The following is a 144,179-nucleotide window of genomic DNA, read 5'->3' as shown; positions in this document are numbered from 1 at the left end:
ATAACGCACAAGACTGAGAAGCAGCTGAGATAACCCCAAAGTAAGCAACTTCCTCTAACAACTCAAAGAAGAAAAGGAAGTATCGGAGGCTACATACAGATGAGCAAGTAGGTCTCAAAACACAAAGCTTTTCCGAGGTATCTTGAAAAAAGTTAGCTACAGAGTCACAATCAACAATGAAAATAAAGCCAAAGGTTTCATAGACAAAAGCAGACATCTAGCGTACACAAATAAACAAAGCTAAAGCTAGAACTAGCTACAGCTAGACACAGGTGGGATGATAGGAGATCAGAAGAGATATACATGAACCACAGCAAGCACTGATTCTGCAAAATAACACTGAATGTGAGTGTCAACTGTAGCAGGGTAATCCAAGTCTGTATCTAACATCAACAATGCAAAGCAGAGAGGGCATACTGGTTGAAAAGAACAGCATAGATAAAGGACTGTGCAGCAGGATAACATTCCCTACATACCCAGCAACCTCTACCCTCCCAAAAGTAACCCATTGTTTGCAAAGAAACCTTACTGAAAATAATAGTTGTAGGCATGAAATGGAGAAATAATCATAATGTTCAAAGAGAGAATTTGGGGTAGCAGAAAGAATGCATCTAAAAGACAAAGCAAGTAGCCAATTCTACATCAGAATAATTGCAATCAGGATAGTTCATGGCACAAGGAATTTTCCTAAAGAAGAAATAGTTTGGATTTTTTCAGCATGGACTTGCCTCATGCTTTTACCCAGAATGCAGTTCATGGTCAACAGTGTAATAAGAAATCCTGCAGATCAAGCACCCATGAACATTTCCAGTATACAAAACACAGCCTGCAAAAAACAGGAATCTGAACTTGGGTTTCCTGGGTGATCTGTTATACCACTGAACTTTTGATTTGAAGAGGCCTGGAAGTTGTCATCACTTCCACCATTCAGGACAAAGGAATGAGAACAGGACACAATACTGGCTAAGAGTGTTAAAAACAATCAAAGAATCAATAATTATGCTTGCTTTCTGGCAGCAGTGCATTTCCTCAGGGCAGACTGCGTTTTTAAGCCTGTGGCCAGTAATTACAGTCTATTCTCATTGTCTCTCACTGAACAAGCTTACAAGTGTAGTGCAATTCCCTGTTAATGTCACTGCAGTCCCTCTTAGGGAAGTCATGGCATTGATCAAGATAATTAACATTATCTTCTCCCTTCAAGTTACAGCTCTTGGAAAAACATTTTGCTGTAACTGTCTTTTGCTTTTTAGAGTTTAGCAAAGAAACAGCAAAAATTATATAGGGGAAGAAAGGGGCTGGGGGTGTCTATGCTACACTAACAGGCTGTTCATAGGCTCAGAATGGTCATAACTTTAGATGAGAGCTTTTTTTTGCACACAATAGGGTTTCCCACCCCCAATCACTGGATCAAATAAAAAATAATGGATTGGTAAAGCCACACTAACCCTCCTTACTCCACAAATGACTCCACAATTGATGATAGCACAAGATAAACATATAGCAGAGACAGAGGTTCAAGCTCCAAATCTCTCCACACCGGGGCCATAGGACTACTGATGCCTAAAATCTCTTACTTCAGTCTTTATATGTATGAAGTTCAACAAGGCCAAGTGCCAGCTCCTTCTCCTGTGTCACAACAACCCAATGGTAAGTTACAGACTTAGGAATGTGTGGTTGGAAAGCTGCAACTTGGAGAGGAACCTGGGAGTACTGGTTGATAGTTGAATATGAGTCAGCAGTGTGCCCAGGTGGCCAAGAAAGCATCCTGGCTTCTGTTAGAATCACTGGGGCCAGCAGGAACAGGGAGGTCATTGTTCTCCTGTACTCAGCACTGGTGAGGCCACACCTCGAGTATTGTGTTCAGTTCTGGGCCCCTCACTATAAGAAGGATATTAAGATGATGGAACATGTCCAAAAAAGAGCAATGAGGCTCGTGAAGGGCCTGAAGCACATGACCTACAAGGAGTGTCTGAGGGAGCTGGGGTTGCTCAGTCTGGAGAATAGGAGGCTGTGGGGAGACCTTATCACTCTCTATAACTGCCTGAAGGGAGGCTAGAGTGAGGAAGGGACCAGCCCCTTCTCCTTGATGACAAGAAACAGGACTAGAGGAAATGATTTCAAGCTGCACCAGGGCAGGTTTAGGCTGGATGTTAGGAAATACTTCTTCACAGAGAGGTTTCTCAAACATTGGAATGATCTGCCCAGGACAGTGGTGGGGTCACCATCCATGAGGGAGTTCAAGCAGCATATGAACCTGGTACTTAGAGACATGGTTCAGGAGATGGAGTCCCAGACAATGAGACAGGAAAGATAAGTTTCTTGACTAGCAGGCAAAATGTAAAAAACTCCAACTCCTTGGTCCTTTGTACCTTCTGTATGAAGGTTTCCTTGGTTGCTCTCCCATGCTCTGTAGGTGTTGCTTTCAGCCAGAAAAAGTTATGTCCTTTCAGCATATGAATGAATGAATTGTTTTGTGGTTTGGGTTTAAGAACGGTGATATCTTAACCATAGAGTACAGTTTTCCAGAGGGACTAGATAGTCCAGGAAGTGGACACAAAAGTGTAATCTTTTGTTATTTCATTCCCATCAGCCTGAATCTCCCTTCCCTATATGAACTGGCTGCGTGGCCAGTTTCTTCCCCTTTTCCTTTCTCTCTTCTCCCAGCATGTACAGGCTTTTATCTCTCTGGTTTGTGGGGCCTAGTGCAGGCAAGATGATTTTCTGGTTGCACAATGTGGCCGGAAGGGGAAAGCAGGAGGCTTTGGGGCGTTGGGCCCTGGATTGGGAGGGAAGTTTTGGAAGGTGATAGCCTAGTGAGGTTTTGGAGAAGCCCAGGCTGGAGAGCTGGGCCGAGGCTGAATATGAAATTTGTGTGTTTTGTGTGTATTGTACTGTTTTATATAGTTGTGAATAGTACTTCCATTTAACTTTCCAATTCTTTCCAATCCTGCGTGGAACATTTTCTTTCACTCCTCTGGGGAGGCATAAAAGAGTTTCTGTCTGCTCTCTGAAACTATGACATTTTGTCACTTACCAGGAGTTTTAGATTATTATCCAGGCAGAAAAATTGCATGTCTCTGATGCTACTCTCAGCAGGAGGCCTTGTGTCTCAGTAATATTTGGCTTTCATATCTGATAATAATACATGGCGACAAAAATAGATGCAATAAATTCATGATAAAACTGTTCAAACAACAATAATGTCAGGGGGGAACTACTTAAGATGAATTCATTTGACCTTATCTTTGCAACTGCTAGAAAGTTGTGGATGGAACTTAGACACTTTGTATTATGGCCTGGGGCTTCCAGAGCAAGAGTAACACAAACCTGTTCTCTTCCAGCTTCTGAGATAATTTACCGCATGGATTAGTCTACTACCCTGATAAAGCTGTTCTCAAAACATTTATCTTCTAGTTCCATTGACAACAGTGATGTGGTCTATAAGCTGGAGAAATGCTTCAAGAATGGCAAGAAGTTTTGGAGTTAATGCCTGTAACACCTGCAATGTTTCTCACTTGAATGACCCAGACATACAGAAACTCTGGTGAATCACAGCTCTCCCAGCAGCAGGGTCAGTTTGCAGTTACGCAGCTGTACACTGTGTCAGAAGGTCTTCTGTTCTCCTCTGCTGAAAAGTGAAATACTCCATAGGAAAAAAGTGGCAAAATTCTTATTGTAATTTTATTGGACACAGTGACCTGAAAAACACTGGACGTGATGCATAATTCTGAATCTGTGAAGCTCATATTTATTAAAAAGAAAGAGATAAACACAACTTATGCATTGTGATAAATGATCTGCTGCTTAGTGGAGACAAACAATTAGCCACCAATTCCATGAAACACTGTGACATTTGTGTGTTTTCTGATTAAATACATAATCAAGATGAAAAATCTGTCCCTGGTTGAAGTTTTCTCCTTCCCATCTTTCGAGCATCCTTCCAAAAGTAAATGAAGCATTCCAGCTACAGCCCCCTCAGGTGTTGTATCATGATTTGTGGGTTACATGTAGAAAGTTTTTTAATAGATTTAATTAATAAAAGAGTTATGCAGACTTGAAAATACATTTTCCTTTCTTTTTAATGCATCTTTTTCAGAAACAGCATTTAGATAAAATTTTCCTACCCAACTCTGGATTGGCATGAAAGCCACGATACATTCCAAATATTTTTTGAGCAGCCAGACTAGTGCAATTATTAGAAATTTCTTCCCAGAAGAAACTGAAAGCACAAATGTACACCATGAGAGATTTCAGAAAATGTAAATGCCAAAACATTTGAAGTAGATTTGCAAGCCTTAAGACATTTCCTTTGTTCATGTTTTTTTGCAGTGATGTGCACAGGAATAGGCAGCCTTTGAAGGTCAGGGTTAGAAAGTGGAATCTTTCTTTTCATAGCTGAACATTTTCTTTTCATCACTGTGAACAAGTAATTTACAATTTGATTTAAACTCAACGAGCCAGCTATCTTCCATTAAGTAAAAACTTTCTGAGATAAACCATTTCAGGAACCTTCACATTATCAGCACAGACTGAAGTACACCAGTTATCTGGTAATATATCTGTAGTTTACCAAAAAGGTGGTTCTGCAATTTCTGAAGGTTATTCATTTGATCAGTATTTACAGGACACTGATCAAAACCACTCTTCAGTAAACAGATGGTAAGATGTACATAGCATGTAAGTGCTATTTTGCATGTAAGTGTTATTATTAATCAAGGTTAACAAAAAAAGAAATACCGTGTGCATCATTTGGCACCATTCAAATAACCATTTGAAAATTTTATCCAAATATTATAGCATTTTTACCCAATTACTTCATTAAAGCAATTAAACATCTTCAAGTGGTCCGCACTACTTCTTTTTATTTATCCTTTTACTCAACTTTACATTAATTTGTACCTTTCTTTCCTTCTTACTTCAACAAGCCTGTTCATTTTCTTTCTTCCCCTCTAACTTAAGTTCTTTAACTGTTTATAGTTTTCTGTAATTTCTTTTTAATTGTTTTTTAATGGCAAGTATAATCTCCTTGGGAAACTGAGGCAGCCACTCCGTGGGAAAAATTATTTCCATTGTTGCTATCTTGCAGTTCCCGTACTTTTGCCCAGAGAGCAGAGGTGGATTGACCATGCCATCTATCCATGTTCTCCCCTTGATTCAACACAGTGACCCTTGTGTTTGCCCCTGCTTAGCTTGAGCTGGTCTCCTAGGAGGGGAAGCATGTTTGTTTCTTATAGCTGAGACTTGGATCCATTCAGAAGGGGAAGGGGAAAGGGAAGGGAAAGTATCATTCCCCTTCTCCAACTTGGACACAGATATCTTAAGATCCTGTATGTCTTGAGTTAGAGTTTCTAAGGCTGAGACCATAGCCTTGTGAGAGACACTCTGAATTGCCTTAGGTTGTTGGCAAATTTGCTGACACTTACCCCATCTACAGCAAAAATCCTCCCTCCCAGTGTATGTGCATAGGTAGAAGGAGCACTTCGCTGCTTTGCTCTCTAATTTGAGGGTTTCTGCCCCTCAATCCCAGAACCTCAAGAGCCAGGCCATTAATGACTCCCCATCCTCCTATGTGTAGTCCACTCTGCAATGTCTCAGTTCCTTCCTGGGTGTGGAAGTAATGGTTATTACCTCATTGTCTGAATCATTACCATCTGCTGGCTGTTTTCAAGAAGTGCTTGGTCCTACATCGGTACCTTCTCCTGCCTCATTGTCTGAGTCTGGGACTGGTCTGTCTGTCTTTTGTATTTCTTTCCCATGGGTGGTAACGGGAGCTAGAGAAATTGTAGCAGAAGCAGCTGAGGGTGGAGCCAGGAAGACAGCAGGGGTGGTCAACACCAGGGCCAGGCCCACAGCCAGGGCCTAGGTGGGGCAAGCTGCCAGGCCCAGAGACGGAGCTTTGCCCAGGCCAGGGCAATCTTCATGGGCCAGGACCAGAGGTGGAGCCTTCCCACTGCCTGTGGAAAAGCAGATGGTGCCACCGGAATCATGCCAGGAATGGCCATGGCCAGGACCAGCTGGGCCGCACTGCTGCCACCAGAGCCTGCAGCAAGGCAAACCGTGGGAGAAACAGCTGGAACTGTGCTGCTGCCCCCAGTCCCCCCACCAGCAAGGCAAGCTGCGGCCAGAGCAGATCTTAAAAGGTCACCATCAACGTCCCACTCACTGCTGCTGGCAGCGTCAGCAGGAGGAGCTCTTAAAAGGGCAATGTGCCTCCTACACCAGTGTAGTGGGTTGAAAATACCTCCCAACATGAAAACTGTCAGACCAGCTCAGTTGGAAGCAAATGAAGCTGTATTTACAAGCAAAACTACAATCTAAAATGAAATGCAATGAATATGTACAAAACATACAACATTTACAGGCATTTATAATATACAAACAGCACAAGAACCCCCCTGGACAAAACCAGGGGAGCTAGTAACAGCTTCCCCCTCCCTGCTTCCTACCTTCTTGTACACGATAGAGGAGAGAAAGAGCAGAGAGTTGTTTTGTTAGTACTTAGCCAAAACAAAGCAAAGCAGCCAAGCTCAGCAAAGAGCCAGCAGAAGCACCAGCCAGAACGAGGAAGCCAAAAAGAGAAAAAGTTAGTTTACCTAACTCTTATGGTAGATATCTGTCCAATGGGATTGTTTAGAATTTATAATTCTTTTGGGTTTTACACCCAATAGATATTTATTTACATTCTACTACTTTTTGTTCTAGATCTGTGGAAAATTTTCTAGGCACAGCCTGAAACTACCGCAACCAGGCAGCTCTAATCTACATGGCTATAGTCATTCAAGCATAGGGAAAAAATAGCTATAAAATACCATTTCTCCCCAAAATCTTTTGCCCCCAGGTGGCCAAATTGAAGATAAATGTTATCAGCAAAGTTCCCAATACCAGTAAAATTCCCCATGCTAGTATAATTCCCAGTGCTGGTAAGATCAATGAAAAACATGCAGAAGCTCACAGGCAAAGCTTTGAGCCAGCCAATCACCATGCTCACCATCATCCAGAACACATGGTAAGTCTTGTAATGAAACAACCATTTCCAGAACAAACATCTAAGAGTGTGAGACCCTAGAGTCTCCATTTTATCTTCCAATCCTTTTCAAACAAGAAAACTACTAAATTATAATTGAATGTTCCATGCTGGGAATGCCAAATTTCTGTTGCTGTTTAGGGCTTCAGGGCAAAACCTCCCAGGTCATATTTTAGATTACCACCTTCTTCCCCCTTCCTTCTCCCCCATAGGGAAAAAAATAAGCAGGGAAGAGAAAAAGGGGCAAGCAAAACAGCTTACATGACTGAAAATGTAATTTTAAACAAGAAATAACAGGTATTATGAAGAAGAAATATACAGAGAAAATAAGGGAGGATATATATAGAGAGAGATGTATAGAATCATAGAATCAACCAGGTGGGAAGAGACCTCCAAGATCATCCAGTCCAACCGATCACCCAGCTCTATCCAATCAACTGGACCATGGCACTAAGTGCCTCATCCAGTCTTCTCTTGAATGTCTCTAGCAATGGCGACTCCACCACCTCCCTGGGCAGCCCATTCCAATGGGCAATCGCTCTCTCTGTGAAGAACTTCCTCCTAATATCCAGCCTATACCTCCCCTGGCACAACTTGAGACTCTGTCCTCTCATTCTGCTGCTGGTTGCCTGGGAGAGGAGACCAACCCCTACCTGCCTACAACCTCCCCTCAGGTAGCTGTAGACAGCAATGAGGTCACCCCTGAGCCTCCTCTTCTCCAGGCTAAACAACCCCAGCTCCCTCAGCCTCTCCTCATAGGGTTTGTGTTCCAGACCCCTCACCAGCTTCGTTGCCCTTCTCTGGACATGTTCCAGTACCTCAACATCATGTATATGCAAGGCAGACGCAGATGGCCACAGATTCCTCCAGATAAGGATGGATTTCTCTGGAGGTGGGCCCCAACACGTGGAGGCAGTCCGCCCCACATGGTAGCAGGCCCAACCATGTGGTCAGCAGGCAAGGCATCTCCCAAGGCAGAGGCAGGAAGAGAGAGAGGCAGGCTAGAACTGACCCCTCCTTAATTAGAGGCAGGAAGAGGAGGGGATAAAGCCGATCTGGTACCTCCCTCCCATCTGGGGTCCGGTTACACTGGTTACTCCCAGTACCCCCGGTTATTCCGGGGTCAGGTGACTCCCATCTGCCCACTGGCTAGGCCTCAACTCACAACACTTGCTTAATACATTTTTATTCTTGTCTTCACACAATAATAATATGCATCTTTCCAGGATTAAATCAAGTCTGTCCTCTCAACTTTTTGCAAAATTCAGGCACTCAGGCTCCAGTGCTTGTTTGACTCCTCCTGTTTGTGGCAGACTAAGAGTCTGCAAACACAATGGTTTTATTCTTTGTTTTCCATAGTGCTAATAAATTGTATTCATGACTAGTCTGACTTTAAACATACTTATTTGAGTCTAATTTTTAAAAGCTACATGCATCACTTCCTTGTGAATCTCCAGCTTTAAAAACCCAATTTCCTCTTCTCATGGTATTTAGGTGTGTATTAGTTTGGGTTAAATGAACGAGGCGGGAATTATAAAATATAGTTATTTTTATTTTCCCAAAAACTCCACTCCAAAACTATGTACAAAACTGATAGAATTATTTACAGGTTCTATTTGGTTGTGAATTCTTCCAGGATGCTTATGGCAATTTTGATACAATTTAGAGAGTTCAGAGACTGCAAAAAGCTATGACACAAGTAGCTTCACCCACTTATAAACCAAAGGCCAACCAATAACACTTAGGAAGATATGAGCAGGCCAGGGTTTACTCACGAGAATCAGAGTAGGAATTTGGAGATGGTCCCTAGCTCGCTCTGTCCGTTGACAGGCTCCAGAAACTGTCGGTTTGTAATCCAATTTGCAATCCAATTTGAGGCTTAGGCTTTATCCCAGAGCTCGGGACCAGACACTCGAAGCAAGGCAGGACACTTGAGATGACAAGGCTTGGAGTGAGGTGAGGCTTCAGCAGGTGTGAGCAAGGCTTGAGCAAGGCAGATCTGAGCAAGGCCCCTAGGCTACCTAGCCACTTGTATATATACAAAATGCCAGAGGTCACTTGGTCCAATGGGGCACTAAAGCTAACATGTAGCCGCCCAATGGAAAGTGTTCTGCCAGGCTATGACCATAAAGGGCAGAAGCAAGGACCTCATATCTGGGGGAGCTTACATGCTCTGACCCCACATAGGCATCTTGTTTACCAGAGAGGCAAGGTCCTATCCCCTTTGTTCCTTTTCCCGCTTTGCCCTGTTTTTGTGGCAGGAAGGTGGGAAGAGAAAAGGACCTGTCTAGAGATCTTAAGGCCTGTCTGGGTTTTTACTGGGCCATGTGTCATGGCCTTACCACCACAAGGTGTTAATTAAGAACATGCTTTTTTGACTGATTTTCAGATACTGAAGACTCAAAAGTCCTACCAAAGCCACTAGAAGCTGCTTGGATTCAGAATATCTGTCAGTCCTTGAAATTAGTTTTTGGCAATACTCCAGTGGGAGACCCCAAGTGTTTCATTGGCTCAAACAGAACCACTGAGGGGCTGTGTGTGCACACGGTCTGGGGGCAGTGCCCTCAGCCTGGGCCTGCTGTGCAGGGGTGAGGGGAAAACAGGGGACTCCCAGGGAAACTGGAAGAAGTTGCTCGGCTCAGCTTCACTTCCTGTGCTCCATGCCACCACTTGGTACTGCCCACTCTGCACTGCACTGCACCTCTCAGTTCCTGCCACTGCCCACGGTCTAGAGGGGTCCATGGCAGGCAGTCACAGGGCATGGCTCTGCTTCCTGCTTCCTGCCTCCTGCTTCTGCTCCACACTGCCCTCCTCTGCATGGCCCCAATGCCTTTCTGCTGCCTGTGTCCCACAGACAAGTCAAGTGGCACGATCCTGGCTTGGTGCTGCCTGTGACCTAGAGAGGACCACATGGCATGACCCTGTTCCTCGCCACCACCAAGAAACTTGGAACTGGTCCTGCGAGGAGTGCCAAGATTTTTAAGCCAGGGAAACGGTGGTATCCCTTTTCTTTGATATGTATTTTTCCCACTGCTTTTCCCTCCCATTTTTCATGTACTCTGGTTCAGTCTAATAAACCCAGTTCATTAGCTATTTGGCTTTGTTTTGCTTTCATTTATTCCAAGGGAACTATTCGAACCTTGGCACAGCTATGCCCTACCCCCGCTGACCAGAGTTGGTAAGGGGAGGACCGGGCCATGACATTCAGTTAATCACTTATCAGGTCTGGTACTTTGTCACAAATAATGGCTGCTTAAAAGTCATTTTAGGCCACTGATCCATCAATTTGCACGTAGCAATTTCCTACTTCTTTTCTATTTCCTACTTTCCTCTTGTTTAGTCACCCAGTTTATCGTCATCACTTGTTCCTGTCATGGGTCTGGCCTCTGGACACCACAGGAGAGGCACCTTTGCCAAGACTGAGAAGAACCCATTATTAAATCTTTAATCCCAATGTGATAAACAGAGATAAGGAAATAATTTTGCTTTAGCTAAAAAGTTAAGGATATGAAATTAGAGTATAGACAAGGGGGAAGAATGTAAGGTTCCACCCCTAGAGTCGCAACCAAGGACCCTTTTTTATCAGCCAGGTAATGTATGGTTGCTTAGCAACAGGTGCAGTGTGAATGTGTGGGAAACTTGAGTTCAAAAGTTTAACCCTGTGGAAGACAACTGACTTCACCAACAACCAAAGGACCATCACCAGACATGTAGTAGTGGGAACTGAGGCTACAGTGGCAGGAATTCTTGTTGCAGGGCAGGGGTTCTTTGTTCTTGCATACAATCAGATTGTTGTGCAGGAAGGGGTTATATAACAAGGGCAGGTTATAAAAGCCCCCAGTAGGGAGAGGGAAGGTGTGCATACAGGCTGCTAAGGTTTGCACCCAGCTCTCTAAATAAAGTTCTTTACTACACAGACGTTGTCACCCAGCAAAATTCTTAGAAGAGTGAGTGCCACTTCTCACCCCTATTCCTTTCTTCTCTTCCCCTTCCTGTCTGTCATGGTTTACACTTACTCTTTCTACAAGACCAACTGCTTTACTTTATTAGTTGAAAAATATTCTGAGGTGATACTAGTCTGTGAGCTCCTCTTGCAGCTCTTACCATGGACATCACAAGGACTGTTTGTGGGGGCGTGCTCCAAAATCCCCTTTCCCTCTTCCCCTTGCAGTAGTTTGAATGGGAAAAGAGACAAGGTGTAAGAAGGAGCCAGAGAAGGTGCCTTTTCCTGCCTAGGGCTGGGGTCTGCTTACAAATGCCTTATCCCACACCACATGGAAAATCCCATGCTGTGGTCAGCCTGGGATGTAATTGGCCAGGTTTTTCCAGCTCAGTTTATGTCTCACTGGACACAATTTTTCTAGGAGATATTAAATGGAAGTGATCCGAAAACACAGGTGACTTCTGCATTTCTCTCACCTGGCTTCTCTCCTCCACGCCGGAAAGTTGTCATTCCCACTGCCTGCTCCTGCCATAAAGCTGCTTCTTCCTGCTGTATGCTGGCAGGCACTCCAGCTGTGAAGCACTTTTGCTGCCAAAGCAGCACCCTCATGAGCCTGGCTCGGGAGATTTTGCGGGCTCCATTTTGGCTTTATAACACACATTTGCATATTTGGATTATAAAATTGCATTTTATTGGAAGGATGCCCCAAAACCAGGAGACAAAAGGACCCTCACAAATTGCTACACCTTTGTGAGTAAATTCAACTTCATTTTCCTAGAAAGTCGCTTGAGATTTTACCTGCTGTTTGTCTGGGGGAAAGTCTTCTTGTGGCTTGTTTTTTTCCAATTTGTGACCCTAAAAACTGCTTGATATTACTAATAACTGCATATATTGTGAAAATATCTCCCAAATGAATACCTGAATCTGTAAATAAATTCTCCTAAATTTTGTATATAGTTTGGGGCAACATCTTCAGATTAATAAATAATTATATTTTTATAATCCACATCTCATATAATTTATAAATAACCATAACACTGTTCTGAGCTAGGGAAAAGAATACATGCTTGCAATATAACTGAGGTTTTGATATCCTAGGTTGCACCACACTTCATTGTGTTAACCTCTGCAGCTTCACAAACTACTCCTTAGCATTCACTAATTGCTGAACAATGTGACATTTACAAGACCTTTATGTGTTTTTTCAATTTACTATATGTTTTTAATTAAATAATTTTGCTTTGTTTTGTTTTTTAAAGCTTCAGCTGGATCCATCTTCCTGTTTTAAAATCCTCCATGTAAATCCAAAGTGTTTCATATTGTAAGGACAAGTAACCTTTCAGACTAATTTCTATTTTGTTTAGTTTTCTTTTTATGTGGAAATTATTTTAATATAATCTCCATAAGAGGCGTAGGAATAGAAAGACTCTCAAAGCCAGTTTTGCACCACTTATTTCTTTCATATTTGTTACTTCTTTCTCCAAACCTTCCTGCATAAACACTCATGACTACACAGCAGGGCTCTAACTCAGAAGAAGCTTGTAAAGCCCTAATACACAACGTCCTACCTCTCGTGTTCCTCTACCAGCTCTGTTTAAGTCGATGGAAAAGGACTCAGACATTCCCATTTCTATAATACACAGGCCGTGTAAAAGAGCAGAGGAAGGTATACAAGACAAAGCACTGTCTGGTCCCAGCAGAGGGTGCTGCTCCTCCTGCAGAGCCTCCGAATTTACAAACCTCCTGCTACCCGGCTAGCTCTCAGCCCTAGAAGCCATACCCACCTTCACAGCAGGAAACAGGTTTTCAGTTGGACAGAACGGATTGCTCTAGGCAGAGTAACATCCCGCAACAAAAAACTTAGATCTGAGACAAAACCCAGCCAGGTTACAGAAAAGAGTATCTTTATGGTTCACTTTTCTACAGATGTGATCCCAGCAATTCAGAATGGGCACTAAAACAAAGTGTTTGTGAATGTATGTGCTTAAAGCTCAAAATAAAACTGAGTTTTCTGGACAAACAGGAAATTTACCAAAATGAGACAGGTTTATTAGCCTATTGTAAATAGTTTGTACTAATATATAACACAAATGAGGGGGGGTTGCAGAGTTCTTTTTAACATTGCAGGTCAGTGTTCTCTTCCCTCATGTGAAGGCACAAAGAAACGGAGATACAAAGATGGAAAACATCTTTTGCCAACTGTTTAGTAAGCTGTTTAGTTAGAGGCTGGAAGACACTGAATTCTTCTAAATCACACAATGAGAATCTTAATAAAGTACTTCAGCACATACCTCAGAGACTTTTAAGTACAATAGGCTTATTGTTTTGGAGCTCAAAAATTATCTGTTACACAGTCAGACCAGAAGTATATCTAGCCCAGTTTAATTTTTCCACCAATTAATAGCAGCAGATGCCAAAACGTTACAAGTTTTAAAACACAGGAAGTATGGAGGACTCTTTCTGTCACTTTGTATACCATTTCCCAGAAACCAGCTGTTGAGGGAATTTCTAGGCCAGGGTCTGCGTCTGAACGATTTTATTAAGCAGCCATTGACTGATCTATTTTCGGCAAAATTTTCTAACTCCTCCTAAGCCACCTCAGCTTTTGGACTCCAAAACATCCTGTGGCAGTGAGTTCCATCAGTTAATCATCTGTCAAAAGAAAAATTACTTCCTTTGTTTGTGTCAAATGTGCTGCCTGAGATGTTCATGTCACATTACAGCACTAATTTCTTCTCTAGGTGTCAGAACAGCAAGTATCTCTCCTGTAATCAATTGAGTAAGATGTCACAAGTATTTTATTTGCTTACACAACTTCTGACTCAAATAGTTTTGCGACATTTGTTGACACTGGATATCAAACCTGGAAGTTTTAAAGGCCAGGCTGAATGTGGCTCTGTGAAACCTGATCTAGTGGGAAGTGTCCCTGCCTATGGCAAGGGAGTTGGAACCACCTGATGCTTGAGGTCCCTTTCAACCCTGACAATTCTGTGAGATTCAAGCTCATTTTCTATTTATTCATACCAGATTATATGCTGACCTGAACAGTCAGATTCTAAGTACCTCCTTATAGCACAAAAATACTGAGATGATCAATCTCTTTATGAGTTGGGAGTGGTAGCTTTTTTTTTTCTTGCTGTAAAATATCTGATATTAACTGCTGAAAGATCATAGCAGATGAGACGTCTTTTGTTCTGTTTCTCTGAGCCCATTCCTATATTCCTGTATTATTATTACTTTTTTTAATTTGAAACTCAATGCATTAAAAGTATGACTTGGCATGTGCAAAACATGTAATTGCCAGTATGAAGGATACTATAGATTTAATTAGCCATTGCCTGCATCCTCTTTCACTTACATGCTAGTATGTAAAGAAAAGAACTGACTATGTCTAAAAAAGCAGCTGCATGAAAAGATCAGTGACTTTCAGGCACTGAGATTCTTTAGTATTTCCCTACCATTACACAATTTTTATATTACACCCTGTAGTTCAGACAGCTTTCCTAGCCCTGATTCTTCGTGGTGTTCCTTTCAGTACACATCACCACCACCTACCTAAAACTCCTCTCTCACTTTTCCTATCTCTGCAATTGCAGACAAAGCATTATTGTACTTCATTATCAAAATAAAGAAGTTGGCAATACTTTAGGATTGCATCAAACTCTTGGCTGAACAAACAATAAAACTGTACATTAACATCACTGATATTTCTCTGTAACAATTGTGCAGCCCGAGTGAATCAAGGGCTCATACGTTACAGATGACTTTGATAATTAACTCCTTTGAGAAACTTGTTTTCATTTGGGGATATTAACAATGGTTCTCCAAAAGGAAGAAAAAAGTAAAATATTCCTTTACAAATTCCCTGATGATGCAGGACAAGCTTGCAATTAGTCTTGAAAGAAATAAACATGATTTTAAGGAACAGGTTCTATTTCTTTATGTTACATTGATCAAAAAGGCCAGTAAAAATTCCCAGGCTCTTTGACATTATTAAGAAAACTAGTATATTGATTTGTTTAGCCTGTAGCAAAGTTTGATGGGACAAAAATGTTGCAGTTTTTAATAAGAAAATATTTTAGTTCCTGTTTAGGCAGTATGGGTTATGGGGTAATCTATGCAAATGTGAAGTCCTTGTTGTGAAACTCCAGTCAATTCAGCTGGTTGGAGTTCTCTTATCAAAACAGGAGATTATGTTCAGAGTTGTGAAACTTGGGTAGGGCTATAAATTAAATATTCAACTGCATGATACACTTGGTTGTCAGTGGCTTAAATTATTCCAAGGAAGTGAGTCCATGCCAAGTGAAAGAGGAAAATAAGCACTCGGTCTTGGCTCCCTACAAATGGCATATGCTGGCTGGTAAGTACCATAGCCCACAGAATGAAAAAGACCTAATGAGCTCAAAGCATTCATCTTTGCTTTCCCTTATCTTTACAGACTGTTGTTCAGTGTTCTCCAGATCAATAGGCTCCACCACAGCTACCTGGGCACAGGGTTCTTGCTAATGTACTCAACAGCCAGTGCAATGACGTTTCCCAAATCCTGTGTGATGAGTTCCTCAAAATGAGAAACCACTCTAGCAAAAACCCCTTCACAGCCAGCAGCTGAACATTCCCCAGAAAAATACATTTTGATGATTTTCTCAGACCTTAGCTCTTTTCCTGGATTTTCTCCTTCCTCTTTCTGTTCAAGAGGCCAAGGCCTTTTAAATCACTCAACCCTCACACATCAAAACGGATACACTTTCAGCACATGCTGTCAGCACAATTTTGGAGCTAGCTCAGCCATAGGTGCAGGAGTCCAACATGCAAATCCTCATGCACATCTCTGCCAAGCAGAAAAGAAGTTTTTAAATTCTTATAAATAGAGTCTTGGTCCTGTAGGATTAAGAAGGGGAACACATCTCTTGCCTTCTGCCTAGTAAACACCTTCTGCAGAGTAAGGTCATTTTGCTGGTTTACAACAATCTTCTTCCCATCTGCCTGCTGCTGTTACTATCCAAACCACTGTTCTGTTCATCTGCTATTGCTCTTTCTCTCTGTACAGTACTGTTTGACTGTGGTGCAGAACTGATGATTTTCCTGCATGAGTAGATGAACTCTAGTGAGCTGAGAGAAGAAAACAGGTGGGCAGCTCCAAGTCAGAGTTGTGACCTTCTAGCGAACACAAAGAGCAGGACAATTCTCAGGTTATGTGGGCTTCCTTGACGTACACAATTCTCCCAACGTCAGCCTGATGACAGATTCCCAGAAAGACTCTAGAGTCACCAGTACATGTAAAAGTTGTTTGCAACTCTATAATTTTGTTAATAATATTACATTTAGAGTAGTTTTTTAAAAAAAAGAAAGAAAGAAAGAAAAAGGGGAAAAAAAGAAAAGGCTTAAACTAACTAAAATTATTATTTACAGATTTGGGACTACATCAGCAGATGTGGAGGGGAATTCTGAGAAGCTAAAGTATTTCACTTGTCATTTATGGGTTTTATTTTTGTTATTTTGGCAATTTTTAAAGGACTATTTTAAAAGAATTCGGGGCAAAATAAAATTTGGGCTAACTGAAAACATTTTTTTGTTTGGTTTGGTCTTTGAACCAAACTCTTTCATTAGTTTTGTGCTGTTAATTTGACTTATTGCTGTAAAAGGTGATAAGCTTTTCAAGAACATTTTCCTTAGCACCATGTCAGCACTCAAACATCAGTATTCTCATTAACTTCTTGTTAGAACTATATGAAAAAATATTAATCAAATCATCTTTTTTAAAAAATCAAACACTATGAAGTTTTTTTCCTGCAGTTTCACTCAGCCAGAAATAAAAATGAGGAATGTGAGTATATCTGTGACATATTTCTATGGGTTTCAATTAAATATTTTAATTTGCAGTTTTGTTTTTCTGAGACTATAAATCCTTTTTTTTTTAAATACTTTTAAAGTTATTTGAGTTTTGCCTGAATTTGTCAGAGCCCTTCCAAATGTGTTTTTATTTTGCTTTGTTAACCTTGCTTGACATTATATTTCTACAAAGCATTTTTTGCATCGATGCCTTTGGAGAATGTCACTTTAATTCGCTATAAAAAATCACTTTCAAAACAATCCTTTTGGCAATCAAGAGGAAAATGCTATCATTGTTAAAGAAGCACTGTATCATATTACAAACGTTCACTCTTATTAAGCTTTTTACTCTTGAGAACTAGAAACACTCACAAATCATCAGGAAAGATACAGCAATACATATGATACACCAAGCAGAACTAACAAGCTAAGGCTATTTCATAACCAGCCATAAAAGTGTGTGGGAAGCCAATTCAATCTGTTTGCTCTGGGTGAGCTTGTGAGAGAGTTTCATTCAAATTAATGCCAAGTATTTCCTTTCCTACATGTTCCCCTACCAAGTTTCTAGCAATTTGGGGGTGAAAAGACAAACCTGTAATGTCTAATGAAAACTCTGAGTTGGAAATGGCTATTAGATAACATAAAATATCTTCAAAATCAAAAGAAAAGGGAAAAGAAACAGGGGAAGGGGAAACAGGAAAAGCGGAAAAGGGAAGACATTACGTGAAAAAAGACAAACAAAAGACACGATATCTGTTTCTCCATCTTTTTTTTCAGAATCAGTCCCATAGAGGCATACCAGCATTCATCAGTCTGTGTCTACATTTTTAATGGTTTACCAAGGTAAGGGGTAATGGTTTGCTTCCAAAAACAGAGAAGCAAATATGGTGGCTTGCAATCAACAAGACTACAGAAAAGGTAAAAGAGAGCTGTGGTGGCTATTACCCTGTAAACAAAAAAGAGCTGAAGAAACTTGGGGATTGCAAAGACTGGAGAGAAGACACTAGTTATAGAGGAAGTGGGGACTCTTCCCAGAACCAGGGACTTTGCTTAAGTAGGGATCAGCAGCCTCAAGAAATTTGCTACACATGGGCAGAAGGATATGGCATAATTAAGGGGTCTCTGGGTAGAATGGTAAAGAGGATGAGTTCTGGGGTTGGAGGACTTGATGTGGGACAGAAACACCTTTAAGGGGAAGCCCCATTTGGGGTTTGGATATGCACACAAGGACACTCTTCCTCTCATCACGCAGGCATCACTACCTTTTATCACACACATCCTAAGAGCAGTCCTTACAAATATGTTTCATAAAAGGAAAGTAGTGGGAGAGTTGAAGACCATGGGGTATAACACATAAGATATAAAGGAAATCAATACCAAATAGAAAAATAAAGGAAGCTGGGTGTGCTGTGGGGTTTTTTTAATGTATTTTAGTTAGTTAGTTAGTATTTTTTTTAAAGACTAAGAAATTTGAATGCTTAAAGGAAATTTGGATGAGAGAGAGGGGAAAAGCAGCAGCAGAAATCTTCAGGAGATTAAAGGAAGGGTAGATGCTTGAGAGGATATTTGGGATCTCAGGAATCTCCTCCTCTGTTGCATACTTGCCTCTTCTCTGCAGTGTAAAGTCAGAGAACACAGTGATGGAAGAAAGAACAGGTGAAGCATAAGGAAAACAGTGCTATCAGGCACAGGATTTAGGAGATGAATAATTTTATAGTGTGAAAAAAATGGTGAATTGTCTACTTGATTGAATAAAGAGAACTAATTCCTCCTATTCATTATTCTTCTCACGTAATGTGATGATTAAATTAAAAAAAAAAAAAAACAGAAAAAAGCTATGTTTATACGTCTGTACTTTTACTTGGGTAAGAAAATCATCATGTGATGCAACTTTCCAGCTTCTTATAGTATAAGGAAAAATGCAAACACACAGCTAAAACAGTATACAGAAATGGTAAGGGTGTTCATGTAGGACACGTAAGCTTAAAGTTGTTATTTGCCATGCAACTCTCTTAGGTTAGAATCTCCTCTCAGGCACTCTGACTAACATTTCCACATGCTTCCTCTGAGACACATAATATTCCTTCAGCTCTGGGGTCCAAAATTTAAAGGCAACTGAATGTGTGAATAAGCAAGGTCCTTTTCCAGGTCTATGTTAGCTTACTATATGTCTGGCTGTAGCCTAATCTACCTGGGGAGGAAATGAGGAAGATATTTTACTCAGCTGGTCTTCTAAGATCTAATAGTTGAAAGTTGAAATCCTCCCACCTCAGCCAGTAAACACATACCTCCTTTAGTAGTGCAGTAATGTGAATTTACCTGCACTATGTAACACCTAACAGATTTATTTTCTTTGTAAAAAGAATCATAAGCAAAATACATAGCAAAAGAAAAATGTTAGCATAGAACATTCAGAAGAGGTAACACTTCATGATGCAAATTATTTTATTATTTTGTCACTGTTGTTGGTTTTCCCCTGGCTTTTCCCTTGCTATTAATAGAAGTTCAAATATTAAAAACAGAACTTAGATATGAGAAGTTGGGAAACAAAACTGAAATGACTTTTGATTAAACTCTGTTGCTTTAAGCAAAGAGCAGAGAAACAAACAAAAAAAAAAACCCTATGCGTCTTGTCTGTAACTCAAGGCAGACTCAGGCTAGAAATAATTTGGCAGAAGCAGAGTGATTAACTGACAGATGCAAAACAGCCATGTCTCCTTGTCTGGCTTTGCTTGTGACTGGGATATTGGAAAGTGATGTTGGCTGCTGTGTTGCTATGAGGACCCTAGGTTTTGACTCCTGCTGGGAGCCCTGTCCCGGGAGAAGCACTCTTTGCTGACACTGTTTTACTGTTGCCATGGCCAGAGTCCACCAGTCTGGCTCCCTAGAGCTTTCCATGTAGTTTCCATTCAGCTTGGCTCTTGCCTGTTGCCCATTGTCCTCACTCAACTCACATCATAATTCTCACAGAAGAGAATTCCTCCTCAGCTTTAGCATTTCCGTTTGCTGGAGAGTGGGAGAAGAGAAACAGGGTGAGGACAAGAGAGGCTCTGACCTGTTTGCTATACAGAAATGCTTGCTAGATGTAGAGGTAAAGCAATAGTGGCTTTACAATAACTTTTTGCCCTTCTCAACAAAATTACCAAATCTTTCCCATTTCTGTTTTGTTTTTATCCGTACATGTTGTACCTGTCACACAGAGTTTTGAAATACAGGATTTGCCCCTTTGGCAAGAGTGTAATGAGGCTGATCTAGGCTCTGATAGAGAGAATGAATAAAATGGTACAGCCTGAATCTAGTCCAGCCACTCACAGAACCATAACTGATGTTCATGGCATGACATGGTTGCTACCTATAATTACGAATAATTACCTATAATATGTGGCAGCATTGGTTGTCTTAAATTGTCTTTTCTAAATAGTCTTTATAGCTGTGAATTTCTGTAACAGGAATATGAAAAATGTAATGGAAAGAATAGAATTCACTATAGACAGAAATCAAAGGAAGAGATGAAATGAAGCTCTTACCTTTTAGATAGCCGTCTTAGGTGTTTCTCACAATTATTGAGAGATAAGTTGGGCTAAGTGTAGTTGAATAATGGTCACAGAAAAAATAGCAGGCAGAACTGACGTGAAATTGGTAAGGCTTTTAAATATATTGAACATTTCTTCTCTCTCTCCCAGCTTGTTATAAGGCAAAGATGATGTTTTTTTTTTATATTGTTGCTATTTGTCATCATTTTTCTTTGCCCTGATTTCTGTCTATTATCAAGTCATGTAGCAGTTGCAGAAGTATGTTTTCTTCAGAAAAACAGCAATAAAGTTTGGCCAGTTTCTTTACAATAGCGTGTCTACTGCTTTAATTCTTATACTTTGCATTTCTAAATTGAGAACTGCAATTTGTTCTGTGGAACTATACTTGGCCTGTTGTACTGCCATTTATCTTCAACTGATACCTAAAAGTGGTGCAAAATTTAACAGCTTGCCTTGTCATGTTTTATTATGAGCATCTTATGCTATTATTTCTGACATGGCCTTTGGCTCTGCATCTGTCTTTCTGAAAAACAAGTAGACTTTCAGGGATTTGTTTTGTCTTCTACAATCCTGAACTTCCTAACACTGACACTCACTTAAAATAGTTACATTCACAAAGATTTTTCAATTAGGCACCCTAATCTTTTGTAAGACTTTTCAGCTTTTGCAGAGATTTTCTTTCATCAGCCATCTCATCTGCAGAACTGACTAAAGACTTAGCTAAGAAACTCCAAGGGCTACTCTAAAACCAGCTACATTTCCTTTACTGGGGATCAATTATGATAAAGATCTTGAACATTTGTGGTCATCGGTGGTTTCTGTGGAATGAGGTTTGTATTTCATGGCTGTTTATTTAAGGAGTGCCAAAGAAGAATCTGGAGTAGAGTTACGACATTTCTTCTTGGAACCTTTGTGAGTATATACAAAAGAAAGATATGTTCAGAGACGTATGGTTAACTCTAGCACTCAAAAGCTAAAGAATGGCAAAGTAATATATCCTGTGCAAATCTTGGACTACACTGCAGTTTCTACTTCCTTAGCCATATGCAGTTTTTCTCCCTCCAGTAAATGTCTCTTTTTTTCAGTGTACAGACTGAGCTGTTTTACTTCTTGTGCATCTGCTCCTTCCTTTCCTCTGCCTTCCAAGTGCATGTGCCAAGATCCACTCACTTGCCAAAATCAGGTGCAGTCAACATGTGACATCTGATGCTATTGCTGATCTGTTCTCTTTCTACATCTTGTTTATTATTCATTGTCCAAAATGTGGCCAACACCCTGCATAATTCACATGTTTCAAGGCCTTCCCTAGATGCAAAATTATTATTTTCCTCCTGGGCTTTCCTGTAGCCTGCTCTAGTCACCAGGTGATACACAAACACCAATTAAGTTATTTTCAAAACACACTAGTGAGACAGCAAGGTATTATTATACCAAATTTAGATGTGTCAAATGAAGGTATGAGAAACTGTGGTTCCACATGTAAGCTATCAGCATCTTTAACTACACAGGCTCGAGCCATTCTTAGAACAGGGCTGACCTATTAAGTTAGAGTTACTGTGGAAAAATAGTATGCAAACATGCAATTAAAGATTAAGTCATACCACAAGTGCCCAATAGACCAAAAGAACATTACTCAGTCAGCTGTAATTCTGACATTTCCTAATCTTTCAAGATTAATTTCTTGTCCTTATTTATGTTATTTTAATACAACTAATGTTTGCATATTGTAGGACTAACCCCTCACAAAATCAGAAAAAAGGAAACTTCCTTTGATCTCATTATCGTGCTTTTTGCATGAGTCATAAGAAGGGTGTAGGCCTGCAGTTTAACAGTAGTCCTGCAGCACCTATACTGCCACAGACTAGCTAATAGGCAACCTGAGAGAAAAACAACTGCACAGTTTTTCTTCTGGATTATCAGTAAAGGATCAATGAGCAGCAACAGCAGATAGGTGTTATGAAACCACTGCCTGAAGTAGTAGCAATATTGGGTTTGGTTTGTTGGTTTTTTTGTCATGTGGTTGTTGGTGGGGTTTTGGGGCTAGTTTGTTTTGTTTGTTTGGAGGCTTTTGTTGTGGATAAGCATTAGTTCTAGAGATACTAGTTTTCTAGAAGGTTTCATGGGACTTTTATAACATCAATGACAATGATATGGTCAGTTTTATTTCCAGCTTTCAAAAGAAAGGTACTGGTTTCTCAGTCTCCCAGCTATGACCTTTGATGTTGCACTTGTGCTTTGGACTCATTTGATCATACAGATTTTGAGTTGCATATACTAGCTTCTTAATAAAATACTGCAGAGTACATTATTTGTAATTCATTAAACTGAAATGCAGAATTCTCAGGAAGGAGGAGTTAAGATGGTTAGATCTGGATTTAATCTTCTGGCAGTTTCACTGAGAAACAGTCCATAAAACTTGAAGAGTTGGCTCGGTTCTTCTGCTGGAGTAGCTCACTAGGTTTTCGAAGGATTATGTGTCCTATTTCAAAAGCTGCAGGATGTCCCAGAGAAATCGCATTTTGTGGAGAGGTATAAACTTGGAAATACTGAAACCTCAAATGCACACTTGGGATTAAAAAAAAACACACAGAAATCGAGTTATTTTACAAATATTTCTCCTACTATTTCATTTATTTTTATAGTAAAACTTTTTCAAAACATCACTCTATTGCCTGCAGATTCCTAAAAGAAAAAAATGTATCTTTTACATTGCCAGATCTACTGTGTACAGAGTAGTATACTACAGAACGTGGCCTGAAAATAGAATCGTAAGATCTCACTTTATAAGAAATAGAAGCATCAGAGACAGGAGATTGAAGAAATACAGTGAAGAATACACTAGAAATTAAACATAAACGTAGTTATGTGCTACACAGTGTCCCATGAGTGTCATGATTCTTCCAATCTCAGTTTGCTTTCACTCCAATGACCAATTTCCTGGACTTTTTGCCCTCCCCGGGTACTTATTCTACATATTTTTGACCACCCATTTTCGAGTGCTCACTTCTGTTAGCTAGACTGTCACTGATCTCCCTACATTTCACCATCTTGCTGAATTCCACTCACGATCTCACTCCCTGAACATCTTAGGCAGTTTCGGTTTCACCTAGCAAGTTCCCGTTTTTCCTCTTCTTATTGACACAGCTCTTCCTTTCCTACTTCCACTTCTTTTCAGCTTTCAAAATTTATATAAGGGCTTGATCATTTTCTTTAATAATCAGCTTCAGTCTTAATGACTGAATAAACATTAAACTTAATGTTTATTTTCCTGACCTATGTGTTTCTGGGAATTTTTTTCATACTCTTTCCTCAGATTCTTATCGTGAGCCAACAATTTTTTTCATTCCACTTTAACACACTTAACCACAGACTAAAGAAGTTCTGGTTCCCATCTCACCTTCCTTCAGATTATTCTGTTTCTTCCTACACAAACCTTGAATCTTTTTCAGCACAGGGGAAACAGAGAAAAACTCTTCCCTCATTTCAGGTCAGCATAGCTACTGAAGAAAACATATGGCTGGAGGAAGACATGTCCAAGCCCACACATTCACCACAAATGGAACATTCAAACAAGTCTATAGGAAAATAGAAGAGTCTTCACTGCATAAACCACTTTTCTTTCTTAGGTTTTGAACATGGCCAAATATCTGCAAATTCTAACCCTGACATGTCCATGGCAACATTGTATACTTAGTTCTCATACTGAACTCATTCCTCAAGAAAAAGGAAGGTCAATAGCATTTATTGTTATATAGATATATGCAGCTATAACAACAATTCATTGTATGTAAGGCTTTTCAAGCACTATTATTATTTATAGAGAGACTGGGGGCCATAGAGTGTTCTTTAGTTTTTATTTAATAATGACCAAACTTTTGTGGCTTCAGTTTAAAAAATAATCCCATTTCAAGGTCAGCTCTGCTTCAGAAATATGCACCAAAACGATATGTATTTGGCAAATTTAAATGAAAATGAAAACAGGAAAATGGAAGAATGAGACAAGACAAATAATTGCTAGGTTTACCTTTAATAGAAGTTTATTAATCTTAATGAATCTTCTTGTAGAGAGAGAGAGATTGATTGCTTAAGTAAATAATTTATGTGATTAATCTATTACAGGGAAAACTTGTTCATTTAGGAAACAGGACATTTGAGAAAAGAAGTCCTGCTGAATTATGGAAAACTTTGCTCCACTTTGGGACAAACTGCACATTTCTCAGGATCTCAGTACCCACTGTGCATTTGGCAAAGTACATTACTCACTTCTCTCTTTTATTAGGACTCAGCATTGTATTCCCTGAAGAGAAAGCTATTGGGAATACTTTTGAATCAACTTCTACAGAGAAATACCCACTCTTGAGTAAGGAAAATAAGGTGCTCACCAGCAATCTGTTGATGAAAAACAAGTTCAAAAACTTAGTGCCACAAGATCTGCAGTAGTATTGTAGCATGTATTCTACTAGTAGTACTTAAAACAATTGGAATTAATTGCTAGGTTGTTTTTTGTTGTTGTTGTTTATTTATTTTTTTTTTTTACTACCAGACAATATCAGGCTAACAAAACAATGATACAGGCCTAGTCAAAAATTAATTGCAACACGTATTTACCAGCATATAAAACTGATATTTGTTATGTGTACTGAAATGCATTTGGGTATTAGATTCATAGTAGTCTTAGTAGAAAAAATATCAATCACAAAAGTTATAATAAGTGTATAAGAGAAATGAATGTTTCCAATTGTTTGCTAATTTACTCTTCAAGGAATGTATTTTATTCTTTGTCACTGCTCTCGTTATCTTTAACAACTTCTGTAATTTAATTGCAATTTTGGTTTGTTATTTGGACAGATGGTATAATTCCAGTCTTTCAATATGCAAGAATTTATTTGCATTTTCATTTTGTCAAGAGGCAATAAAAGCAATGAGTTCTATCTAAATTAGAAGCTTTATTTGATCTTTTACTTTGAAAGGTGTGTTTCACACATTCCTCTTGGAAACCAGGTACAAAGATGAATCAAGAGACTTTCACAATATCTAGGCAAGTGCACATCAGCATTGTGACTCATTGTTCCATGACAGTAATACATCCTATTGATCCACTGCATACCTTCTGCAAGGTTGGCCTTGAAAAGGGAACTAGATGGTCCCTAAACATAGGGAGGCATGGGAAAAGTTAGGAATAAGCTTTCTACTTTTCATATGCAGAAAAGGATGTTTTCTTAGGGCTTTCTCACTTCTAATATTTTCTCCTACTCCTATGACTGAGAAAATCTAAGAAAAAAAATCCAGCATCTGGAGCTGTAGTTTGTGCGGTACTTTACACATTAAAATTCCTGGAATCACCTGCTGTCATTCTTTTTAGTCTAAAATAACTTTCTTAGAACTACAATCCTACATGTTTGGTTTTTTGTTTTTTTTTTTTTTTTTTAAAGAAATTGAATACAACAGAAGTAACACTAAATCTTAAAAGGATTGTTTTAAAAAGGGTAGCTTAGGTGGATTTTCCCTTTCAATTTGCTTTATTTGGAGACAGTGACTGTAAGTCTACTCCATAGCAATATTAGTCATATAAGCATAGAGTCCTCAAGGGTTTATGAAGTCTGCTCCCTTTCTAGCATGATGCTGACATACACACGCTCTGGAGATAAAAAGGAAACACATCTGGTGGCACACCAGAGGTAATATCTGATTGTTTCAAATTCCTCTTCACAAAGAATGAGAACCTCTCCCCAACTTTGAGAAACTACCTCTTTCATAATCATTATATGGGTTTAGTCTTTTCATGGTACTGTGCATACCTTTTAAAAACTCAAGTGTTCTCAAGTTCTGCTAAAATCAGTGGGAACCAAAATGCACTTTGCTTCTAAGAGTGATTAAAGCCTGGCCAAAGAGAGGCCCAAACTAATTGTCAAAGTCATTATTGAGACTCAGACAACAATAATATCTACAAAAGCTAGAGGTGCAGCCAAACCCCAGAGTCAGGTACAAAATATGAGTATTTTCCTTCATGTACAGTCTGCCAGTTCTCAGTTAATCAAAGCTATCCCGAGATAGGCTCTAGCTCAGCAAAACAGTAGAGACAAGGGCTTAAATTTAGGTGTGCAAATATTCACGCTCAAATCACACTGAAATGTGCACTTTTACTGCACTTTATTATTGGAATTTATTCTCTCCCCTGTTGTTTTTTTGGCTGAATTCTTCCTTCCATCCCCTGAGGCCCACAGAACAAGATTTCAAACACATTGGGAGCTTTCTCAGGGTGAGAATTCTCAGGAATTTCTAGCTTTGTCCTTACTGTAAGCATTTTTACAAATAAAATCTTACTTATTGGATTTGTGGGAGAAAAAGGGAATCAGTAAAGTGACAACATTTAGTACTCCACTTTTTCATTTTCTTTTTTTCCTTTATTTTTACCAAATAAATTCTTTTTGTACAACAAATCATTTGTATTTTTTCCCAGAATCTCCTACTGATTTTTTTTAAAACATATACTGCTTAATTTCAGCTTCAGGCTTCTCAATGCTATTAGGCTATTTAATATTTTTCAAATTTTAATGTTCACTGCAAATCAATAGCAAATAGGATATTTGACTCAATATATCTTAATTTTTACTCTCAGTCTTTTATTACGATATCTAGAGATTGTTTTTCTTTAATAGGGGAGCAAATCTTTGATTTTTCTCTAGGATTTTGCAGCTTGTCAATTAATTTACAAGTTACAAAGTTTGACTTCAAGCCTCTGGGGTGCTCTGATTCCACACTGAACAGACCAGAGCTTTCCAAAATAAGCTTGCTAACGTCACAATCTCTTGTTGCTAAGAGAAGTAGTGAGTGCAGCCTGGTAAAAGCATGCTGTTTCAACAAATCCATTTGAACAGGCAGCCAACCTGTCTAAAGACAATGGAAGTAGTTTTAGGCAATACATACTAGATTGTTACATCAGCTTGTTTTACTGGAGCCAGAAAAAAAAAAAAAGTGCAAGGATATTGAGGAAAATAGTGAGGGGTTAAAAAAACCAAACCAAACCCCCAAAACCAACAAAAAAGCCCCCCAAAACAAACTAAAAAGAAAAAAATCAACCCGACATATTCTCTACTTACAGAGATTGCAGAATATAAAGTAATGGAGGTGAAAATAGCCTATAGCCTTCCCCTGGCTAATAATCTACAGTACATGAAAGTTCTCAAACAAATTTCCATTTAAACATTTTTCTATTACCACACTAACCAAAGGCTCCACTACTGCATGGTACATCACTTTTTGGAACTGAACATTAGGTTAGACTGAAGGTAGGTATTTCCATCCTCGCTAGAAGGAATGCTACGTAATACTGACACTTCTCAAGGAGGAGCATGTAAACTCATAAAGCAGTCCATACTTTACAATATATACGATTCACAATCAGATACTGACCACCTGAATGGATCTCTGCACCATGGTTCTTTATTGCTCTTCCATTTCTAGTGCATGCAAGATTAAACACCCTACAGTCTTATATTCTGACCTTCTTAAAGACGCATGCAAACACACACACACTCCTGAGAAGCTGAGAATACAAGAGGATCCTCACTTTTCACAGATAATAAAATGACGCCTGAAACCAGTTGCATGAATGGGAATTAAAAATTTGTCATTTTTTGGAATTTTCACAAGCTCTACAAATAAATTGTATCTATCACATGTTTAACTAATGGTAGTTGAACACAACCTTTTAATCCCCACTGGTTTATGGGAGAAACTAGAACTGTGGCTCCACAGTGTGAAATCCTCCAGTGAGTTTCAAAAATTTGTCCCAGCAAGAGTGGTCAGGCATTGGAATGTGCTGCCCAGAGAGGTGGTGGAGTCGCCAACCCAAGGTTGTTTAGATGTGGTGCTTGGGGATATGGTTTAGGGGTGAACTTTGTAGAGTAGGGTTCTGGGTTGGACTTGGTGATCCTGAGGGTCTTTTCCAACCTCAATGTTTCTGTGATTCTGTGTGATTGAACGATAGCGACCTTAACAGGGAAACCATGTACGGTTGATTAATTTATCACCTGTTTTGCAGAAACCACTTACATGTCAGTGGAATTGGTTTGATTTGGCTTTGCAAAATTTTTCTATCTTACAAATACTAACAGTTTAAAAGCACAAGAAGAACTGGTCTGGTGGTTTGTGTGTCCTACCTTTGTTGTTTGTTTGTTTTAAAGTATTGCACTTTGATTCCCTTTAAATCATTGCAGGACAAAGTGTCATGTTTTAATGACCACTTTTCATAGCCTTTGTGGATACACACGCATTTATACCAAAATCTTTCTGGCTTAATCTCTAAAGAAGAAAATATCTGTGCTCAGAAGAGATAAAGAATGTTTCTGATTTTGGAAAACAGATTTTGATTCAAAATCTTATATTTTTAGACCTCTTTTTATTGCGTTATAAAAGTTGTGAATCAAGTCATTGATTAATATCTCTGTCTTATGGAGCACATGACTGACAATGACTTTGGGGAAATTCTCTGAGTTTACAGTAGTTATGTCTTGTTTATACACATGATTTTGATGACTGCTGTGAGGAAAAGTCTTTAAAATAATTAAAAAGAGACATTATTGCTGTAACCAATCAGCCAATATTGGAAAGAAAAATCAGTTTTGCATAACCCTGAACCAGTTTATCTGTGAGTCAGTAGAAGGTACATGGGATTTCATGGCAGTCTTCCCTTTGATTGCAACAGGCATTTGAGTAAAACTTTCTGCTCTCTGGGCCACTTTTGTGTTCCTGCCTACTATGTGTTTCTGCTGATTGTAATATTGGGCACCAAAGTCTTGTCTTGGTTTCCTCAGTTATCTTTAAACTGATTAATTAGCATTAACTCTGTGAGGTCCTGTGGTGGAGGACTCCATATTAGCACAATATACTGTTAATGCTATTATTTTGTACAAGCAATCAGAAAATAATTGGCTCTTATGTATGAGTTTATCTCAGTCATAATCTTTTGACATTACTTCCAGCATATATCTGAATAGGACTATAAGTATATATAGATTTCATAGACAAAATTTTCAGAGGGCTTTATTTCCAATTCTTATATGCAAGACCTTGAAGGTGAAATGTACACTTATTCAATCACAAGGTAAAGATTTAATGTGGCTTTAATTGGAAACATCTGAAAGATCTGAAAGAAACATTAGAAAGACTTGAAGCAGAAAAGGCTATGAAATGGAGTGATCATTAATCCAAGCCTCAGGAGACTGACATTCAGCCCCTTGCTTTTCCAGGTATCTCCTCTGTGATTTTATGTGAATTTCATATATCCTAGATTCTGAAAGGTATTTCATTTTCTGCCATTAAAATCTCATTCAATCTCAGCCACCTGCCTAAACCACAGAACTAATAATAACCTATGAAAATAACCAAGGATTTATGGTATCTCGGAATATTCCCTACTCCACTTTAAAAGACCATCTATTTTCTATAGCATTACTTACAGATGTTTGCTTGCTACTATCACCCATTTGACCTGCTTTATACACAGTTCATTAAGGATATTCTGTAATTCTTGAAAAGCTATTCCAGTACTTACCTATCCTTAAATGGATTTCTATGTATCAGGACTGAAATCATTCCATGCTTCATTTCTTCACTTAGAAGATGGGGTGACTTTTATTATGCAACTGCTTGGTTGCAGGACTAAAAATCCTTTCATCTGAGAAAGTTATATTAGTCAGGATTGAATGCTACAATCAATGTACTACACATTTGGACAGCTTAGTTGAATAACTAATCAAAACTGAAATTTGGCAAATTTACCAACAGTCCCCACCAAATAATTATCTGAAGCAATCAAACATAACAAAGCTACACAACTAACACATTTTTGCAAAATATTTTAGATTATATTCCTCCATAGATATTTTAAGGGGGACAAAAAAAAAAAAGACTAAATAATTGCTTTCTTTCGTTGTGCTATCTTCACTAATTCCCGTTATGGAAGCTGAATGTGACAATACTATGTGCAAAGAATACACCATAAAAGGACAGTAGCAGCATTCTTTTCAAAACTGATCTCTGTAAAAGTATGACAGATGCTGATGAACATCAGCTTTCAAAAGAAGACATAATGACTTTTCCTCATTTCCTGAACTTATAGCTCAGAATTCATATTTTCAATGAAAAGTTCATTTTCCTGATTCAGATTATGATTTTTAAATGTCAAATTTATTTCTATGAAAAATAAATAAAAAGCTATCGCAACTAGAATTCAGGATGTTTAGACAACCAGAATGAATTATTTGATTGATGAGTCACAATTTTCTGTTTGATCATTATAATGATGGGAAATTTATTTATTGTTTCAATGTAAACATTTATTGTTTCAATGTAAATATTTATTTATTTTAGTTTAGAATACTCACATATGTGAGAGATTTTCTTCCCATTTAGCTTTCCTAATGGTAGATAAAACTAATGTTTTTTTGTTTTGTTGTTGTTGGTTTGTTTGTTTTTCCCCAGGAAACACCAGGTTGGATTTTGCTTGGCAGACGGCATTCAAATTGAATGAAATTAATGAAAATTAAACAGCCTATTGCAGTTATTTTAGAAAAGTAATCTCTTTATCTTTGTCAATATTCCTATTTCCACAATAGATTTTTAAAATCTGACACTTGTGAGTTAACAAGAAAGGTTTTTCTTCTGTTTCTTGTTAGAATTTTATAACTGAACAGTGATTGCTGTTTTCTAAGACCTGTAATTGAACTCTGTACTCAATTGTTCAGCTGTAGCTAACTCAGGTAAAATAGAGAAGAATCAGGACTCTTTTAGCATTGTAAGTGACAAGACATTCAGTTTGTATCGTACCTTTGTTCCCAATCACCTCTCTAACTACCATCTGTGCTCTTTAGTGATGCTCACCTGCTTTCTAATTGGCTTCTTGCAAAGCTGCACACCTGCAGCATCTCTGTTCTCACCTCACAGCACATCCCCCATTAAGTCCCCACAGCACACACTATGCAGAATATTGTCACTGCATCATTATACCTCCTCCCCTTTCAGGGAACACAGGCAAAAATCTATGGCTTAAAATTATGTCGTTCTTGGGGAAACTTAGCTATTCCTTCCCTTTTGTATCTTTACATAGTTTCACATAAAGTAAAAAATCTCGCAGTATTGCAATTGGCTCTGTTAGGACAAGGGCAAATGATTGACAACAACTACCTGAAGGGAGATTGTAGCCAGGTGGGGGTTGGTTTCTTCTCTCAGGCAACCAGTGACAGAACGAGAGGACAGAGTCTCAAGTTGCACCAGGGGAAATATAGACTGGATGTTAGGAAGAAATTCTTCCCAGAGTGATTTGCCATTGGAATGGGCTGCCCGGGGAAGTGGTGGAGTCGCTGTCCCTGGAAGCATTTAAAAAAAAGACTGAATGAGGCACCTAGTGCCATGGCTTAATTGATTAGATGGAGTTGGGTGATAGGTTGGACTTGATGATCTCAAAGAGCTTTTCCAAAATCAAACCAACCAAAGAAAAAAACAAACAAACAAACCGACCAAACCGAGCAACCCAGTTTTCTCTTTGGATCTTTTTAACATGTCAAACCACTGCCAAATGTTTTGAAATGTTCTCACTATCAAAACATACTTTTGCATTAAGTGTATTTCCTGTAAAGTCACACTAGCTGTTTTCAGTTGGGCTGGTTGCTTTTGATGAAGGGTTATTTATTCTTCTGTGTGGCATCATATGTTGTGTAAATCACATGCACATACAAACATAAACATATACCAGACTCACTCACAAGGCCAGCTGCTCATGAGTAACTTCATTTGGAAGTAATTCCACAAACCCTGAATACTATGTGGACAAAAAGCATAATTTCAGGGACATCTGGTGCTTAGTCAGTTTTGAACTCTAGTGAGGAACATTGTTTGCTTATGCATTCTCATGAGGTACAAAACCTGTGTTCCTCAGAGGCTCAGTCATATGATCAATGCACCCTGTCTCAGATTGTATGTTCCTCTGATTCCCAGAAAGGTGCATGTGCATGTTTGTGAGTGTACGTATTCAAGGAAAACATAGAGTGATAATCTTCACTAATACTATTTAAATCAACATTCTGCAAGTATGATTATTAGTGATAAATTACACACAAAATGGCATGGGTTTTTTTAATATGGTAGCAGCTTAGCGTAAATCTTATTTAACAATTCTGCGATTTCTGTGATTTTCTTAGTCTGCTAGTGCCTGTCAGTCTGCTCATATGTGGTCACTTAAGCCTCTTTAAAACTGGTGGGAAGTGATGCTAAATGCTTCCCAGGCAGAACAATCATGAATCACTCTCATTTTGTGGTCATGTTGCAGAGCTGTAAGTAGCTTCACCAAAGCCTGTAAGCACTGATCAGACAGTCATACACTCTCAAAATCAGAGCACTGTAGACTTAACAAAACATAAAATTACAAAACACAGCAATGGAAAACTATAGCTGGGAAGAAACTGTGGTCCCTGGTACTAAAACTGGTATATTTACTAAAAAAAAAAGGTATAAAATGTAAGTGGAAGGACATTTGCTACCTGAACCATATCCCCTGCTTACCAAGGTCTGTCTGGGCCTTCATTATGCTAGATCACTGGTCTGTCATCCAAGGACTGGTCTGAGAGCTTTGTGCTGTTTACTGGCATTTTTCAGAAAAGATTATGCAACTGATTCTTGTTAAACAGAACAGCCATAATCCATTGACTTTAACAGCAAAACAAAATTAGGACTAAGAATATATGCAAGCAATTTAAGAACAGACATTTAAAGGAAACTAATGAGAGTGTTTCAGATCAAAACTTTCATCAATGAAAAATACTTAAAAAATTAAAGTGTGTTAAGGGATGGAAATATGCAATAAAATTTAACTACTATATAACTATATGTAAAAAAAAAAAAAAACAGACATTTGCAATGTAGAGATGATGTTGCATGTTTCAAACTCAACAATAACCAAATACTAGTTTCACAGTGTGCCTCTTCTACTGATGCGTCAATGGATTAGCATTAAATGATTTCTGCCAATGAAGCACAGTTAATATAAAGTGCAAGTTGGTTTACAACAAAAATATGTCTAAGAATTTAATGTAAAATATTATTTTAAAATATTGAATGAAAATAAATGACAACTGGAAAGTGTCAGGAATTGGAATTTACTGGTTTGAAAACCATTTCTTTGCCAGACAGAAGGCAAAAACCCCATCCCATTTCCTGTTCTAATCCCTGTTTGAACTTGCACAGCATGTTTGCTTTCAATGATTGCACAACTTAGCAGATACATTCCTGCCCAAGAAACCCAGTCAACTGTTGAGATTATACCATTATTTAAATTATAAGGTAAAAATAGTGCCACATGCATATTTTTGGGTAGTAATTCTCCCTACCCCATGGTATTAAGAGCTAGATATCAATCTCTGTAACAATGATTCAGTGAAACAAGCCGTAACAGTTGAGAAAACACACTTTGTACAGTCATAGCATCATAAAATGGTTAAGGTTGGAAGAGATATTTTGTGGTCATGAGGTCAGGCATGGCCGCTTAGAGTCAGTTGCCCATGACAATCTCCAGACAACTTTTAAATATCTCCAAGCATAGAGAGTTCACAATCTCTATGGGTAACCTTTCCAGGACTCAGTCACCCTTCAAGTGAAAAAGTGTTTACTGTTTTTTCAGAGAGAAACCACTGGGCACTAGTAAAAAGACTCTGTTTCTGTCTTCTCTCTTCAGATATTTATACACATTGATAAGATTCCCCAAAAGTCCCAATTCAACTTAATGTATCACAAAGATTAGCTCAAAACTGTTTCATTGTTGAGATAACATTTAAATAGCTGCACCAGTCAACAGACAATTATTGTAATAGCTAAATTATGCACATTTGTCCTTAGTAAGGTGAATCCTGATGCTGTTAAATATGCAGGATCTTTTGTGCATGTTTGTGCTATTAATATTACAAATCATCCCAAGCCCCTCTACTTGGTTTCTGAGTTAGCTAGCAGAATAACTGGCTACTGATTTAGACATCAAGACAGTAACTCTGTTTCTGTGCGTGTCCATACACTCCAGAACAGGGACAAAGTATCCCGAATATGTCTTGTACCCACCTATATAGTTAGCTCTTCAGATATAGTCAGGACACAATACATAGAAAAAGCTCTATATCGCTGAGGGGCTCTTCTGCATTTTTATGCACACTATCAAGGAAATTGCCTGAAGCTGTCCAATGGGACACTTTAAGCTCATCCCTTGTGGGCAGCCATCTTTTGGTCTTTGCCCCCAGACTAGCAGAGGTCATCCTTTCTAAACAGAATGAAGCCATCATTCAGCTATGCATGTCACCATACAGTCTTTATAATACCCTGGTGGTTAATGGTTTCAGATGAAGTATGAGATTCTTCTAGGAAAGTGTCAGGCTACCCAAATATGGAATTGACCCAGAGGTAACACACTTCATCTCTGTGTTGTTGCTGGACTACTATATAGCCAAGACAAGCATAGGTATGTTTCTTCACAAATATTTCTTCTAGATCACTCTGTTATTATTCATAATATAAATTATTACATTTTAAGTACACTAATGTATAATTGACTAAATCTACTAGTCAGTCTACCTCTATACTTTATTCTTTCTTCATTACATATATTCAGAAATGCCTCTATGTAGTCAGAGAAAAATTACTTTTCATGTCAAATAAATGAGTAATATAGAAGATATAGTTCATAAAACATATCATATACACACATAATTACTGAATGAATGTCCCTATTTTGCAGTACCAGTCATTGACAGTACCTGACATTGTTGTATACAGCCTTGAGAATGACAGCATCAGTTGTCATCAATGAGACGAAAGAATACAATAGATACTTATCTGGATGAATTTAAATAATCTGTTCTGTTCGCCACCAAAATAAGACACAGTGGGAACACAAGTAATTTATATTTATGATCTGTGGATGCCTTATCCCTGGAAACGTTAAAGAGCAGGCCAGATGAGGCTTTGGGCAACCCAGTGTAGATGGAGGAGTTTCCTCTTCAATGTTTGTTTGTGGGCTTTTACAGTTCCTGAAGTACAGCCTCAGTGATAAAGAGGCCATATCAACCATTTTAAAGCATCTCTTAAGAAAATGAACTCACACATTATCACAAGAACAACTAAACAGATTTAGAAGTGGTAGTTTTTAGGAGTAAGTTAGTTGAATATTATTTTGAAATATGAATAATTTTGCTTTCATTAGAAACAAAGAAACACAGAGGGTATCACCAGAGCAGTGCAGAAATGAGCTTTTTGACTCCAAAGCAAACAACCAAACAGAAAACCCAAACAATCATTTGCATATCTCTCTTCAGAAATGCCTTGCATCTGCATTTAGTCCTATGGGAGCTTCTTAGAATATGTGGAAGGGAATAAGTAATCAATGTCTCATTTAGGTGTTTAGTTTAGCCTTTGTTTATAAATAAATCAATCTGTTTATTTATTCCTTTGTGTGCTGTGCCTTACAGCAAACATGAAAAAATAGATTATAAATTAAGTGTATACATTGTTATTAATGCTAAACATATTCTGTAGAAGTTATTAAACTGAGTATATTTAGTATATAACTGTCTCAGACAACATTTTGTGGGATAGTTTAAGAATCCTAGAATGAAATATGCAATTCTGTATTAAATTATGTGGAAAATAAACATAAAGAACAGAGAGCCAGCAGAAGGGAATGCAAAAAAATTAGTGTTTAAAAGAAACAAAAGATCACTGTGCAGGAACCATTTTTCATTAAAATGTTAGGCGTAATTATACCTACCATACATTGATTAGAGGTGCTCTTTTGTGTAAAGCAGATAAAATCCTACTGATTGAGAATTTAAAAAAAAAAAAATCTGTTGTGCATATGAGGCACAGATTATGAGTCCATAATAATTTGCATCACCATGGAAATGTTGTAACAGCTGTGAGTAATTGTGCTGTCTGTTGTGCTGTGCTGCCAACACAGTGAAGTGCAAAACCTATTTCAAAGCACAGAAACCTGGAAAACAGAGTAGGCTGTGGCATGCGTTGTGCAGAACATTGTATATTTGGATTGATCAAGTGCACTTTTGCTGCCTCTTTGTACAAATTTCACTGAATAAGGATTTCTCAGGCAGTGGAAAGAAGAACTAATGGTCAAGTGGAGAGCAGATTCAGAAGAATATTTAGTATTAATTTTTGACAAAATTACTAAAACGTGTATGTCCATACAACAGCAGAAGAGATGCTGCACTTTTATTGTATCTTTTCCTTTGAAAAATTTCTTCAGACTGAAATGGAGAGTTATAGTCCTACTTTGCTACTGACTACCTCATGTAACTGCCTCTTTGGCCTCTTTGCAAAGGACAAGTTTGTAAATTCTCTCCACGTTTGTACTATCTAAACTCATTAAACTGCTATTACTAACTGTTGCCAGAGGGCTACCACAAGGTTTGGGATGGGTAGTCTGACTATCAGATTTAATTACTTGTAAGTAAGTGATTCCCTCCTGAAAATCTTCAAATATAATCTTTTTTCTTTATTTTTATCCTTAGATGTCAGTACACCTCAATTTTGACATAAGGACTGCAAGAACTGAAAATTGTCTTATCAGATTTTGGTTTATTTCATAATAAAGAGTAATATTTCTCTCAAATATTTTCAGAGAAAGATAATGCAGGAGTACACGAATGATGGCACCAAGTAACCAGTATCATTCCAGTACTTTAATTGAAATACCCAGCTGGGATGTAACTGTCCTCTAATGAATGCAACATTACTTATAATTTCAGCTTAAATATCAAGCGATACAGACATTCATCTCTAAATATTACACTGAAGCAATCCTCTTTTTATGCATTATCCGAAGTAGTGCAGCATCATTTATGCAACATTGGCCAAATTCTGTACATTGAGATTAAGATCGGTGATGAAAGACTATAAGCCAAACTACTTTCTTCCATCTGTCATGCAGAATTGATTGTACCAGTCACAAATTTAACCTTGTGTTTTATTAAAAAGATTAATTTTTAAGCTGCAATGCTGGTTTTGAGTGCTTTTGATACAAAAAAAAAAATATATAAGCAGAGTTTTTAGGAAATAGTTTGAAACATTGACATATAACTACATTCTTCCCCAAACAGTTTATACATACTTAGGCCACTGAAAGAGGTAAGTCACAGAATTGTATCATTTGTCATTCACTAGTTATTTAAAAAAATCAAGGAAATTAACTAGTAGAATCGATTTCCTTTCTTGACCATTTAAGATCAAGCACAAGGAAATGGGCTCATCCCTGTTTCAGATGGTTTTTGAGACCAGCACCTGATGCTACCACCACAGCCAGATGCCAGATCACCACAGTGATCCCTAGGCCCCTGAACATGCCAGATGTACACAGGGAGATAGATGTCCATCTTCAACTTGACATGTGCTAATGAAATCACATTGCCAACATTGCTCCTGGCAAGCAACGGGGCTGGCAGGAAACAGAGACCTTGTCTGGAGGGCAAGGCAAAGGCGTCCCAGATAGTTTGGGGACATTGCTGGGGTGAGGGACACTAGAGCGAGAGGTGGCTGCAGTCATGGGCCATGCCATGAGGAAGGCCTGGCAGTGGGTGCAGCTAGGGTGGCTGGTGAGTGAAGTCAGACTCTGTCAGAGGGACAGGGCAAACCCTCATGGAGGCCACTGAGGAACAGTTTCATAAAATGCCATCTCTGTAGGGAGGCAGAAAACACAGGTCCTGCATGGAGGAGACGGAGGTGTGTGCCACAAGAACTTCAAGGGTGGCTGGAGAGTGGGAGGGAGGAAGGTAATGAAGGAGAAAGGTAGTGATAGAAAAGACTTCTTCATTAAAATTTGTATTTGTAAAAATACAGAATTATGATTTGCCTTGTAAAGTACTGTTGCTATATGTGTTTATTAGACTGCACATGCAGCCAGAAAATTGAAGTAACAGCCTACCTTCATCACTGCTTTTTCTACTTCTGTGCTTTATTTTAATATCATATTCTCTATCAACAAATTTTTATTCCAAAAGTGTTTTGCACCTGCACAGTGTTTTGCATCTAGTTTATTCTGTGCCAAAAGCAATTTAGGGAAGTAGTATAACCCAAACATCTCGTAAGAAGTGACATAATAATGAAGCAATCCTCTTCCACCCAAAGACTTCATATTACCTCATGAAAATCAGTTCTACCTTGGAACATCTTTCTCTCTGATGGCCAAGTTAGGAGGTTAGTATTTTGTGATTCAAAAAGTCAGTCTGTCCTAACTGCAGTACTTTTCATGGAAACAGAACTAGGGGAAAAGTGATTTAGAAAGAGAGTACCTAAATCCCTGTGATACAAACTGAAGAACCTAATAGATACAGTAAAGCAAAATGTTTTCTTTCTGCAGCTAAGAGTGGGAGGATTTGGCCACATGGGGCTGTACTGTTATTTTTCCAGTGATAGTGATACACGAGTGAAAGTTTATAATCAGATCTTTTTATTAGCACTAGATAAGATCATATTCATTGCAAGATTGGTCTCCAGTCTCAAAGGGGTACCTTGAAATCCATATACCTCTGAGACAAGGAAGTCACTACAGTCTTACTAGTGGCAATCTGTAACAATAGTTCAGATATAAATACAGGCAAAAAGTCTGGGATGATCTAACACTGATTCACATTCACAGTTTAAATGGAGAATGTTTTTGATTAAATTACCTATTAAAAGAAACCAGAAGTAATTCAGAAAAAAACAATAATAGTTATCTAAAAGGTAATTTGGGGAATAAAATATGGTCTTGACCCAGGAGAGAGAGGAAAACATGGTTTCTACATAGTGTTTTTGGAGGGGCAAAGGAGAAAGTTATCTACAGATTATCATTGTGTACATGTCTGAAGATAATGATGAAAGGGAATTTATTTTTAAAACAACATGTTGTCAAAACAGACATATGCAATTTCATCACAGACTGTTTAATTATAAACCCTTGTGACAAACACTAATACAACAAATATCCATATTATCCTTTCCCTAATTCAAGAGGTTGGCAACAGTTTTTGCCTAAAACATTCTGAATAGCTTCCACTACAAAGTTAATCATGTTTACTGTGTAATTCTGAATTATTTGGATTTGTATAACATTGTAACATAACTGTTTTAAAATACTTTGGAAAGCATTTCTAAAGACAAATTAATCCAGTTCTGTCTGCCAGAGCATCCACATGTTGAACCTTGAAAAATCACATTATTGGATGAGTTAAGTTTCCCTCATCTTTTCACCTAATTTTGTTCTTTGATTTTTATGCCAAAGATATAAATTTAGAAATATTTAGAGTCAGTGGAATGTAGTATGGAAAGTAAGTTTTCGGTTCTTGCAAAATCAGTGATTTAAGTGTTTTCTTTTATATACACACAGAGTACTGTAAATTATTAACATAAACACATCCTTGTTTTGATGCTATTTTTAGTACAAGATCTAGTTAAACATTTGGATAGCTTAAATACAGCCTGAGTGTCCCATCACCGGGTGGTTGGTTTTTTATCCTTGTGCCTGAACAAAGCATTCATAAGTGTCAAGACCAAATGGCTCTTTTTGCTTTTCATCTCAAGTAGCTGCACAATTACATGAGAAGAAAAAGAGACTTGAGAGTGTTCTATTGAGAAATGGGCATGTTCATGCATGAAGTTCAAACAAAATATGCTGGCAACATAGAATAAAGTTCTCTGGGTAATTCCAAATACATTCTTTAGGTAATTTTTCAGAGGGCAATGATCACAGAGTTAGCATAATAAAGGCTCTTTCAATTGGTACTGCTAAAGGAACTAAAAATTCCCTTCTCACACACTTCTGCTGAAGCACAGATGTAACGCCAAGACTCTGACAGCATATCAGCTTCTGTGTGCCTGCTATGTTCTGTATGCCTGCTACTCTGCTCCATATGTTCTCCTGGTCTGCCCCGTTCTCTGTGCTGTGCCTTGGAGAAAAGAGGGTGATTCAATCTTGCAGGCTGCATCCCAATTCCTGTTGGAGCTCCTTTGAATAAAAAGGACTCTCCTCATACCACGCTTCTGAAATACAATTTATACAAAGACAATTCTGGGCTCATGAAGCGTGCTCATTATAGTTCCAGGTCTATAGGTGTGGCCTGGGAAATGAATGTATCTGGCACCGCTAGGATCAAGATACCTAATTTAGATTAACACACATGAAGACCACAAGTAAAATTATACCAATGTAGATGTCCGAAAGGAAAAGGAGGCTTGGAGATGTTCTCAAAGGTAAACAACCAAAAATCAGAGAATGTTGAATTACATCAGGATTCGGTCTCCCTGGAAGGGCTGATGTTAGAAAGGAATGCAGGAGTTAGGCTGGTGCAAGATGTATTAGAATGTACTAGTACCCACTAATAGAGTTTGTTTTGGTACTAAGCTGGAAGAAGTAATGCATGGAAACATATATGTAATTAACAGACAGCCTTGTGTGTTAACAGGATGACCATGACTATTCTGTATCTTTGATGTGGGTTAGTCTATACCACATAGCTATTTTCTAGATGGTAATCTACACAGCATCATTAATTCAATTTTTTTCTTTTCTTCTTTTTTTTTTTTTTATAATTGTTTACCTATTTTAAAATACAGTTTCTTAGCTCTTCCTGCCTTAAGGCATACAATGAAATATAGACCTAAAAAAAGAATATCTGGTGGTAAATCTACACAGAAAGCCTAAGGCCAAAATACATACACAAGAGACAGAGAATAGCTCTACAACATGCTTTTCAGTATTCTCCACTGAATAGCCATGAAAAAGCATTAGGCATAGAAATGGGTGAACACAGCTGTGGATTCCTCTCTGTATCAAGAGCTGTTCTGTGGATAATCCATTTAAAAATGCTCTTTGGCTTGAGTTAGCATGTGCCAGGTTTCTGCATCAATCATGACATTCTGCCTTGCCCAGATAGAAGGCAGTCAACAACTAATGCGATTACATGGCCATGATAGTTTTCAACAGGAAAATAGCTTAGAAACCTGCAATTGGATTTGAACCAATAATCCTTTGAATGCAATGGTGGCTTTTCATGTGCCAATGCTGAACGAGTATTTCTAGAAATGGAAACAGAAGATAAAAATCTACAATTAATTTGGTTTTCTTTCTTTTTTTTTTTTTTTTAACAACTTCAGTTTGTTAAACTATTTGGCACTTAGCTTGGACGTCATACCTCAAGCATTTCCCTGAGCAGAAAGCAAGATCCATTTAAATACAATGGACATATCTGATATGCCAAATATTTATTGTAAATGGGCTATGTTCTTTCAATCTATATTGCAGATCATTGTAGCTCTGTTGGAAGGCAGTAACAGACAAAGATGTCCACGACCATCATTTACGTCCTTTGGAAAATGGCATTATGGTATAGTGAAGTTCGTACTATTCACAGATGAAAATTGTTTAACTATATATGAAAATGTAAAGTATTATATCCTATCAGCATTGTTCTATGCAATTTTAAAAGAACTAAATTCTATTTTACTTTGTCAGGACTGATTTTATCTTAATGGTCACAATTCATACTTTACACTACAGGATTGAATGAGACAAAATGCAAATCCCGCTACTGAGGAAAACTGTTCAATTTTTTTCAAGTGAGAATCAACTTATTAGACATCATCTTGGTGTAGTGATTTGCCTGTCATCTGTACTTTTTCCCTGACTCTACTATAGAAAGACAGAAAGCAGAGCACAAAACCTAAAAGCTTCACTTTCTGAGCACATGGTCCTATTCCAGCATCGAGTTTTAACTGCGTCAGTCACACAGCACAAGGTGCAAACAGCTCTAGTTAGAGCAATCAAGGCACTGCAAGTCCAGAATAAGGTAAAGTGCAGTATGAGGATTATCACAGCATGTAGACCCTGCATTTGCCTGCTTTCTTTTACCTATCCCCAACAGTTTTAATAGAAAAACCTGAAACTTTTCCTGGGTCATCTTCCTGTAATTTAGTAGTTAGTCTCTGCGCAATTGGAAGCACTTACATCTTCCCCACATTTCTATCCAGGAGAAGCTATATTCAGGAGTTAGACGACTGTCTCTATTTTGAAGAGATTTAATGAATTCAGGCGTCCCTACATGACCTTAGAGTGACCCTAGCTTGACTCTCAGTAAATCTAGGCTATGGTAAAATGTGTGGATTCTCTACAACATGATACATAGAGCACATACCTCACATTAGGTTCTCTTCCTGGCTAAGGTTGCATTTTCCAGTCCTTCATCACTGGAGAAAACTAGAACTGGTTTTATATGTCAACTTCCCATCCATTAGACATCTCTGCATTCTTCACTCTGCTATATGCATTCATAATTGTTTCTATAAATGGTTTTGGGGTGGGTATTTTTTCCTCACTTTTAGGAAGGGTTTTCATATTACTTACTAGGTTCTCAGTTTTTTTAATGTAAGCCTTTTAAGTATTACAAATTAATTTACTGTCAGCAAAAAGATGGATTTCTTCCGTTAAAAACTGACACACCTATTATCCCTTATTTTTAATCATTTATTTGTCCAAGCCTTACAAGTGCCTTAGGAAAACCTGAAACCATACCTCCTCTGAACATACCATACCCACATCCACAAACGTTCATCAGTTGAACACTCCCTACAAGACAATTAGTATATCTGAACCATTTGGTTTTGTGGCAAAGTAATCCATAGCCAAAAATTCAGCCAAAAGCACACCAATTCCAAGGGCTTTTCTTGTTTTGCATCTGAAGTTAAATGACTTTTCAAACCTCAGCCTATGCTCAAAACAGACTTGTAAAAACATGTTACCTCTTCATATGACAGGGAAGTTGGTGGCTTTATGTAAGCTTCTTTTCTTCCCAGAAAATCTCTGGATTTTACCTCAAGATATGATGTAAGAAATGTTAGCACAAAGTGAACAGTGTTTGAGGGCAGGATTCATGAGATTTAAACCTCAGCAAAGGTTTCAAAGAGCTGGTTCATATCCAAAGACCTGACTGTCAATTTTGAACTGTGCCAAAATAAACCAATGACTTAAAAATAAGCCTTTTTGTTCTGTCTAACATCTTCCTTCTTGTTCTTTTTCTTTTCCAAACTAAAACTGCATGCTACAATCCATCAGGAAACAAAAGAGTTTTCGTTTCCCACTGAACAAAGAGGGAATCCAAAGGAGAACGGAAAAGCAGACAACTGGTTTACAGTCAACATCAGACCAAGGGAGAAAGAAAGAAAGCGAAGTCCATCTATTCTTCTGTTTTTTAAAACTTATTCTTGAAAAAAAAAAAAAAGGTTAACAGACTGATGGGGCTGCTTCTTTCCTAGTTCATCTTAATTGTTTTTATTTTGTTAATTAATGTTGAGATTATTAACATTAGCTTTAATGCTGAGGTTCCTACTTCTTTGTAATCAGATTAAGTGATTCCAAGGTCTTTCATGTGTTTTCTAGTTCTCCTTTCAACAGCTTTCATAACTGCCTGCTTCTATTTATATTTCTGCTCCCACAAAGCAATGTCACTGACAACATACTTCTGCTCTTGCTTGTAAGAAATGTTAAGTCTGCTATTTTTGGAAAGGAACTCAGCATCATTTTTGCTGACGGATTACTTTAATTTCTTTCATGTTGTTTTCTATTTTCCATCTCTTTTATTTTGCATTGACCCCTTACTGCTAATATTCTCTGGGCAGCAGTCTAGTGGAGCCACAGCATAGACAGCTCCTTAACAATAGGCAGAGATGCTGGAGTATTTCTTTGTGATAGACTACAAAAAAACATCCTTACTTTCTTAATACAGTCACATTCTGAGATAAGATGTAATGGGTCACATGTTTTCCTTTCACACTGCTTGTTCCTGCCCAACTAAGTAATGGCAGCAGGGAAACATTTTTCTCCTAGCTCTCATCAAGATGTAATAACAGGGTTCCTATTGTTAGAGATGCAAGCCTTGCTTTTGTTGGCATCGATAAGAGTTTTAACATAAACATCAGCCATGAAAGACAACACACTTCTAGTTAAGAGAATACAAAAATGTCTAATAATAACATCTTCATCCTGAATTCTGACGTGTGGTAAGATTGCGAGTCTTCCCTGTTTTAAGTCATAAGCCTAATACCATACCTTAAACTACAGCAATCCTCTTAAAAACATACTGATCAGACTACAAGGTGGTTTTACCTCTCATGAAGCTTGTTTAGTGCTAACAGTAAAAACAGACAGAGTCTTCTCACAAAGAAACAGATATAAAATTAAAGGTCAGTATCCTGGCTATACCTGGCTCAGCCTTGGCCAGAAGAACCAGCTCAGCAAGGACGCAGAAGCAGCTTACTTTGTGGTCCTTCAAAGGGCCAGGAAGGCACTGACACGTGGTATGTGGCAAAACACAGTGCCTCCTGTTCTTTGGTATTAGCTATCAGTCTTGGGTTTACTTTACTTCAGGCCTTCAGGAGCAAAAAAACACTTCATAAGCCTGCAGTCCCTACTCTTCTAGGTAGCAGCAGATCTCAATACAAGATTTAGCATGATTTATATCTATTTATTTAATGGTTTTTAATAACGTATTTACTCATTAAATCTTTCTATAAACCAGATAATTTTAAGAGAAGTTAGGAGGGATAGTAACTTTTGGTATGCTGGCCTAATTTCCCTTGGTTGCAGAGAATGACTGTAATGAAAAAGTCACTTAGTATTTGGCCACTACTATAGCTCTGATCCACCAGAGCAGAATTTTATCATAGTGAAATGCAAAGTCAGGGGAGGGAAAAAAAAAGGCACTAAAATGTCAAGATGGGAAGATTGCTGGAGGGCTCAGGAACAGACGTCTCCTCCATCCCGGTAGCAGAGACCAACCCAAATATACTGAAAAAGACTCATGAGATTTACTCTTGGTTTCAAGCCTGGTGCCACCAGCAGAATTTTTGTTTTTTTGATCATGGGTCAATGTACATGACACCAGGCCTGTTGGCAGCAGACAGGGTACACCTCACTCAAGAGGGGAGAAGGTTTTTATCATGGGAGTTGGCTGGCCTCATTGACAGGGCTTTAAACTAGAATGGAAGAGGAAAAGGAGAAGGACCAACCTTGCTGGAGACAAACCTGGGACACCTGTGGGATGGTGTGATGGCTCCACTGCTTCCTCAGGAGAGGTATGGGATAATGGGCAACAGGATAAGGAAGATGCAAGGACCATTGATGAGTTAGGATTCACATCAGTGCCTGGGAATCATCAGCCAGGGAGCAGCCCCTACCCCACAAAAAGGCACCCCAGCTGAAATGAATCTATGCCAAGGCACGCAGCATGGGGAACAAGAAAGAAGAGATTGAAACTGTAGTGCAGCAGGAAAATTATGATATTATTGCACTGACAGAAACATGGTGGGATGAATCCCATAGCTGGAGTGCTACCTTGGATGGCTATAGACTCTTCAGAAGGGATAAGCTCAGGAGAGGCAGTAGGGTGGCCCTCTATGTCAGGGAGGGCCTTGACTGTCTTAAGCATGATGATGAAGGTGATGATAGGGTTGAATGCTTGTGAGAATCAAGGGAAAGGCTAACATGGCAGATGTCATGATGGGGGTCTGCTACAGACCACCCAACCAGGATAAGGAGGTTGACAAAGTGTTTTATAGATGCCTTGGGAAGGTCTCAGCATCACTAGCCCTTGTTCTTGTGGGGGACTTCAACTTACTGGATATCTGCTGGAAATACAACACAAGAAGCAGTCCTGGAAGTTCTTGGAGTGCATGGATGATAAATTCTTAATACAGCTGGTGAACGACCCAAAAAGGGATGGCTCACTGCTAGACCTACTGGTTGTAAACAGAGAAGGACTAGTAGGAGATGTAAAGGCTGGTGGACGTCTTGGACAAAGTGACGACAAGATGGTGGAATTTACAATTCTTAATGAAGTTAGGAGACAATAGAACCACATCCTTGGACTTCCAAAGGGCAGGCTTTGACTTGTTTAGGAGACAGGTTGATGGTATCCCTTGGGAGGCAGTCCTGAAGGACATAGGAGTCCAGGAAGGCTGGACATTCCTCAAGGAACAGGAACAAGCTGTCCCCATGCATTGGAAGATGGCAGGGCAGAAGACCAGCTTGGCTAAGCAGAGATCTTTGTCTAGAACTCAGGAAGAAAAGGAAAGTCTACTGGCCATGGAAAGACGGGCAGGCAACGCAGAAAGAGTACAAGACTCTTGCAAGGATATGTAGGAAGAAAAATAGAAAGGCCAAAGTTCAACATGAACTGAATCTGGCCAGTGTCATTAAAGACAATAAAAAGAGCTTTTATAAATATGTTAACAGTAAAAGAAGAGCTAGGGAGAACCTCCACCCACTACTGGATGAAGGAGGGAACCTGGTGACCAAAGACAAGGAAAAGGCTGAGCTGCTGAACAGCTACTTTGCCTCAGTATTTGTCAATGACACCAGCTGCACCAGAAGGGTTCAACTAGAAAACAAGCATGGAGAGCAGCAAGTAGCCCCTGCAGTCCAGAAGGAAATGATCAATGACCTATTGTGTCACTTAGATGTGCACAAGTCCATGGGACTGGATGGGATCCACCCAAGTGTACTTAAGGAGCTGGCAGATGTGCTCACCAAGCCACTCACCATTATTTATCAACAGTCCTGGCTAACCAGGCAGGTCCCAGTTGACTGGAGGCTGGCAAATGTGACACCCACCTGCAAGAAGGGCTGGAAGGAAGATCCAGGGAACTACAGGCCTGTCGGTCTGACCTCGGTGCCAGGAAAGGTCATCCAGAGTGCCATCACACAGCACTTACAAGACAACCAAGCAAACAGGCCCAGTCAGCATGGGTTTATGAAAGGCAGGTCCTGTCTGACTAATCTGATCTCCTTTTAAGGTGACCTGCCTAGTGGATGAGGGAAGTGTGGTAGACATTGTCTACCTGGACTTTAGTAAAGCTTTTGACACTGTCTCCCACAGCATTCTGCTTCAGAAACTCAGGGCTTCTGTTAGAAACACAGTGGCCAGCAGGAACAGGGAGGTGATCATCCCCCTGTACTCAGCATTGGTGAGGCCTCACCTGGAGTATTGTCTCCAGTTCTGGGTACCTCACTACAAGAAGGACATTGAGGTGCTGGAGCGTGTCCAGAGAAGGGAAACAAGGCTGGTGAAGGGCCTGGAGTACATGGCCTAAGAGGAGCATCTGAGGGAGCTGGGGTTGTTCAGCCTAGAGAAGAGGAGGCTGAGGGGAGACCTCATTGCTCTCTACAACTACCTGAAGGGAGGTTGGAGCAAGGAGGCGGCCAGCCTCTTCTCCTTGGTGTCAAGAGATAGGACTAGAGGAAATGTTTGCAAGCTGTGCCAGGGAAAGTTCAGGCTGAATGCTAGGAAATATTTCTTCATAGAGAGGGTTATCAAACATTGGAAGGGTCTGCCCAGGAATAAAGGAAATAACTAAACATATGAAAAGAGAAATAATGAAACTTTTTGTACTTAAAAAATAATATTTCATGTCACAGTACCAGAGAGACAATGCACTGCAAAAGAAATCTGAAATCCTGACTGAAAAAAATACTTATATCATAAAAATGCAACTGTCTAGAACCATCTATTTTCAAGCAGGGATGAACATAATCAGAAAAAGAAACAATCAGAAATAGACAAAAAAATGTTGGTATAAAAAAGATTAGAAATGAGGATGAGTGTAACAAGCTCCTGTGAAACTTGGGTGAGAAAGCAGATCTTTTAAGTAAGTTTTCCTCTTCGGAATAAACAAAACAAACCAACCAACCAAACAAAGCACCCAGAAACAAAACAGATCACCAAGAGATATTGGCCCATGTCAATTCTTTTTTTTTCACAGGCGATGTTAGAGTGCTGAATATAAAGTCAAGGCAAAGAACAGTCCAGACTAGGAGAACTCGATGGAGAAAAATCAAGCTTTCTGAAAAAAAAACCAGGCAACTAAATTAGAGTCACCTCTGCCACCTTGATTCAGGCTCCCACTATATCATCTGCATTAGCATGGATGTTATTATGCGTGCATTATCCTTTTGCATTACACAGAGTAGATGGTGTTTATTTAATAGAAAGTGAGACACTAATTTTTCAAAGCCTCCAGCTGCATTGAAAATTAAACTTTAGGTGCTGTGCTGACAATGATCTGCATTATAAGAGTAGGCTCATGGGACCAGGTCACGTGGTCGTGCAAATAAAGTCAACACTATGGCTTAAGAGGCAAAGCTCTGTCCAGCATTTCTTAATATTGAGTACTTGGAAACTTTGTATTTCCTTAATGTGTCCTTCTCTGTATACATTTTCTAAAATGTAAAGTAAATAAAGTAAAACAGAAACTGTTGTATCACAGTGATGGTAGATACACCCACCATCTGTAAAGCCCAGCTGTAGAATACCAGATTTATATTAATTTGTAGTTCCATTCTAAGCCACATTCAACTCATTCAGGGGGTAAATCCTCTCCAAAGCCCAAGTTCAGGAAGATATTGATTTAAAAAAACCTGTCAAAATGGCATAAGAACAAAACAGTTCCTGGATCTGTCTTCCTCTACTGAGGCAGGCTAGACTGCTCTTTATAGATGTTCAACTAATGTCTCTTTCAAAGCCTTCAGTAACAGAAATACTATTTTTACCCTAGGCAGCTTGTTCCTGTTGTTAATTATCAATGTGTTTTGAATATAATCTTTTTGTGTCTAACTTAAGCCTTTCTTGCTGCAAACTCAGCCAATATTGTGCTTCTCCTCCAGTAGATAACGATACCACACTATGCAACAGAATGTATATCCCAGAGGATATATTCTTACAGACTTATTTTTCTAGCCTAAGTGAACTTAGTGCATTTAACTTGTCTTCAGAGATCATACTGTTTAAATCTTCCAGAATTAGAGCTCTACTATGAACTCATTCTAACTTGCCTACATCTTTCAAAGACAGTAATTTCTAAAATTAGACAGAATCTCAGAACCACAGAAAACATCTGTCTGGAAGAGACCTCAGAGACCATCAAGTCCAACCTTTGACCCATTATCATTATAGATGAGGTCTCAATAATTCTGGAAAAAGGCAAAATAATTACTACAGCTGTTAATACCATCTAGTTTGAAATTTGCAGGTTTTTTAAACATATCAAAATGTTGATTTACATTTATTATGTTGCTGTAAAATTTCAGAAATCCTTTTCTGTAATTCTTCTGTCTAAGAACTAATTCCCCATTTTGTATTTGCTTGGGTATTTTTGATCCCCAGGTGCCTTAATATGTTTGGGGCTTTTCTGTTTTTCTTTACTGGATTTCATCTTATTGACTCCAGATAATTAATTTATAATATTAATTAAATTTTCACTTTTTAAATTCTTTTAAATTTTTTAATTCTTTAAGTGCATTATAGGTTTCTATCCTGATAGCTATCTTTCCTCTTGACTTTCCAAGAGACCCTACCTAACAGCACCCAACGTGCTAAGTATCCTCTGTTGTAATATACATCTGTCAGTCTTTATTCTCTTTTTCCATACATGCATCCTCTTTCTATCCCAGATACATCATAATCATTTACAATGACATATCCTCTGTCTTTGGATTTTCAAGTGGTATTGTTTGGCTACTTAAAATCACATCTAAAATTGCTAGCACTGACCATTTATTCAAATAAAAACATTGTGTCCATCTGTCAAGTTGTTACTCCTTGTGTGAAACGCAAAATAACTCTTCCAAATAAAAATTTAATTAATACCATCTACTTGAACGCTGCTATTTCAATGCATTGCATAGCTACACAAAAATAACCTCCTCCACCTACTCCTTCTGTTTGATAGTTTACAGTAAATCCTTAGCATGAAATTAACCTTATTCTTTTCCTCTTTCATCTTCACCCAAGTATCCAACCATGCTGCCTCCTCCTGAACTTCAGAGCAGGTATGTGCACATTCTTGATCCACAAAGCAACAGCTCACTGTTTTTCCTTCAGCATGGGCAGGGTTCATCTATATTTAAACTAGACGTGAGCATTGGAACCATTTCACATAAACGTTGACATATCCTGAAGCCTCAAAACTTGCCTGGGCACTTTTCAGAGAAAACAAAGGATGACCTGTTGTAGTGGCCTCATCTGTACCAGTCCAAAACAAATGCATGTAAGGAGACGCTCACTGAGTAGGGATTAAATTGGAAGAACATAAAAAGGCAGTATCTTATTAACAGAACAAAATGCCACACAACATAGCCAAACAAGTAAGTAAGAAAAATAATGTGACAGCCCCATGATTATCATGTAAATTGAGATGAATAATACTAGAAATACTCTCCTCGTGCTCTTCTAATCAACAAATAGAAGATTACAGGGTAATCAGTAGGGAATTTATATACGATTATTAAGTTCTAGATTACACAGTAACTAATTATAGTAGCAATCTGAAGGCATGCTAATGACCATGAAATCATCTGGCAAAAAGTACATAAATTAAAGGTGTAGTATGTCCTAGAACTCTGTACATGATCAAACATGGATATAAATGTAACAAAATATTTTTCATTATTTACCCATTTCTCCAAAATAATGAAAATTAAGGTATCTAAGTAGCATTTTTTAAAAAAAACACTAGGTATATTTACAAGATTTCATAGAAAATATTATTCGTTATTTATTGAATGATCAGGAAAATATCTGTATAAGTTTTGTTACTCTGGAAAAACAACAATTCAGAGAAAATCTGAAAGCCTAAGCAGTGGCATAAACTCCTGGTATTTTTGTGAGTATCACTCCTAATTAACTCTAGAGAGCAATACATAGGACAATCTCTGACCTTTCAAATGCGAGCACGTCCTTAAGAACTGAAAAACAATGTGAATTTTTCCTGAAAATATAAAGAGAAAATTTATGAGATTTTCTAATTCAGCTAAATAGAAAACTGGCTTCACATGTTCACATAGGGACACCAATAGTATGATTTTCTGATCTAATAGGTTATGTAGCAGCTGTCTTGGATGAAATTACAAGAGACTGAACATTAATGAAACTCAGAACTTTACTGAGAAGCCAAGATCAATTGAACTTCCAATCTTGAGACATCTTTAAAAACAATCCTCAGAAGAAATTACTTTAAAGCACTATTTTATGATTATTTTAAAATAATGATTAATTTATTTCCTGGGAAAAGCAGGAGAGTGGGTCATTTCTGGTCAATAGAAGAGAATAGTTGAACAGCTACTGCTATGTCCAGTCCTTTATTTATCAAAATTTGCTTTCTACTTCAATTCAAAACAATAACAATGACCTTTAAAATCAATAAAGTCTCTAACAGGCATGAAAAGAGAGGAAGAGAGGTAATGGGACAGAGCATACACTCAGCAGAATGCAATTAGGAGTGGAAAAGTGAAACACTATTGAAAATAATAAAGTGTGGGAGAAAGAATTTCTAATGAGAAATAACATAGAAAGAGCGTGGACCATATTCTTCTAGCTGCCTAAACCACCTTGACTTTTAATTTCTAGTTATAAATGCTAAACTAGATCAAAAGACTTGTTCTCAAATGAACCATTTGGCATAGCATGCTTTGCTTTCACAGTAGTAAGGACTTGGTAATGTGCTAGGGAACATTAAACTATCCAGTGCTGCTTAGTCCTATGGATGATGCGTCAGAAAGTCTTACACAAAAGCTGAATTCTACTTATCAATTAGCAGTTCTCATAAACTGTGAAGAGCCCTTAGAGAATCAGGACATACATAATTTGATCCATGAATCCTCTATTACACAGTACAGGAATTATTTCTGGAATTCTAGAACTGCCTGATTTCTTTTGAAAGTCAGCTTGGGAGGAGACCTGGCATGTAGAGTTCTTTCCCATGCAGCATGGAAGACTGGTTTGTGGCTCCTCTGGCATCATTCAGTCTCCTTAAGCTGGCACAGAATGTCATGAACCAAGGAATCACACAAACAAGAAATGGTTATTGAGCAGCCTATTTTGTGGAGCAAGTGATGCAGGGATCAAATACAGGGCTGTTCACAACCTCAAAACAGATTAGGAAGCCTGAAGCTATTTCTTTTCATTTTGTGGTAATATTTCACACTTTCTCTGCAGTACTTTTCTCCAGGGTTTTTTGCCAGACAAAGCTTCATAATGAAGTGACTTCAGTATTGCAGTGAAGAGTACAGTGAGGCCAGAGGTGGAAATGGCTATTTTCAACTGCAAGAGGCAGTTAAAGCAGCAGACTACATAATGACTTCTATGTCTTATATTATACACTGCCAGCATGTTTCTCCTCTTTGTCCAAATTTTTATTTCCATATGGCACTCACTGGCGTTTTCTTAAAAACATTCCCACACCAAGATCAAAACTGCAGGGCCCAATACCATTAATATATTCACCTCATCCAACACAGAAAAAGAATTGCTGCATTAGCTAGCATTGCACTTGAGTTAAAAAGTCCCACCAGCTTGGTATGACTTTATGACTTTCATAAATTCACTGCTTCCAAAATCCTGAGTAAGGATAACTATGGGCTCTGTTCCACCCCTCACTCCAGAATAAAGAAAATTCTAACTTTTTCCTGATGTGCTTATTCTTTTTAGGGAAATCCACCTGCTGTATTTACTTAACACTCATTTACCACGAATTATAACAACAATTAATCAAAGCATTAATCACTCAAAAAGAATTTTTGCACAACAGATTATGAAAAAAATAAGGCTTCAGATGATAAAATGAATACATGGAAATGGATGAGAAGGACAATAGCATAGGAAATCTGATATTTATATTTCTGAAAAATAAGTAAATCTTTGAATCAATATGCTTTTAAAGACACATGCGCAAGACACAAACAGATAGAAATGCCAGTGCAGAAGGTGAAATAAATCTAAAACATCAGAAAGGCAGTTGTGAGTGAGAATGAGTGAAATATACTTGCAATTGTTAAATGCTTTACAGAAATAAAAAATTGATAGAATGGAGGGTACATAAGTTTGTAGGCTACTGAACAATGAAAAGTAGTGAGAACTCGAAAACAGACTGTTTGTAGTCCAGAATGATTAAATGGATTAAAGATAGGGATACAGAGAAATAGAAATGTTAAATACATTGTGAGGAAGAACAAAACCTAACACAGGAAGTTAAGATGTATTTTAAAGTAGTGCAAGTTCTAGTCTTCAAAATAACAACCATGACAGATTTAACATATTTTATTTTATAAATGGCAAAATGCGATTACAAAAGAAAAGAATTGTTAATGACAGGAAAAAGAGATGTGATATAATGGAAAAAGGACTGAAAAAATGTCAAAAGTCAGAAAAGATAATAGCACCTTGATAATAACTGCTAAGAAATTCATGTAGCAACCTGTCCAATATTTGTGACGATGTGTTTCAAAGACAAAAATTATAAAGAACTATGACTGATAAAAAGAATTAAAGATTGCAAGATCTTGGCTTGAATCTGGCTCTGATGAGGGATTATAGTGATAAGATTGCAACAAAACGAATAGACATTAGAATGTCAGATTTCTTTTTCAATTGTATCAAGATGGGTTCTTTCCAAACACTTGTGAGTATAAGGCCAAAACAAGAAAAAAAAGATTACAAAATACATGTTTGTGTTATAAAAGGTACATAATGCACTATAGGAATGCAAAACAAATAGGAATACAAATAAATCACTTCACTTGGAATCAACTCATAGACTATACTGTCAAGGACTACAGGTCAATGTGAATGCAGTCCAAAGAATGCTAGAAATTACTAGAAACAAATTGTACTGTTTATGTGCCTTTTCTGACTACTGCAATTAATTTTTATGAATCAGATTTCTTAGGTAAAACAATGGATTTCATAATTGAATGAAGATAAGTAAAGCTGGTTTTGTTTGTTTGCAGTTTGTTTTGTTTTGCTTTTTAAACCAGTAGTCTTGTCAACCAGCTTTAGATGATATCTGGAATCAGGACAAAACACAGGTGTTGGGACTCCACTATACTCTGTAGTGAGACATGGCAAAAAATTGTTCCACAAAAATAATCTGTGAGGTCATCTTTACATGGCTTCCTTCACCTGTAGCACCATGGCACATGGTTCTCATACATCCTCTATTTCTGACCATCTCTTCAACTTTTATGGGAGATCTATTTTTGCAGCTGTGTGGTAGCCCAAGCCAAGGAACTGGTGAGTCTGAAAAAAACTCCTTTCTTTCTGTTACTTTAGTTTTCAGCCTGATGACTTAGCCAGAAGAGTTCACCAGGTAGTTGTGCAACTGAGAGGACAAGTGGAAGGGGATGGGGGAAAAAGAAACAATCAGCTGAAAACTGCTTAACTTGGCCTAACTCTTATTTAGCCCCAGTGGTTGAGGTAATAATACACCTGCATTTCCATCCATCTTGATTTTGTATGCTGCTCATTTGCGTATCAAAGGTAAAGTCTTTGCTTTGCCCACATTGCACTTGCTCTTGCCTCTTCTTGCCACTACTCACTCATGGGAGACTACTAGTTCCTTACTCAGTGCACTGGTCTCTGCAACTCTTGTTTCAAAACTACATTACCGCTCATTCTTTCTTCTTGTTATGCCACAGAAATAATCCAGTCCTTCATGAAGAAGGAAACAATTTTTAAAGTGAAAATAAAAACCAGGTAATACCCTGGTTTTTCTGCACTCACAGAAATGGAATTTTGTTCAGAAAGCTGTGTCCTGCCTGGAATAAATATGGCTGTTTAAAACATTTAAACAGTGAAATAACTCAGTTTTAGATGAGATTCCTAACAGAGAATCAAACATGTAGTATGACAAAAACATACAGCATGACATCTTACATTGTAATTATATGCTTTTGAAAAAGAGCAATGTATAACTGTCATAAAGGCACTGAAGTAATTATCAAATGTGTCTCTGAAAGAAAAAAAAATATTAGGCCCTTAAGTGATGATTGATTTAAATTTGAAGCATTTTGTTTCAGACTAAAATATGTCAATATAAATTCTGATTCTAACCTAGTTCTAAAGTTCTCTGTCAAGTAAATGAACTACTCAAAAAATACCTGATTTTCATTAGTATAAACCTACAAAAATCAGGAATACCGAAACAGATGGATAGGTGGTAGAGTATTTTCGTGTTTATATGTTACAAAAGCAAAAACTAAAGAACAAAATAGTGGCTTAATAATTTGGGGGTTTTGGAGGCATCATACATGATTTTTTGTAAAAGTTTTGATATGAAGATTTCGTTATTGTAAGAATATGAGACTTTGCTAAATAAGAACATAAATACATCACCAGAAATTTACCTGCAGTATAGCAAAAGATCTTGAAGGGCTTCAGAGGTCATATATTTTTCTCCATCTTAAAATAGTCCCCTACACCTTACTAGGTAAACTGCAGAGGAGGTAATCTCATAGCCTTGAATGACTGTCATAGTTGCAGCAGGAATACTTCTCAGAACAGAGGACATTCCTTCCTCTAATGCAAAAATAAAATAAATTTATTTTCAGGATATTTATATCACTGTAGTGTTATTTTGAGATGTCACTTCTAATGACATCTTACGGTATTTTTGTAATATGGAGGAGCCCAGTTCTTTAGATGGCATTAACATGGGTGGACCAATATTTAAATGTTTGGAATATTTAAATTTTTGGAATATTTAAATTTTTGGAAGACCTTAGCATAGAGATCTATGTGTGTCTCTGATGTGTCATTTGCTAGTCTTTCATTTCTGCACTGCACTGTGTATTCATTTGGCAAAATATGATTTTCTATTTTCAGCAAACATAAACCTACAAAAATGTATATTTCTAATATCATATTTCCTTTGCATCAGTACATCTACTTTCAGGTTTTTTACTGTTTTGTGAAAGCAAAGTTTAGTACATCTTTCAAAAATAAGAAATTGGGGTGCTAAAAATACTTGAAAGTGAATCTGTGTCATGAATGTGTGTTTTCAATCCATCAAAATGATTACCCACTGTCAGAAACCACCAGTGTGATACTTTTTAAGAGGTATTTCTTTCTCTGTGCTTATTTCATGATTTTGGATTAGCAGAAAACAACTCCACACCCAAAGAAATAGGCATTACATGTAATAAAGTTATGTAGTTAGAAACTTCATTCTGCTGGCTTGGTACAAATCATTCTTAGAAAGCCATGCCTATAATTTAAATGGTTCAGTGAGACCAAGGTAATTTTTCTCTTCTTTCACTCTACTCTCACCACAACTGGTGAAAATATTTAAATTATTAGACTTTCAATCTACTAAAGGACTTACTGCTAAGCATGTGCCTCAATTTTGTTTAGTCAACAAAGCACTTAAATGTTTCTTTAGTTCCTACTGACTTTATATGTAAGCCTAAACTGAAATACACACTTTTTTGGTTTCATGAAGCAAGGCCCAACTTGAAATAAATTTGAAATTGATTTATCCAAGAAAGGTTCAAGCTGCCATCTGATTCCATTAAAATTCATTAAAGATTTTATCCTGCTCAAAATCCCTGAGTATAACTAGGGAGATGAAATTGTCAGCATTTGAAACCTTATCTAAAGTTAGAACCTTTCTGTCAAAAGAAACTTAAATGAGTATCAAAGTTATCATATCATGTTCAGCAAATAACTACTTATTTTGTAGAAATAGAAATAAAAATAATATATGATGCAATGAGATTAAGATAAGCAGCATTTGTAATACTGCTAAATAAATGCTAGTAGTTCTTTTAAAAATAGTGATAAACACTTCTCACTGAATCTCAGAAAAAATATCAGTGAGAATCTCAGAAAAAATATCAGCAATTATTCTCACATCTCTTCTCAAATGTGCAAGACACCTTTGTGCTATTTTTTTCCCCCTATCAAGTATTACAAAGGAAATAATTTTGGTAGAACAACAGATTACCCTGTTGAAGACCTTCAATATTTATAGTGATTAGAATATCTATCAATGGCCAAGTAAAAGTTATTCCGTCCCAAAGAGAGAGTAGAAGAGTACCGAATAATACATTTGATGCTTTCATCTTTCAATTTAGCCTTGTCACTCTACTATCTGTGTCACAACCATAATATGATTTTCACGTATTCAGCTCTTGATTTTCTAACTTCTGAAAACCTGCCTGCTTGTGCCTTTGTTAAGATCCTCACTCATCCTACATGACATTTACTGGGGACACAGTCTGGCACAGTCAGGTATTTCCAGTGACAGAAAAAGGAGGTGGTCAGCTGTCCAGCCTAAAGAGCACAAACTCACTCAGAAACAACTCACCAGGTGTTCTCCTAGTCACCTGTACCCTAGAACTTGTATCTTGGCATTTTTAGGGATACACTTCTGTAACTTCATCAGTGTTTGTCTATAAAATCCCTCTGTCCCCTTACCTACATTACTCTCTGAATTACAATAATTTCATTCTTTTCAATATTGACAAAGTTCCACCTGCTCAAATTCAGACACTAAAAATAAGTAATGAACCCAGCTATGTCTTCACTAAATAATGTCATCCTTCCATTGATGTTAGAATCAGATTCATATCTGGAGTCCATGTCAACCAAAGCTTACATAAACTACAGGCAGCACAGATGCACTGACACACAAAAAATGCCACCAAATGTACACTTACTGCCAGTGGGATTTGAAGTGTCCAGAGATGACCGGGAAAGTTATGTTGTAAGCCACGGTATGTTCAAATTCAATTTATCTCTTCAGTGGTTTCCTATAGACTGAGCTTCTTAGTCCTCAGTGAAATGCTAGTCTGTCATTCCCAACTAGAAGTTTACAAGGAAGCTGGAAAAGGAAACCCTCCTAATGCTCTCCTCTGAGAGGCTGTGTCCAAGGACTCAGAAATCCTCAGCACCTCTCCTCAGCTGTGTCACCTGGAAGTGCTGCTCACTATATCACCCACTTTGCATTTCACTCTGGAAAGTGTTTTTTAATAGGAAAACTCTCCTTGGCCTATATTATTTACATTTGTCATTTTTCACATATTATGCTTTTTTACACTGAATTTGGTTATCTTTTTTTAATTGATATGAAGCCATCTGGCAGAGTTTTCTATTAATTTTTGAGTAGCAGCCTTATCAGCTGTGCAAGTGTCATTGGGAGATACAAACCTTGTTCTAGGCAAGGAGAGTGCTTGGTTGTCTAATGAAAGGGTGTGTAAAAACAGAAGCAGATAAGAAACACACACCATATAAACATGAGAACGGTTTCTTGTAACACAAAAGCAGCACCACTGATAAAGTAGTTAACACAGTAAAGAACTGAAGAATAACAGTCACAATAGAGTAACCAAAGAAAGATCAAAACCCTATCCTCATGCTACAGGACCTACCATGTAGTTGAATGCAGCCCAATTTTGAAATCAAATTAACAACAACAAAACAAACAAACAAACAAACCCAAACACCATATACATAGTTGGGCATTTTTTTAGTAAAATAGATTGTATAAATCTATGTGGATTTTATGACACAGAAAACATACAGGAAACAGAAATAAGGAAAAAATTAACTGCTCAAAATGAAAATAATGTTATACTACAAGACCCCAACATTTCTGAAGTAACTGCAGGAGTATTATTATGTTTTTTGTCCTCTCCCTCATTCTAAACTCCATTTTCCCCCCTCCCATTTCTAGCTAGATGGTTGCAGACAAACACAGGCACATCTGAGAGCAAATCGCCAATAAGAACTAAATTTAAAAGTGGGAAAAAAGTGAATGCAGGCACAGTAACTAATATAGATTACAGATACATTATGTAAAATATATTAAACAAATTATACATACTATTAAGGATCAAAAATCTTGAAAAAAATATGCTTTATACCATACCTAAAAGAAAGGTCATCACTTTATTCTTCTGTATTTGTTTATGCATTAGAATATCAGACCAAAAGGAATAGAGGTTTCCCTTCTCAAGTATAGCTATAAACAGAGAAGCAGGATGTTCAGCAGAGGCTGTGAACCCAAGTGTTTGCCTTATGAAGCCCATCTGGACCAGCTGGCAACTGTGAAGAGACAAGCCATGGCTGAAAACAAAACCTCAGAATTCATTTCAATAGAAAACTAGTGAGAGGTCTCTCTTGCTCTGTGGTCTGCTGATTAGAGGTCAGCTCCATACCCCAGATGGTGAGCCCTGTGAAATCAATAGCAAAACTGATCTCGATTTCAACATAAGCAGGATCACATTTATAAAGGATAGCAGCAGCTACAGAGGGTTATCTGCAGTTGCAGTACAATCTTCTAATCTTCTACCTGAATTTTCCATTACCTGCAAATATACCTCAACAGGAAAAGAGCTACAGTCAGAGCCAGTGAAAGCCTTTTGCACAACACGAATAACAACACACATGCAAAAAAAGTGTCCACAGCATTTCAGACACACTTAGAGTGTTACCAGAATTGCCTACATTAATGACAAGGAAAACACTTGGCATGTTTAAATGGTAATGTTTAAAACTGAATTCCAAGTTATAGTAATAAAAGTAACTTTAAATACAACTTACAGTTGTTGATCTTTATATACAGATATATACATCATAGGAAATGTGAACAAGCTCATAATATGTTTTGCGAAATTTCCTAAAATGGAGAGGGGAAAATATCAGAACTACAGATCACTTTTCTGTAATTTCTTCTTTTACAAAAGTATATTATCTACTAATCTTGGACATCAGTGAGTGCAAAATTCATGTTAATTTCCACTAGGTTTGAATCAGTATCTAAACTTTGATCTTGCAACACCTGAAGTATGTTATTACTAACTAATCACAACAAACCAACCAACAAACGAGCCAACCCCAAGAGTATGTAGATTATAGCCCATACAAAGCCTCTGTCATCATAGAAATATCCCTGTGCCTATGCGAAGTAGAGGGGTGGATGAAGAAAAATAATAACAGACAAAAGAGATAAACATGTTGAGAAACTTTCAGGTATAAGCCTTGATAAAGTGAATTTGTTAATTATAAGAATAATTTCTCTGCCTCATGATGGATGTGACCTGATTTCTAGATGTACTAAATTCTGGCACAGAATGCTCCATTTATTTTACTGACTTATAAGTCTCTTTTCTTCCTAAATGAAATTTTCCTCCGGTTCAAGCCACTGTTTCTCATTCTTCTGGGACTCACAGGAAACTGTCAGTGTGTCAGTTACTTATCTCCTGAAATGGTATTGGCTTGAATTTCAGCCATCAGATTTTACATATAATTAAATAACCCTAATTTTATCTGTATAAAGTCTCTAAAATTACATCAGTCTGAAACTCAGGTACCAGAATGGCTGTGCACCAAACCCTGGCTTTCCAAAATTTTCATCCTCAAAAAAACTACACGACAACTGATCCACTCCAGAGAAATCATCAGAATCATAGCAAACACAATCTGGAAATGAGATCTGTTCAAAGGCCAGAGATCAGCTACCACATATAGCTGTTATATAATTAGGTATTTGGAAAAATGAATGAACTACTGTTGCGCTTATATGCTGAACTCATCTACATTCATATTCTGTATTGCCCAATGTTCACTGTGCTATTTGTTAATGTTGACTATTCTGCAGATTTTATACTACACAAAAGCAATACAAAAGGAAAAATAGAATGCATCCTAATTTATAGAAAAATGGGAGAGCACTAAATGAACTCACATGTAAAGCCCTTGATGGCAAACTCTCCAGAGGTGAATGTGACAAGCTACGTAGCATATACGCTTGGACATTATCTAGAGTTTGCACAGATCTATAATGACCATATACAACCCATTTTTTACAAAAAGCCACAATGGTTTTTTGTGGTTGGTGGTGTGTTTGGTTGGTTGGTTTTCTGCTGACGATCATAGTTAAATGGGCAAGATGCATGAGTAAAATTTATTTTCTCTTTATATTTGGAAATAGTTGCCTGAACAGTTTTATGGGTTTGGGTTTATGCTCCTATTCATAAAAGCACTTAGGTGTATGAATGGTTTTCAGTTTGCATGTAGACGCAACCATAACACTGAAACATTGCACCTTGTGACTAACTCCATTGGCTTTGACACGTGCTTAAAACTAATAAAAGTTAAGTAGGTGCTTAAGTACTTCGATTACTGAGTCTGAAGTGACTCTCATGTACTGAACAGTTCGTGAACTGAACTGTAAACAAAAGAATGAATCACAGTTATATCACTTTATATGTGTTCAGCAAAATATATATTTGATTTGCAAAAAAAGAAAAGAGTTTGAAAACCATACACTATTTCACACACAAAAGTACAAACATTAATTATAAAGGATCCAAAATATATTTTGCCATATTTGGTAGTGATCAGATTGTAAAATTATCAGCAGAAATATTTTGAATGCTTTTATATCCACTTTAGCTCATGTTTCAGTAAGGATATTAACCGATAGCAGAAGACAGAAATATAAATCAGGCCAGGATGGAGTTTTAAAGTAGTAAGTGTGCCATCACATAATGAATTTACAAAATTTATAGTATTTTAATTAAATTAATGAACTACAGAACACCAGAGGACAGATTAAGAAATCCATATCTTACCTCACAGCAGATGATATCAGTTCAGGATAAACATAGAACCAGAGAAAGCTTTATATTGGAAGGGAACTTTAAAGGTCATCTAGTCCAACCCCCATAATAAAGGCATAATTAATGTTGCTGGATTCAACTGATAAAGTCCTTTTCATAATTCCACTCCATTTTTGTAGATGTTGCTGCCATGCATGGAAGCATTTAGCTTTCAAAAACTAAGTAATAAGACTTGCTTACATTTAGCTATGAATATAAATATTTATAAAACAACCTTGCACAGTAAAAATTTTGGCACTGTATTGTCATCTTCATTTTAGAGTTAAACTGCAGAGATTTCTTGAGATTTGCCTGAACTTGAAGTCAGAGTCAGATTTTGCTTAGCTGATTTTAAATGCTACAAGTAAGAGAGAATGCCAGTCTCTTGCCTGGAGTTAGCTTGGGTTAAATCGAACTATGTATTTCCTAGTAGAACTGGCCAGATACTTCCAGAATACCAGAAAACCTGATAATCTAAACGAGGTGCCAAATTATTTTCTCTGGTTTTATGGCCAGCTTCAACGCCACCATGAACTGATTTATTTACTTAGAACAGTAAATGAAGATCCATTTTAAAAAATGTTCACAGGGAACAGTAACCTCGGCTGCAGTAACTCACATCCATGGAGTATTCGAAGTGCTTACTTTTTTTCTTTTCAGTGGCAATGAGAGGGACTGCAAAGGCATAAGCAGACAAAAGTGGAGGGTACAGCTGAAATAGGTTGATGAAAACACAACCTACCCCAGAATTCCTCACAGATGAATGATTAGAGCACTGAATGCCCTAAAAACTTGTGCATGGCAATGTTTTGGGGAACCAAAATGGCTAAAACCCATAATTATTTTATAAATAAATTATATTAATTAAATTATAAATTAATTAATTTATAAATTAATTTATAAATAAGTTGATTCCTGAACTGGCTTACTAGGGAGCTACCTAAATGTCAAATGCATGGGGTGTAGGTAGGACTGCTGATGTGAGAGAGGAAGGAGGATGGTAGACTCATGGCAGCCAGGATTTGGATCAGCTTAAAATGAGTCACTCCTTTCTAAGCCTGAAGCCCTCATAAACTGTAACACAGGGAAAACCTGACATTAAATCAATGAAGACCCAATGGACTCTTAAGCCTGGCATCTTTCTCACTTTGAGGCCTGTGACTAAAGGAAGATCTTAGCTGTTTCTTTTTCCTTATGCAAGTCCTTAGTCTTGGATATGAGGATGTCAACATGAAACTAAATAGAATTTCAAAAAAGGTTGAATTAGAAGACTTATTCTGTTCAAGTATCAGATATGTGTGCCTTAGAAAAGACATTATATGCAATTTCATTTTGAAAGTCCTTTAACTACTCTAAATATAGGGCAAAAAATGCTTTGGCACAGAAATTTTACATTTATTTAACAGGTCTCCTCAAAGAGATAGCTTAGTTCGCTAAGGTTAGCAGTAACATATGGGTTTTATTACTCTGACTGTCCTGAATGTTACAAAGTTCACATAATGCAAGTTATGCTACAAAAAAGTTATATAAACCTCATACTAAATAATAATATGTGGAATTTCTTCTTTTACATTAATCCTTGTCAAAACTTGTTAAAAATCATAAGAACATACCACTGTTACATATACTATAAATCATATAAATAAATGTGGCTTTTACTATAGCAATTTCTACAATACAACTTTAGCAACATTCCACGGAACGATGACTCAAACATTGCATCCTGTGGCACAGTAAAAACAGTGTGTTTGTAAAGTGGGAATGCACAATATAGGAGAATATGTCCTGCAGTTACTTTCAGTAATTTATAAGGAAGGAGACTGGAATAAGAACTCCTTTCACACAATGAAGACCAAAAATGCTAGATATTCCATTTGCTGAGTGACTGCCATAACCAGCACACTATCCTAAGTATTCAATATGAGATGTGCAAGTATGAATATACATAGTTAGTTCATTGGGGGAAAAGAATAACAAAAAGATGCATTGCTGCTCTACTCTGTCTTCCACCTAAAGAAAATACCACCACCTGTCTTTGAAGGTCCAGCACAGAGTTATTTCAGTGTCTCCTGTTAGATAACACAGATGAACATATTTTTCTAAAAATGCAACTTAATTTTGTGAGGGAAGCAGTTTTACATATATGTGAGATATGCTTTCAGAACAAGTTTAACAGAACAAGTTCCTCAGCAAACGTAGGCAAAACAACACCTTGTTTCCAGGTCTCAAACTAGTTTTGGCAGAAGTTAGGCATAAACTTGCTCAAATTGGGCAAAAGTCTAGACACCATTTCCATGTCTAAACTAACTTAAGTTGATGAACTTCCGAAGTGAGGATTCAACTCAGCAAGACTCTAAAGAATCAAGGTTGTGGATGCAGGCATCTACATTGGATTATTGGTGCTTAAATTCTTATTTGGATTCATCCACCATACTAATAATAATTTAAATACTTAAAAATTCAAGATAACCATATTAAAATACAAGTGTGATAGGTGTTTTATGAACATGTAGATACAATTGCAGGAACTGTGATTGCTCATTCTAATAATGGTCTTATTTCCATACTGTGAAGGAAATACTTCAGATGAGTGGAACACCTTCACCCTTTCTTTATCACAGGCAGGGATTTTTTGCATGGAAGGGTACTTCTTTACTTCATAGAACTTGCCTTATCAAGAGCTTCTTTAGCAAAACAAAACAAATTAAAACCACATACAATTACTAATTACCTTTGGTAGCAATTCTTCCTCCTCAGATCAGTCCCACATTTCCAGGCACTGTACACAATGTGACAAAAAAGAGATGATACAGAACTATTAGTAGTCACCACCACAGAAGGACTGCTCCATTTCCTCCCTACAGGTTTGCACAGGTTCTCTAGCAAACCTGCTATAGTAGTTTTACCATGATGGTGATAGCAAAGATACGCTTTAACAAGATTTGTAAGGAAAATTATATATTTGCAGGGAAGAACAAAGCACGCTTTCAGGCAGACAAATGCAAACCTGCTCAAAGCACAGGAGAGACTCTTTTGTCTGCAGTCATGGAGACATTTAAATTACTGATTTCTTCCTCAGAGTACCAAAAGATCAAGAGTTAGGTACTTAAATCATGAGTACTGAGAAATTTATTTAAATTACTGTTCTCTATAATTAAGGAAAAAAAATCATTTAGTAAGACAATCTCTGTCTTTGAAAAGAATCACCTGCAAAATCTGCTACTTTTAGCGGAAAATGAATAGAGCTAACCTATAGTGTAAGCTCCTACAAGGTACAGAAATGGAAACATAAAGCATTAAACTCTGCTTTAAGCTAAAGAAACCTGGCTGTAGATACTGACTGTTGGTATGGAAAGTGAAAAAGATGAGAACTATGAATAACAAAGGGCAAGTGAAAGGCTAAGATTATTCAAAAAGTACCTGTGACCAAATGTTCACATAGCAAGTTAACATAGTGGCAAAATTAAAAGTAAAAAGGAGAACAGGGCTGCAGACTTTTCTATGAAGCGTGGCCAAAACATGCAAGAAACTAGGTTTCACATCCACTATTGCAACCCCATGGCCAGCTCTACTTCCACATGCAATTTACGAAGATATGAGTTTTGTTGTATTTAGAAAGAATGGCATTTTCTTTCTCTGAAATACTGAGTAATCATCAGTATCTGCAAGATAAATTCTATGTAAGTTATATAGAGGTGATAAAGTACACTAATAATATGTATATTCTAAATATAAACATTGCAATTATATTGCTACAACTAACGAATACTTTGGATGCCAGTCTAGCAGGTAGGAAGCTAAGTTTAATCATAAGAGACAAGACACTGCATTGAATGGAGCTAATCCTGTGCTTACAAAACCTTGCTGAATCATAGCCTTTTTGAATGAGTATTGTCATAGAGGCCTACAGTTGAAGAATGGCAGTAGCAGATTCTTAAAAAGACAGTTTTAACTTCCTGAATACAAGTAATGTATTCATTAAGTAAAGCTTGTAGCATGAACAGAAATACCAATTGAAAGTAATTAATACCGTCTATGAAAGTAATTAATACTGTGTATAAAATATTTGAAACAAATCAAACCAAAACACTTTCAGGAAGATCACATATTGATCTTGGACAGACTGAAGTTAAGATACTTTCTCTCTTGAAAATGACGATCACAATCAACTTGTACTTTTCCCTAAAAATCATCTCAATTTTAAATTACTTAGCAAAAAAAAAAAAGTTATAATTTTATAGACACTAAGATTTCTTCAACATATGAAAATCTATTTTTCAGACTGTTATCTTTAAACAAATATTGTGATATTCATAAAAGAGGTTTGTTGGTGTGCTCATCTTTTAATCACATAGGAAATAAGTATACAACCTACCAGCAAATTCACAATTTGCAATTAAGGAATCTTTAAAGTATTCTGTTGAAGGCATGAATCACAATAATTTTTGTATACAATGTGCAAAACATAATGCAAAAGGAAATTAAGTAAAATAGTAAAGCAAAACTTGCATTCTGAGGGGTACAAATGAAATTTGAAATTTTGTAGCAAAGGTAACATTATCCTTGACTAGTGATTCTTGTCAGTCTGACAGGAAGCAGAGGTGAACTAGTATTTTTCTCAATGTCATAATCCTTCATGTCAACATGCCAAAAGATAAAAACATATGTGTATCATCTGAGTATCATGACTATAAATGAGACTGTAAGGACCCCCATAAAATTCAGGAAAGATATACATTGTCTTGTAATACTTATATATGACTTACACGTTTATACTTTTTTTTTTTTTTTGGTATACACACACGATTATTTCTCATTATTATTGAACCAACTTTACAGAGAGACATGTGGACCCATGTTTTCATATTTGATGAAAAGGAGATGCAAAATGCCACCTACGTGACTTGATTTGCACGTCACGGGAACAGATATCTTACTTAGTGGAGCACAGGGTAGGAGTTGTAAGAGATGTAAAACCGGGCCAGAACAAGGCATGGAAAAAATTAGGATTTCCTTCCCAATTTTGACACGAACGCTTCTCAGTGACTTGGCTCACACACCATTTTTCCTTGTCTTTCAGCATAATCGTCGTTTCTTGGCCTCTGTGGAAGGAGCTATATTAGGTATGGGGCTGCTGGTACACCAGATGCCCTCCTATGTTCGCTGGGCGCAGCTTGGCGCTCCCGCCAGCCATCCCGTCACCTAAATACCTTGCGTGCTCGAGCAGACAGCACGGAGGGGCTGTCGCCGTCGCAATACCCACACCTACTTGAAATCAGGGAGTAGTGTGGGAGTAACCCTTTGAAATGTGCGTGTGAGGGACTCTTGCCAAGCCTGACACAGCCAAGTTACTCCAACACGCGCTCCCATGCGTGGGAAACCACCGATTCTTCCTGGAGCTGTCAATGCAAAAGCAGGAGGGCCAGGAAGCCGCCTCGCAAGGGTCTCATCAACCATTTCTAATTTTCCGTGGGGTGCAGACGGGACCCTCCTCCGTCCCTCGGCAGCCGCGGTACTGAGGGAGCGCGGCTGCACGCGTGGCAACCGCTACGGTCCCCTCCACCCTAAGCCCCCCACCCAGCAGAGCACCGCTGCCTCTCAGGCGGGGCGCAGGACTGGCGAAGAACGCACGAAGAGCACCAGCGTCACAGGACACCCCGGGCCGTGCCCACGGCGGCTAACGAGCTCCGCATTCCCGCCGTGCGGCGGGAACGCGCTTCCCCCCGCCCCGCCCCGCCCCTCTCGGCCCTCTGCGGGACCGTGCTGCAGCAGCAGGAAGGCAAGCCCCGCCCCTCCGGGCCGCGTGTGGCACGGCTCGACTCGGCTCAGCTCAGCAGTGCACGGCTCGGCAGGGTTCACCCTCGCCATTGTCCTCGGCGAGTGGCGGGCGGCGCGGCGTCTGCAGCGATGCTGAAAGGCTCCGCGCCCCCTCAGAGGCGGCAGCGGGAACTGGCTTCATCTTCGGGGAGCAACCACTCCGCCTGCTGAAGACTGAAAGTTTGTGTCTCCGTCGCGCCGTCTCCTTCCTCTTCGCCTCGCCGGACCGGCTCGTCCTTCTTCATGCGCTGAGCGGCTGCGGAGCGCCCGCTCGGCCCCATGGACGCCTTCAGCGCCGCAAAAGCCAAAATGGGGGCGAAGAGTGGCGGCGAGACGGCGGTGGCAGGGCTGTCCGCGCCTCAGTCCACCGTGCCGGCCCCCAGCCCCATCAGTCCCGGCTCGCCCGCCGCGCCCGAGCCGGCTGTCTACAAGCTGGAGGACCTGGAGACCCTGGCCACCGTGGGTGAGTGTGGAAAGGGTAGGGCGGCGTGACTGGGGAGGAACAAAGGAGCTGCCCAGGTGCCTGCCTGCGGCCGTGCCCGGCTGGAGTAGGGCGGGCAGCGTTCTCGCCTGCTGCCGACGGGCGCGGCCCCGGAGGTGTCCCAAGGGCCGTCTCCACCCTTCTTTTTCCGGGAGCTCTCTTTTTTGGAGTGTCCTCTCTCCTCCGCTCCTTTCCCCAGGCGCGCTTCGGAGCCGCGGCCGCTGGGTGTTGTGGGCCCATTCGGAGGCAGCGAGGTTGGACTGTCGGCCGTTTAACGGCCGGCAGGTGCCTTTCGGGGCTATCCCCCTTTCCCTCCCCACACGCCCGTGGCTCTGGGGAGGGGACGCCGGCTGGCATAACGGCTGCTCGGCGCCGCAGGGCTGCCAGTGGTGGCTGCATCCAGCTCAGGAAGACACGCTGCAGCCTTCTCGTAGTTTGGGAGGTGTGCTTTGAGCCTGCGGGAGGCTGTCGGCATTGTCTGTCCCTGGCGTGGCTGTGAGGGTGGGCTGACAGCCCAGCGCTGCCAGCGTCATCGTCTGCGAAATCGTGACTTTGATCTGCGGCTGAACGACTCTCTAACCGGGTTTGGTCTGTCTGTGAGATAGGGACAGTTACTGCTGAAGCTGAAAGACCTTTGTGTGTAAAAGTCGATTTGTCTGATTTAATTTACCTGCATCATGATAAAACAATTCACCATTTAAATGTAGTTGTCACTCAGTGAACAGATCAACCAGGTTAAATGAACACAGCTAAGTATATTTCAAAACTCCAACACTGTCTTGGCCTGAACATTGATGCAGAGATGCTTTGCATGTGTAGAATTTTGGTAGAAGGCAAGTTTGCACCTCACATCTGCAATAGCCGCTAACAACTGCCCTTATTCAGCAGAATTGCAGTGTAAATACATGTGTGATAATATTGTGTGCACTGTTTCTGTGCATTTGTGATTGAATGTATATGTGTATAGTTACACACGTTTTTACACCTGGTTTGGAGGCTCGTATATTCAGCTATACAGAAGGTTTATTAATTTTTTTCTTTATAGAATTATGAAATGATTTTTGGATATTCTTATTTCAGTAAATGCTGTAAATCTTATTTTTCCCTAAGCACTTTTAAGCAAAAAAAAAAAAAAAAGTGCAGTTTAAGCCATTCCTTAGTGAAATAGATGGCTTTAATAGGCCTTTTAAAATGAAGTTGGAAAGGTCTCGTAGTGTGATTGGAGAAGGGTACATTATCTTCTCTTGAAGTGCCTTTTTCCAATTTGAAATGTGAACAGGCGTATGGGGAAATTAATTGAGGTTAAGATACTGCTTGAAAGGTATGTTACATCATGACTAGTTGCCATGGATACACTTGTCATCACAGAGGATTGTGACTTCGAATGAAGCATACACTACAGAAAACTAGCAATTTTTACAGGAAGCATAATAGTCATGGAAAAGTTCCTGAGGACAGTGAAGAAATGTGGAAATAATACTGGTGTTATTTTTAAACCACATCTTTTCTGAGTGTTTTTAAGGTACTCCTTAAAGACTAAGGAATAGGAAAGTTGTGACTCTATATGGTATCAAGAGAGGCTTTTAAAAAGTGAGACTGCTTAATATGAAGTACAGAAAAGGGAATAAAATATAAAAGGAGAGATGGTTGCCTGTCAGGACACTGACAGGATACTTGAAGAATAGTCTCCCTTCTCTGTTTTATCCAGCCTGAGTTTTGTTTTTTCCCCCTTCTTTTCTCAAACAGCTGTCTGAGAAAATGACCATTCTTTTTCTCTCTTTTCAACAATGGCATTGGTTCTCCTTCTGTAGGGAGAAGGAAGACAAAACTCAAAACTTGAAGGGTATAAAAATATGCAGAGATAAATACATAAAGCCTTACTTTGTTAAGAAGCTGACCTGGCATCTTTTAAAATAGCTACTTAAGTTGGTTTAAAAATTAATTTGTAACATGCCTTGTGTGCCTCAGTAGAAGACTGTTAGGAGGGAAGAGATCTATCTCCTAACCAGGAAGCAACGCGGCAGCCTCAAAGTGATACTGAAACTGAACACATTTATACCTGGCTCTGAATGGCACAGTGTATAAAAGATACACTGCCCTGCTAATGTCTCTAGTGCATCTGAGATCTGAGCCAGTAACTTTGCATGAGGTTGGGTTGCTCAGTATGCACCTACTGACAGGCTACATTGCATTCCTGAATTGGCTACAAGTTAAATCAGTGCAGAATACTATGTAAATGCCTAGTTTAGCATAGAAAGCTCATTTTTGCTTGGTTTAAACCTTTTGTAATTAAATTTTAAGTACAGTTTAGGTTTATATCACATGTACTGAAAGAGTGTATCTACAGGTTTATTTTAACAGTGGTTTAAGTCAGTATTACCATATACTTAGTTTTTCATCTTCCTGCACAAGTAAATGAGATTAATGTATTGTCATCAGTTTCACCACAGCATTTGAGAGTTGCGTGCAGTTTGATTGCTGTGAAAAGAATAGCAATTTTATTTCTGTTGATATTCTCAGAAGCTATATGCTATGTCTGTCATTTGGAGATATTTGTGGACGGGTATGCCCAGGACAGGAGTTCTGATATATTCTCTGTTAGAATAATTGAGGTTTATAGACATGGTCAGGCTTTGAAACTGTGAAGAAAATCGCAAAATAGTGAGGTGAGCTCCATGGTCTTAGAGCTGTTGATGAGTAATATTTGACGTAACAAAATTACATGGTTGTCTATGAGATTGTGGTCATCCCTGACTTTAGGTACCTTCTCTTGTAGGATGGAATAAAGTTCATATAATAATAATAATAAAGTAATTGGAACAGTACCTGCTTTGAATATAGTAACAACTCTTTTAAATATCCTTTATATTCTGAGAATATTAAAATGCTTCTGTTAACCTGACCACCATGAGGTGGGCTGGATTTGGCATATTCTCCATGATTTCTGTTGGAAACTGTGTCTGGTTTAGCAAAGAACTCATTGTGAGGGTAAAAACCCAACAGGGAGAACGGTTTAGCATAATAATTAGGAGGGCATTTGTTTCCCCCAAATATCCGAGAATTTAGCCATTGTTTTGATGTTTGTGAGTGCTTTGGTAAAAGGCATTGAGAGCAGACAGGTATGCTTTTGGGGTAACTGCCCTAATATGTAGTTGATAAAGTGAAGTTGTGGTTTTAGGGAGTGCACACAGGTGGGGTGCATACTGGTTTCTGGCACCAAGAGAGATTAAACAGGAAGAATATTTCTTTGAGGGTACTTCCTGAGTGAAGATGTGGCTTTGAACCTTTGAAGTGTATGGGTTTTTTCAAATAGTCCCCTTACAGGAAAAGTCAGCCTTCTTACTCTAGAGCTATGGCTAGGTGTCTGGATGACCACTTCTGGTTTTGAATTAATTTTCATTTCAAAGGAATTCAAAATGAGTACCTGCTACAAAACGGCTGCTTGGGCCACGCTGAAATATTATGTGAATCTCAGTTAAATTTACATACTTGGCTGTACTAATACTGAGGTAGTTCTATGATGCACAGAAGCAAAAATAAATACGCCATTGCTGAAATTTCTTGGCCCACTGAAGTTTATCTGAATCCATTTCAAACTCTTCATAGGTCTAGTCAGTGGAAGACAGAGGCTATGAACACTAGTGCTATCGTTTGTGAATCATCCTTGGTTTTGATGAGTGTTTAACAGGAACAACCTTCCTATTCCAGTAGTCAAAGTGGCTGCAGTCAGGCACGCAGAGATATTAAGTTTTTAATTACATGCCATAACGAAGAAGTAATTTAGATAATCTAGAGCAATATCTTCACTTTTGGGTATGTGCAATTGGGAGAACACATGTTATGTTTCTAAATGAAGTGTATGGTAATAGGGAAGGGAGAAGGAAGAAAACTGAGCAGAAAGATGACAAACTTGTCTTCTCTCCTGTGAGATCTGTTTCCTGCCCATTTTTCAAATTACAATTAATATTGTAACAGACTTTATAAATGTAAATTGGATTTTCTAAATCTATTCAATTGATTGAAATATTTTAATAATAGTATTTTCATTCAAAACCTTCTTTTAAACAACTGTTCCCATGAAGTACTTTACACTAAACAAATGCAGAATTAAAAATTGGGCAAACCACTATTTTAATTTTTATGAGCATGGGAAAATTTGTAAAGTACATGGGAAAAGTGAGGTGCAACATACTTTTTTTCCTTTTTTCTCTTAAGTGGCTCAAATTAGTTCTATTTTTTAACTTTTTTGTTCCACTACTTTACTTTTTGTTCCACTACTAAGGTTCTCACCTATTTGAAAATACTGTATTTTAAGTATATGTGAACATACTTTCCTAGTCTGTCACCTTTTCTTGATACTGAAATGACAAATAATAATCCATGATTTTACTTGGCAATATCCTTAAATACCACAAGTTTTGAAAGAAAACATAGTCTGAATGTTGTGACTGTAATGGTGACCTGAATTCACCACTTCATTTGTACATCTTTGAAACTTTAGTCACAAAGCTAAATGACTTGGATTTTGTTTTCACTCTCTGTTTGTGGAATGTCTTTCTTGCTTCATTTTTCCCTCCCACAAGATCATACTTGTCCCAAAAATAAATGCTTAGTATTGTTACAGCTGATGTCTAGAGAGAAAATTACCAGGTGTGACTCAGCTTTCTTCTCTTGTTTTTCCTGTTATCCACTGCTGAGGTGAATTTCAGTAGGATAATGTTTATTGTGGAGTAGGCAGCAACAGGTACTTTCCCATAAGGTGCTTATTAGGCTGAAAAATGAATTGAAACAAATATTCTCTTTTATCTTTCAGAAAGGTCAGAAAAGTAAGAGTATATGGAAGAAGTCTGAATATGTAAAAACTGAAAGTTCACATTTCTGCTTTTCTGTCTTCACTGGTAACGAATCAGTGTTGAGGTAAATGGCTGGTGTTTGCCTGTCACCTGTTTCTTTTCCCTTAATCTTACTTAGATATCTAACTGTGGAAAGAAATTCTGAATTTTTCTCTGTTGTGAACTGGTGGTGTGTTATAGAATGGGTTTTAACACTCACATACACTTTTTGAAGTTATACATACACTTTTTGAATTTAAGTCCAGAGATGCCCAGAATTGCCTATGGCAATGCAAATAATCAAATAATCTGGAACCCAAATAATGCTAATATCTCAAAACCAAGAAACATGCAAAACTCCTCTCCTACAGAATTGAAAGCACCTAAAGCACCACCTTTCTCATGCCAAGTTTATGCCTAAATAAAATGCATATTCCAGGTAAGGATACTGTTGAAAAATTCTTCCATCAAAAGCATGGTGTGTCAACTCAAAAAGATAGAAAAGAAATAGAGATTTGATTTTTTTTTTCTTATTTCTCCTCTTTCAAAGGGAGGAAATTTGAACTTAAGTACTGGTGGTTGATGGCATGTAGACTCTTGGGGCTTGACTCGCCTTTTCTGTGTTTAGGTTCCTGAGTTTGCATGTCTGGACTGTTTGTAGTGGACAGGGAAGGCAGCCTTTTGGCAATGGATGCCTTGATATTTTGTCTTTTACATCATGAAGACTCAGGGAAAAAACTCGTGAGGTTTGGCCTCACTTTAAGGGTGATATGCAATATGTAAATATCAGAAGAAAGAAAAGGGGAATGGAGTTTATGTACCACTCTTGTTTGTTACGAGGTATACAGTGACAAAGAATGAATTTTTTTTTGAAGTAAAGTATGGGAACGTTGCAAGGGCTTGTTTGGGCATTAGCTGTTCTTAACCAAATTAGTTTAGGTTAAGCAGTACAATTCTCTTACTGTAGATACTTATCAGTATAAAATGTCAGCATTAGCTCTTGGAGTGGTTTAGCACAATGTCTTTGCTTGGGAAGGAAGGAAAACATCCTCCTATTTGTGTGTAGTTTTGGAAGGTTTTTAGCAGCTTTAAAGATACTGGTAAGAAAAAATTTTAATTTTGTTGAGTACTGTATTAATGTGCACCTGGGATATTCAGTTGACAGGGAAGAGCAATTCTCAAAATTAGACTAATTCTGGTTTCTGACAGGAGGACTATGGATAAATGTACAAATGCATTTTTTCTGGGTTTTTTTTTGTGTGTGTGTTTTGGTTTGGTTTGTGGTTTTTTTTTTTTTTTTTTTTTTTTTTAAGGGGGAGAAGGTGTTGTATTTTACATTAAAGCAATGTTTGGGTTTTTTTTTTTAATTCCTTTGTAAATACCAAAGATAGATCAGAGATTTTCCCTTAGTATAGCCCTTTCTTCACTGTAGAGGCTAAATTTAGAGTGCTAAGGAAATTCGTCTGGGAGATGGGTGAGTGAATTTTTGAAAGTAGTTAACACATTAGTGAGTGGAATGTTACAGAATGAGAAAATAACAAAAATATTCAAAAAATATGTCAGCCTGAAAAATTTTAGTCTTGCTTTGTTAATTTTGATAAAGGAAATGTTTAAATTTTGTCCTTTGTGTCATGTTTACTATTTTGTTTTGGGTAGATAATATATTTTAAGGGTATTGAAATTACTTCAGTTGTGATGGTGAGACTGTAAGTTAACAAGTTAAAGACTTCTTTCTCCAAAGATTTGAAAAGGTGTTACTTCTGAAGAATTGGTGATACTTGTTTTCTTCTAAAGGTTTGGAGGAAGAGGATATAAAATAGATACAGTGATTCTATGAGCAGTTGTGCCTTGAACCCCATTGATAATCTGAAAAAAACCAACCGTGAGAACAATACAGATTGATCATTCTGGAAAGCTTCTTTGAACTTGAAAACATCTTGTTCTACTCTGAAAAGCATTCTGAAAATACTAAACTAGCAATCTAAATATGCAGCTTAAATTAAGCATTTGTTTTTACACAATTTAAGGGCCACAGTGTTACTCAACTCTAAATTTTGTGTGTTTACAATCCAGTTTAAGCAACTTAACTGTTCAGTACTGAAAGGCCAAAAGATGACTGGAACAGGGAAAATAGTACTGGAAGTGTAAGTCCTAGCATACTGGAAGTATTCAGAATGTGCTTTTCTAGGTATATCTACATTGTAGGGTATTTAATGACAGTCCTTATACCTAAGCTATATTTAAACTGCTTTCACTTAATTTTAATACAACTGCTACTTGTATTTCTAAAGTGCTTGTGCTTTTGGGTTAGTAAAATAAGCTTGCCTGAACTGCTATGTAATGCTCATGCTGAAGGATTTATATTAATATCTATACTTATTTTAAGGTATTTTGAGGATATTTGCGTTGCATAATTGCTCTTTTGATGTGTGGGTGCTCAATTTTTTGTGTGAATTCTGACAGCTACCCCATCCAGTGTTAAATAGTGGTGATCTGCAGCATCAAACTACCCTCTTTCTTCACTCCCATCCCAGCCTGTAGCAGTTATTAACTGGTCTATTTATTGTTTGACAGTAACTCTTGTGTAAATAGGTTGTCATTTTTCTCCAGGGAATCAATTGATCTGCTTTGATACACTTAATCTCAGACAAATTGCAAGCAGGTGTGGTTTATTTACTTATTGATAGCTAAACCATGTTAATGAAGAAAGCATCATCGCCGTGTGACTAAACTGCATGGTATAACATATTTCTGTATAACATCAGTGGTGATAGAATGTTAGATGTGTCTGTTGGTTTGACCTGCTTAATGGAACCATTGCTTAAGTGTTGCTTTGACCAGCATCTTTCTTAGTCTGTTAAAGGAACATGGAACTCAGCTCAATGTGACCAACATTATGGTTCATTAAATCTGAACCACACTCCTCATTCAATTTCAATACTTTGTGTAGTATCTGGATTTCTAGTCTTGTGACTCCTTATTTGTTGGGGAGTATTTATTTAATATCAAAATAGAGCAGATGGGTTATATGCTTTCATTTGGTTAGCAATGTATTTTCAAGATGGTATGCCAACAGGTTATGGTGTCTAAGCCAGACAAATTTTTATGTAAAATCTTCTTTGCTCTAATTTGTTTTCTGAATATTCAGTTAGAATCTCATCTGCAATTATCTCTGTTGGAATATAAATTATATTTATATGCACATATATATAAAAAATTATATAAACACATAAAACATAAGTTCTACAGCTTGGTGTAGAAAGAGCAAGAATATGTAAAAATCAGCTCATTCTCTGTCAGCATGCAGAGGACTTCCTACTTGGCTGTAACACTTAGCACTTCTTTGTTTGTGCAAACTATTCATACAGTACCTGTAGTGTGTAGCGATTAAAAAATAACCTTTTGTTTAAAAAAAACTTCATAAAAGGATTTATTCTGAGCCTATTTTTTTCATGGACTGTCACATATAATTATTTATATTTTGTATTTATTGGAGTACTTGAGAAAGGCAACTCAAGGCAAGTAGATCTTTATGACATGAACTAGTATTAGCACTTGTAACCTGTGACTTAAACATGCATTTGTTTTTCCTGTGCACACTTGACATTGTCTTATACATACTTTTTAAAAAGCACTAAAGCTATCAATGCAATGCATTGTTTTGCCTGGGAAAAGTGACTACATAATCTCTTATATTGTCTGTTACAAGAGGAAAGTATGTGGTTTGTTTGAGGTTTTTTCAGATTTTTTTTTTTTTATTTACGTGACTCTTACACAGGTAGTGGTTTATTTTTTAAAATTATATAAAGTGACCATTTAGGGTGCCCACTATGCAAAATTTTAGTTTTGGTATGGTTCTTCACTAAAAATGTAACCTCTTACTCAGCATTTGTGGCATTTGCTTGATTGCTCCGTTTGTATTGGGGAATATGGAGACTTTTGAACAGTCAGAATATTTACAGTAATAACACAGTCTTTATCGTTAGGTCCAAGGAGCTGTCTGGATTAAAGCAAAATGTTTAGTTAGTATTACTTTTATACCTCTCTGATAGGGCTCCAGTCAGTAAATTATACACTCCAGAATTGTTTAAGTATATGTTGAAAAAGCTGTTCCTCTGAAGACTCTTTGAAAACAAGCTAAACTGTGTGTAAGATTCTTATTTTGCTGATCTACTAATTATGATGCACTGTAGTAGCTATATGGATAGCAAATATAAAAAAAAAACCCACAGGCACAAAAAACCAAAACCAAACAACATACATGCACACACAAAAACCAAAAAAAAATCCTAAACCAAAACCAACCAGTCAACCAACACCCCCCCAAAAAACCCCAAACCAAAACAAATTAAAAAAAAAAAAACTGAAAACAAAACAAACAAAAAACAACCCAACCAACCAAAAAACCCAGACAAAACCAAGAGGCTGGGAGCTGACTGCTTATGTAAAACTTGTGGGTGCTGTAATAGCAGACTCATCTAGCTAATTGCCCCTGCCAGCCTCAGACCTATTTCCCCAAGCTTGGTATTGGCTTCTTGAACCTGTTTAGGTGCAGCATATGATAGCCTGTACAGTTTTAATTTACACAGCCTGCCAAAAATAGCTTGAGAGAATGCACTGTAAAATTTTAGTTTGTTTTCAGAAAGATTAGTGGGTAATTCCTTTTCTGTCTCTGGAGAACGAACAATGAGGGCAACTGCTGATCAGTCTGTTTCTAAACTGAGATTCTTATCCCCTCTTCCATCAAAATGTTTCAGGCTGCATGTCACTATTCTGAAATTTATTTCTGACTTCTATGACTTTCGAAGGCCTACAAAGACTTCTGCAGTATGTCTTTAACCCGTCCAGCTGTCACACTCAGAAGTACTGGATGTAAAAGTTAACTGAATCAACAACACTATTCTTCCTCCTTTTAGTGACTGACATAGTTTAGCCTATTTGAAATAAATTCCCATTAGAAATGGTATGTGTAGAAATTCATTGGTATCTTTGGAACTTGTGTGATTTGGGATATAATAAATTTAAAAATATTTCTAAAAGTTTCCCAGTATTGCAACTTAATTCAAATTATTCTGTTTAAAACCTTTCTCCATCTCTTCTAGTAATTTCACAGTGAGTAGCAGTGATTCCTTGGATCTGTTAATGAAAAGTTTTTCTTGATTGAAGTGGGTTTTATTACTGTTTTATGTTTTTGTTTTGTTTTTTTCCTGCTAGATAAAGCAGCTGGAAAGAAGCTGTGAAAGTGTATCCTGTAAGATGGAACCCTTAGGAGGATAACAAAGTAACCAAGAAGAGATTTGAAAGGAATTGGAAAGAAAGAACTAATGCCACAGTTAATGCAAGATGTTTTAGAAAACATGGAGATATTTTTCTTCTGGGGGAAAATGCCCAGATTTTTAATTTTTTTTTTTTTTTTTTTTTGGTTTTCACTTGTATACATTTCATCCTTTATCAGTTGAAAAGTAGAAGCTAATTGGGGCACTTCCATTCTGATGCTCTAAAACCTGAGAAAGCTATCTATTTTAAGTGTTTAATAAACTATATCCTTTGTTCTGAATGTCTGAGTGAAAGGAGATTCTAGAATTATCTTAACTGTTTTTTATCTGCAACGCTTACTGTAAGCTAATTTTTTTTTTTTGTGGTGGTAAATTTTTTGATGCCTTTGTTATTAGGTAGGCCTACATTTTTCAGTGCTCCTACTGCACTGTCAGTTGTAGAACAGGCAGAGGATACAGCCTTTCTGTCTTGATTTTTGGATGATTCTGGGAAAACAATGCTCTGGAAAATTGTGAAATGACAATTTGAGTGGGTCATGTGCATTTTGTGAAATAACAGTATTTGATACCTGAGATCTAAACAGTATTTCGGAATGATGCTTTTTCCTCTCTTCCCCACATCCTCCCCCAAAAAATTCAGGAAATATATATAAATTATACTGTACTGCAGGTCATGCTACTTATCAGTAGCAGGTCATGCTACTTTATCTGTTGAGAAGAGCTTGCAATATATGCTAATAGCAAATACAGAAGCAACATTGAAAAGTGATAAACATGGAAGACAACTGCCTTGTGGCTAATTAGCCAGTCTCTCAGCAATCTTTATTTTTTTCATACAAGTCTTCAGGTTAACCCATGAAACTTAAAGCAGGCTTTGTTTGCATAATTACTGGTTTTAGAGATTAGAGTATGCCTGTTTCACATTGCTTTTAAGTTTCTTAGGAGTACTTTGGTGCTGAAAGCCTGCAATATAAAAAATTTTGGTTTTGAATCTTCTTCTTAAATGTTAAATGCAAGTAAAATGCTTTGAAACTATGCATTTGGGGACAAGGGTTCACACCTCTGTGCTAAGTTTAAATATTCTTTTGGAATTTTACTGACTTTTTTGTATGGTCGCCATTTGTATTTTGATATATATGGTTCTAAATGAAATGAAGACCAATGAAGTAGATGGATAATCAGAGAAGGTTGGCAGGTAATAATGGAGATGAATGCATTGGTAAGGCTTGAATTCCCGCTTTAAAAATACGTTGGAAAAAGAGTAGGATAAAGGGAACTTAACGCTGTTTTGAGACGCTCCATTTTGTTTAGATAGGTTTGTGTTTTCCCAATACCCTTTCCTTTCAGAGTAAACCAAGTAGAACAGAGTGAAAGTCCCTCTAGAAGCAGGAATTGGTATTCCAAATGATGGCATGCAAAGGAAGGAATGTTATTATTGCTTGATTTGATAGGTGTATCTGAACTTGTAGCTGTGGCTAGTTAATACTGTGTGTGCAATGTCTGCCACTTTGTTACTGCTTCATCTGGAAATAAGCCATCTGTAGGTTCACTGATACCCTAAACTTGGGTGGTCTTGCATGAAATATTGCCAGTTTATGTCCTGTAATAAAATACATCGATAAACCTCTCTAATCTTCACTCATTCTGGTATTTAAAGTATTTGTTAGAGGAAAAAATTCTACTGACAGTTGGATGTGACTGCTAGGGAGAGATGCAGAACTCCACAGATACTCCCAGACTAGTGTTGATTTCTTGCCTAATTGGCTTTCATTTTTGATAGCGGTGTTAGAAGCTTCATTGTTTGAGAAGAAACAGAACTTTGTTGCTTGGCTTCATATGGTTCTTTGAAATATGATTCTTGAAATAAAATTAAACAACTATTGTAGCAATGGGGGGAAAAAAGTACCAACAACATAGAAATGTGAGGACACTTGCAGGAGAGGTAGGAACAGAGAGCAGAAAAGTCATACTGTTTGATCACTTTGCTTTGCAGATCCTTCCATAGCAGAGTTGATTTAGTTTTGTATTTAGTTTTAGAATTTACCCAATGCTCATATCTTCAAAGACTTCTGCATATTGTACACAGACCTAATTTTAAAGACTGAGGAACTCAGTAAAGTTGACTGAAAGCAGCAGTACAGTGAAAATAGGTACTTTGAGGGATTTTTTTTTTTTTTTTAAGCATTGGTTGTGCTTATTTACTGGCAAGTCCTATTAAGGATAGCATTTAATTTTTGTATCAAGAAGTAAGATATTTGTGTTAGTCATTGGCACAGCTTTCTTCTGGTACCTTCTAAAGGGGTACATTTTGGATAGTGCAGTTCCAGTTTCCTCTTTCATCAGTGAAACAGGAGAACCTCATATATTAAATTACTCCCATTTTCAAAAGGGTAAGAAGGAAGAACCAGGGAACTACAGGCCAGTCAGTCTCACCTCTGTGCCTGGGAAGATCATGGAGCAGATTCTCCTGGAGGCACTACTGAGACAGAAGAATAGTGAAGAGGTGAATGGGTACAGTCAGCATGGCTTCACCAAGGGCAAATCCTGCCTGACAAACCTGCTGGCCTTCTATTAACAGGTCACAACATTAATAGATGAGGGGCGAGCAACTGATGTCATTTACTTGGACCTGAGCAAAGCCTTTGACACTGTCCCACACCACATCCTGGTCTCCAAACTGGTGACACATGGGTTTGATGGGTGGACCACAAGATGGATAAAGAACTGGCTTGATGGCTGCACCCAAAGAGTGGCTGTCAATGGCTCCATGTCCCAGTGGAAGCCAGTGACAAGCAGAGTCCCTCAGGGATCAGTCCTGGGACCAGTCTTGTTCAACATCTTTGTTGGTGACATGGACAGAGGCATTGAGTGCACCCTCATCAAGTTTGCTGATGACACCAAGCTGTGTGGTGCAGCAGACACGCTGGAGGGAAGGGATGCCATCCAGAGGGACCTTGACAGGCTGGAGAGGTGGGCACAAGCCAACCTCATGAAGTTCAGCAAGACCAAGTGCAGGGTCCTGCATCTGGGTCGAGGCAATCCCAAGCATAAATACAGGCTGGGCAGTGACTGGCTAGAAAGCAGCCCTGAGGAGAGGGACTTGGGGGTGCTGGTGGACGAGAAGCTCAACATGAGCTGTCAATGTGCACTTGCAGCCCAGAAAGCCAACCAGATCCTGGGCTGCATCAAGAGAAGTGTGGCCAGCAGGTCAAGGGAGGTGATTCTCCCCATCTACTCAGCTCTGGTGAGACCCCACCTGGAGTACTGCATCCAGTTCTGGAGCCCCTACTACAAGAGGGATATGGACATGCTGGAACGTGTCCAGAGAAGGGCCACCAGAATGATCAGAGGGCTGGAGGACCTCTGCTATGAGGAGAGACTGAAAGAGTTGGGGCTGTTCAGTCTGGAGAAGAGAAGGCTCTGAGGTGACCTTTTGTGGCCTTTCAATATCTGAAGGGAGCCTACAAGAAAGCTGGGGAGGGACTTTTTAGGATATCTGGTAGTGACAGGACTAGGGGGAATGGAATAAAGCTGGAAGTGTGGAGATTCAGACTGGACATGAGGAAGAAGTTCTTCACCATGAGAATGGTGAGACCCTGGAATGGGTTGTCCAGGGAAGTGGTTCTGTTCACATCCCTGGAGGTGTTTAAGGCCAGGCCTGATCTAGTGTGAGGTGTCCCTGCCTATGGCAGGGGGGTTGGAACTAGATGATCCTTGTGGTCCCTTCCAACCCTGACTGATTCTATGAAATAATAATTTCAGGGGTCTCTGTCCTTGCTTCTGAGAGTGTTACTTATTCCTAGGAAACGTACAAGTATGTGACACAAGGTGCAGTTCACTTCATAGGACATTAAAACACCAAATATGCCTAATAATTTTTCTTGTTTGGTGTATTTCATCTCTCCAGCACAGAAGTATGCCATTGGTCTTTGCTACTGAAATCATGGTTCAGCTTTTGTAAAAAATGCTAATGCATGGTAAACTAATAAACATCAAATAGCAGTAACTTTCAGTTGCAGCTAATTTGGGTTCCATTTGAACCAATGACCCAGCCCAGAAGGTGGGTTTTGTGTTGGTTTCTTGTACTTTTATCTAACCCTGCCTTTTAATTTTCGCACATTTGTGCTTGTGCATGCTTTCTTTAATATTGAAGTCCTGAATTACAAATTGTATCGAAGTACTTATTCTTTGAAATGAATAATTCAAAATATATTTCTGCTGAAAGTTGTGCTGTCAGCTATAATGACAGGTGAACCTCTTAATAAATGATAATGCTACAGTTCTGGACAAACAGAGTCTACAAGGGCATGTGAAGTACTCTTGACGTGTGAACTACATCTCATGAGTTCAATTATCTGTAATTTTATTGCATCAAGGTGGTGTTGGATTTGCTATTCAATCCTCTACTTACTATCAGACTAGGTTCACATAATGAATTCTGAGACTTTTTTTTTTAATGAAGTGAGAGCATGAGAGAGAGTAAGATTGAGAACCAACTATGGAAGTAAGAACTAAATTAACCTGTGTTTGGGTAAATGGGTGTATAAGTGTGTATATTTACAGGTATGGGTATGTGTTGCTGAGAAATCTGATACATGTTGAAGGCTTATGTAGGACAGCAAAAGGAAATAACTGAAAATTTAAAATTCTTATGCAAAAAAAGAACTTCACTTTATTTTCAATATTTAAGTACTAATGACTGTTTTCAATGACTGGAAAGGGAGGACACTGGGGAAATAAAAATGGCTCTTTGTAGCTGACTAGCTCATAACTAACTGTGATATGATGGATTGGAAATTCTGTTTCTATTAGTAAGGTCTATCTTAGAGTCTGCACTAGTATTACTACCATATAACGTACACAATACACTTTATGACGTTACAGAGCACTATGAGTTAAGATCCAGGCAATAACTTAATGGCTTGTGGAATAGAACAAGTGATAAATCTTTAATGCCAGAGAATTACTTTTTTTCTTGCAGTATTCTAAATGAAGTATATGTAAAAGTTAGATTCTCGCATCTAAAGTAGCGGTGTGTGACAAAATGTGTAACTAGGTAACACTAATCACAAACTGAAAGGGTTTAGATATCATCTGATATCCTGATGGCTTTGACTGTCATAGAGAGGGGTTTGGGGGGTTGTTTACTTGTTAAAGCTTTGTTTTCTGTTTAAGGCATTCTTTAGATTAGCCAGTCCAATTATGCTGGGAAATTGTTCCTGTATATTAGTGTATAGTCCAAATGGTTGTCCTGAATGCAGTTTACAACATCTCAATTGATTTCTCAAGACATTTTAAAAAATCACTTTGTTTGACAGTATTTGAAGTCCTTTCAGATTTTATGGCTAGTTCTCCAGTCATATGGAAAGATCTGTGTAGGGTACATGCTCTTGTGTGTACCAGCTGTTTTGCTTCTTCTGGATTGTTATGGATTTTTGTCAGTGATGTTGTTCAAGTCCTATAACATGAGGATGCAATCAGAAATGACACTTGAGCTCTGCATTTTAAAAGATTATATACAATTTAAACCAGCATATACTCTGCTAGTCATGGGACTTAGTAGTGTTCTGTAATACAGGTTTTGATTTTCTGTAGATGTAAGCATTGTCACACTCTACATGCTATTTTATATTGGTTAAGTTGGTCATTTTATAAAGCTCGCTTTCAAATAGCATAAGATGGGTCCCAGTTTGGATGGAAGGCTATAAAACTTGACAAGGGGAAATTGTCTTTGAACTGCATAACCTTGCGTGATTTTTCTTCCCTATTAAGATGCTGCATAATAAATACAGAAAAAAATTATGCTGTGTTTCAGTCACATAGTAGTCTAAATTGAAGTTAGAAAACAGAACAGAAGTTTAATTGAATGTAGATTTACTTTTCTGCGTTACAGGGAGAAAAGACAAAGTGTAGTGATACTATCCTGAATCGCATGAAAAATGTGAAGACCACAGTCCTTTTCTGATAGAGCATTTAAGTGTTTACACTAAACATAACTCTTAAAATAACACTGGCATGTCTTCGGTAGCATGAAATATTATTACAAAGAGCGTTTGCAGTCTTTACTTCTACCAGTAATGTAATTTCTGGGCAGTATAGTGATTTTCTTCTGAAACATTTAATTGAAATTTGAGAATGGACTTTGGAGACAGGGATTTTAAAATTTAATATTTGTGTTAGTATATTTTTTCCAGTTCCATATCAGGTATAACTTTATTTGGGTATTTTAGAGTTACTTCCTCTTTTTTTTACATAATAGCTCTTTATGTGGAGAATATTATGTCAGTTCTAGTACCAAAAAACAGTGATTTAGTGATTTCATCACCTTACCTTGGACAGTGTTATGCAATTTTTGTATGATATAGTATGAGAGAATTTGAAAAGATAATGAACACATGAAGAAAACTCTAGATTCATAATGCATCCTTACTTCCTAGTCTCTCAGGAATATCAGTTGATACTGCCTTATGAGCACAAAGAAAGCATTCTGTTTGAGGAATACTTTATTCCACTCATGAGTTCTCAGCGTATTAACCCTTAAGAAATAATAAATTCATTTGCAGTGCTTATTCCAGTCTCAAATGATGTTTTAGGAGAAAATTCTTACTGGTACGTTGGTTGATTTTTGTTTTGTTTAACTGAGTTCACAGAAGATAGAATACAAGGTCTCAGTAGTCCAACACATTGTTCATAGCTTATAGATGCAAAGACATTATTTGAATCTTTTGAGAAGGAATTAATTTTGCTTTGGTTACAACAAGACCTTGTGTGTCTTTGTCCTGGTTTTGTTGGGACAGAATCTCAAGCTAGCCATGGGCTGAAGGCCATTAGCCATGCTGAGTCGGCCAGGACAGCTGATTTGAGTTGGCTACAGGTGTATCCCATACCATGAGTGTCACACTTGGTATAAAGGAAGAACTTCACTGGACAGAGAGGAGCCTCTTCTTAGAGCCTTCTGCTTTGGGGTTTCTTTGTCCCTTTTCTGCTCTTGAGGCCTGCCTTCTTGGGTATTGTGACTGGTGTACTGTTGCTGGGCTAAGTATAACTTTGTGTCTTGTATTGATATTGGTGCCAGTTTGGCTATTTCATTAAATCTGATTTTTATTTCAACCTGTGGGTCTTTTCTCCTTTTCCTGATTCCCCTTCTTTGCTGGGGAGGGATTATCAGATGATAGAGCAATTACTATAGTTTAGCCCCAGATACAGGCTAAATGTAGACAATATTATAATAAAATAGCTAGTGCTCATCACAACCCATTCAATGAAGATCAAAGTAAATAAAATTTTCAGAAAAAGGCTTAGACGTATTAGAAATATTTTTGTTTGCCTACGTAACAGCTCTATCATGAGGTGAACATAGCAATAAATTTAAGTACCCTCTAAGACTCTCTTATGCTCTATAAACTTGAATAACATACGCTAAATTACAGATTACATGGGTAAATACAAATGGGATGTGTTTTGTTTTTACAATTACAGTTCAATCTCTTGTGTTTAATGTCTATTATCTGTTTTTTAAATTGATAGATGACTGAGCTGACTTTTGGTAGTACATATGTAGGTAGGTTTTGAGTCAGAGAGCTGAAGATTATAAAGTATCGTTTCGGTGACGTCTATGAAGAATTTAGTGATTAGCTAGCATGTATACATATATATATATGTTCTATAGCATGATCTGTGTCTGTTTCCACATTGTGAAATCCCACCTGAACTTTTTAGACCATATAACTTGGAGGTTGGTTTCTTATGTCTGAATGTAGACTTATGCAGTGTAAATTGCTATGAAACCTGCATGTATAGAATCACTTTATAATTAGCTGAGGAAAATGGGTACTTCTGTGTTCGTAAATTGAGGGTGTAATTACTGCTCAGTTGAATACAGAAGTGCCTTTTTCTTCCCTCTGTTGACTTGGAAAGTATTTCACCTGGCTGGTCCAAAGGCAAGATCCCTAATAAGTGAGAAAGTTCCAACACAAGGTGTCTGGGGAGGTTGTTGGTTGTCTGCCAAAAACATGAAGAAATTCTGTCTCTGTGTTTGGGATACAAATGAGCTGGTCAGTTACAGCTTGTACAGTGTTAGCCTGCAACTTTACTACTTTTTTTTTCTTTTTACTTTTTTTTTTTTTTTTGTATTATGAAAAAAGTTTTTGTAAGTTCTTACCATAAATTGCAACAGGCCAAGAACAGCTGCCACCTTTAAGGACATACATCTATTGTATCCTTTAATGTCCAACCATAAAGATACGATACAGGACAACATGGTCCTCTGTGTTAATCTTCTGTCTTAGAAGAATGAATTTCAGTTTGTAGTTTTTCAAAAATACTCTTAAGGTTTGAAGGTATAAGGTGAAGGACTTCAGCCTGGCCTTTCTAGCTACATCTCAATTTTGCTGCTATGTTCTCATAACTATGCAAATGCGTTTCTGGACTAAGTCCTTCTGTGCTGGTTTGTGTGGTAACATGCAAAGTAGTAGGGAATAGGTGATCTCGAACAGCTTTCAATTAGTTGCCTGTTTAGTGATTTTCTGAAATACATGAGAGAACTAAAGCATGCTGAATGCATTTAAGTTATGTAATCTGTCATCATCCAGGAGCTCTTCAATGTAATTTATTCTTCAATCTTATACTTTTAAAAGCATCGTAGAAAAGTCATACTAAGTAGTGAATGTATAATCTGTTCCGAAAGTATTTAAAAATACAGGTTTTCTGTACTATGTGAAATCTCCTCCTTGATTTGTTTCTTCTTTAGCACTACTTGAGACGGGGAATAAAATGAAATGTAATTGAAAGGAATGTATTATAAGAGGTACTAGTCTCTAGAAGGCTTCTCTTCAGCACTGATGAAAGAGGAAATTGGTCAAGCACAAACAATGTAGCTTTTATTACATTTGTTCAGTAATAATAAACCTTTGTACTTCAACAAATTTTTTTTTTTACTTGTATTTTAAAAGGACACAGTCAAGAATATAAAGCCTGATACTTTCTTTGCATTAATATGGGACTGACTTTCATGAAGCAGTTCTTTCAGAGAAAACAGAAGCAGCAGCCTGCAACAGCTGAGTTTCAGGGCAAACAAAAATATGCTGATGGTATAAAAATCTTAGAAGTGTGTAGAAGCACATGTTTCTGTGTTGAAAAGGAAAATAGCTAATCAGATTTTTAATACCTACTCAGTACCCCTATTAATTGTCACAGTTCAGAGGGGACTGCTGTTAAAGTTTTGATATATGCTACTGCGTGTATCTCACAATCTATATCAAACTCCATGTGACTTAAAGTTCTGTGGAATAAACTCACTCTGGAAATCCTTTATGGATTACTGCATTTGTGTTTGTTTGTTAGTCATCAAAATGTTATTTGTATTTATTTTCCTTAGATAAGCACATGAATTTTGGGCACAGCCATGTCTGCAGTTGTTTGGCTGGTCAACTATATTTAAAGCTTTTTTTTTTTTTTCCTCTGGGTATAATCATAAGTGTTTTCTATACAGTAGTTTCACAAAATGTAGAACCTAAGATCCTCAGCTGTAGCAACTGACAGAGCAGAATCTGCTGGGACAATCCATTAAGAACCTGAACTGTGACAGCCATGCTATTTTAAACATTTAAGACCTTAATGACTGTTTTCTTTAATTGAAGTTACTTGAGAAGATTTCAAATCTGACCTTGACTCTTTGAAACAGCAAATTGGTGGTGTGGTTTTTTGGTTTTTTTGGTTTCTTTTTTTTGGGGGGGAGGGGGTTATTTGTGTGTTTAAAAGCTAAACTATATCTCTCCATGCTGAATTTGAGTAAAGTAACTATACTGTTACTTCTTGTAAATAAGGGTGTCAAAGGCAAAGATACAAGTCCTGACAAACATGAGAAAGCTTTACTGTCATTTTAGGTAAAGATTTGATTGTGGGAATTTAACTTTACTAGTTTGCTTGGGTTTTTTGTTTGTTTTGCAATACAGTATGCCCTTACATGGGTTTTACCATCTTTCAATCTTCACTGGGAGGGGAAAAAGGATTGGGATATATAGCTCATGATCAGAACAGAGTAAGTGAAAAATGTGTTACTAATGGATTTTCCAGAATTGATCGTTCATGTAGTACCGGAGATGAACTGCAAGTTAATTAGAGGTCAATCCATTTTGGCTTAGACAGCTTCTAGGACATTAACTTGATTTTTTTGTTTGGTTGGTTTTGTTTTGTTTTGTTTTGAATCCAGTATTAATCCTAACTCAAGAGGTTCATAACAGCAGACTCAAAAATAAAGAGTATCTGAGAGATCAGGATTCCTTGTTTGGGGTTATAATATAAAATTTCTTTCATAGCAATTATTTCCATGTTTCCTATTTTTTTTTCCCCTAAGCAAAGAATAAAGGGATCTTGCAGCCTAAAATTTGGGATTTGCTGATCTCTAGAATAATATTGGACTGATCTTATAATTTTCCTTCTCTTTGCCTGAGTCTAGATGTGTTGCAATATATTTATTTATTTTGCTTGTGGCAAATGAGATTAATTAAAACCAGCATTTTCTAGCCTAAATGTTTGTTTCAGGTTTCATTTAAGGAAGCTGTTTTGTAGTGGTTTTAAATACTTAACAATTGCTGTAATTTATTTTTTTTCTTTGAAAGATTAACTTTAAGCACAAATTAATTTAGAATCCTGAATTACTTCAAACTTGATGGGAATTTTGAGCACTGGTTAATGGACAGAAGGTAACTAGATTTTGAGTTTTGTATTTCTGGCTTTTGTTTTTTGAGAGTTTTTTTTTGGAGAGGGGGGAAAACAAAACACAAAAACATCCTTCTCTTTAATATTTATGTTCCAAGTTTTCAGTTGACATGCTCCTTTTAATCTCTTCCTACCTGCAAGAAACAATTCTGTGAATAGCTCTTATAACCTTGAAATGTCCAAAGATGCCCTATCCTGGCAATATACTTTCTAACTGATTCTTTTCCAACTATTAAAGAGTTTTGGTAATGTTTCAATTACCTGAAATTATCAGATGAAACAATTTAATACTTTTATCTTAATGTGTGCTGCTAGCCAGACAGGTATCCAATTCTTAACTTAATTGTGCTTATCTTTTAAAACATAGTAGACCAAGTGTTGTTTTTATGTTGTGGGATTGTGTGAGTTTTTGTTGTTGTTTGTTTGGGGGGGGTTGTGTGTGGGTTTTTTTGTTTGGTTTCTTTGGTTTTTAATCACGTCAATACAGATTTATATGCTTTGCTTCTAGCAGGGATTTGGTGTCACTTACAATATCCTGTTTTAAAAAAGCCTAAGTTTAGTTTAGCAAAACTTGTAACAGAGTTTCTAGGGTTTCTATTTGAGCTGTTTTTATAAAGAAAACCAACCCACCAACCAATTTTGCAGGTGAGGTGTATTAACACTTCACGTGCAATATTTAAATAGGTAAAAGTAGGAGTAATAATGACTTTGCACTGTCATATTCTAAATACAGAAGAAAAGCTGAATCCAGACATCTGTTCATATTCCTTATATCAACATGCAAATCCCAGGTAGTGGAAAGCACAGGAAGAGTTACAGAAATTCCATTGAAGAATCAGGTGGGGAAACACCAGTTTTATCAGAGTTGTTGAAGATCTTGGATATTGAAGTTCTGTGAAGGGACATGGACATGCATTTTAATTGAGTGTTCTAAGAGATGATTAGAAATTGAAAGGATTGAAGGTTATCTTATCACCATCAGGCTGGTGACTTTCTGGTCCCATTTATTTATTGGCCCCTTGTAGTTCAAAATAAGGAATAAAGAGAGGATAAGCTTTCAGGGATTTTGTGTATTTTACCAGACGCTCGGTGTTTTTATAGACACTTAAGTTGTGAGTCAAAAGAAAAATTAATCTGAAATTAGGAACTCCCATTATGACTGCCACTTTTTAGAAATTTGGAATCTGTCTTTGAACTATGTGAAAAACAAGAAGCTTGACTGATAAGTGTTAATTTGCCTGGTGATTCCTGCATTCTTATTTCTTAAGGATTGTAATTCCTTAATTCTTAAGGATTGTTGATAAAATTGCTTGGTATTTGCTGGTGTATCAAATCTTGTGTGAACTTGAAGAGACTATACCAAATTCCAGATTGGCTTTAGTGGTGTTTTTCTATAGGCTCCCTGTGTACCAGGCAAGAAAGAATCTGAAAATGTCAGGTCTTTGGAAATTGTTTACAGCAGGATTGTTGAGTCAAAAGCTAGGATGCATTTCAACCATGCATTCCTGCGTTGTTTTCAACTTCAGCTGAGCTGGGATAAAGAATTGATAATACTGGGCTTTCAATTGAAGAATGGGTTGACAAGGGGTGAGTCTAGAATCCAGAACAGAATTTTGAGAGAACCACTGGCAGTAAGATTTCTGTGTTAGGTAGCCTGAAATGTGATGATCTTGGTTGGAATGTAGCTGGTACATTTCTCGCTGTGTAGTAGCTTTCTCTGTCCAAGGAGGTCTTGGTGTAAACTGAAACATAGCACACTAGATGAATGAAAAAAGTTACAGAAGCATGCTGTTCCAGGGGATCTGCATGTAGTGAACACTATACAAAGCACCTCTATTTTCTGTGCTTTTGTACTCTTTTGATCAGACTGTCTCCTTGAGTGTATGATCATTGAAGGATATACAAAAGCTTTGCAAAGAAGTGTTACCTGACATTTACTTCTTGCATTCAGTAGTATGAGATCCGTAGTTCTAGACAGGCCAATAGGAAGCATTTAAAAACGTCTCTAAATTTATTTCTCTGGTATGTTTTTCAGCTTTGAATCCTTTAGAGCTCTACAGTGTCCAGAATCATCATCCTCACTCTGTGTTGCTTTGTTTACGTGCCACATCTTCTGTTGTAGAATCCCACAGTTGCTTGTGACATGTGGTTTCCCCATATCTTTCTCTCAGATGATAGTCTTCTGATTACCAATTGTTTGGGCCAGCTGGTTTCCTTTTCTGTGCCTCATCTTCCCCTTCTTTGTGAAGAATTATTGACAAACTCCCACTCTCCATTGTAAGATGTGTTGTTAGGCTCATCAAGTCCCCAAGATGAGATGGAGATTAAATGGCAGGCAAATTTGTCATTTAATAGTGAGTCTGTAGTCTCTTCCAGCCTTCTTGATTCTGTTCTATTCTGATACAATTCTCTGATACTCAGCAGAATTAAGTCTGTTGTGCTTGCAGCTACCAATGAAGAGTAATCTGTGTCACAGTAGGATATGTTTCTTCTAACTGTAAATAAAAACAAATGCATCTAATGCTTTTTGTAGGCATCTGTGGAAGTCAGAACCAACCCTTTGGGACTCAACAGCCCTCAGGGTCGTGGATCTCACATGACCTAGTTTATTCTTTATTAAAACAGATGGTATCTATCTGAGCAAGGCAAACTTGGTTTTAAGAGTGAGCTAGGGATTAAAAGGATGGGATGATGGAACAGCTGGGCCTAATTAATGGAAAAATAAAGAAGCAAACTGAGCATTAGTCACCTACATCAATAGGAAAATAGTCACTACATGGCTACTCACTATTGTTTTAACTGATCAAAAGTTTCAGAATTCACTTTCTTAGCATCAAAAGTACCTAAAATTGCACCAGAAAAACTCCCACATTCTTTATTCTTTTATTCCAAGCTTCAAAGAAAGTAAAATCCTGGAAACTGGCTGTGGTATTTTGGCATGGTGTTAGGGAATCCAGCTTGTTTTGTAAGACCAAGAATGTCCTTTTTGCATTTCAGGCGCAGGCCAAACTGGTCCTCAGCAGTTTTTGGCCTCCTCCCTTTGTGTGCGCTTAACATGAGAAGGTTACCAAATTGAGATGATTGCTGGCATTCCTTCCAATTCTGCAACCACATGAAATTTGCAAAGGGATCCAAAAATTTTGTTTCTGTTGTAAACAGATTAGTGTTTTGCATATTGTGTGTTTTATTTTGTTTGCCCATTTAGTTCAGAAAATCTTCATTGTATTGCAAGTTGCAAATAGCACAGGCACTCTTGCTGTTACTACTGGCAGACAGAAACTTCTATTTGCTGTATGCTGTAGCATGGAGAAAGGGAGTGTACAGATAAACTGCAAATCCTCCTTCACTTCTAATAACTGTTTCAGTGAGCTATTTTATGATGTAAACATGTTTTTTGCTCTAATAAAGACAGGCTGGGATGTGTACATACGGATTTTGCACTTCCTTCAGCAGGATAGCATGCCCCAAGACTTATCCAGGTGGGGTATGCAGTCCCTGAAGTTCTCTTCATTTGAATTAAACATTAAATGTTGGTAGAATATTGTGCAAATCTCTGAACACTTCCCTTTCATTATTATGTGCAAGATGGGCAAGTACAGAATATTTCTATTTTAACAGAATTCTAAGGAATGTTTACCTATCTGTCACAGAAGGTCAAATTTAGCTGGTTCACACAGCTGAGCTCTTGAGGTGATTAGGGCATGGAACTGAACAACTCTTTCACAAAGATTAACAGAAATTTTTCCGTGAGCTTAGTGCCTCCTTCCTGGAGGGCAGAATGCAGTGGTGCTTTGATGGAAGACTACTAGTAAATCTGCTTTTTCTTCTTCCAAAAAACTTCCCTCAAATGTATGTGGCTTGGGCCTCCATCTTACCACTGCCATTTTGCTACTTAATTTTTTCTATTTTAGATTTTTTTTTTCCCATGATTATAAGGGGCAGGATTTCCAACTGGTCACAGAATAAGAGCATTTTTTATATAACAGCTAGACTTTCATGATTGTGCTAAACAACTGTAACAGCATCTTGTTGCAGCCTCCCACCTTTTGACCATCATGTTCCATTACTCTCCTTTCCCTGCAATTTGCATGGAAGAATTTTTAAAATCTTTGCAAAACCAAGACCAAAAGTTTTATGTGATATGTGAATCGTAGTCATCTTTCTGTGCAAAGTTTATCCCACCCCAAACCTCAACAATTAATCCTGTATGAAGCTGTGCAAAGGCATAAATTAAACCCATTTGCATAATTTATACAATCGTTTTTAAGTTTCAACAAGTTCCCCTCTTCTCCCTTGTTAGTGGCCCCACATGGTTACTCTTCTTTTTTTACTCCCCACCCCCCCCCCCCGCTTGGCTAAAAAAAAATATGTAGTATTTGCCATGTTTGCTCTTTGCATTTCTTTGCAGTGAGAGGAATTCAACTGAATAGCTTAAGAGTGGTCTAACTAAGTTCCAGAACATCACAATTATTTTTCTTTAGGGCTTTATGAGATTATATTGTTTGTCAAAAATGCTGAAGAGTGGTGGTTGTGTGTCTGGGTACTGTCACTACCAACTAACGTAGCCCTCACAGATTTTTCTGAGAAGACTTGAATGGGAGAAAAATTCATATTGTGAGAAGTCTGAAAACAAATGTTAGATGACTTCTTGGTTTGTATTGTCTTTTTCATTTCCATAGTTGCTTGAAGCTGGGCTAACGACATTTGAAAAAAACCTGCTTGCAGTCGGTTGAACAATAAAACTGGTTAGGGAGGTTGTATGTTCTAGCCTGTCTGTGTGGTCTTCTGGTTTTCCCAGATGCTCTCTAGGTGAGGCATTTACCAGTGTTCTGGAATAACCTGCCAGGCTTTGCTGTTCCTGGCAGAGGCATTTTTAAAGAGATTGTTTCTCCGAAGTTAGAACTAGTGCTAAATAAGTCCCTGATAGGTCCCTCTTTGAAAATGAGTGGAACTCCTGTTGCTGTTATTACTGTTGTTATTTTTGAGCAGCACCATTTGTAAAGTTAGATCAATACCCTAAGGAAAAATTAAAGCAGTCTAAAATTTCTAGAACAAGTAGAACAAGTCATGAAACATGAGATCACTAGAGACTTAGAAGTGAACACATACCTGATTGTTCCTGACTTTCCTGTTGAATGTGTCTATGAAGGCATTTTGTTCTTATGAGTATCAAAATGCATATAAACCCAGTATTTACTTATGGGGTTGATACTTTTAATTTCCTTGACTTCACATTTAGAAGTCTTAAAAATTATTTTCAGTTTTGGTATTTAATACGACTATAGTTATTATTGACAGTGCTTTTGCTCAGAACTTAAATTTCAGCTCCTAATTCTGAAATAACTTGTCTGTGCATTGAAATACTGATTGTTTACATCTATATATTAAAGTAACTTGAACAGATCACTGTGCTAGGAAGCTTTTGGGCCTTTTTTTCTTATATGTTTGTTGGTTTCAGAGTTTTTTTTACTGTACAAGTCTATCGTCATGTAAATAATTTTGTTTACAGGTATGGTCCTGTAATGAGACTTGCATTGCTAAAGGAACTTAATTTCATGATAATTTTTTTTTCCCCAAGGTAACCTGATAGCTTACTTCACTGTAATAGTAAGCTTTATCTGAGATCTCTTTATAGTTTCATTGTTGAAGAAGTGTAACTCAGGACAGGTGGGAACATAAGATTGCTTTGATTAAATCTTTTTGTGCTTGGACAAGTAATCCTTGGTGTGGGTTTATGTAGTAAGAAGTTTTGGGTTGAAAGCTGTATTTGTAATGGAGCTACAAGTTCCATAAAACAGGATTGCTGAAGTCATTACTTTGTAGTTTTTAGTGGGAATATTTTGGTTTGGGTTTTTGATAACGACCGTGCACTTAAACAGTATTCAAAGTGTCTGAAAAGAATAACTGTTAAAAATAAAAAAAATTACAAGTGAGAATTCACATACAAAAAACAAACTTTTTTTTTGTTAATCTCAAGTTCTTGAACCTACTAGAGGCAAAAACTCCCTTATTTCTTTTCCCCTCTCCAAATAATGCTGATTTGGAAGCTCATTTTTGATCTCTCCTCCTCACATCCCCAAACATCTATTTCTTTTCATATGCATACTCATCAAACTGCACTCAATCTGAAATAAATTGACATACCAGTTAACACTGAAACAGGTCTACTGGCTGCCTTCCCAGTGTATGTGCGCAGAAGGGTTGTGAGCTCAAGTATAAAATTTTGACTTTTTTGGAAGGCATTCATCAGCAAGTTTGTCATCTTTCACAAGTGAGACAATTGGTTTGAATGCCAAGCATCTTTTATAGTGGCACATATTTCTGTCAGACAATAGGATTAAAAGTATCTGCTTTATTGTTGTAATGGAACCTACATGGTATGGTTTAATGAGCAGAAAACCCAATAAGCAGCCACCCAATGAGCTGAAACGTGTATTCCTCTTCAAATGTGTAACACTTTGCAGGAGTGCAAGTATCTAATGTGTGGCTAGAAGTGCTAGTTTTAACCTCTGTTTCAAAATAAAAGAAATAGTTCAATTATGTATCATTGTCTTGAGTACAGTGCATTTGTAAGGAACTTTAATGACTACTGTATTGAACAGTGAAATGCATAATACAATATCTAAATGACAGTGTTTTTATTTTCCTTTTAATATTTTTAGGAATAAAAGTGGAGATCCACAGTTTCCATGTGACCTAGTGATGCAGCACTATAAGATTTGGTTCTTGTTTTTTAGAAGGGTGGTGTCGTTTTTACATATTCTGTACACTCATGAGTTCCTACGTTTTAAACCCTGGATGAATTTTTTTACTCTGTTTCAATTAGAGGTATATACAAAGTTTAAAAAGCGGTCTTTCTGTTGAGAAATTAAGTCCATTACAATTGGGCATTACGTTCTTGCTCTTTTTTCTTTTATGCCATGCACTAGATTAAGAAGATGAATGATACTTTCCACCCACCTAAATCAAAACTGATCTCTGAAATTGAAGTCTATATCCTAACCTTTCTTCTTCACTCTATATCAGTTTTGCTTGTATCGTTTATATTGATTACATGTGGGTCTTACATATTACATACTTCTTCTTTTTTTTTTTTAATACATGTCCACCTATTTGCAAGAAATACTTTCAGTATCTATCCAAAGAGTGGCAGTACCACAATACCATTATTGCGGTATTTTATTACATCATTAAACATTTAGAAAACTCAAGAAAAAAACCTATGAAAACGGGTCAAAATATGTAATATATTGTGATGAGGTAAAACGAAACAAACCAGGAACTGAGTTCCTGTGGGGGTTAGTTTAGAAGTTATCTTTTCTATTTTTTGTTTTCACCATAAGTTGACGTTTCTTCTTCAACTTCTCAGGCACAGGTACCTTTGGCCGTGTTCATCTGGTGAAGGAAAAAATGGCCAAACGTTACTTTGCACTGAAAGTAATGAGCATTCCTGATGTTATTCGACTGAAGCAAGAACAACACGTGCACAATGAAAAGTCAGTCTTGAAAGAAGTCAACCACCCCTTTTTGATCAGATTGTAAGTCATTGCATTTTTAAATTCATCTAACTCATACATAAATTACAGTTAAGATGTTCCAGTCTCATTGCAAATTTTTATATACTTAACCAACAATGTTTTCTATTATGTAATCTAGACTAAAACAGACTTCATATTAAAAATATTTATTATAGAAGAATGCAGAATTTAAAATCAAGACATAATTTAAACATTTAAGCAATAATTTGTTAAAGCTTCACTCGTTTTCATAATTCAGAAAAGAAATTTTAAGCGAGAGGAAAATAACTACAGAAGAGATGTTAGGATTGGTTCATCAAAATGATCTCTGTGGTTCTTATTGCTAGAATGTCAAGAAAATAAGTATTTCTACATGTATGTCTTGTATGTATCTAGATAAAGATAGAATTAGATTTAAGCATCTGCTTTTGGAAAACTCCTGGGAAGTTTACTTTTGTAAACTTTATTTTTAAAGAGCTTAAATGACTGCAGCACTACTTGGGCTTTGTTATTTCTATGTTTGAGCTTAAGTGGTGGAATCTATTGAAAAACATGATTTAAGCATGGTTCATGGAAAAATAACTTTTAGTAGAATTGTGGTGATTATAATGACCCCAATAATCCCTTTATTAAGGAGAGAGTGCATCATACTTTTCTGTATGCAGCACCACAATACCTTTTGTGTATCTGAGTCCCTATTAATTAATTGGATAACTAGACCTCTGAATAATTGCACAGTTCATTTCCTTTTATATTTTCTCATGCTTGAATACAGGACCATTGACCAGAGTTTGTTTTGAATTTACTTGCCCTAATTAGTTTTGCATGGAATTAAGACAAAATTAGTCCTAGTTCATCTCCAGATGCAGGGAGAGCAACCTCCTCCCAGAGCTACGAAAGCATTGCAGGGAAAAGCAAAAGCATTGTAGTCATGCAAGAGATGGAAGGAGCTTTGCAGAAGGAGGTTTTTCCCTGTTGTACTGTTGCTTTTTGCAGCACCACAATGGTACTAGTTTCCAGCTACTGTTCAGCCATGTTGTGTGTGGAGTATTATTAATGATATGAGTTAAAGGGCATGTGGAGTTTGAGATACATGTGGGAAAGCAAGATGGAGAGATTGTGTACATCTGGTTAGACTCTTTTTTTTTTGGTAAAAAAAGCTGTAGCAAATGGCAAACCAACCAACCCAGTACATCTGTGTATCTGAAACAGTGCAGAAATTGTGAGAACAGATAAACTTGTGTACTTGTGTGAGAAATTGGAGACAGTGATGTAATGGTTTGTGTCCATACAGAACTGATTAAAATGCCAAACTGATAAATATTCTTGGATTTCATTCATGCCGAATTTCAAAAATGTCAGATTAAAAAACGTGGACGGAAGGACATATTTCAAGTAGAAGCTCACTTGTGTGCAAGGCAAACATTAGTCATGTCTTCTAGCTCTATGCCTTTTCTGTTGACATGTTCAGTGAGATGCTGGATCAATTATGTCCATGTAATTGTACATGTGATGTCTTTGTCCCTTGGAAAAGGAGACTCAAAGCAACCTAGCTAAAATGAGGGAGTTAAAATTTGAGTCATGTTAGTATTTTTATGCTTCAGATAAGCAAGCATTCATGGATGATTATAACTGACTGTGTGGCAAATAACTTTCTGCAGTTTTTTGTGTGGCTAACAGCTTTTCTTCCGGCTGCCTACGTTGTGGTTCCCCCCTACCCCTTTGAATTCTTTGACTGTAAGTGATTGACAAAGGCAAAGGGGAAGAATGCCTTACAACTGTTACTTACATGGTCTAGTTTTTATATTACTAAATGGCATCAATATCTTAACCATGAATAGTATCATCTTCTGTGTCAATGCAGCATAATGCTGTATATTTTTTAGCACTTTATAATGGAAAATTTTAAAGTAATGCTGAAGATAAGATGATGGACACCAGAAATAATTTATGTATAAATAATTTAGGTAATTGTTTTGGGGTATTGGTTAATTTGTTGGCTGGTTGGTTGTTTTTTCCTGTTACTTTTGAGAAATGCTCTTCCTGCATGTTGGAAGGACTTGGTTTTTTGTAGATACTGAAGTTATTTGTCAATGTATTTTTCAGCTGTTTTTGACAATGTTTGGTGCTCTTGTTAAAAACTGGTCACTGGTGATTCAAATCAATCTCTCTTGCAAATATTAAAGTTCTTTACCTTTCTGTTTTTCATATATGCCAGGTGTTTCTGGTTTTCTGTGTACAAACATTTAAGATTCAGTTCTTAAAGAAATTAATTCTGGGGTGGGGGGAACATCTATATTTTTATAGTCCAGGTCTTCCATTTTTTCTTTCTGCATTTGTCAGATTTTGCCCTTTCTATTCCCTGTACACATTTTTTAATACATGGTTTGGTTTGGTTTGTTTTCACCATTCTTGTACCTCTTTGGTTATTGTAGGTGCAACTTTGCTTCAGTACTTAAAATATATCACTTAGTCAATAAAAATACTATGAGCATCCTCAATAGCCACTTAATGATGTTTATGACTTTTGTAAAGAACACAGTGTCACAAAAGCAGAAGGCAATCCTGGGCTCTGCTTTCTTCATGACTTAGAATGGAGGAGCTGTTGCTGTTGTTTGGTAGCCTGTCCCATTTTCTTAGTTGCCTCACTGCTGGTATCAAGAAAGAAATCTTATTGAGTGAAGGTTGTTCATGGATCTGGGAGCTCACTTTGCTTTGCTTATCTTTCTTAAGATTATATTTCTTGATTAGGAACCAGTTAATGAAGGAAAAAAGAAAGATGTTTGATCTTTCCGTTCTTGACATACTTTAGAAGCTCAAGTAACTTCTATTGTATCAATTAGGTAGGGATATAGTGTTCCTTCTGTTATCACAAGTAGTAGAGATAGCTTTTTGTTTTAAAATGATAGAATTTTCTTCAAGACAGTACCAAATACTTTTATTCTTAACTATTGAGTTACATTTGGATATGTGGTATTTGATTTGTCTAATGTGGCTATAAGGGGGGGATGGGTGAAGAAATAAGGTTGGGGGGTAGAAGAAGGAGAGGGAGTGGGATAGAAATCCTTAATTTAGGAAATGTGGGAAGGAAGATTCCTGTATTCTGTAATGACGGATTTGAAAGCCACACTGAATGATTTTTCTTTCTTCCCTAGCTGCTCTTTACTGCACTCATATGATTGTACTGGAGTAGTACAATCTTAATTGTACTTAAATTAAATTGAAGGCAACAGTTTGAGGAACGGAAGGTACTCATTAGGTTAATTCTGACGTACAGAAATAAATCTTGTTTTCTTGTAATTTTTGCTTTTCTATTGCTTTTATCAAAAGCAAGAATTGTGATCTGATGGTTTGGTTGTGGTTGTGCATTACTGGGGAGGAAGGGAGAGAGGGGGAAGCTGAAATCTCTGGTCTGCTGGTTTTGACCATATTATCACAAACATCTTTACAAAAGCAGGTCCTGCTCAGCTCCCATGAATCTGGCAATATTTGATTAAGGTGTGTAAGAATTCCCTAGTCTTGGCAAACTGAGTCAGTTTGCTGAAGTCAGTTGTTAGAAACCTTTTTTGTACAGTGCAGTGGAGTCAATCAGATTTTCTTTATTGGCTTGTGCTGTGTACATCTTGAAATATCTGTTTTACTTTTCATCTGAAGTCAGCTACTTGATTGACTGTTACATAATCCTGCTAGATTCTTGGGGTTTTAATATTTGCAGAAGAACCACCATAAATTTAATTATGTACATATTTGGAGCAACAAATATAATTTTATATATATTTACTTCTAAAGTAAATCAGAGATAATTTGTTTATACAATAAAATATTTTTATTACAGATTTTGGACCAACCATGATGAGCGTTTTCTATATATGTTAATGGAATATGTACCAGGAGGAGAACTTTTTAGTTACCTGCGCAATATGGGGCGTTTCAACAACAGCACAGGACTGTTCTACTCCGCAGAAATTATTTGTGCAATAGAATACCTTCACTCCAAAGAAATAGTTTACAGAGACTTAAAACCTGAAAATATATTACTAGACAAAGAAGGACATATCAAGCTTACTGATTTTGGATTTGCTAAAAAACTGGTGGATAGGTAAGTAGTTTTTCATATTAATTACAGTTTGCATGTTAAACAATTGGAAGCGAAAAAGTTTTATTGCCAAGCTCAGCATTTCACCTAATACTGCATTTGTTTCACACATGTCAAATCTCTTAATGTGAAGGAAAGAAGGATTTTTAAATGGCTGTGTGGAAACTAGTATTACACTGTAGGTATACCTAGGAACAATATTACAAATAAGCTACCATAGAAAAATACTGCTATATGATTGGTTTTGTATATTTAAATTTTCAGCATTCCTCTTGTAAAAAGGGAGTTTGGTGAAGTCATATAAGCAAAATACTGTGACTTTGTATATCAGTGTGTAAAATGGAATGCTAATTGTTTATATATGTTACTAAGTGTTTTGTAAGTCAGGTTTCCTTCTGTTTGTAGCAGATTTTTGAAATATGGTAACAACATTTTAAGACTGGTTACTGTTTTCACTAGCTTATTGCTAAAATAAAATTGGAAAACCTAGACAGAAACAATACGGACAGATCCAGCAGAAGTGATTTATTCAACTGTAACTTCTACAATACTGCCAGCCTTAGGTCTGTTTTATTAGTGTGTGTAAACTTTTTGATTTTTTTTTCCTCCAGTTTTCTCTGCTCTCTGTGTTTGAATTACTTTTCCAAGATCATAATACATATTCTTAAAAGGAAACAAGGGCTGTCATTTGGATTCAAGAAAAGAGGAAGAAACTAGCCTTTAATATTTGAAAGTGGTATGACAAGGTTTGGTATTAAACTCTCAGGCTACCCCTTCAGGAGACTATATGTGATTACTGTAGTGCAATTTAAGCGTTACGTAGGTGCTCATTTTCTCCACTCACCTGTTTACCTGTTAGATGTGGCTTTTGCAACAGTTCAGTGTACATGGTGAATTCTATAGGTTTGATTTAAAATTAAGGTGGATCTGAAGGAGCTATGTTTAATGGATTCCTTTATGAAGTAAGTCAGATGAGACAAATCCATGTATTATGGAGGTCATAAAGGTTGCTTTCCTATGAGTTACAAACTCACAGTTCAATTGCCACAGCACTGAAGAATGGTTAGCGACTAATAAATACATTGCTTCTATTCATCCTTAAGGTCTAAAAGCCTGATTTTAAACCCTAGTGTTTTAATAGCAAAATATTTGATTAAATTCAGTTTCTACTGGACAAGCAGATAGGTCTTCAAATGTTGGCAAGATGTAAGGCTACTTCCATGTAAGAAATTAGGAAGATATCGTTATAAGACACTTCCATACAAATTCTTATGACTTCCTTTTTACATGTAGATACTGCCACTTAGTGGTTATTCTTAATTTGAACTTCTATTGGTTTAATGCACAACTGAAATACCCTTGTGTTAGCTAAGATGATAGTTCACATCAGAGTATATTTTTCAGTATCAATCTATAAGAGTAATTTTGTTCAAATATGTTTTAGGACATCAAAATAAGCTAGCTACTACTATTAATCTTTTTGCACCCTATATTTTGGAGAGAGAATGGGGGACAGTGAAGTTTATCCATTTGTTAAGAATTGGATCACAGAACACTGCAGTAGTTTTATATTCCTAGCTGGTTTACTTACAAATGTACAACAGGTAATATGAATGCAGAACGTAAAAGTTTGAAGGCATGAGTTCAGCAGGTGGAACACAGGTACTTACATAAGTCTGTTTTGATCTTTTGTGGGTTTTAACCACATAGTATTCTCCTCACTACCTGTAGTCATTTTCACAATGCTGCTTTTTTTTGTCAGTGTAAAAATACACAATTGCCAGCAATTTATCCACTAATGCACTCCAGTTGCTTATTTTGTTTCACTGACTATTTGATCAAATGTATAGATATTTTGTCATCTTTGTGCATGGCAAACATGTATGTGACCATTCTGTGTGTGCATGCAAGTTTGTGTATATATGCATACATATATACAGTGGATATGAATTGCAAAAATGAAAACCACGGGTACTTTGTCTTTAAAACAGCTGTGAGGAAGCCTGATGCTTAGGACCAACAAATGTAGAAAAGGAATGATGTGTAAAATGGTCTTCAGAAGACCTTCAATACAATTACACTTTATTGATACATAATACTTCCTATGAATAATTGTGTAGTTGTTTAGTTGAGGTTTCTCTGTACACTACTTTCCTTTATTCCTATTACCCTGTATAAAATAGTGTTCACTACATCCATCTACAATTATGCTGCCATTTACACAGTGGCTGACTTGTAGCTTGTGTTCCGACTGTGTGAAGCAGCTTGTGTCTTTACTTTCTTATTAGTATGTTTTCTGAAGGGCTGGCCTATAATTATTTTTTTTAATTTTGTTATACCAGAGATAGGAGATTTTCTTGTCTGCTTCTGTTCTTTGTTAAGTCCATCCATTTATCTGTGTTTCTTCCTTTTCAGTCATAATGTACTTTTAAAAGTTGTAAATTTTTCTCTAAAACAGTGTGTCTTTGCCTTAACTGATGTCTGTTTTTTCTTTTTTCTGCCTTAGTGTTGCTTAACTATAGACTTAACCTTTTCAGTTTCTTAGAGTATGTTCACACAATAGATGTACCAGTACTTCAAAAAAAGGACAATATGAAGAGAAAATATAGGAAAATATAGGTTATTTAGAATTGTAGGCTGTAGAAACACAGATTTCACTCAATGTTATGAAAATTTTAGCTAAATTTAGGACTTCTATGGAGGCTGGGTTTTGTTTTGGTTGTTTTTTTGTTGGGTTTTTTTTGTGTGTGATTATTTTTTTTTTGTTGGTTTTTTTTTTTTGAGTAATGTTATTTACTGTTTAATTTACTCAGTTTGCATTAAAAAAATAAATTTATACTATGAAAGTTTTCTTAGAAGCTTTCAAAATTACTAACCTTAAAGATGTTAGGGATACTTTTGCACTATCACTTAAGGTGGATGTGCCTTATGTCTGTTGGACAAAAGAGGAATAAAAAAAAGAGCAAGGCACATCTTGTTTGCAAAATGTGTTGTTTGTTACTGTAGAAACAAGAATGTCTTGCAGAACAAACTTCTGTGGGCTGGAAATAAAGTTTCTGTTCAATCTCCACTGAATATGAATATGGAGAAGCTTCCAGAAGAGAATAACCCAAAAAGAGCATTGTTGTTAATCTCAGACTTTGATGCGGGAAGGTTGTCAGGGACTACGTAGTTAGATGCTGAAAGGCATAGAATGCTAAAATACATTAACCAACAAGTTAGTGTTAGTAAGTCGCACAGATACTGTTTTATAGCTTATCTTTGTTACCAGAGTAGATTCTTTTTCATGTTTTAAAATGACATGTTCAATCTTGTCAGCTATTGCTTAGTTGTATTTCAGCATCTATCTTGAAATCACAGAGCAGTGGACATTTTGTAGCAGTTTGAAGGAAACAGTCTGTTCTGAATTTTCTGCTTAATAATGTATCTTCAAAAGGATGTTGTCAATTTTCAGATGAATATATAACAGTCATGAAATAAGATAAAAAATGCCTAGGACAATTTGATCTTTTTATAGAATCTACCTGATCCATTTTCCAAAATATTAAATAATTTTGCGACCAAAGAGGGAATACAAGTTATGATCTTATGGTAGAAATACTCAGCTTGACAAGGAATTTGAGCCTCCAAGTTGTTTTTGTAGTTAGTAAAGATAAATTTCTTGATTGAATTAAATGGTAATAAATTTCATTTCCTAGCACATGTATGGTACTTCAAGTAACGCTGGCCTTTCCTTGATTTCTAATCTCTCTTTTGCTTGAATAAAAAGTAGTTATTAACCTGTACTGCGATTGGAGGGTCATTTCAGTTACATTCTCGCCAGTAAGTTACGTGGGTCCTGGATGTCCTGGTCAAATGTTAGATTCATTTGTATGTAAATTACCTTGGTAAGGGATGAAAGCCACCAAAGACTGCATCTTTGCTGAATTCCTGCATTGATTGCATTAGCAGTTCTCCTGGAGGAAAGTGACTGCTGTGGGACATTGTCCTGCAAACTGTTAAAACAGTACATTAAAAAGAATGTCAGCCCTGTGTGATTTGTAAAGCCCTTCTTTCCAGATACAGTAAAACTGGAAATTTCTCCATTTGCAGATCTGGCTAAACCAGTATTTTAAAAAATGTACACAATGGATTTTAGTACAGCTTTTTCATTTGGGAAAGGTGAGACTATTTTAAAAGAATTTTGTTGGTTTTCTTGTTTGTCTAGTTATGATCTAGGCAACTGCTAGATGGCGTTAGCGTGTCAAGCAGTGCTATAGAGAACGTTTTTTGGTGTGTGATTTGGAAAACAGGCGTTTATATTTTCTAGCAGTAAAAAATATGCCACCGTTTTACGATGAAAACTAGGGGTGTGTTCTTTAATGAATACAGTTTCAAGAACCATAGAGCATGAGTGCATAATATAGACACATGCATTCCAGCAGTTGAGCTGGAATAACGTAGCTTTTGCCATATTAAAATCAAGCTTAAAGAAATTCAGCTCTGTGCATCATAAGTCTTCACTTGAAGTCTTGACTAACTCTACAGCTCTTCTTCCTTGATCTTAAGTACTTATATAAATCTAAGACTTACAAAAAGAAAAACAGGGAGGAAAAGAAAAAAAAAAGACCACAAACAAAACCAAAAGCCCAAAACAAATACACAACAGTGTAAGGCTCTAAAACTCTGTTTAAAATAATTCTGCTAACTTGGAAAAATGTTATGTTTTGTTTCTTTTCATTTTGTGGGGTTTTTTTTGTCTGTTTGGGGTTTTTTTAACAGTTCTTGTAATATGCATCTTGAATATCCTTTTACAGTTAGGAAAGAGAAGGTTTATGTTTAGAAGAGCAGCAGCAGGGAAAACTAGAAGTTGCAACATGTTACGTATTACTTCTGAAGATGAGTGCTATTCATCTTCAAGACCATGTTAGCAGTTTGGAGAAGATTCTTCCTGCACACACAAATAAAACAATTACAGTTTGTTTTGCTTCAAATTAGAAATCATGTGCAGTAATATGACTTTTTTTTTTCCTTATTCTATTCTGTTATTTCGTTCTCTCTTGAGTTGGTTAACACTTTTTCAGAATTTCACCTGACTTGCTATCACAGAATTGTAATTTATTCACACAGGAAGGACTTTTTTTGTTCTTTAGTATGTAGGGAAGTAAGGCATAATCTACATGGGTAACGCAGCAAAGAGTTAATATTTCTGAAAGAAATGGTTTCAATATATTCCTTGTTTCAAATTGTAATTTAGTATTTGTAAACTGACTACTTCGCTTCATTTTCTTTAATGAATTTATAGAACTTGAAATACACATTTCAGTTAGGTGGCAATAAAACACTTTGAGTTGCTATTTAAAAACTGTGACTAAAAATTACATTTAAATATATAAAAAGTTTATTTTCATATCTCACACTTGTTTAACTACACCTTGTAAATGTTTCTAACAATTAAAATGCAAAATGTTTTCTTTTTAATGGATATTGTGGAATTGATGACAGGTTACATTTCAATACTATTTGAAAGACATTACTTAAGTTGTAGAAGGAATCTTACTTGTGTATGCATCTAGTTATTGATTTAAACTGCTACTTTTTATAGATGTCCCTTTTCCCTTTGGCATTTCTAAACAAATTTTTTTCCTTTTGCTCTAAAAGATCAATAAACTTGCCATTTGCAGTGCTTGTGAGTAGTCCATGAACTCCCAGGGTCTGCAGCTTTTACAGGGTGAAAACAACAACATATAGCCTGATGGATGGAGTAACATAGCAGCAGTCAGGAAACTTAGTCATAGATATTTCCTGCAACCAAGAAGTTTCATAATGTCCATATCTCTCTGTTACAAGACATTTTGTAGTCTGTCTTTTCTTCTTGTTCTTATATACAATAAATCTATAGGTATATCTTGGATATTTCCTGTTTGCGTGTGAGTTTTGTTTGGGTTTTTTTGGGTGGTTGTTTTGGTTTGGTTTTATTACTGTCATTTCAGTTTTACTCTAGTCTGGTTTTGTTGTTTGTTTTGTGAGTTATTTTCTTCTTTTCTTCCCAGGACATGGACACTGTGTGGGACCCCTGAGTACCTTGCACCAGAAGTTATACAAAGTAAAGGCCACGGAAGAGCTGTGGATTGGTGGGCCCTAGGAATTCTTATATTTGAGATGCTGTCAGGGTGAGTGATAATAGTTACAATATCATAGCAATATTATGCAATACAGTAACACAGGATTCTCTAGTAGTTCTGTTGTCGATATTCTGAATAGCAAATTTGGATGCTTTTTTTTCTGCCTCTGAAGAAAGGAATTGGAAAGCTGTAGAAAAGACCATATATCACTGTTATGTGGATATTTTTTTTTTGTAGTTTTGCAGTTTTTTTGGTTGGTTGTTTTTATTTTTTTTTTTTTTACTTTAACAGCTACTGTTTTCCTTATCTGTTTTGGAAAATGAGGCTTTGTGGAAATTTAGATTTTTATACATAAAACCTTTTTATATCTAAAGGGTAAAGAAGGCTACAGGTTTTCCTTGAAACATCTGTAATTCCTAGCATAGTGAAATGTTATTTGCAGTGGGAGTTTTAGGCTGTATAGTGGCATATAGGGAGACTTTTATTAGTACAGTTTGTATTACTACTAAGCACAAATTTTCTTAAAACGAAAATAAAAAGAACAGGGAAAAGCTTAAAAGGTCACTGCTTAAATGCTGCTTTTGATGTTTGGGAGTTTGTTTGATAAGCAGTGTTTCCACAGGATACAAATTCTAATAGAGGCTTTCTGGCATTAATATAATTATCTGTTTCTGTTAATTACTAGATAGATAAAAGTAATTGTCTTAATTTGCTCTGACTTCACAAAAGAAATACTATTTCCAGTAAAATAACTGATTTAGGGAGAATGTGAAATCCTGCTTGTGTACTCCACAAGGCGTCTACATAATTTTCCTTGTTTTTTGTCTTGGTTCCAGTCTTTGAAGGCACTTGAACAAAAAAAAAAAAAAAAAACCAAAAACCCACCACCAAAAGTGATAATCATGTTTTGCCATGTTTGGGTGCAGTAGTACAAATACACATATCATGTCTGTGAAGAAGTCCACCCAATATCATCAAACTTTATCCCAGGACAGCATTGCTGCCTACTTTGATTTCTTAATGTCCTGAAGACTTGCATATGCACTTACTTTGAATCTCAAGACAATATATGGACAGTAAAAACAAACAAACAAACAAACAAAAAAAAAAACCACAAAACCCCCAAACAAACAAAACCCAGAACAAACAAACATAACAATGTATTAATAATTCCCTACTGACCTAGGCTGGCTTGGCTAACTTGGTCTGATAAAAAATCATTGTATATGTAGGCTGATCTATACAGAGGCCAGGCTTTCTTCTACCACTCCCTGTAAGGGTAAGCAGCCCTAGATGGTTGTAGTAATCCTTTTCCAAGGAATGAGAAGAGCAAGAGATTCGCAGCATCCTTGTGACCACTAATCTTGGTGATAAAGAGCATGAAGACTCTAGAGAAGAATGTTTGGTTCTTCACAAGTGCCACATTGTTGCTGCTGCAGCCTGAGTAACTTGACTTCCTGCCATGGGTTTTGGTTGGGCTGCTTTCTGTTTGGTCTGTGATCTCGGTATAAATGGAATTGGATGGTTTTCCCTTTTTGTGCCTTAGCTGATTCTCTTTATTAGAGCAGTAATAGAAACATGGTTTCCAAAGTTAACATACTGATGTCACAGGTGATAGTTGAGCAAGATTTCATCTCTTGAGTTAGTGAGACCTCAGGACTGCAGGGTGCTGAAGTATGACTGTATGTATTCTTCATTTAAAAAGGGAGTACCTGTAATCCTGTCTGTGTAGGATATTCTGTGTTGATGCTATCTGACTGAAATGTTGAGATCTACACTCCCCAGATCCAAATCTTAATATAAACACTTCCACTATAGAGACTCTTAACCACTAGAGTTAATTGACATATTTCTAAAAGGTAGCTGAAATCTTACATAGCAGCTGTCTGTTGAAGGTGATTTTTAACTGTTTTTTAGTTAGTGTCTGCATAGATCTGCTCTTTGTAACAATTAGATGCTTCGTTTTACCCTTTAGTGATCAGGTGGAATCCCTATCTGAAGCTGGGATTCCAAGTTTATTTGGAGTTTTTGTTTGTTCATTTTTTGCCTTTGGATTTGTTGTGGGGGTTTTGTTGTTTTTACATTTTTTCTGGGTTTTATGGGGCGTTGTTTTGTTGTTATTTGTTCCTTGTTTGGGTTCTTTGGTGGGGGGGAGGGGAGGAGGATGAGGATGGAGGGTGGCAGGTTAGGTGGGAGAGGTGTAGATTGATGCTACTTGCTTAGGACTTAGATTCTGGGGTTTGGGGGCTTGAGTGCAGCAGGGATTTTGGCTTGTGTTTGTTTTCTTTAGAAGGGCAGATTATTACATAGGACATACACTTTTAACATTTTATCAGCTTTTTGCTGTTGTTGACGATAGTGTATCACTGATTCAAGATGTGGCTGGATGCTTACTATAAAGGCATTTAGCACAAATGCAGTCCTACATAACTATCCCTTGAATTTCAAAGATTTAAGAAAGAAGAAAATTATTTGAACGTGAGCACAACCTGACTTCAAGATTAACTTAATTGTCTGCAAATAAACTACATGAGACATTTGGTAGTTATTTCCTGAAGTTACTCTGAGCCTCAAAAGCAATTGAAAAGAATTGGTAGATGTGTGGGTAAGGAAATTATATCTCTAAAAACAAACAAAACCACACTTTCCTGTTCTTCAGTGTCTTATTTCGCTTGTTCTCTAGAGACCCATGGAATTCTAGTTCACTACATAACAGGCTTAAGGCAAGGTCCGTTTTAGGTTTAAGATAGTAAAATATAGGAAGGGAAAACAGAGAGAACCAGGTTTGAGAAGAAATCTTTACAGAACAGTAAAGATTAACAGTAATATTAAGTTGAGTTAACCTAAACAAGGTAAACTGTCAATATAATGAATAGAAAGATATATTTATTTTGAGTAAATATGTTTTTTACAACCTTCCATGAAGGAAAAAACGCTTGTTCAGCGTTAGATATGTTGGATCGTAATTTTACTGTCATCAGATGTAGCTAAATGCATTTTCTCATTTAACAAGAGCCTTTGTTTCTCATTTTTGCTTCAGTGGTCATATGTGATGTGCTGGTCTATCACTTCAGGTATAATGGTTGCTGTCTGTGGTTTCATATTCTCAGATTTCTGTGTTTTCCCTTGAGGTTTTGCAACTTCTCCAGTGCTAAAACTGTTACCTTTGAGACAAATGTCAGTGCCACTGTTATGCATCAGTTAGCAAATGGAATTATTTGCAGCTGTTGTCCCATTTACAGAAATTTATTTCTTTTTTAGCCTCTTTTCAGTTAGTGGAATAAAGGCAGCTGTTTGTGTTAGTTTGAAGACAATCTAAATCTCAAGGTAGCTTCCAGCACAATACTTGTGTTGTTTTAGCTAAAATCTGTGATGTGTTGAAGATTGACAAGTATTATTAAAGTCAAGTTACTTGGTTTGTCCACAAGAAAGCTTTGTAATCTTTCAAAGCTGTTCATATTTTGCATGCAGTTCGAGTGCACTTTAAGCAGTATTAAATTATAATGTATTGAAACATCATTTAAATTTCTGAAGAGCTCCAGACCATAGTAGTTTCAAAGTGGGAAATCTAAGAGCAGTTGAAACATATTTACATATGTAAAAACTTACACATACTTATTATTCTTCTTGATTTCACACCTTTTTAGAGGACAGAATGTTTGGAGATTGAGGAGAAAAAACTCTGCATTTCATATCAGTCTGCTTACTGCATCTGCCACCTTTGTACGTCATTGCAAAGTCTCATTCTGTTTGCTTTATGCATTTATAGATGTCATCATATAATAACAAATTCAAAATTGAAAACTTAGTGCACTCTTTGCTAAATTGCTTTGGAGAATGTGAAGGATATAATGTTGCCTGCCTGAAAAAAGAAAGCTTATATGATAATCTCTTGGGTGTGGAAAAATTTTATGCATGTTAAATATCACTTTTTCCTTGTCCTTTAGTGTCAAGGGATTTTTTTAAAAAGACAATTTTTTTTTTCTGAGATTCTTACATTTTCCAGGGTTTCTTTTTCTTTCCAGCTGAGACTATTCTGTTTTTCATAGTGACACTAATCAGGCTTTCTGAATACCACCAATAAATGAGTTTTCTGTGTTGTGAAGTATTACTTTTTCTTTCTATATGCATACAAAGTCCATCAGACAAATAATAAAGGAATTAGTATTTCTGAAAACACTTGCATAATGGAAATAATGTGTGTTATTTGTCGACGAATAAGCTAGTTTGATTAGCATAAAATTACAGAATGTGAAGTCAAGAAATGTTATTTTCAGCTTTGTGCTACCAGTGATTTTCAGCATTGTATTTGTGTGTGTATGTATGCAGTTAAGTTCTCTTAGTAACTGTAAAATGCTAGGGAGGCTAACAATGCCTGAGCATTTTGAGCATTATGATTGTGGTTGATATTCAAAACCTCTTTCTTCTCTATTCTTTAGGGAGGTTGAGACAAGCATAGTAAGAGGGATGCTTTAGTCATGTTACCAAAATCAAGGTGGGACTGAGATTAGTGAATGAGTCATTACTTATTCCATTTATCTAAAAGGATTTCCCGTGGTAACTTCTAAAAAGGTGACTGTCACTCTGAAAACCTGGTTGACACTTGGGCTCACCTGCTTATACCAACTGTGGTGATGCATCCATAGTTTGTCTTTTGCAGCAATTGGGGTATATATTACACTAGCACAACAGAAGACTCATTTCTTGCCATAGCTGTAAGACAAGGAGTGTCTCTGTTAATTCATAAGTTCATAAGAACTTTCTAGAAAATACTGTGTAGAATTTTGTGTCTTGATTTACTGATCATCTTGGGAAGGTTATGAAATAAGTACTTTAGATGTCTAACACAAAAACAACTGCACTTCAGAATTTCAGGACTTGAACAGTATCTCCTTCAAACCTTCTTTAGCAGAACATATACTTGAATTCAAGAAGTATAATAAATATATGAAATGGACAATATTCACTTTCATACTTCAGATGGACACTAGTGATTAAAGGTTGGCCTACAGGTACAAGGACAAGATCAAATATAGGCATTCTGTTTTGGAAAGTATACTGCTTGGTTTTATAGTTAAAGGCAAAACAATTTTTACTTTGACTTGATTTTTGTTTCATAATTTATATTTTTACTGCATTAATGTAACAAAACTCTCTTGTAGTACTTCAATTTTAATTCTATATTCAATGTATTGTGTACAAAAATGGTTCTTTTTTGCCATAGCAGCCTTAAGTTAGTCTTCAAGTTAGTATTTGATTTATGATGCCCTAATAAAAAAATACATATAATCAATGACTTCCAAGGGGAATTACTGTAACATAATACTGCTTATAAGATTTTTAGAAAAAAAATTTTAACATCTAAAAATTTATTAAACAGGTTTCCTCCATTTTTTGATGACAATCCATTTGGTATATATCAGAAGATTCTTGCTGGCAAAATAGATTTCCCAAGACATTTGGATTTATATGTAAAGTAAGTCTATGACTCCCAACACTGTCTTCTTATATTCTAAACATCTCCTAAGCACTGTTTCTAAAAAGTCTTCATAGAATACCTGATTTTGTTTTTCTAAAACACCGTGTTGAAAAATGTTTTAGATGGCATTTACTCTGGCAGTTAAGTAAAATTGTGTTGAGCAGACTTTAAGCTGGAGAGTCAGTTTTAAGATAGCATCTGCCTCTCTTTTCTGCATATTTTGGAATATTAAAAGTTTTCTCAACTTGCACAAAGCTTGTTGGTACCAGGTCTGGAAGAATGAAAGGAGGAGAAATATGAAGAGATAAGATTGAGATCAGAGCTCAAGTGCACTCTGATTCTTCAGAAGTTCCAGTGTAACACTGACTACCACTTCTGAGAGCAGGGCCTCAGTTCAATTTGCAGTCTTATATATGCATGTGTAGGTTTGATTCATAGTATTTTGCAGTTATTACAGGTATGCTTCAAATTAAATACTTTTTCCCCCTATTTAAAAATTCCATAATTGAAATAATTGTTAGTGAACATTAGAACAGAGGAAGTGCAATTTTAAACATGGAAGTTTCACCTCAGAAACTAAGATGATTGAGTGAGAACAGGAAGTTATTCTTAGATTTCCAGGTTAATAATTCAAGGTGTTTTGAATAAGTGACCTTAGAGAAGGCACGCACTTACAGAATTAACCACCTTCATGATCATCAAGTCCAACCTATCACCCAATACCATCTAATCGACTAACCATGGCACTAAGTGCCTCTGCCAGTCTTATTTTAAACACTTCCAGGGACAGTGACTCCACCACCTCCCTGGGCAGCCCATTCCAATGGCCAATTACTCTTTCTGGGAAGAAATTCTCCCTAATATCCAGTCTAAACCTGCCCTGGTGCAGCTTGAGACTGTGTCCTCTCATTCTGTCACTGGTTGCCTGGGAGAAGAGGCCAACTCCCACCTGGCTACAGCCTCCCTTCAGGCTGTTGTAGATGGCAGTAAGGTCTCCCCTGAGCCTCTTCTCCAGGCTAAACACCCCCCAGCTCCCTCAGCCAGTCCTCATAGGGCTTGTGCTCCAGACCCCTCACCAGCTTTGTTGCCATTCTCTGGGCATGTTCAAGCAACTCAACATCTTTCTTAAACTGAGGGGCCCAGAACTGGACACAGGACTCAAGGTGTGGCCTAACCAGTGCTGAGTACAGGGGCAATGTTACTGATGGTGAATTGTCAGATGCATTAATCAGCATGGCTGTTGATACATGTTTCTTCCCTCAGCGTTTCTTATCCGCATGTGCTTGGCATCTTATTCTCATTACACTCCTGCTGTGAAGGTGCTCTCATGGAATTCTGGTTTGGGCTTTTATCGTTTTGCACCTTGGTTTCAGTGATCTTACTCATTTGCCTGGCTTCACCTGCTTTCTGCAGTGAGTTGCTAGCATAATGTATCTTTCTTGTTCTGGCAATCTTTCCTCCTTTTTTTAACCTACAACATGCGGAACTGGATAGTCTTTAACATTTCTGCACCGTTAGGTTAAACCAAACATGAAGATTTACTTGTAAGAAAACAGTCTGCTTACTGTCTTTCTTGCAGCCCATGTGCTTTCTCTCTTTTTCCTCACAGTTGGTATCTCATCAAGGATGGAGACTGTTTTAGGTCCTGTCACCTATAAGCTGTGTCTAAAGTATTAGTGCTATGCAGGCTGTGTCTGAAGTATTAGTACTGCATTAACTCTCAACTCTTAGGCATCAAAACTATTTCTGAACCCTCAGACAGCTTTTCTGCCTAGAAGTACTACATAATCTTACTATCTGCCATTTCTCTAACCACCTACCTCCTGTCACCTTCCCACACTTTTTACCTTTTGAATTTGTGCCCTTTTTTGCTTTCCTTCCTGCTGCATGATGTTCACTGTATCTTCCTGTGCCATATAAACTGCTGTTTTACATCAGTGCTGTTCCTTCTGTCCAGACCTCTTTATGTTTCTCTCTAGTGTGTCTCTTTCCTTGGCCACCTTGCAATTTGATTAGATGCTTTCTCCAAGTCCTTTGTCCTGCATTCATGAGGCACGTTGACACATTTGACCATTATTTCAGATCTCTTCTGAAAAACAGCTTCTGCCATGATGATAATAATAAACTAACCAAGTAGAAATTCCAAAACAAAATTTTCAGCAGAGCTTTATTTCATTTCCAGTAAAACATAAGCATTTATTATGATCCATCTATTTCTTTGGCCACTAATGAGTTTATAAGTTATTTCTTTGTTTTGTTTTTATACTTAAGTAAGCTTTTCTTTGTGTAGACAGTTTTGGAAGATGAAACATCAGTGCTACAGCAGTTTACAGCAGTCTGCAAAGACCTTGATATAGAATTTAATTCCTGAAATACATACAGCGACATATTGTATTGACTTTAACATTATAATTTCTAATCTGTTCTTTATATGTAATAAGGAAGCATTGAACTGTATATTGTTTCAATTTAATGAATATTTGTTTTGTTGAAGACAGAATATGTATTCATCTTTTCAATGTGTTTTCACTGTGCAAGCTCATTCCTTAACAGTTCTTATATAAGATGAATTGTTAAGCAAGCCAGGAATTGATCCACTGAATGTTTTCTGGCTACATAGAAATAGGAGACTCCATGAATATTTTTGGTCATATTGGCTGTTATTTTAGTTCTGGTTTGATGGATTTCTTTTAGTACAACTTCTGTCTAATGACTGGTTACAGTTGCTCTTGTAGACTTATCTGTGAGGAATATTTCTCTCTGCAAAGAACTAGAAGGAGATTTCTCAGTGAAAGTGGCTGTAAAAGGAGTCAGTAATATGGTTCAATCTAATCCAAATATTGATTGGCTGGAATGATCATGAGTTTTTAAAAATCGCTTTCTACCTCGACATCAGTATCCAGACAAAAGGAGAACAGAATATATTTCCAGATGGATTTTAGAGTTATATTCCTGCCAAATACAACATTCACTCGCAGTTCACGTATTCTTTGTGCATATTCTTTTGTGATTTCAAGGGCAAGTGACAGAATACTGTTTTTGTTTTGGGATAGTAGGTGTTACAGTTAAGGATGAAGGGAGGTGGATGTCACTAATGTGTTTGCATTCTTTTCTGTAAATAAACAATTGTGGGTGGTTGCTTTTTGGTTTGTTTGCTTTTTTTTCCCAAACCTCCTGTGAAGTTAAAAATTGGAATTAGCTATACTCTGTAGATCCCCAGCATTTTATTCAGTGTTGCATCTCTCAGGTCTATTTGAGACTGAAGAAAGGATGGATAAACTTTTGTTCTTTGTATCACTGGTGTTTATGCAATGAGACCAGAATGCTAATCCTCAAAAAATAGCAAAATAATCTTTGAGATAAAAAGTAACTGCTTATAGAAATGTGAAGCTAGATTTTTCTCTCATCTTATAAGTAATCAAGCTAACTCAGGAAATTGTGATACTCACTTTGATTTATGTTAGCATTATTTTGTGATTAATATTTAAAGTACTTGTTGGTTTAGCTTTCTGTGGAACTGTCCAATGAACTAGGATCTCAGGGGAGGCTTTTCATTTTCAGTTAAGTTAAAGCTTATAGAGGTTACTAGTGTTAAATAGATGACTAGCTCTTCCATGTTTTCTCTAAATACTTAGATGCCATGGAATTTTAATGTCAATATATAAAGTTGTTGATGTGGCATTATCTCTATTTTTAATATATATTAATGTTCTGCCAAATTTTGTATTTTGCTAGGCATTCCAAATCTCAAAAATACAACAAAAAACACAATACTACTTGGGGCATGGAAGGAGGAGAGAGAAAGTTTGTCTCCCTTCTTTCTTAAAAGAGTCTGAAAGGAACTTCCAAGAATTCTGCAAGTTCCTTTTCAGAACAGATTATTCCTTTTTTTTATCATTTACTCTTTAAGTGTTCTGAAATATGAAGGAAATAAATGGACAAATTATATACAGTATTAGCTAAGCAAAAGAACACATATGTTTATATTCTGTAATATTTGTATGACAGTCAAATATAAATTACTTTTAACAGAGACCTTGTTTTCTTTACTCCAGAGACCTCATTAAGAAGCTTCTTGTGGTTGATAGGACAAGGCGATTAGGAAATATGAAGGTCAGTATAAAATTGTAGATGTAACATGAAACAATAGCACAAGATTGAAAGAATTCTGTAGGAAAGATGAAGAGCTCTATTATGGCTTTTTATAAGCATGAAATTAAGATGTATTTTCCCATACATTACTTCAGTTGTGCAATCCTAAATGTGAAGTTTAACTATTTCAGGAAATCATACTCCTATTTGTCTGTATTAATGCTCCAACACCTCACTCCTGCCCACCAAAAATAACAAAACAAGAAAATAAAAAAGGAACTCTACCTGTTTACTGATTAATTTGAAGACTTACATTAGACCAGAAACTTGCCAAATCCTGTATGACAGGGTGCCAGCTGATTTCATTGTTTTCTTTGGAGTTGTTTAATCCTAGAAGGAGTTCTAAACAAATTTGAAGCTTAAAAATTATTATAAAGATTACAAGGTTTGATCAAGTCATTTCATGTTTGGTCATTGTACTGGTAGTTTGGTGTTGAGGCTGATTAAAGACAAATAGTCTTCCACCAAGTAGAATTCATCCTATTCTGAACAGACTTCTGGAGGCAGTAACTTACTAGTCAAGAACATGCTCATGTCTCAGGAGCATTCCAGAAACACATCTAGATTTCTGATAAGTCAAGGGAGGAACATAAAGCAATCCTGCGAATTCTGTGAGATGATCTGACGTGGTACTGTTGGTAATGCCTAGAGGACGACAGCTGTATTACAAGTTCATTTGATTGTGCAGCTGCGCAGTAGTTCTGTTAGTAGCATAGTGAGGAGTTAGCTGCGCCTGAACTAATTCAGGTACTGTAACAGGCTAATCAATGCACCACACAATTCAATGTAAGTTAATTTGCCCTTTTGCCAGAGTAAATTAATCCTATATTCATCGACTTACTGCTTTTGTATGTTGCAGATGCCAAAACCTGCCCATTTTTGTTCTTTAAAGACAGCTGAAGTTTCCATTTCCCTGAGCAAGGGAGGTTAGAGGTTTGGGTTTTTTGCACAAAGCACAATTCATGGTGCACATAAGTGAAGAAGGTAAAAGATACACAGCCATCCAGGTTTCTTGAACATACTGATATAATAGCAGATACTAGAACCCCCTGTCCAAAGTTCCTTTTCAGAGCCTTTTATGGCACAAGCTTAGACTGGTAAGAAAAACTAGAAATAAATGATTTGTTGGATTTTTATCTAGAATTAGAAATAAATGTTTTTCTCATCCTTCAGAGTTCTTTGCAATATTGTTAGTTGTTACCTCTTCAAATGTCAGTGTGGATGGTCCCACTCCGTAGACATCTGAAGAAAACAAATTCTTTCATGGAATTGAGTGATTGGCATTAAAACTGCACTATAATCACACCTGAGACAGAGAACCAACTGTTTTTTTTTTTTCCCCAGTTTCTTTCTGTATATAATGAAAACAGTCAGCCCAGAGATGAATAATCGCTATAAGACAAATGGGTCTTTAAACAGTGTATCTAAAATGAAACCAAATATTTTTATATATAAACTTCTGTAACATTACTGAGAACCTCATGTTGTCAGCATTAAACATCTCTAATATTTGATAGAACTGTGTGCCTCCCAGACATGATTTTTATTTAAGATAAATATTTAAGATATTTTTAATTCTTGTAAGAATTAGGAATAGAGTCATGCTCTAACTTACTGGAGAAAACAGAAGTGACTGGAAATGCAGCAAATGGTTCTATGGGTAATTTCAAACCTATTTTGATCTTCCATGTGTCAGAAGAATACTGCTGCTAAATTTCTGGAACTCAGGAGCTGCTGGGGAGATAACACTATGAATTTATCCTGTAGAATCTTACAATGATTATCACCTGAGAAAAGAAACTTCTAGGCCATTAGTTGACCTCAATACCACAGTTTTTATGATGAAATACATGGTTTGGCATACATAGAATATTAAATACTTTTTTTTTTTCATTGAAGAATGGAGCAGATGATGTGAAGAGACATCGATGGTTCAGATCTATAGACTGGGATGCTGTACCTCAAAGAAGACTAAAGGTATACTCTGCTAAATACTATCCAGGATGTCTCAACAAGAAATCATTGTTTGTTTAAGCTGTTCTGTTGAAGTTTTGTTGCCTGTTGTATCTGTGTTCATGTGTATTAAGCGCATGTGTATATGCACATCAATAATTACATGCCTTTTTGCTCTTCTACACTGAAAAATTATATGAATTCTACTTGCATTTTTGTTTATATATGAAATGCCTAAAAATAAATGTTTGGTTGAATTTGGTTAGTTAATATAGCATTTGACGTTTAGGGCTTTGTAAGTATTACATGTCGTAAGTGCTTTTTTTTTTTTTTTTTTTGTTTAGATGCATGAGGGGATGGGATTTTTGGCGTTTGGGGTTTCTTTTATTTTGTTTTGATTTTCTTTCTTGCCCTGAAGTCTGTGGAAGTAGTTTACTCTGGGCTTTAAATTTTTGTGCCAAGTTCAATTCAGGTAAATGCTTTAGTAAAATGTAAAGCATATGGGAGTAGGAGGAATAGGGAAGGTAAGAGAGAAGGATTTATGAATGCAATCCTAATTTAGTTTCTAACAACACTGAGTTGTATTATATGAGAGCAGATGTTTGCAAAAGCTATCAACACTGCAAAATGCTTTTTAAGGTCCTTTGGAAGTAAAGCTCCTTTCTTTCCTTTCTCAAAGTTCTAACTAGTGCTTCTTACAGCAGTTGTTTTCAGTAACATAGGTTGCCATATGCAGTCAATCAAGTACTCCTTAAATGCTTGGTTTTAATTTTCTTTGTAATAATTGCTTACAATAAATTTCTGTCTAGATATCTTGAGTTCTTGAAAATAGATACAAGATTAAAATATTCTTGATGTATTCTTGTAGCAAACATACTAAAATAAAGCTGTAGCTAACTTTTTGCATTTAAGAAAAGACTTTACATTGTTTTAAATGTTCTAGGGTTTTGGTGGTGTTTGTTTGTTTAATGATTACACCCAGTTGACGTTTTGCGTAGATCTATTACAATGAACTCACATTTTTAGATTATTTACTCTACGTTCTGGTCAAGCAATTCTGCAAAGAAACCAAACAGGATGATAACAAGTATTTCAGCTCTGAAGTTTATGACTGCATACTGTATTACCAAACAAATAATATTTAAAATTGGATCTTAGATGTACAAATCTAAGTCTGTGATGCAAACATCTTTTCTGTGTTGTGTGGCGTTCAGATTATTATGCATCTAAAACTTGTTTCTCAATCTTTCTGTTGGTTATATTAAGATTTTAGGAGATAAGGCTGTTAATTTACAATTCAGAGCAAGGATGTGAGTTGGATCAGAAATGTATTTCTAGAGGAAGCTATATTCTTTAGAATTAGATTTCACAATGTCACTATATCATAGTGTTGAAGAGATTGAAAACGTGAAAGAATGATACATTGCAACATTTTCCCCCTACAAAATGTAAATTAATCTATTATGCAAATGAAGTATTGATTCATGGTCTTGATAAGGTCCTAATACCAATACTATAATGTCAGTATTATGTATGTAATAGTCATGTCTCAACAAAAGGAAATCTAAAATAGAGAATTTTCCTTTCTTCTTTACTTTTTTTCTGGTTTTGTGTGTCACTTCAGAAAACTGGTTTTCCTGCCAAAATGCTTATAGGGAGATGGGGCTACCAGGCATTGCCCAGAGTGGAGCAGATAGTCCCTCTGGAGCACAGCAGACTGCACATTTTCCTAAGCATCTGGGCACTATATTGTGACCAACACATGCAGAAGTAGGATTTTGCTTTTTGGCTGAAGCTTAGAGGTACCATCCCTCAGAGACCCTTCTTTCCTATTGAAAACACACTGATGGCATTGTTTTGAACCAAGAAGCCCAAAATATAAGATCCCAGAGTTAGCAGAACTTTTGTCTTTTTGAAGAGATGCAGAATAATATTTTGCCATACTTAGTTAGCTGTGGTATGACTTTGTATTAGCCAGTTTGGTGATCAGTCATAAGGTTTTCTTATCCTAAAGTGCTTTGTTGTAGTCATGATGATAGTTTAAGCTCTCTGTTACTGAAAAGGATATAGAGACATTAGTGTCCTTCAAGAAAAATGTCTTGCCCTAGGTTAACTGCTGCAATTAATGTTCCTGAAATGAGCTGTTTCTTACAGCCTGAAGGGCAAAGTAATCTTGATGCTAAATACAAGACAAAAGCTGCAGGTACTGTGAAGCTGGTGGGCAATACTAGAAATCCAAAGGATTCTCTGAGAACAGAAATAGAAGACATGCATCTTTTGGCACCTCCAAGTTTCCTTAAAAATATATATTTGAATTAAGATGCCTTTACAGATATCCTTGTGAAATGAGTTTTTACAGTGCAGCAATTTCTTTACCTGCTTTTATTTATCACTAGGCTAGGAAGAAACATAGGAGGTACTGTGAGGCATATGTAAGTAAAAAGTTCAGCCTCAATTAGAAAGCAGTTCCAGTCACGTCTCAGCTGAAAGGAACCTAATATATTTACACTCCCTTTTTCCTTGTAGGTCACAGAAGAGAGGAGGGGTAAGGAAGGAGAATGGCAAATTATTCTGTAATGGAATGTTCCTAGAAGCTCAGTTGTAGTAAATTTTTTGCAGTAGTTACCTTCAGCCTACCAAAGCAGCTAGAACTTGAGTGTTAAATAAAATACTACCTAAGTGTCTTTTAACCACGATATGGAACTGCAGCGTAGACAAAGCATTGGAACATGTCAGTGTTGCTGCAAGCTCCTCTCCCTGGAGCCATTTATTATTGGTAAAAAAAACATTTTACAATATGTACTCCTTTTGTTTAATCAGTCTTTTTACAGAATTCCTCTTTTAGTATGATCAAGAGGAACTTGTTGAGGAAACTGTAGTGACATTTGCATTGTGCTTTTTTTCTTACTAGCCTCCCATAGTACCAAAAGTATCCAATGATGGGGATACTTCCAATTTTGAAGCTTATCCTGAAGATGACTGGAACAAGATGCCTCCAGTACCCCCTAAAGATCTAGAAATTTTCAAGAACTTCTGAATACAACATCTACACTGGACAAGGTATACCCAGATGTAAGAAGTCCTCTTAAAATCACTTCAGGATTGTGAGAGATGTATGCAGAAATTGCATCTTTTGATTCATAACAGTGATACTAAAATCAACCATGAATCACAGTAATAAATAATATTAGGTAAACTGTTAAAATACTATTTTAAAACAGAGTTACTGAATGCTAAATTTAATCTATCTCAGAGGCTGTTTTCTACAGCAAGAGTTACTTACTGTACAGATATTTAAGTCCTTCTGTCGGTAGGAATTTTTAAATAGTTTGTGGAAAGAAAATATGATTTCATGAACAAAGAAATGTGATTGCTCTTGTTTGCAAGATTTTTATATTAAGAACAAAGGCTTCAGTTAGAGGAATAAGATTGTCAGATTAATTCTGTACCATGGATTCTGCTTTATAACTGTGATAGGTTGATACTTGTTATTCATTTTGCGTGCCCCACATTAATTTTTCATTGTTTTTTGTCTTAGAAACTGGAATGCATTGAAGCGCTGAGAAGTCTGAAGAAAAATGGAGTTGATATATAAATGAAGACTGTCTTTGTGGATAAGAATAATACTGCATTCAGATATGCATAGTAGTATGTAATAAATATCTAAAGAATTGGAGGCAGACAAGAGTAATTTTTTGATATTTGACATTAGCCAAATAAATTGTAATAATGGTAGTCTGCTCTGAGGTAGACTCACTAAAATGGTATATTTTGGAATTTACTTTTTTTAACTTATCATTTAGTTTCCTGCTCTTCCCAGATCCTTTTGTGTAGTTAACTCATAGACTTAATTTTATAAGTTCATACTAAATTTGTGTAATTAAAAACACAAATTAGTATATCTGTATATAATGAATACAGTACAACTAAAGCACAGGAATTGTGCAGAGATGTAAATTTTTGTACTTTGAAGAGTCTATGATTTTTATTTTTCAATAATGTTTTTCACAAAGGTCTCTAGGAATAAAATTCGTAAAAGGATAAATGAGTTTTTCATCATCTTATATACATTTTATAGTTCTTTGTAAAAAATTAAAATACATAAGTTTTAAAAAAGATTTGTACCTAAAATTTCCAATGCCTCACACTTGCAACTGTAGTACTTGAAAGCAGAAAGACAAGGGCATGTTTTATTGCTAAGATACACCTTAATGGCTAATTTATGAAGTTCTGTTACAGTGATTTCTCTTTAAAAAACATGATATTGAATGACTGTATGCTGTCTGAAGTGAGATTACTTACATGAAGACTCTGTAATCATGCAATTCAGTGTGTGCTGGTACCAAGTGTTCTACCTGGCTCTTAAAGGAGTTGTTCTCTCTGAAACTTGCTCTATTCTCCACATGTGAAGCATGAGCCGTAACAGACTGTTTTCGCTATTGGAATAATCGTTGTTGAGTGCTTGGCACTTCAGAATGCGAGGGAAGACCATGTGCATATTAAAGCCCAATTTTTCAGCTCCTGCTTTTTGGAATTGACCTAAAGTCTCTGTTGCCAGGAATTCCGTATGTACAGAGTTCAAGTCTTAAAAGTAGGGAGTCTCTTTTTTCATCCTGTACCTTTCTAGCAGCTTGGATACACTCTGTTTAGGAGGTATTTGCAATACTGCATTTTAAGTAGCACCAAATACCTGTATGTGCATATGTATCTATCTACATATTTGGATGCACATAAACATGAAGGTAGATTGTGGACACATCAGGATTATTTTTTTAGTTGTTTGGGTTTTTTTTTTCATGTTATGTATTGTGATATTTGTGTTAATTATTTTTTTAATTATTTTCTTAAGTGCTTCAATTTAAATAAGTAATTACGTTCTTCCAGATGCTGTGGTTTTTGATTACTTTTTGTGAAATTATCATATTTAAACCAAAAATGTTTTATTTTCAAAAGCACATTAGCTTACTGAAGTTCTACTACTATGAATGATGGCTCTGCATGAAACTTTCCACAAACTACTCTACCCATACTTGATCTGAAATGCCATAACAAATGTAGGCCAAAGATTCATTTTTCTGAGCTAAGTCCAAATGCTTATGAAGTAGATATTCTAGTTATGACTACAAGAATTACCATGTTTCTGATTTTGTGACATCCATAGATGGAGTCTCATTATGTAAAAATTGCCTCCATTTTCTTTTGTTTAGCTCTAAACAGTGCAGAAGTACTGTTGAGAACTTGCAGTTTCTAGGGTGTTAGATCTAGTTCTTTATAACACAGGTCTATATGTGCATAACTCTTTGAAAAAAATGCACAATGTGTAACAAAATCAGGATACTTCAAGGTGGTAATTCTGGAATATCACAAGGTCTTCTTAGTGTTATTCAGATGCAACAAGTTTATGGCCCCAACTGACACTTGGTAAGTACTTTGTAGGAATGTATAATGAAATACAGGAAGAATCCATAGAAAATTATCACGTTAACCTAGTAAAAACCCCACCTTATTCTCTTGAAAAAATCTTATCTGGTCCACTGTATTTTTATCTGTGGAATTAGTTACTCCACATCAACTGGAATGATTGAAGCACATAAAACACAGCTTACTTTGTCTAAGGGGAGCACAGTTCAGGGTTTGTTTGCTTGTTTCAATATGTAAACTCACAATATATTATGGAATCTATGTACTTTCTTATTTAAAAATGTACACACTGCAAAAAGTAAGTGTGCAAAATATTTTGTCAGATTTAGAAACTGCACTGTGTTTAAGTCTTCAAAGCTGAGGAAATGAAGTTGCATTTGATTAATCTGGCATGTTGGTGATTAGAAGTTTTTGAATGCTTGAACAACAGGAAAGAGTCAATTTTCTTTTTATTGATCTTATCCATTGCTGGCAGTGGATGCACTGACACTCATTATGATAGAGACTAAAGAAACTAATATTATCTTATTAATAATGTTAATCCATCGATTTTATATTGTTTCCAGAGCCGTGTGTACATAGGCCTGACTACTGACCTCGTCAACATGCTTTCTAGTACAAAACTGCTTTCAATGTTTTCATTAAAATCTGCAACTAAATAAAATCCAAAACATTTTTAAGCATCTGTTCAATTGATCAGTTATTTTCTCTACAGTCTTGAACTTAATGAGCTGTTATTACCTGCTTATTTTATATTTTTACTCAAACCAGTCTGGTTTGTCTTAAGTCTTTGCTGGGACTTCCATGGCCCGCTAATGTAGTTCTGTCTGCGTGCTCATGTAGAAGTCACCCAATACACACTGCACCAAGAACTCTGGATTTATGTGTGGTATTTCATTGTTGTGTTTGGGTTTTTTTAAATGGTGTTTTTTTGCTTGTTTGGTGGGTGAGGTTTCTGTTGTTTTTGAGTTTTTTGTTTTGGGGGGGTATTTTTTTAATCAGGCTAGAATATATTTATTTTCTGTTCAAGTCTCTCATTTTCTCATGGTTGCTTCTGTTAACATGTTTTTGCTGTTGTTGTGTAAGGCTGTTGTTGTGTAAGGACTGTTTTCTTGCAAGAGCCCATAGGCCTTTGGTATTCTGCTTTGGTAAACAAGAATGTTAAAACATTAAAAAACAACCTTTATTTTTGAGTTTTATACATCTATCTATATATATTTTTAATTGCTCAGTTTGAGGTTTTAAGCGATAAACATGCATTGTAAAAATTACCTTATAACCAAATGATAAAAATGCTTCATGATTTCAATGGAGAACATGCTGTAGATTTTCCTGTAAATTAGCTTGATCAATGAATATATGTGCTACTGAGCTTTAACTAATGTGATCTTCCACTGTAGAAAGTCATTGAAATGTATCAAATATAGGTACTAAACTATGATAAATGGATGAACAGGGATTGTGCAGTTTTGAAAGCGATTAAGATAGGACTGTTCCTCAGTCCATCTGCTTGCCATTCAGAAGAGTTATGATGCAGTGCTTCCTATGCTATAGAATTCTTTCAGCTTTCAATGACTGTAGCATGATTCCTTTGTGTACTGTACTGGGTACAGACTTTCCATGTTTTGCACTTTTCTATGGCAAACCTTGACTGCTTTATAAATACTCTGTTGTGTAGTAAGTAGTGATAGCGGTAGCAGGTATTTCTGTACTGCATAATCATCTTGAATTGCTAGATTGAGAGATTAACCTGGATTAACTTTGTATGTTGCTGGTTGCTTGTTCTAGTTCCCATGTACAAGTACTGTTCAAAGTTACAAAGTCAGCCCTCATTGCACAATGAAAATCACTGTGATCTGTACATAAACCCTAGTATAATTTTATTGCTGTTTAATTTATGTAATAGCTGTCAAATTGGGATTCATTTAATAAACCTTTATATCTTTTCAAATGTTGAAACCTAGTTCGCTTCCATTTATGTTGGGAGGAGGTTCTTCATCCAAGAAAGTTAGGAAGGGGAGAAGAGCAGAAAAAGTAACTGTTGCTTTTTTCCAGGAGTTAAATCTTTCCAGAGCAGAAGTGGTGGAACACACTTCAGTTGTTATGGAAGAAGCACCAGAAAGTATATTTCCAAATTCAATTCAGGTAGTGAGCAAATAGTGAAAAGTGTTAGCTCAGACTTCTCATTAATTCTTGATTATATGACCCTAATTGCTTTGACATCTTTACAACTTAATGAGCTGAACACTGTCCAGAACACTCATTTCAATCTGTCTCTTTAAACATCAAAAATAGTCTTATGCCAGGCATACCTAAATAAGGTTTTATTTCCTCTTCCATCAAAAACTTGAAAAATTCCTTTTTCTTAACAAAATTTGTGTAGATATTAGTGTTAAATTACTTCTCCTGAGCCAATTGTATTTTATTTCTGACCCACTAGGTAGTTTAAACTTGCAGAGATAATTGCACAGGCATAGAACCTACCAGATACAGTTAAGGGTTGCAGTTTTTTTAACACAGAATGTTGTGCTTTCCTTCTGCCTGGCTTAATTCTAATTTTTTTGCATTGATATTTTTCTCTTGTAAATAGCTATGTCGTGTACTTCAAAAAACTGCCAGAGGAAACTGAAGGAAAACTGTAATGAGCCCTGATGAGCTTTTAGTCATGTCTTTGACATGAATCAAAAGAACATACCAAATTTTTTAATGTTAGCAAGTGTCCCAGGTGTTTGTAAAGAATTTGGTTTGGCATCTGGTTTTTACTTCAGCCTTTTCCTATGTGGTAGAGTTTTTGTGCATGTGTTCTAACCTGATTACTGTATCTTTTTTGACTCTACATGTAACTCTCAATCTTTTCCAACAAAGGCCATTTTAAATACACTTTTTCACCAAGAGAAGTAGAGTTTGTTGTTGTGTAACTTTGGGCCATACTCCCATAGCATTACTCACTAGTCCCAAATCTGTCTCATTTCTACGGTTCATTAGCCCTTTTTACTTCAAAACTGTTAAAACAGCGTTTGACAAGAACCTACCCTTCTGCGACCTCCTGTTAGCCAGTAACAGTATGGTAAGAAATGGTTGAAAGCAACTGGCGCTGTTGCAGCTCTGGATCTTACCCAGTACTTTGTAATCTGGTTTATAGTTCACACACCAAGCTCTTGTGCGAATTTACACTAGCTGCTGCAACCGCAGTTTCAGAATTTAGGCAGTTTCTCACAGGGAAAGTGAAAAGTTCCTCTGTTGTCCTCAGTAGGAGAGTCTAGCTCTCCTTTCTCTCTTCCATTCCTGTTTTATATCTACACTTCAAAAAAATGCCATGGGTGAATGTATGTATGTCAATCTTCATGTCTATCCTTAAAAATAGGGATATTTTTAAAATTTCGAAGCTGAACTGTAAGAATTTCTGTCCATGTATCCGAATGCTTTTCTAGTCTTGTGCAGGAATGTTCCAAACTGTGACATCAGAAAATTTCAGCAATAAGTGGGGCTACTATATCAGTTTGAGCTATGGTACAGTTCTGTCTGATGTGGTGTGTGTGTTTGTGCCAATAAAAATGAGGCTTTGGGGCAGCTGAAAACAAGCATTTCTTAACCGCAATTTAGGGTACAGGTTGTTGAAGTCTCTGAGGGAAATCTCATAACTAACATATAACCTGAAGCATCGAAAATGCAGGCCTACCTTACTTCTAGTATGTGAAACTAAGGTTCTTGTGCAGGTGCTGTTTCTGCTGCACCCATTTTTATTTAGTCTATCAGAGTATATCATAGATACCTTTAAAAGTATAGTTTGTTTCAGCTTAAACAACTAATCAACTTGATTTATTTTTACTTATTCCTTCTTTTTTCCAGCATATTGTTCATATTCTGGACTGTGGTGATAAAAAGGAAAATAGATAAGAAGAAACTATTTTGAGAAACCAAATAATTTTGAATTTAACTTTAATCCAAACTCTATCACTAAAGGCTCTAGTGAAAATAATGCTTGTTCCAGCTTTGTGCTGGCTGCTAAGCAGTAAACTGCTTCTCTGCCTAATAGTGAATATGTTAATTTCTCAATGAAAAAGAACTTTTAGTTTAAGGACCCCCTTCTAATCAAGGTCCTTGTAAAAATACTGAATCATGTCTGCTAGACTGTTAATACAGTAAAACCTTCACAAGTAGTATGCCTTTCATTTCTACTGATAAGCAGTTTCCTTTGAGGTGTGCTAACTAAATTACTCAACATTCTGTTCCTAGGTTTTTATCAAGCTTCTATCCGTTCTAGAAACACATTTTGCAAAAAATGAGCACCGATAAGTAAATAGAAGTAGGTAAATTATTTTTTCTTTGTGTTAATAAAACTGAGCTGAGAGTACATATATAAATGCATTATTGAAGAACAGTAAAGTTTATTCCAGATTCATGATTTTATCATATTCAGATGTAGGATTTTTCTTAAATGTCTCTCTTAAAGCAGCACTGCAGTCCTGTGCCATGACACTTGCTTCCTCCCCCAGTCTTTCATCATCCATGTAGCAGTGCCAAGTGAACTCATTAACTGATCTGTGACAAGTATTTCCCTCCCAGGAAATGAAGTATGGGTCAAAAGTACAACTACTTGGCTGATCTGAAAGGGGATTTCAATAACTGAGTGTAGCTGAAGTTCCTCTATTCTCTCTGCTGGTATTTGCCACAGGAAACAAGACTATTGCAGTATGCTATGAAGTAACACAAAACTCTATGGCACGTTTTAAACCTATTTTAAAATATTTATATAAAGCTTCTGTGACTCATGTAATCCCCAGCAAAACCATGGTGATGCAAGGAGGAAGGTGTGATGGTGGATTGCTTAATGGTATGTTGGGAACAGAATCTGCTTTTCAATTTCACTGTCTAGCCTTTGAGGAAAAGGAGAATTTTAAAATTTTATTTTTCTCTAGGCAGGCCATTGTTTTTTGACTTAGGTTTTATTGTTGACACCTAGTTTTAAGATAGTGAATTTTTGGGTTGTGAAAATGTCTCTGAAGTCTGTTTGGAGACTCTAGATTTTGTGAATAATTAACTATTTTAAGTTTTATTTATACAACTTGTGATTATTTACATGCAAAATAAGACAGGTTTAAAATCTATGTTAATTTGTTTAAAATTTTAATACTTCTAATACACAAATTTGGCAGTGAAGAACAAAATATTTAAAAATGTTAAAAGCTTTGGATGGAAAATATTTTAAGACTGGGAATAGATTAATATTGTCTGAATAAACAAGTATCAGGATGGTGGGCTTGATTTTAAGTTCTGCAACTGGGAAGCTACTGAATGAGGAATGTAAGGATATAGTTGACAACAATTCTTTTCTTCACCCACAAGCCGAAATTATGTACTAGAAAGAAGTGTAGCTACAGCACTAGCTAATGTCTAAGAATGATGCTGAAATACCTAAAGGACATTTCTCAAAACTGTATTCCAGGTGATTGTGAAAGCTCCACAGCTTGTCCTCTGGTTTGTATTAGACAAATTTTACATCGGATGCTTTCATTAAAAAATTGATGAGATACGTTGGGAGTCAGCACATTTTTGGTGGTTGTCATTCATTAATACTCTGAGTGCTTTTTAAATGTATTAACTCCCGTAAAGCATAAGTCTTTGATAGAAGCATAAATCTGGCTTATTACCCTCCAAAACAGTGTTTACCTGGTGGAAAAGGAACAGCTGAGTTAATACTGGTAACCATATTTTTATATTTTTGCATTCGAAATTACTAAGTATTTACAGGGCACATGAAGTAGCTTGAAGTTTGACATGTCTCTATGACATTTTTTTAAGCAAAGAAGGCATTGCAGCTTTTTCACTGTTTTCATTCCTGTATGTGTATTAAGCAGTACACACGAATGTCAAAGGAAGGCTGAGGTTGCCAATACAAGCAAGTTTTCAGCTTCTTGGTTTTCTGCAGAGTACGTATCTTTGTGTAGGTAATTAATAGACGATAGGATTCATGGGCTGAAGTAGCCTACATTAAGTTTAACCTATCAGCCTAGGAAACAATCTTCACAGAATCATAGAATGGCCTAGGTCAGAAGGGACCTCAGAGAGCATCTGCTCCCCACCATGGGCAGGGATGCTTCTCAACCAGACTCAGCTGCTCAAAGCCTCATCCAACCTAGCTGCTCAAAGCCGCATCCACAACCTTCATGGGCAACCTATTCCAGGGTCTCACTACCCTCGTACTGAAGAACTTCTTCCTAAGATCCAGTCTAAACCTACCCTCCCTCAGCTTAAAGCCATTCCCCCTTGTCCTATCACTAGACACCCTTATGAAAAGTCCCTCTCCAGCCATCTTGTGGGACCCCTTCAGGTATTGGAATGCAACTATACAGTCCCCACAGAGTCTTCTCTAGGCTGAACAAGACCATCTCTATCAGCCTATCCTAATAGCAGAAGCGTTCCAGCCCTTGGATCATCTTCATGGCCCTTCTCTGGACTTGTTGCAACATCTCTGTGTCCTTATGATGGGGACACCAGAACTGGATGCAGTATTCCAGATGGAATCTCACAAGGGCAGAGTAAAAGGGAAGAATCACCTCTCTTGACCTGCTGGCCACAGTCTTCTTAATGCAGCCTAGGATACGATTTGCCTTCTGGGTTGCATGAGCACACTGCCAGCTCATGGTGAGCTTCTCATCAATCAATACACCCAAGTCTCTTTCTTCAGAGCTACTCTCAGCCCACTGTGCACCCAGCCTGGGACTTGGCTGACCCAGATTTGGGACTGACTTGTTGAACCTCATGCAGTAGTCACTGCCCACTTCTCAAACCTGTCAAGGTCCTTCTGGATGGCATCCCTTCCACTGCACCACACAGCTTAATATTATCAGCAAACTTTCTGAGGGTGCATTTGATGACACTGTCTATATTACTGTCAAAGGTGCTAAAAAGCACTGGACACAGTACAGATCGCTGAGGAACTCAACTTGTCACTGGTCTCCACTTGGACATTAAGCCTATTGATCACCACAATTTGAATGTGATCACCTAGCCAGCCAGCTATCAAATCCATGTTTCTTCATCTTAGAGACAAAGATGTCATGAGAGACAATGTCAAATGCCTTGCACAAGTCCAGGTGGATTATGTCAGTTGCTCTTCCCATATCTACCAGAACTGTAACTGTCATAGAAGGCCACCAGATTCATCAGGCTTGATTTACCCTTTGTGAAGCCATGTTGGCTGTCACTGATTACCTTGTTATTTTCCATGTGTCTTAGCACAGTTATCAGGAGGATCTGCTCCATGATCTCACCTGGCACAGAAGTGAGACTGACTGCTCTTCCATTGGGATTGTGGTGATAGACAAATTGCAAAAAGATTTTTCAGATTTCCAAGTACAAAAATTGGTGATCATACAGGGGAGTGACGATTCCTGTCATTGTAGCTAACAAAATACAAATAGACTTTGTTATTGTGCTAGTGCCAAAATCATGAACAGTACCAAAATGTATTCTCTGAACTTTGTTATGCATCTGTTCTGGGCTTTTTTCCTGATTTCAGACTATTAACAGTAGGAGTAAATAAAAATAAAAGTGAGGAAACATTTACCTTGCAGTGTCTTAAAGCTTTTAGTGTATACACAGAGTGGAGATTTCATCCTATTTGAAATGATTCATGACGTTTTTTTCCTCTCTAAATCTCTTTAATCTTAAGCAGCTAAAGAAAAGAAGAGTTGCAATAAGTTTGGAGATAGTCAATGGCTTTTAGAGACTATGTTGCCAAAAATGTGGCTCAGTTGGGTTGTTTTTTTTTCTGTGCATAGAGCTGTAGCATATGATTTATTGAAAGGAAAAATACCAGCCACCTTGAATATCAGGCTTGAGTTACAGTATAGTTTCATATATTGCCAAAAAGTGGTTGCATATACACATTTTATCTGTAGCTGTGTTTTCCTGTACTGTTTGGAAGAATTTGCTTCATGTTCAACCTTGTTGTCCTCTTGCCCTGAGGGTGACATTCAGTGGTGGTCACTTCTTTTTATCAAAAAAAAAAAAAAAAAAAATCTCTGATCCTGTTTTCTCTCAAGGTGTTGTGGGAGATAGCAACAATAAATTTCAGTTGGAACGTTGAATTTTTGTGAGTCACATAAAAGACTATGAATGAGAAGCAGAAAAAACAAACAGTGGAAAAAAAAGCCCTATCATGCTAGAGCCTTTAAAAGGAATTCTAGTAATATTATTAAGTTAAAACTTTTTGAAACGAGATCTTAGGAGACGTTGCTCCTTAAACTATGTGTGTTATTAATGTCAGTTGTTCCAAATACCCTGTGAATTGTTTTGCACTTCTTGAATAGGGGGAGTCAGTAAGTAGGGTTGTATGTAATTGACTGGAAAAAGAAGGTCTCTGAATAAGGGAAAAAGTGAAAAAAAATTGTCTACAAACTGCTCTAATAATGCATAGCAAATGCTTAATTGTGTCAAAGTGGGAAAAAGAAATATATCTGCATTGCATTTATTTCCCATTTTCACCATAGTGCATTTAGGCAGTGAAGGAAAAGTTGGTATGTCAACTACTACAGGAGCTTGAACTGTACAGTTCGATGGGCCCAGATGCCATCCACCTGAGGATGTTAAAGGAACTGGCTGATGTCATTGCAAGGCTGCTCTCTATGATACATGAGAAATCATGGAGGTCAGGAGATGTGCCTGAAGACTGGAAGAAGCTAATGTCACCCCTGTCTACAAAACAGATTCCAAGGAGGACCCGAGTAATTATAGACTCATTAGCCTAATGTCAATCCCTGGAAAAGGTATGGAGCCAATCCTTCTGGAGACTATTACAAGTAAACTGAAGAAGGTGATAAGGAAAAACCAACATGGATTCACCAGGAGTTAAGTCGTGCTTGACAAATCTGATTGCCTTCTATGACAAGGTGACACGTGTAGTTGATACAGGGTCAGCAGTGGACATTGATTATCTACCTCTCTCCAAGGCTTTCCACATGTCTCCCACAGACTCCTTGAGAAACTGACATGGTATGACCTAGACAAGTGGTCTGTGTGGTGGGTGAGGAACTGGCTGACAGGCCCCACCCAGAGGGTGGTAATAAATAGCTTTCTCAGCCTGAGAAGCTGTCACTAGTGGGATCCTCCAAGGTTCAATATTGGGCCCAATGCTATTTAATATCTTCATTAGTGAGTTCAATATTGGAATTAAGAGCACCCTGATGAAGTTCACTGATGAAAATACAAAAATAAGTGGGGAAGCTGACACCCCAGAAGGGAGAGCTACCCTCCAGGAAGATCTTGGTGGGCTGGTCAAGCAGGCAAGAAGGAACCGTGTGAAGTTTAATGAGGCCAAGTATAGGGTCTTGCACCTGGGAACACATAACCCAGCAATGCAGCTCAGATTGGGAGCCACGTGGCTTGAAAACAGCACTGTAGAGAGGGATCTGGGGTCTTGGTGGACAAAAGGTTCAATGTGAGTGAACAGGGTGCTGCAGTGGCAAAGAATGCTGAGGTGCATTGGCAAGGGTATTACAAGCAGGGATAAAGATCTTATTCTTCCACTCTACTCGGCGGTGATGAGGCCACATCTTGAGTACTGTGTACAGTTTTAGTCCCTGCTATACAAGAAGTATGCAAACAGATGGGAAAGGGTCCAGAGAAGGGCCACAAGAATGATCAGAGGACTGGCAGACCTCTCATATGAAGGAAGGCTGAGAGAACTGGTTTTGTCAGCCTTGGGAAGAGAAGGCTTAGAGGAGACCTCATAGCCATGTACAAGTATATAAAGGGTGGCTATCATGAGGAGGGAGACTCCCTTTTTACAGAGAGTGACATGGTAAAGACAAACGGTAATGGGTACAAGTTGCTACTAGGAAGATTCAGACTGGATGCCAGGAAAAATTGCCATTTGAACTATTAGACATTGGAATCAACTCCCAAGGGAGTTGATGGATGGATTCCTCTACATTAGACAGTTTAAAGGTCCAGATTGACAGAGTGCTGGGCCATCTCATTTAAACTATATTCTTACCCTGAAAGGTTGGACTAGATGATCCTTGAGGTCCCTTCCAACCTGGTATTCTATGAACCTATAAATCCTTTTTTTTAGTTGGGGTTTTAATTTTCTCAAATTAGGAAAGGGGCTATGTGAAATAAAAGTCTTCAAAGCCTATTCCCTTTGATACTGTATCCACTTCCTACTACAAGAATAAAACCAAAGCCAACTAAAAAAACCTTGACCACCCATGAAGTAGTTGATTTAAGGCAGATGCAGCCTCTAGCTTTGGAGAAAGTACTTGAAACTAGAGAAAAACAATGTCTTGGGAATGGGAGAGGAAGTTTGATTTCCTTGGTATTGAAAGTTTTATATCTGAATCTCATACTTGATGCCTTATGTTACACCAGAGGGACTCAGGACATGAAAGATGAAATTAGGTAAATTAACTTGGAGATGGGAAAGGAAATACTTAGGAAAAATTTTGACTTTCACTTGACCATTTCACAGAACCACAGGATAGTTGAGGTTGGAAGGCATCTCTGGCGGTCATCTGGTCCAACTCCTCTGCTTTCACAGGGCCCTCTAGGACCAAAACAATGGAACAGTATTTGTTATTCATCACAAATGACTAGAACTGTCCTCAAGAGTTAATAAAATAAAATATACCATGCTCTTTTGGGTTTTTCCCCCCCTGTATTTCACTGACACACACACACAAAAATAAAGCATTTATTTTTCCAGTTCTATGTTTTGGTTTGTTTTCTTCTTAATGTTTTCCAAATGGCCACCACATTAAAATACATTGTTCTCACAACTTTTAACTTTGGCAGAGCTGAAGTAACAGGCTCATAAACTTGTTCGGTTCCTCGTTCTCTCAAATGCTGTTGAAGGAGCATTTAATCTCTCTGGACAAAATAGAGGTCTGGAGTTGTGAAAAGGACTGTATTTGGCTATCAACTGCTGCAATGGTGGTTGCTTGTGACAAGCAAGTTCTTCTGTTTGAAGGTGGTGCTGACTTGCTGTCTCTATGTACAGCTTTGGATTTTCGGTTGGAAAAGAACTGATTTTGCATGTCAACCAGGTCATGGTAGAAAGTGTTACCTCACTGACTGAAATGTAGAACCAAGTTTCCAGCAGTTCATAAACATTTTTACATCAAAGGTGTTTTAGATGGCCATGCCCTTCAATCTCATTTCTCTAGAAAGCTACTGTAGCCTTTCTCTGGCTTGTGGTGAGGGGTTGAAATCAGTGCAGGACCCAGCTCTTTGCAAACTGAGGGACAGAAGACTGGATGTTGCCTGGATCCAAAATGCTGGACGCTGCTCAAAATAGACATCTGAAGTGTCAGATAAAAAAGTTTCATAAGGAACTTATTTCCACCCAATTCTTTCTATGATGATGCAACAAGTTGGCAAATAATAAAGTCTTGTAACATTTTTCTTGCGTTTCCACCACATGTGGTTGTCTGGGTGATTCATAAATACTGAGGAGCTCCTGTACAGCTAGCTGAAGTGTGGAAAGATAATGCATCACCACAAAAAAAGCCCTTCCAGGAACCGTGAGCCCAAGCATAATCACATTTGGCTTGCCAGCCAACTCCTTCATCCCAGGCAGAAAGGAATGGAGAATGGTGAGACTACGGAAAAGAAGACGTTACCTTGGACAGGAAAGGTATTCAAGACAAAGACCAGAGCAGCTTCACATCTGTTCCTTGGGGTGGGTGACAAGCGAGTTGTATGACAGTTCAAGAGACATATCTGCACCCACCCAAGCACCTGAAATGAGTAATTACTAATTTTCTTATGAAGCCTGACTTGTGTCAAAAAAAATGTGACTTTTACTAAAACAGAGTACATCTCCCTCCTCCACTGAAAACTGTGCCATGGGAATTCAGGTGGAGTGCATTTAACTGAAAACAGAGGAATACTGATGCCATTTCCAATTAATGCCTTTCTTGTGATATATTCCTTGCTTACTTAGCAATCAGATTATGTACATACAGTAATAGCATCTTTTTTTTCCTTTACCCCTCTGTTTTGAAATACCATTTAATGAAAAAGAAAAACATTCTAGTCAAGAAATATTTGACCACAGTTAGTTAGCAGAATCTGAATTGATCTTGGCCTTTTGGTGACAAGAGGCTAGAGGAAGAATTGTTCTCTTTCTACCGAAGTTTAAAAATAAAAAAAATTAAGGAACAAAATAGCCATAAAATTATAGTATACTTCAGTTGTCTTATTTATTTTTAAACAATAGTAAATCATTCAGTTGTTTCAACCAGGCTTAGTTGCAAATAGATCTAAATTTGGGGTTAAATAATTGATCTTGAAAAGACATGCAGGAAAACAAGAAAACAAAACACTCTTCCTCTCTCATTTCCTGTTTCAGTTGATGAGAATTCAGGCTCCTCTTCAGTTAACTTGGCAAGAATTACTCCCCCACGAACTGTCATTTTAGTCAAGATTGCAGAATGTCCTCTTCTAATGTGAAAAACATGAATTTACAATCCAGTGTATGCTGTAAAAAAGTTAGGTTTTGTTTTTTTTTCCTTTTGGAATGAGCCACATCACTATTAAAAGCATTTTAATGTTTTTATACTACTGCGTACAAAAATGATTTCACTTTCAGCTTGTTGTATTTTGAATGCATTATGTATTTAGTATATTCCAATACTAATGACAATCTTAGAAGTGTAATGCATAGCTATAGAAACACAAGAAAGCACAGTGAAGTAACAGAAATGTCAGCTGTCACTCACCAAGCGCTCTGATTCTTCCCGATATTCTTGATTTAAAAAGCAGTGTTACAAATGAATCAGGCTATGGAGATTCTATTCCAAGAATTTAGGTAAATGACCAAGGCGCTTTAAAATATCATTCCATGAAAGGAGATGGCATGGCTGTCTGGAGGGATTGTCTCCGCTTATATGGGGCTTCTTCAAAGGACTTCTTTGAGATGTTAAGTGTAGACTCGAAGTATAAGAATGTTCAAGGGTTTTGAGGCTTCAATCATGAGATGTCCATGTTGTGTCCTTGTGAGTCTGCCCAAGTTCATAGTTTATAACTGAAATATGCATTTTGTGATATTTATATCTGCAAATGCTAGTGATTCTGAAAGTGAAAGTATCACTGGGATCAGTGAGTGTGGTAGACATCACTCATAAAACAGTTTAACTGAGAAGCATCCAATGGTAGCATTTTCAAAAGTAAAGGTAATTTTGGTTTATATTTGTTTGTTTTTTCTGATGTTCTCTAAGAAGCTCTAATCCAGAGTGACAACTATAAATTTATTCAGATTAGAACTATGCTGCTGTTTGAGGAATTGCTAAAGGTTATCTATTCAAGTAAATCAAGGTTATACAAGTAGCTGTATACAAGACTGAGATGTTGATACACTCTGCTATTCTTTTAGGTTGCCTTTACTCACTGAAAAATAGATTTGTATCTAGATACACCCAGGTAGTAGGTTAAAATTTTCTTGAAGGTCTGCAGTACACAGGATTTTTGCACACTGTCAGACATAGTACTGAATAGAGCCTGGCACCCTGAGTCATGTATTTCAGCTTGAGTCAAGGCTTAATACCTTCCAAGCATCAAGCCTTCTAGATGATCCAGCGTCCACCATAGCTGTCACTGTGAAAGTTCTTCTGTCAAAGCACAGGAAGCCAACCAAACCCCAGGCTGCACCAAAACATGGCCAGCAGGTCAACAAAGATGATTCTCTGCTTGTAGCCCACTCTTGTGATGCCCCACCTGGAGTATTGCGTTCAGGTCTGAAGGGCTCAGTGCAGGAAAGACTTGTTGAAGCAAGTCCAGAGGAGGGCCACGGAGGTGATCAGAGGATGATCCGATGGAGAAAGGCTGAGAGAGATGAAGTTCTTCAGCCAAGAGAAGGAAAGGCTCCAGGGAGACCTTACTGTAGCCTAAAGGAGGCCTATAAGAAAGATGGGGACAATCTGTTTAGCAGGATCTATTCTAACAGGACAAGAGGTAGTGGTTTTAAACTAAAAGAGGGAAGATTCAGGCTAGAAAGAAGGAAGACTTAAGTTAAAGATATCCCTGCTTATTGCAAGGGGGTTGGACTGGATCAGCCCAAAGCAGTCTATGTTTTTACAAGTGTCTACTGGCATTAATGAAGTGGAAGGAGTTGGATGAGCTATGCTGGGGAGCATAAAACCCTGCTGGCCGTAATACAAGGGGGACCAGAGGGACAGGGACCTGCCAACTGATGCAGAATGGTTTCCTCAGCCTGTCAGGACCTGCTGACTGGAGGCCTGAAATGGTATTTTATTGAATACATTTGTGGTGGAGGTATCAATGCATCCCACTGTATAACGTGTGAAGCAAAACACCCCCAGGCTTCTTCTGTCTTTCAGGAGGCTGTTTCTATAATGGTAATATAAATATGGGAGCCAAAATAAGGAGTGATCTTCTCCCATTGTATTTTAGCAAGGTGAGAGTCTGTAAGCACAGACCGAAGAAAAGGAGGAAAACAAAAAAGGAAGACTTGTTGGGTAGAGCCTGTGGGCCTTGGCTCTGACAGCTAGCTGGGGGAAGAGGCAAAATCTGAAAGAGCAACAAGGTAGGGAAATGAAAGTGTCACAAAGCCAAAATTAATTAAAAAGTAATGAGTCTGAAAGAATTCAAATGGAGATACTCCATTTTCCTCTTCTTGGATAAAGAAGCAACCCCCTTGGAAAGGCAAAATATTTTAAAGTGATGTTAGCATGTGGCTCCCTAGGAGTTCTTATGGCAGAGGTCAGTCTGCAGAAAAATCCTCTTCTTCCAAGGGGAGCTGGGGTGTGAGGAGAGACTCATCTCACCCCACCCAGCTTCACAGCAGCGTTGTCCCATTTTCTCCAATGGGCAGGGCTGTGTGTCTTGTGGCAGCTGCTGTCACTGTAGCAAAGCTAATTGCCCTTCTGGGATCCCCTGGCTTCTTTGGCCCCGGAGGCTGTAAGTGCACACTTGTTTTGTCCTCTACTTGTGGTCCTCTCTCTTTTAGTTGTTTTTAATGAATGCTATTTTATTGTGGGTAAATTAAATACATTAATTTATCTTGCAGTTACAGGTATAGAACTAAGTTACAAGTAGTTTCCTCGTATAAATAGAGAGCTTAATCTCATTAGCTGTAGTGATTTTTTAATAGTGAGACCCTGTATTATTGCTACCTGTGCTGTATCTCCCTATGGGTAAATGTGTCTGCCTGGTACCTTTGCCTCTTCATGGACTTAAGAGCTTTAACTGCAATGTGAGAATTTGTGGGTTTCAGTACCTTCAGTACCTCTTGGGATAAAATTATGTTGCTGGAGATGGAGAAAACACCAGAAACACTGTAGTATGGAGTAATCAGGCAACTGGGTTTACAGACTAATTATTAATTGCTAGCTTTTGCTGTTAGCTGAACAAAACCGCTCTGGGAGTCAATTTCTGCCCTGCTTCTTACCTGCTCTGTCTCTCTATCCCCTTTCTGGCCTTCCACCAGAAGAAGGCAGGCACCTGTTTTGCAGAATGGTAGTCTGGTGGCAGCAGTATGGGTCAGGAGGAGTGAAGCATAAATTACAGAGCTATCAATTAAAATATTTTTAAATCAAATTTGAAATCCAATAAGATACTTTTAGAAAGAGAATAATCTAAATTCTTAGTTTGTAAATGAATCCAGACTATGCCTTACACAAGGACCTCATTTTTAAAGCACAAAATATCATATCCTACCTAGAGCTAGAAATAATGGGCATACTGATGTTGTGGGGCTAACTTTCATCTCCTTTCTTGAGCAGGTACACACAGACATGGTCATAAAATATCTTTATCTGTCTGAGTGAAAGTCTCAAATCCTCTCACCTCCAGGCTGGCACAGGTAACCATGAAAGCACAGTGTCCCAAGGAAATGATGCTACTGTCATCTTTTGCAAAACAGAGTGATTAGTTACCAAAACAAAAACAAAAACAAAAAAAAACCCCATAAGTTCAGAGACCACTGTTTACTTTCTCAGCTCTAAACATGCTCTTTCTTGAAATTAGGTGATATTATAGGAGCTAGGATCTAGTGTGAATGATGAGGAAAAGTGAAAGCTTGGGGTACAGCAGCCTGGTAGAGAGTCTTGGGCTCTATTCCTGCATCAAAGTTTATTTCTGTGCAGTGTAACCCAGTCTAACTGGGAAGCACATATCTCAGCTTTCTCAACATCTTGACTACTTTTACAGTTGCTGTAGTTTGTAATTGTACACCTGGAAACTTACCCAGAAGACCCTGGAAATACTTGAGGTTCTCTTTGCTTATAAAATTTCTTTTTTCCTGTCTTTCCTGAGAATATTGAAAGAATACGGAATGACTAATGGAAAACAGAATACTCTATAATTTTTTAACAATCAGGATAATAATCAAAATGCAAACAGCTCAAATAATTACATCTTTATTTCTAATACTCAGCATCCTGACTTACTGAGCTTCACTGTCCCCATCCACTTAAGATGCCACCGAGTCTGCAAAGAGACAGGGCTCATGGAAGGGGAACTTGCCTGTCTCTCTCCTCTTCCACATTTACAGTTTCCAAGGAGAAAGGGCCTGCATAAAGTAGGATACCAGCACGGAGCCCCTTTCCTTCCTCTCCATGTATTTTTAATCCTTTCCCAAAGTCGAGGCAAACAGCTATGAGGTCAGTGTGAATCATTTGCTGCAGGTCATGTGTCCAGAGGTTCCTGTGCCCTTTCATAGTTGTGAACACAGTGGTGGTCTATTATCATTTACATGCACTATCGCTGTGATACAGATGGAAGTTGTAACAGTGCTGGAAGTTTTATAAGTGAGACTGGACAAAACTCCTATCACTCTTTCTCCAGCTCTGAGGTTTACCTTGCATTGTGTTACAAAGGCTTTGGCCAAAATCATTTCTTCCCCAAGGAAACTTAGCACAGATCCCTTGCCCATCACAAAGTCTAAATCAGAATCACATTTCTGAACAATGAGCCAGACTCCTGGCCCCAGGCCTAGCTGCTATATCTGACTGGGGGAAGACATAACAACCTTTAAAGCTGCTCTGAACATGATGTGGAGTAAGGCAGAGAGGAAAAGAGCTTTAGCTTGTTCTAAATGCTCACAGCAGTAAGAAGAGATGGATGTGCCAGAGCTGACTGGGGCTCTTAATAGTAGCTAGGTTAAAGGAAACATAGCTCTCCTCCCACTTCTCAGACTGTTTCACTGATTTGGTCTGATTTCCCCCTAGCATGAAAAATTTAGAGGGTGGAAGCTGAGATCATTTTCAGATAAAACAAAAGCATCTGTTAACTTTGAATGCTGTTATGTCTCCATCTGGAAGCCAAGAATCCTCCCTTTTTTCTCCATATTATCACTGAGTGATACTTTGATCAGCAGGAAAAAGTCTGCAGAAATCAGATTTATGGAAACCAGAGCTTTGATGGTGTGAATCAGAAGGATGGCTGTTCTTGCTCAGCACTGAGATCCGTTAAGATATAGGTCCTCTGCTTCACTTGCTTGGTGATTTACTTGTGCATGGCCAGTCCTGCATGGAGGGCTTGGAGTGGGAAGGAATTTCTGGTAAATCAAAAAAAAGGAAACAAAGGTCAGAGGATGCAGAGAGGGCAAATGAATGTCATCACAGAATGACTTTGAATAACAATATCTGTAGGGGGGTTTTAGTGTGTATGACAATCCTGCCCATCACCAGGTGGAATTTTTGCATTGTGAAACAGAACATTTGAGTGAACAAAAGGCTTGATTTGTTCAGTTCAAAATTGGCTGTGTAATCCTATCCATGTAGGGATTTGAACTGAGAGTTATCTTAAACAAATGACAAAAAGAAAAAAAAAATCTTAATTTAGGATATCTGTGACAGTCATGTCAGGTGGCAGTCTCTCAGATGTATAGGGTGGACCTTGCAGGACTCAGATAATTGGTACCCTGGCTTCCTTTCCATGTGCAGATAGTCTTACAGCTTGCTTTGATATTTAATTCTACATATATCTGTACCTGTATCATATCTCTAAATGTCCTGAGACAATATTAATTTTTCTGAAACTCATGGTCTGACATTAACATTTCCCTGAGTATCTCTAACCAGAAAAATTTGTAATTGATATTTGTTTGTGTACATTTGGTCACTGAAAATGTAGAGCAGAGAGATAACATCTAGTAAATGATTTTGATTAAATACTAAATACTGTGTTCTGAACAGAAAATACAACATTTTGCAGTGAAGTCTCTGATATTTATCAAAGCACCAATAATGTAAGTGGGATTTTCTGCTGTGTCGGTGTGAGCTGAAATTCCCCCCCCCCACCGACAATAACCAGGCTAGCTCAGTCTGGAAGCAAATGAAAAGCTGTATTTACAAGCAAAGTCTAAAATCTACAATGAAATGCAATGAATATGTACAAATATACAAAATTCACAACATTCACAAATATATACAATCAACAGAAAAAGCACAACCGATCTCCCTTTGCTTCCCCCCAAGGGGACCCTCCCAAAGGGGCCTCCCTCTCCCAGGAGCTTCCCCCCCAGACCCCCCTGGACAGAGAAGCAGAGTTAGTTAAGCAGAAAGTTGTTAACTTAGCTGCCAAGGTCAGTACGTGTTATCTTCAGCCAGAAGAGAAGAAGAAACAGCAGCCAGACAGCCCAGCAACTGCCCCCACTGCCGAACGCAGAATGTGCAGAGTGCCTACTTTGTTTTGGGTAATAGTTCTTAAACATTTCTATCTATCCAATGGAAGTGTTTAGAACAATCGTTATTTTGCTTTCTTACACCCAATAGTGACTTATTTACATTCTTTCACTTTCTCTGTTCTGAACTTTGCAAGGAAAAATTAAAAAGACAGTTTCAAACCATCACAGTCCACCCCTTCTAAACAATTCCATTGGCTGCTACTATCATTTATCTAATCTAAAATAATATCTACAACAATAGGTGAATAAAGACCATAGTCCATTCCGGCTATCTCAGATGTAGATGATTCAAAAGAGTCAAATCACAGGAAAAACAGCAAACAGTTTGTTTCCTCGCAGATGGAGCGAAGGAAGGAACAGGGACTCTCAGGTGACTCAGGGCTCTCAGGGTTCGTGCACCGTAGATCTCATGGACTCTCCTCTTGGGCGCGATGCTGTATCTGCGCAACACTCTGAATTTAACCTCTCTCAGCCAAAGTTAGATTTCTTTGTGGAATGCACTGAATTTCACCATTTTCTTGCATCACCCAATAGGTGTGACCAGGACCTTCAGCAGAAACCACCCCTCGGACAGGTTTGGCCTCTCCTGAAGGAGAAAATACCCAAACAGTTTTGCCTAACAGATTCTTTTCTCTGATAACAGGAACTCTATCACCTTCTTCCTTTCGCAACAAATCTGATTGGGCAGGTCCAGCTCGATTCACTGAACCTCTACTATTCACCAACCAGGTTGCTTGTGCTAAATGTTTCTCCCAGATTTTCAAAGATCCACCCCCCATGGCTTTGAGAGTGGTTTTCAGCAAACCGTTGTAGCGTTCGATCTTCCCTGCAGCTGGTGCATAGTAGGGAATGTGGAATATCCACTCGATGCCGTGCTCTTTGGCCCAGTTTTTTACAAGATTGTTCTTGAAATGAGTTCCGTTGTCTGACTCAATCCTCTCTGGAGTTCCGTGTCTCCACAGGATTTGTCTCTCCAGACCAAGAATGGTGTTACGTGCAGTTGCATGAGGAACTGGATAAGTTTCCAGCCATCCAGTGCTTGCCTCTACCATAGTCAGCACATACTGCTTACCAGATGGAGAACGAGGTAGAGTGATGTAGTCAATCTGCCAGGCTTCACCATACTTGTACTTGGACCATCGGTCACCGTACCACAAGGGCTTGATCCGCTTTGCCTGCTTAATAGCAGCACAAATGTCACAGTCATGGATGACTTGTGTGATAGCATCCATGGAAATGTCAATGGATCTGTCACGAGCCCATCGGTAGGTTGCATCTCTGCCTTGATGTCCTGACGAGTCATGGGCCCACCGAGCTAAGAACAGCTCACCTCGGTGTTTCCAGTCAAGATCAGGATCAGGATCAGAGTTTGTGTCCACCTGGGAAACTCTTGCAGCTAGATCTGCCTGATGGTTGTGTTGTTGTTCCTCAGTAGCTTTGCTCTTAGGAATGTGAGCATCGATGTGTCTCACTTTCACTGGGATTCTCTCAATGCGAGCAGCAATGTCTTGCCACAGATCTGCAGCCCAGATAGGCTTTCCTTTCCTCTGCCAGCCATTCTTCTTCCAGTCTTTCAGCCAACCCCACAAGGCATTGGCTACCATCCACGAGTCGATGTAGAGATAAAGCTTTGGCCATCTCTCACGTTCAGCTATGTTAAGAGCTAGCTGGACAGCTTTTACCTCTGCGAATTGACTGGATTCTCCTTCTCCATCTCTCGTTTCTGCAACTCTGCGCGTTGGACTCCACACTGCAGATTTCCATCTCCGCTTGTTCCCAACAAGACGACAGGAACCGTCTGTGAACAAAGCATATCTCTTTTCATCATCAGACAGATCACTG

General features: G+C 37.4%; 1 protein-coding gene across 2 annotated transcripts; it reads left to right on the top strand.

The window, feature by feature from the left end:
- The first annotated feature begins 67,934 nt into the window (after positions 1–67,934).
- Positions 67,935–121,301, top strand: PRKX (protein kinase cAMP-dependent X-linked catalytic subunit). Of its 2 annotated transcripts, XM_054400061.1 has the most exons (9): positions 69,895–70,028; positions 80,199–80,215; positions 96,333–96,501; positions 100,316–100,579; positions 106,609–106,728; positions 112,061–112,156; positions 116,215–116,272; positions 118,211–118,288; positions 121,176–121,301. In XM_054400061.1, exons 1-9 carry the CDS (start codon positions 69,895–69,897, stop codon positions 121,299–121,301), a joined length of 1,062 nt encoding a protein of 353 aa, XP_054256036.1. The 2 variants fall into 2 exon arrangements, with proteins under 2 accessions (XP_054256028.1, XP_054256036.1); XM_054400053.1 differs by lacking the exons at positions 69,895–70,028; positions 80,199–80,215 and adding an exon at positions 67,935–68,118.
- The last annotated feature ends 22,878 nt before the right edge of the window (positions 121,302–144,179 follow it).

Source organism: Indicator indicator, chromosome 1 (genome assembly GCF_027791375.1).
Source record: "Indicator indicator isolate 239-I01 chromosome 1, UM_Iind_1.1, whole genome shotgun sequence".
Classification (NCBI taxonomy): domain Eukaryota; kingdom Metazoa; phylum Chordata; class Aves; order Piciformes; family Indicatoridae; genus Indicator; species Indicator indicator.
The sequence above is the reverse complement of the archived record's forward strand: the minus strand, read 5'-3'. Positions and strand labels throughout refer to the sequence as shown.

What these genes read in the sequence shown, in the direction of transcription:
- PRKX (XM_054400053.1), top strand. Translation starts at nt 67,935, where the DNA reads ATGGACGCCTTCAGCGCCGCAAAAGCCAAAATGGGGGCGAAGAGTGGC. An exon ending in ATATTTGAGATGCTGTCAGG is followed by an intron (nt 106,729 to 112,060) that starts GTGAGTGATAAT and finishes TTTATTAAACAG; the next exon opens with GTTTCCTCCATTTTTTGATG. An exon ending in GGCGATTAGGAAATATGAAG is followed by an intron (nt 116,273 to 118,210) that starts GTCAGTATAAAA and finishes TTTTCATTGAAG; the next exon opens with AATGGAGCAGATGATGTGAA.